The sequence below is a fragment of the Trachemys scripta genome, chromosome 9, assembly GCF_013100865.1.
Source record: "Trachemys scripta elegans isolate TJP31775 chromosome 9, CAS_Tse_1.0, whole genome shotgun sequence".
Lineage (NCBI taxonomy): Eukaryota > Metazoa > Chordata > Testudines > Emydidae > Trachemys > Trachemys scripta.
This window is the reverse complement of record NC_048306.1, coordinates 74,439,287-74,583,465: the sequence shown is the minus strand read 5'-3', so window position 1 is coordinate 74,583,465 and position 144,179 is coordinate 74,439,287. Positions and strand designations below refer to the sequence as shown.

The following is a 144,179-nucleotide window of genomic DNA, read 5'->3' as shown; positions in this document are numbered from 1 at the left end:
GTGCAGAAGCAGTCACCCTATGGAAATATCACACCAGCAATCAAATCACCCTGTTGGCAACTTACCTTCTAGGGGATCAGAATGTGCTGGTGGATTCCCTCAACAGACACTTTGCTGTCAACCACGAATGGGAGTTACAAGACTCCATGGTAGACAGTATTTTTGCTCTGTGGGGAACCCCTGCAAGGGACCTGTTCGCCTCTCAAATGAACAAATTGCAATATACTACTCCAGAGGAGCCATAGACTTCTGCTCTCAGAGAGACATTCTCCTCCTTCCATGGTCAGACCATCTATGCCTTCCCTCCCTTACCACTCCTACCTCAGGTCTTAGGGGATATTTTGTCAAGACAAGGCACAAGTCATCATCATCAGCCTCCAGTGACCTGGACAGTTTTGGTTCCCAAGTCTCTGATTCATGTTGTTTCTATCGCTGATCAACATTCAGTCTTCTTCCAATTTCCTGACCCAGAGGAAAGGCAGCATCAAGCATCCCATCTCCCAAGCACTGCATCTCAGGGCTTGGTTTTTAGATGGGTGTAAACTCTACAACATTTGTGTTCTGAAGTTATGCAAAGCATTCTTATTACCAGTAAAAAAAAATTGCACTAGAAAATACTACACTGAAAATGGAAGCATTTCTCTTGTGGGAGCAACAAAAACTTATAACCCCAGAGATTGCAGGTATTCCCCTTATTTTGGACTCCCCTCTCCCCCTCAAGAGTGGGTCTTTCCAACAACTCTTTACAAACCACCTGGCAGCAATCAGTGTGTACCACCCACCTTCACATGGTTACTCAATTTTTGCTCACGTATTGACTACCAGTTTTTGGAAGGGTCTACTCAGAATCTTTCTGCCAGTAAGGAAACTTACTCCTCAGTGGACTTTAAATCTTGTTCTTTCAGTGCTCGCTACCCTTTGAACCACTAGATATGTGATCCATGTCTAATGGATAGGAGAAGATTGCATTTGTGGTAGCCATCACCTCAGCCAGGAGGGTGGCTGAGCTCAGAGCACTGATGGCAGATCTGCCTTACACTATATTCCCTAAAGACAAAGTCCCATTGCTTTTACATCCCAAGTTCACCCCCAGAGTAGTTTCAGAGTTTCACCTGAACTAGTCAGTTCACTTACCTGTGGTTGTTTTCCCCCCGCAAAAACCCACATGCATCTGAAGAAGAGAGGAGACTTCATTCCCTCAACATGTGCTGAGTCTTAGGGTATGTCTAGGCTTAAAATGCTACAGTGATGCAGCTCTGCCTCTGCAGCGCTTCAGTGTAGACACTCGCTATAGCGACGGGAGGGGTTCACCCATTGCTGTAGATGATCCACCTCCCCGAGAAGCAGTAGCTAGATCAACAGAAGAATTCTTCTGTCGACCTAGCACTGTCTACGCCGGGGGTTAGGTTGGTATAGTTGTGTCTCTTAAGGGTGTGAATTTTTCAAACCCTTGAGAGAAGTAGTTATGCTGATGTAAACTCACAGGGTACATCTACACTACAGGGGGGAGTCGATTTAAGATATGCAAATTCAGCTACGTGAATAGAGTAGCTGAATTCGACGTATCGCAGCCGACTTACCCCGCTGTGAGGACGGCGGCAAAATCGACTTCTGCGGCTTTCTGTCGACGGCGCTTACTCCACCAGTGGAGGTGGGAGTAAGAGCATCGATTCCGGGATCGATTGTCGCGTCCCATCGGGACGCGATAAATCGATCCCTGAGAGGTCGATTTCTACCCGCCGATTCAGGCGGGTAGTGTAGACCTAGCCTCAGTGTAGACCAGCCTTTGTCCTTTTACCTACAAGAGACAAAACCAATCAGAACATCTCCCAGATTGTTTATTGCTGTAGCAGAAAGAGTTTCAGGTCAAGCTATGTCTTCTCAGAGGATATTTAAATGGATCTTGGTCTATTTCTTACCCTGCTATAAGCTGCCTAATATTTGTCCTTCTCATGGGGTGAGGGCTTATTCTACAAGAGCACAAGCAATACTGGTGCTGTTGCTTCTGGATGTACCTCTGCTTCACATTTGCAGAGCAGCTACTTGGAGTTCCATCCACACATTTGTGAGGTGATATGCTTTAGTACAGGACTCCTCCACTGATGCATCCTTTGGGATGGTGGGGATTCAGACAGCTCTGCCACCTGCAACCTTGCATCCTCCTCCTACTTGAGTACTGCTTGTCTGTCACCCACAGTGGAGTACACATAGGGACCAACACTCGAAGACAAAGAGAGGTTCTTCACTATGTGAGATCCCTATCTGTATTTCACTACCCACCCTTCTTCCCTTTTGCTTTAGATTGTTCTTGGATTTGCAGTAGAGAAGGAAATGTCACCTGGGTAAGGATGAGACAACCTACCTTTCGTACACTTTAGGAAAAGGCAAAGTGCAACCCTTGGTTCTTCTTCGAGTGCTTGCTCATATCCATTCCATTAGGTGTGTGCGCGCCGCGTGCACGATCGTCGGAAGATTTTCTACCCTAGCAACACCGGCGGGTCGGCTGTGGAGCCCCCTAGAGTGGCGCCTTCATGGCGCTGAATATATACCCCAGCCGACCCGGCGCCCCATCAGTTCCTTCTTACCGCCCCTGACGGTCGTTGGAACTGTGGAGCGCGGCATAGCTGTCCTCCACTCTCCCTAGCTTAGTTAGTTATTCGCAGTTGTAGTTATAGTTATAGTTCTAGTGTTTATAGATAAATAGTTTTAAAGTTCTAGTTGTTATAGTAGTCCAGGGGACTAAGGGGGTCGTCTCCCCCTTTCTCCCCCGGCCGCGGGCCCGGGCTCATGCCCAAAGCTCCCGGCTTCAAGCAGTGCGCCTCCTGCGCTAAGCCTATGCCCACGAGCGACCCGCACGACTCCTGTCTGAAGTGCCTGGGAGAGTCCCATCAAACAGATAAGTGCAAGATCTGTAAGGCCTTCAGACCAAGGACCACGAAAGAGCGGGACTTTCGGCTCCGGCAACTCCTGATGGAGGCGGCACTTAGTCCGGACACTCCCTCTACAAGCCAAGCCCCGGCACCTAGCGCCTCGGTGCGCAGTGCCCCGGCAGCACCGGCAATGCCGACCACGCGAGTGGTGTCGGACAAGCCTCCCCGGCACCGGACCTCGTCGGCACCGCAGCAAGTACCTCGACGCCGGTCATTATCCCCGGGGCATAAAAAAGCCCATAAGACGGGGGCCTCCGTGCCGAAGACGCCGGCTCCCCCAGTGCCGGGGGTAGAGCCGAGTCCGTCGGTAGAGCACCGGAAACAGGTGCCTCCAGCACTGTCGACTCCGGCACCGAGGCCGTTGAGTCCGGTGCAGATAGCGTCTCCACCGAGACCGGTGGTAATACAACTCCCGTCGACTCCGGAGACCTTCGTGGCGGCGAGAGACTTGATAGCTCTCACAGAGCCGGCACCGCCTCAACCACTGGCACCGACGGCACCGTTGGCTCGCCCGGTCCAGTCAAGGGGGAAACCTGCCTTGATGCGCCCTCCATCGCAAGGGCTGGAACCTCGGCACTGGTCCAGGTCCCGAAGCAGGTCCCCACGCCGCTCGCAGTCCCGGCACCGAATATCACCTCGGCACCGGTCGTACTCGCGGCCAAGATCTTCGTCGCGGCACCGTTCTACGTCTCGGCACCGCTATGATCGTCGGCACCGATCAACGTCGAGGCGTAGTTCTCGGCACCGCTACGGTCGACGCTCGACGTCGAGAGGCCGCTCCCGGCACCGGGCATACTCCAGGTCCTCGTCGAGGTCCAGATCCGGCTCCCGGCACCGACGAGGTCATCGGCACCGATCGCGGTCCCGGCACCGTTCGCCGGCACCGCGTAGAGATAGATCATCTCCGGACCGGCACCGTGCGGCACCGCAGCCCACGGGAATCGTTTCGTCTCTCTCGGCACCGCTATGGCCATCAAGATCGGTGTCTCGCTCCTCGGAAGACCTGTCGAGATCGGCATACCCCCCCTCAAGGGCAAGCCGAGGAACGGAACTTGGGCCATTGGCAGGAGATGGCAGAGGACCACTCTCATGGCCCATCTCACTGGTCGTTTTGGACCCCGTGGGCGTACCACCAGGAGCAAGGGGCTCCAATACCCTCGACCTCTCGCTCGGGTCACTCAGTTAGAAGGGCCCCGGAGTCCACCATCTCTCGGCCTCCGCCAGGGGGCATGGAGGCTTCCGTGTCCACGCCACCCGACGCCATGGATCCAAGTACAGGTGATGCTCCGGCCCAGGAGCAGGGGGAACAGGACCCTCCCTTGGATCCCGTACCACCGGAGGCATCTTCCTCTTCCTCTCCGGATGAGGCAGTGGCGGGCACATCATGTACAGGTCCCCCTCCGATAGATCTTCGGGCTCACCAGGATCTCCTGCGTAGGATGGCCCGTAATATGGACCTGCAGGCGGAGGAGATAGTGGAAGTGCAGGACCCTATCGTGAACATCCTCGGAGCGGATGCCCCATCGAGGGTGGCGTTACCCCTGATCCGCACGATACAGGCCAATGCAGATACGATATGGCAAACTCCTGCCTCTATCCCACCCACAGCGAGAGGGGTGGAAAGGAAATACTTTGTCCCGTCTAAGGACTACGGGTACTTGTATACCCACCCCCAACCGTGTTCACTGGTGGTGGCATCAGTGAACGCAAGAGAGCGCCACGGTCAGCAGGCTGCAGCGCCTAAATCAAAGGAGGCTAAGCGACTCGATTTGTTTGGCCGTAAAGTTTACTCAGCCGGAGGGCTGCAACTTAGAGCGGCGAACCAACAGGCACTACTGAGCCGCTACAATTTTAACTCCTGGAACTCTATGGGGAAGTTTAAGGAGTTGATTCCCCAAGAGTCCAGGGAGGAGTTTGGAGCCATGGTAGAGGAGGGTAAGAAGGTGGCTCGGACCTCCTTGCAGGCCTCCTTGGACATAGCGGACTCGGCTGCGAGGACCCTGGCTTCGGGTATCGCTATGCGGAGGACCTCTTGGCTTCAGGTTTCGGGTTTGCCTCCGGAGCTGCAGCAAACCCTACAGGATCTGCCCTTTGAGGGACATGGATTGTTCTCGGACAAGACGGACTTTCGCCTGCAGAGCCTCAAGGACTCGAGAACAATCATGCGCTCCCTGGGGATGCATGTTGCGGGACCTCAGCGCAGGCCATTTAGGCCGCAACCTCAGCGCTTCTACCCCCCCCCCCCCGCCTCGTCAGAGACAGGACTCGGCCCGGAGGCGAGGGCGAGGTGGTAGAAGAAGGTGGACCGGCCCTCAACCCGGCCAGAACCAGGGGCCACCTAGACCACCTTCAGGCCCCAGACAGAACTTTTGAAGGTGCGGTCGAGGACGGCGCCCCAGTCATCCCCCAGGATCCAGCCCCCTCCTTCCGGGATCGTCTCTCCCACTTCCACCGTGCTTGGTCCCTTATAACTTCGGACCGTTGGGTCCTCCGCACGGTGGAGAGGGGATACGCTATCCAGTTTTCTTCTATCCCCCCCTTCCAACCCCCCTTCCCCGTCCCTCTTCAGGGACCCTTCTCACGAGCAACTTCTTATACAGGAGGTTTCTACGCTCCTGGCCATGGGGGCCATAGAGGAGGTTCCGATAGAGTTAAGGGGCAGGGGATTTTATTCCCGTTACTTCCTGATCCCCAAGTCCAAAGGAGGTCTGCGGCCCATCTTGGACTTGCGCGGACTCAACAAATTCGTAGTAAAGTTGAAGTTCCGCATGGTCTCTTTGGGGGCCATTATCCCTTCCCTCGATCCTGGAGACTGGTTCGCCGCCCTCGACATGAAAGACGCATACTTTCACATCTCAATTTACCCACCTCACAGACGCTTCCTGCGATTCGTGGTAAACACGGTGCACTACCAATTTGCAGTCCTTCCCTTCGGCCTATCCTCGGCCCCAAGAGTGTTTACGAAATGTATGGCTGTCGTGGCAGCGTACCTTCGTCAACAAGGGATACAGGTGTTCCCGTACTTAGACGACTGGCTAGTTCGCGGTCGCACCAAGGAGCAAGTTCAAGCTCACGTCCACATAATAGTGCACACATTCAACGAGTTGGGCATCCTACTCAACAAGGACAAATCCACTCTAGAACCTACCCAGAGAATAGAATTCATCGGCGCAGTTCTAGACTCCAGACGTGCACAAGCCATCCTGCCAGACAACCGCTTTGGCACCATCAAGAACCTCATCCAAGGGCTCAAGGCCTTCCCAACTACCACGGTGAGGTCGTGCCTCACCCTGCTGGGTCACATGGCTTCCTGCACGTACGTAACCAGGCATGCCAGACTTCGGCTTCGCCCACTCCAGACCTGGGTGTCGTCAATATACCGCCCACATCGGGACAGCCTGAACATGGTGGTCACGGTCCCGATCTCGGTCCTGACCTCCCTCACCTGGTGGCTAGATCACAATGTGGTCTGCGAGGGGATGCCATTTCACGCCCCACAACCCTCTCTGCACCTGGTCACAGACGCTTCATCTCTGGGTTGGGGCGCCCATCTCAACGAACACCATACCCAGGGCCTGTGGACTGCACCCCAGCTAGCCCTGCACATCAATGTTCGGGAACTGATGGCGGTGCGCCTGGCGTGCCAGGCATTTCTCAATCTCCTACGTGGCCGCTGTGTGTTAGTTCTCATCGACAACACCACGGCCATGTTTTACATCAACAAACAAGGAGGAGCACGTTCGTCAATTCTATGCCAAGAGGCCATTCGCCTGTGGGACTTCTGCATCGCCCACTCAATCCATCTCACGGCATCGTTCCTCCCTGGAGTCCAGAACACTTTAGCGGACCGACTCAGCAGGTCCTTCCAAACGCACGAGTGGTCTATCCGTCCGGACATCATACATTCCGTCTTCCAGAAGTGGGGGTTTCCCCAGATAGACCTGTTTGCATCTCGAGACAACAGGAAGTGCCACGTGTTCTGCTCCCTGCAAGGTCGAGCTCCGGGCTCCCTCTCGGATGCGTTTCTCCTTCCCTGGAAAGACCACCTGTTTTATGCCTTTCCTCCGTTTCCTCTGGTCCACAAGGTACTGCTCAAATTGCGCAGAGACCAGGCACGGGTAATTCTGATCGCTCCAGCGTGGCCGAGACAACATTGGTACACCACACTGTTGGAACTCTCGATTCGGACACCGATCCCGCTTCCGTTATGTCCGGATCTCATCTCTCAGGACCACGGCCGACTGCGTCACCCCGACCAGCATTCTCTTCACCTCACGGCGTGGCTGCTCCATAGTTCTCCCAGACAGAACAACAATGCTCACTATCGGTCCAACAGATTCTGTTGAGCAGTAGGAAGCCCTCAACACGGACCACATACCTGGCCAAGTGGAAGCGGTTCTCCTGTTGGTGCGAACAACGAGCCACGCCCCCGTTGCAGGCACCTATTCCTCTCATTCTGGAATATCTCCTCGCCCTAAAACAGCAGGGGTTGGCGATATCTTCAATTAGAGTTCACCTGGCCGCTATATCGGCCTTTCACCCAGGGGAACTTGCGTCCTCGGTATTCTCTAACCCGATGGTCGTTAGATTCCTCAAGGGCTTAGACCGGATGTACCCACAACAACGTCAGCCCGTTCCGACGTGGGACCTCAACCTGGTTCTCTCCAAGCTCACAGGTCCTCCATTCGAGCCGCTGGCCACCTGTTCACTTCTGTACTTATCCTGGAAGACAGCCTTCCTCGTAGCCATCACCTCAGCAAGGCGCGTTTCTGAACTCAGGGCGCTTACATCTGAGCCCCCTTACACAGTTTTTCATAAGGATAAAGTGCAGCTTCGTCCACATCCTGCCTTTCTCCCTAAGGTGGTTTCTCCTTTTCATATCAACCAGGATATATTTTTCCCGGTTTTTCATCCTAAACCACATGCCACTCGCCAGGATCAACGTTTGCATTCCCTGGACGTACGCAGGGCCCTGGCCTTCTATATTGACCGCACAAAGCACTTTAGAAAGACGACGCAGCTCTTCGTTGCAGTGGCCGACCGAATGAAAGGCTCACCGGTCTCCTCACAACGCCTATCCTCCTGGATTACGTCTTGCATCCGGACTTGCTATGACCTGGCAGGTGTCTCAGCACCGCACCTCACCGCTCACTCCACGAGGGCCCAAGCTTCCTCGACTGCTTTCCTGGCACATGTTCCGATCCAGGACATTTGTAGAGCGGCGGTTTGGTCATCAGTCCACACATTTACAGCTCACTATGCACTAGTGCAGCAGTCCAGAGACGATGCTGCTTTCGGATCAGCGGTTTTGCACACAGCAATGTCTCACTCCGACCCCACCACCTAAGTTGGGCTTGGGAGTCACCTAATGGAATGGATATGAGCAAGCACTCGAAGAAGAAAAGACGGTTACTCACCGTTGTAACTGTTGTTCTTCGAGATGTGTTGCTCATATCCATTCCAAACCCGCCCCCCGTCCCCACTGTCGGAGTAGCCGGCAAGAAGGAACTGAGGGGGCGCCGGGTCGGCTGGGGTATATATTCAGCGCCATGAAGGCGCCACTCTAGGGGGCTCCACAGCCGACCCGCCGGTGTTGCTAGGGTAGAAAATCTTCCGACGATCGTGCACGCGGCGCGCACACACCTAATGGAATGGATATGAGCAACACATCTCGAAGAACAGTTACAACGGTGAGTAACCGTCTTTCAATAAGATTCATGCCCTCCAGACCATGCCCTATGCCTTCCTCGAGGAAACAGGTGTGCAGTTTTTTAGGACTAGCTGATACCACTGATTTATTCCTGAGTTCTCAACCATTGCGGCCCCTCTTACCGATCTTCTCAAGAATGGCAGTCCAAAGAAGGACCAAAGGTTGTGAGGAGGCTTTTCAAACCCTGAAAGCCCAGCTCTGCTGAGAATCCATCTTGTACAGCCTCAACTTCACCAAGGAGTTCCTGCTACAGACCAATGCTTCGGATGTGGGCATAGCGACCGTTTTATCCCAAGTAGTGGAAGGTGATGAGCACCCCATCTTATATATCAGCTGGAAGCAGTTCACAAGGGAGAGGGCTTACTCCATGATTGGAAAGGAAGCATTGGCAGTAAAATGGGCTATCGACTCACTCTGCCACTACCTTCGGAGTGCTCACATCATGCTAGTCACTGACCATTCCCCTCTCCAATGACTACAGGCCATGAAGGATAATACCCCTGAATTATGTGATGGTACCTCTCCCTCCAGCCCTTTTCTTTCCACATACAACACCAGGCTGGCAGAGCACACCTCCACAAGGTGGAGGAGACCAGATTGGGGAGGTCAGATTCCAAATGAGGTTATAGTTGTGTGGGAATGTGTGACCATGCAGAGATACGGCCTGCCAGCACAGCAGGAGTTAAGGAGAACCTTTGAGCCCTGCTAGCCCTGCCCTATTATACCTGCAGCCAATGCCAGGCCTGGAGGGGGTAAAAAAGGAGAGAGTTTAGTCTAGTTCAGGGCTGACTGGCAAAGAGGCAGAAGCTAGCTTCTGCCCTACTTGACAGGAGCACTAGCCTGCTGGCCAAGGCAGCCAACAGGGAGCATGTTCTGTCTCCTAGCCAAGGGAGACAGTGGAGGAGACCTGGGAGCCTCCGGCATCTGAAGTAACTGTGTAACTGCAGCCCAGAGACATTGTGGAGTTTGGCAGTACCAAATTGATGGCTGCCCCTCCCGAAAGAGCCTGGAACTCTGGTAGGGCACCACCCAAGATCCACAAGAGGGTGCCCCGGGAGGCAAGCCACCCCAGCATATTGGACTATCGGGGCCAAACTAAATGGACTCTAGTAGTAAGTAGCCTGGAGTAGTGGATTTAGAATCCCTCCTCAGAGAACCCCCTGTTCAGTGGTCCGCTCACACAGGGCCCTGGGCTGGGACCTGGTGGAGTGGGGGTGCCCAGGTCCTCCTATCCCCACTGCCCGAAAGACTGAGGCACCTTAACCAGGGAAATAAGGGGCCAGACGTCAGGCACGCCAACGACTAGGCCACCTGGCCCCCCCCCACACACCTTGTTACAAGGAGAAATTCACCACCATCACAACCATACACCGAATATAATTAAAGCATCTGTAAATTAGGAAAGAAAGATGGAATTATCCTTGTGTAAAAGTTGTCTCGTCAAGAAAGAAATTAAGAGGCGGGGCATTCTCCTTCCACCCGCCCCCCAACTAAAAAGAAACTTTTTTATGTTTGGCTACTTTTATTTAGCACACAGCAACTATGTTGGTTCAGAAATTCTTATCAGTACTTTTATCACTGACACAGCATGTGTTCTTAAGAAAGTAAACTTTGAAGGTTGCATCAAGTGACCCAAGGGGAAGAAAGCATTAATTTGTATTTTCTGCAGAATAGAATTAAAAAAAACCCTGAAGTTTTAGTTCTCAGAATAATCTCTAAAAGCATTAAGATGACTCTGATCTGTATAAATGGCCTCTTAGAACTATCTAATTCTTTGTTCATTTTCTTTGCTGCTTAGGATTTCATGTTTTTTGAACAAACTGGGGACAAGAACCAGCGAGCAGGAGTGTGGCAGTAGAATCTACTGTTGGATTTAAAACATGCTTACAGAGAAAAGTTTCACACTGCTTTGTGCTCTTTTTCTAAAATACATTACAAAAGTCCAGTATATATAGAACATCTCTGGATCTTTTGCTTATTGCTAGTTTCTTTTGTAACTTAGGGTTTCTATTGCCCTATTTTATTGTTTTGATATTGCAAATACAATTCTATACCTCTGATATAAATATAGATTAAATCCTGTATAAATAATGTGAAATGTTTGTGAATCTTCCCTGACTGGAATTTAAACTGCAAAAATGATTTCTTTATTCTTGTGAGCACTTCATAGAAGATCTTTTATAGTACAGAAACGTTGGGAGTAATCCTCTGTCACTTGCACAAAACTACAGTTGATCCTACAACAAGGGCAGATTTTTTAATATTCAGCATTGGCAATGTTTTATTTTTATATATATAAAATCAGTTCTCTGTAATATCTATATATTGTATATTAAACAGTAATCCTATATTTAATTATGATAAAATAGATATCAGCATTCATATTTTGATGTTTATAATCTATGATTTTATAATCATATTATAGAGAACATTATATGAGAGCGGAGGTATAAATGAAAGCTCTATTTCTTCCACTATCTTCATCTTCATCTCACAATTCAGATGCAAAGTTGCCCAACAGGAGAAGAGTGCCTCACTGTAATTTAACTGTGTGCTGACTGTCTAGTGTCATTGTGATACTGGCAAATGTGATTCCTAAAGACATTGTATACAGCTGGAGGTCTTTCAAAATTAAGTTTACCCAAGCAAGATTAAAGCAGATATAACCCCTTTTTAAAAGTATCATTTTCCCACTTACCTAGAACATGAGAGAGATTTTGGTGTTCTGGGTTAAAATTTGTTACAGTTATTGATAGACCACTTTTTAACTGTTTTAAAAGTTAGATCATATAGTGGCCTTTAAACTCATCTTATTTTGATGAACTTTTGATTCTTTGTAGTATAATGGAAACATACGTGTCTGGCAGCTTGTACTTTTAGAGTGAATCCTCCACTTTCATTTGCACAATAACTACAGTTGATCCTAGGACCAAGGCAGATAGGTAAACATATTTAGAGAGAAAAGAAAAAAGTGGGGTGGGGGGGAAATCTGTCAGGGACAGTACTTGGTCCTGCTAGTGAAGGCAGGGGACTGGACTCGATGACCTTTCAAGGTCCCTTCCAGTTCTATGAGATAGGTATATCTCCATATATTTTTATTTTTATTTATATATATATATAAAATTTCAAAGAGAAATAGCAGAACTAAAATTCATTTGCAAATTTAACACCATTAATCTGGGCTTGAATAGGGACTGGGAGTGGCTGGCTCATTACAGAAGCAGCTTTTCCTCTCCTGGAATTGACAACTCCTCATCTATTATTGGGAGTGGACTACATCCACCCTGATTGAATTGGCTCTGTCAACACTGGTTCTCCACTTGCGAAGTAACTCCCTGCTCTCCATGGTGAAGAAGTGAGGTTTTTACCCACGAAAGCTTATGCTCAAATAAATCTGTTAGTCTTTAAGGTGCCACCAGACTGCTTGTTGTTTTTGTAGATACAGACTAACACGGCTACCCCCTGATACTTGACTCCATATATTTAGGAACAATGAATGATTTCTCTCTCTTTTTGCTCTGGTAATATCATTACTCCTCTTCCCGAACACTGGTAGGCAGAGGAGCACACACTTGCTTCTCAGTCCCAAATATTTATTACATGCTAAGGGTGGCATTTTTGTGTGAGTGCCTCCTTCTATGTGATACTAGTGACAAGCCTATTCTAATTACTTGTTCACTTTTCTCAAACCACATTCTTTTTGTTTAGTTATCCAACCTTTTTAAATGTGCCAATGACTTTGCTGAAATAATAAAAGGCAGATGAGCCAAAGGACTCCTCTGCATAGTGCCCATATTATTATTTTTTACTATTTGTATTATCTTTGCCTCTTGGAGTCCCAGTCATGGACCAGGATGCAGTGTGCTGGGTCCTATACAAACACAAAACAAAAAGACAGTCCCTGCCCCCAAAGAGCTGACAATCTACATATAAGACAAGGCACAAAAGATGCAGACAGACTGAGGTGGGAGTACAAGGAAACCATGAGAATGTGCTTGTCAGCATGATAGGTTGTGATCTCAGCACATCCACAATCTAGCCATTCTTTGTAGGCTTCATGGTAAATAAGAGTTTCTAGAAAGATTTTGAAGTAGGATAAAGAGGTTTGAAGTAGTTTTGCAGATGTTTACATCTGATGTGTGTACATTTGTTTTAACTCCTGCATGAGCGCCAGAGTGTATACTTACAAAAATATTCCGTACAATCATTACTGATTAACACAGCCAACAGGTAGCTACACCTAACTTGCCCCGGTGTCTTTTCCTCTTTGAGTGAAGGTGCTGCACAAGCATCACTTCAAACATTGTCACATTAAAAACGTGTAATAAACTCTTTCAGCATTGCTGTTGATGTTGCCAAAATAAAGCATGCCTGGTATATTATCCAATGTAATATATATTCTGATGCTTAAATCATAGGACCAGATACTTGGGTCGAGCCAACCCACAGAGGTTGGGGGAAAATGTGGCTTTAAGCCTTCTCAATTCTGGAGTTAGCTGGAGGACAAAATGTTCCCCTTCATAATTTTTAGCAGCCTAAGGACTGTTCTAAATCACTCTATATAGAGTATTCCCCTAGGGATCATTCTGCTGTGTGAGGATTGCCTGAGTGTGCTGCCTTGCATCTCAGTTCATTTCTTCCCAGGAGTGAGGGAACCAGGAGTGCTACACCAGCTTTACATCACTTGGGAATTTTTTCTACATAAAGGCATTACTAGCTGTCCTCCAAATGTAACTCTCCATCCACAGAGAATATAGAGGCAAGAGCCAGGTTCCTGGCTCATATTATTTACAATTGTTCTTATTCATTATTCAGTAGTAACAGAAGTGGGCAACAGGATTTAGGTCTGCTGGATTTCTCCTGCTTTTAGAAAAAATGATGATTTTGCTTATCTCAGGAGAAGGAGGGAAAGAGGAAAACAAACTGGAAATAAAACTAATGTATCTCTGATTTAGTGCCAGTATCGGTGTGGCAAATTTTCTTTTAAATATATTTTTAAAAATTAACTAGCTATTTGGCAAGCCACAAGAGGTGGTTTGCAGCGTGATCATTCTGTAATCATGCCTGGTATTACATGTTCACTAGTAGGACTATTCATAATATTCTTCTGTAGCTCATCCATTTTTGTTAAATGCTGCAGTTAAAAGAAGAATGTATTTCTCTTGATTGTGATTTCTATTATCGATAATATTGAAAAGAATGTTTACTGAATGCAGTAATGTTTTCCCTCCATTTGTTCTCTGAATTAACAGGGTATTTATTTCCTTTTTATTTAACTAAGTGGATGATACTGCTCCCATAAAATAAAGTGGAGAAGCACCTGTTGAATGCACCGCCAAAGCAAATAATTTTACAATTTTATCATCATATTCATAAATATTTGTTTTATGTTAAATGAAAGTCAAACTCCAGTTTATTCTTTTCAATTTCAACCTGAATTACATCTTTGAGCTCTGCCAGCTGTCATCCCAATATAATTGACCTGGTGGTAATAATAGAACTATCCTCTCCAGTCACCGGATGCTGGAAGCTATCTACCCCAAGATGGTGATAAAATAACAAAATCTTCTCTTTTGATATAGTAACATGATGGCACAAAGGATGTGATGTTGAATTTTATAATAGGTTACATTTTCAAAGCAATGCACAGAGATGTAGTGGTACAACTATCAGTGAAAGTTACCCAGTTACACTCACTCCCTATGAACTACCATGAAAACTTAGGGTCTCATTTTGTGGGCAAGTGGCTCTCGCCGAGTATCTTGCATAGCTTGAACTTTAAATGATGAGAAGTATATCTTCTAAAGTTAGTTACTTTTTTGGTAAATTCAGGCAAATTCAGGTGTGATACTATAATACTGTAGTTTTATCTGTACATAATATTATGGGAGGTATATTTTGACTCTGTTGTAAATTACTGGTTTTAGGGGATGTTATAATTTGTAAAGTATTATATGAATTGGCAAAAGGACATTAGAGGTTCAATCTTGTTTGCATTGAAATTAATGGCAAAAATTCCAGTTGCTTCAGTGGGAGTAGGCACAATCTCTATGACAGCCTGAACAAGGAAATGTACGTACAGGCAGACCTATGGGGGGGATTCATGTGGCTAAATACATCAGTGTCGTTTCATAGACGCTAACATCCAACTGCTTCAGTTCCTTTTATACCCCAAGAAAGTAGTCAAGGGCTAGGATTTTCAGAGGAACCGAGGGTTGGTACCTAACTCCCTTAGGCTCCTTTGAAAATCCCATCCATTATCTAATTAAATCCTTTATTGTCTTCTAAATTTGTTCTGCTGCTATATTCTTAGTTCTGTTCACTGGAATTCTGTTTATGCCTGCTAGAACATTGGCTAAATAAGTTTGCTAAGGACCAGACTGTGATACCCTTACTTGTGTTGACTAACACCTTACCTCATAACTAGCCCTACTGGACTACTTGTGGAGTGAAGTGCTACTCCATATAAATAAGGGTATTACAATCAGACCCTAAATAACAGCAGCTAAGGACCCTATTCTGCAGAAACACTTGCTCAAGATGCTTATGTTGTTAGAATATTCCTAATTCTATATGGGGGATGCAGCTGGCAGCAGAATATCCTTTCATATACAACGTAGGCAATGGCTTTTCCATATAAGGAGAATAAAGGGCCCAAATATCCAAGTTCCTAGCTAGACCGCTGTAGCTATATTAGGCTAATATCAAGAACATTTATTGAACTCATACATATATAGACAAGAATACATTTATTCATACCATTATAATATAAATGATTGATACATTTATTACTACCCAACATTCTTGGAAGATATCAGAGGTAAAAGTTATCTCTGGTGTAACTCCCTTGACTTCAACTGGATTATAGTAGCCATGGCTTTGAAGCCTATGTGTAACCGCAAACGGCATCATCAAAGCTGTTCTAAGAGCCTACTAAATTACCTAAGAAATGAGTCTCTACTTATTTCCTGTATATTGCAAATAGACAAAGAACAGTTCTTTAGTCAAATGACAAATCAGTATTTGGGTTTTCCCTGTGTGAAGACTCTCAGAAGCAGAAATGACAGTTCTCCACAATGCTTATTTCTTAATCACCCTTTGGTCTCCAATAATTTTGTTAAAACATACTCATTCCTTAAATTCTTGCAGAACCTTTTGGTAGCAAAAAGGGCCAAATTCATCCTTGACATAACTCCAGTGAAAGTAATAGGTCAAATTCATCCCAGGTATCACACTATCATGCTTTACAAACTTCATTTGGGGGGAAAACCCTTAACCACATCTAGTTATAATATATCACCAGCAAATCTAGAGCTCTTCTCTTTCTTATCAGCCAGACCATAAGGCAATCCATTTTATCTCCCTGTTCATAAATCCAGGCTTTGGAAAGCATTATAAGATTTTCAGCTTGCAATGTGTTATTCAATTCCATCTTGGTTAGATAAAACTGTTACATAAAACCTTTATAGAGTGAGAGTCACAGATGGATTTCTCTAGATCTTTTAATGACCTCTCCAGCTGTATCATGAGTGTAAACTTTTATCTCCAGCTGTATAGGCCAAAATACAATAATTTAATGGAACCACAGTCTCTGTAAAGTACCTGGAAAGATATCTGGTGTGATTTACCCCCCCCCCCCCCCGAAAATATCCTTAATCTCAGTTTCAGCAAAGACAATCAATGCATTATAAGGAAATAGGTTAAACCTCGTTAACTTTTTGGCTTGAGCAAGATCAGCTTTATTGCTAATTGATTGGCATGGGGGAAAGTGTACTTTTTTAGATAGTGTACATTATAGGAGGGCATCTATTAAAAGCAAGAACATGTCAGTTCTTATGAGAGAATTTTGAGGAAATATACCAAGTCCCTTTTTTTAGCCCCAAGAGGGAACCCTTGTGGCCATGACACTCCCTGTCTCTGTGTTCCTAGTAAGAGAAAGCTTCGCCAAAGCTGATCATGTCATAGCAGAAGCTGAAGAATCAAAGCTGATCTAGGGGAAACTTGGACCCAGAGAAACTGCTCTGTCAGGCCAGGGAAGTAGAAAGGAAACAGCTAGATCCCAGTGAAGCCTGACTCACCTAAGACAGCTGCGAGTCATTGGTAATCATTGGCGTTCTCAAGAAATGAATGCTCAGTCCAAGGGAAGAGGAAGTGTGTGAGAGAAGAATCCTGCTGTCAGTGGTATGTACCAGGCAGACAAATATCTATCAGTGTTGCCAAAGCTTGTGATTTCTGTAACATTGGGTCTGTTTCTTAAAGCCTCAACTCTTGGAATCATGAGCATCTCAGCTCTCAAATTTTAAAAGTATGAAGAAAAACTTCAAAATGTTACCTGTGTCACCTAAAGGTGCAAAACCCAAGTGGTAAATATAAAGAACCCAAAATATATCTTAAAAAACCACGCACTATTTTTAAGCTACCTGTGATTGGGGGGGAGGGGGAGGGGTCTCATTTTTGATTGCTTGGGTTTGGAAAACTGAACTTATTTCCAGTTTCTTTTGATTAGCCAATTGAAAGGCTTAAGGTGACTCTGAAGTTCAGGATTCTGACAAATGAGGTTTGATTTTGTTGAGCCTAAACAACAAAGGCCTGATTTTCAAATAGATTGAGCACCTGCAACTCCCATTGATTTCAAGGGGAGTGATTGGTGCACAGCAACTCTGACTGTGAGGGTGTATGAGGGAAGGCCTCTTAAAGAAGAAGGCTACACTTAGGCTAGGACTGGTATGATTTGTGTGGGCCTGGCTGCACAAAAGTGGAAAAATGGTCTGACTCCCCTGCCCCCAACTCCCGCATCAGACTTGAAGCATTTCTCTGTTAAGATGAGGAGAGGAGGATCTAAATGAGCACCAATTGCAAAAGTACAGCCCCTCCCCTACACCCTTAGTACAATATGCATGATATAGAGAGTAAAATCTGAGTCCCTTACTTAATTTGTAACCAATCTTTAACTCAGGCAAAATCCCAATTGAATTTAATGGCGTGGACGTAGAATGAGATCCTCAAATTCTGAATGTATACAACAAGAGCACCTGCCATGTAAAAGGGCATACCTGTAAACTGCACCACTAAATTTAATATATATACCCTTATCTTATATGGCACAAATTCAAAATGTTCACAGGGCATGTAGAGCTAATACCATTAGTAGCCCTGTTGACTTCAATGGACTAGTCACAGTAGTAAATTCTAATGTCAGTAGCTTTTGTAGGATCAAGCCATCAAGGGGAGCTCTTGGTACTCAGTATCTTCCAGGATGTGGTTCATATATAGTAAAATGCAAGTTTAAACAGCAAACTTGGAGGCAATTGGATCCCTGTTAGACAAATGTGAGTTAATAGTGGAAGATGGACAATTTTAAGTCTATGTAAAAGGGCAAAACTTTAAGTGATTTCTGCTCAGCAATTTAACTTCCTAATATACTTGCTCCCCTACATATTTTCTAAAGATCCCTTCTCCAGAATGGAAAAAATATATGGTTTTGTTCCCTTTTTGCTGGGGTTTTCTAAAGATCATGAAGTTACACAAATCTGGCTCTACTAAGAAAGCCTAATATGGTCAACATTTTAGTGCTATTATACAGATTGACAGCACTACCTCGCCTAGAAAACCAGTTAGCTAATCTCAGGAGAGAAAAGATCCAGTGAAATGGGCAGATCCTTCGATATAAGGAGGTGCCACAGAGATTCAGCGCTGCATGTTCAGGAAGTACAGCCTAGGATGGCTTTAAATTGTCCTTTACAATCTCCCAAGTCTGCCCTGGCGCAGGAGGCGGCACGGAAGCTGCTTTAACTGTAGCTGTCCTGCAGGGGGTGTGCTCAGTTAGATTCCCTCTGGCACACGCTACACGGACTAGCAGGGTTGGGGGACGGTGTCAAGCCTGAAAACCCAAACACCCCTTCCCCGCCTCTTCCCCTCCGAGGCCCCGCTCCCCCCCCCCTCTTTCCCCCCGCCCCCCCCCCCCCCGCTCGCTCCCCCATCCGCCGGGACTCGCCTGCAGAGCCGCGCTGGGAGGAGCTGACGCGGAGCCTGTCTGCCTCCCCAATGGGGACACAGCGGGCTCGGTCCCCAGAGCGAGGGGCCGGGGTGGGGAAATGGAGGCACTGTGTGTGTGGGGGGGGACGGGTCGGTCCCTGGAACGAGGGGGCGGGGAGGGGAAATCGGGGCGGGGGGGGTCAGTCCCTGGAGCTAGGGGCTGGGGAAATTTAGGGTACGGGGTGGGGGGGGGGCAGGTGAACGTCAGGTCTAAAGAACACACACACCCGGCGCCGGGTCCGGGAGCCAGCCCGTTCTCTCAGTCAGGCTGTGGGGCAGGAAGAGCAGCAGCTGCTAAGCAGAGCCGATTCTCCAGGCTCTAGCAGCTGCTCTTTTCCGCCCCCTAGTGTCAAAGACTGGTAGTAACCGGACTTTTGGCATCGGACGCTGCCCGTTTCCCTTTTGACCTGACGTTCACCTGGCAACCCTAGATGCTGTGGCGCTCCTACATAATGCCTGCACATGGGGAATTCTCCCCCAGCCAGCGGCAATGGAGGGAGAAACCCTGCCTGGCTACCACCACTTAATTTTAACATAAAAGATAATAAAATAATGACTGGTGCGGTTGAGAAGGCTGACTGCTCCTGGAAATACCCTTGGCCTTATAGAAGCTTCACCCTGCCTCTAACCCCAGTTTAAAAACAACAAAATAAATAACTAACAACATAACGCCAATCACCATGTTCATTGATTTGCATGTTATTCTCTTTTCCCAACCAAATCTAGCTGGGAAGGGGTTTTTTTTTACAAAACTTCTGTCAGAAAATGCCAGTTCATTGACACCAAAACTTTTTTGGGAATGTACCAATTTCAACAAAACTCTTTGTCAGGAAAGGTTCCCTCAGCTCAAGGATGGAACGCTGGGGGGCTTGGCAAGAGGAGAGAGGGCCTGCAGAATAGCCACTGGTCAAGATACTCAGCAGGGATGCTGGATACACAGTTTCAGGTTTCTGCTCTGAATTGGGTATAGCAGGAACTTGAACCTTGCTTTCCTAACTGAGTGTTCTACCTATCAGGCTATTGAGTCAGTTTCTACCTTAAGCTTGTCTGTTGGAGCTGTATAAATAATTAACTATGTCCTGGGCCAGAGAGAGACTGACTTTATATCCCACTGGTTAGGACACTCACCTGGCAGGTGAAGGCCCAGGCTGAAGTTCTTGCTCCAATGAATGTTTAATTTTACAAGTGGAACAGCTTCAACAGGAAAGCTTGAGAGATCCAGCCCAGCATAGCCAATTGCCTGGTGGTTGGGGCAGTCACCTGGGAGAATGGCAGAACAGGGACTTGAACCTTGGTCTCCCAAGTGAGTGTTCTAACCAATTAGTTGTTCTGGGGTGGTTCTTTTTCTCCCTAGTTAAAAAAAAATTAAAAGGTGTCTGTTTTGTCCCAATGCGGAACAGAAAAATGTTTGGAGTTTCACATAGTTTTGTGGAACAGGAAACTCATTTGCTCCCCAGCTGTCTTCTCAACCTTTTGTCTGTGTTTTGTCTTTTTGTCCCCAATTCTGCAAAAACTTATCCAGGTGCTCAACTCAATGGGACTACTTGTGTGGTTAAAGCTGAGAAAGAGTGTAAGTGTTTGCAAGATTGAGGTCTTAGCTTGTAAAATGACCACAACAGGGACTATTATCTATGTTTGTACAGCACCTAGTACTATGGAGTCCCAGCCTCACTGGGACCCATAGGCACTAATGTAATGGAAATGTTTAACAGAGAGAACTTAATGAAATTAAACTACAAATGTACAAGAGGTAAAAATAAATATATTTTAATATACCATATTGCTAGACTGTATGATTTGCTGCTTGATGATATTGAAGCAAATAGACTAACAAGATTTGGAAATGACTAGGCATTTTTATAAACAAGAATAGCATCTGCACATATACTGGCAGGATAAAATTTCCAGTCTGATCAGTTCTTGTGTTTCTGGACATAAACTGGCCACCAGCAGCGGTGAAAAAAATTCTTACACTAAGCTGTGTAATGCTACACCAGTGGATCTCGCTTTTTATATGATTCCAGTATCAGGCACAAGATACCAGAACAGACGGAGCATTGGGCTATTCCAGTCTTACAGTGTTGATGTTCTAGTATAACTAAGAAAAGGCCAGACTGTAGTGAAAACTCTATTAAAAGCTACATCTAGGCAGATTCTATTTTAAGACAAAAATATTACAGATTAAGGTCTAAATGCCCTTATTTTTACATCATCATGAAATAAATTACTTGTCTTTTTAATCTTTACTTTTTAGAACTACTAAGACACATTAATACAATTATACAATAAATTGAGTGAAAATAAAATTCCCATTAATGGTATTTGATCAATTTCTTTGCTTTTGTCTCCACAAATCAATATAAGATACAACTTGCATACAAAACCTTCTCCCAGTCATCAAAGCAACAGGTGATATAACATCACCATTTATTTTTTCCTTTTGATTTGACAGTGTAAATGACAGTGGTTGCTCTGAATTCGTTATGCTAGTATTAACTTCAAATTGGTTCTGCATGATCTAGTGATGAGATAAAGCTAATACTTACCACAACTCATTTTGATGTAATAGAAGAAGTTGTTTGGAAGAAATACAACCAGAAAAAATAATAAATTAGTGGAGTTTTAGGAAGAGCATTTAATGATAGTATGCACTGAAATCTTCTTTTGTTTGAAAATTATTTTGTCTTTAACCTTTAACAAACTTCTAAATGACTCTAAGTATGAAATCCATCTTGGTGCAGAGGGCTGCACCAGGATACCTTAGAATACTACTAAAATCCTTCATAAAAACCTTCAGTGATGCACTTGTTTAGGCTGTCTGCATTAGAGGGAAATTTTCACTTTATTCGCATAAAGCCTAAATACACAGGTTTTATGTGGGTGCAGTACAGAAGAGTGGATTGGCGATGCGGAAATCCATCCACCCAGCGCAGAGCTGGGGCATAGGTCTGCAGCACAGTTCCCCTACCTAATATCAGCCTTTGGGCTGCAAAAACAATGGAGGTGCCTTTGTATTACTTGTACATGGACTAAGGCTACTGGAAATATGTAAATGAAGATCCCATGACCTTTCCTGGGTTTCCCATCCTGAATTGCTGAGGCTGGTATGGGGAACTCTTCCATGTCATGTAGGCAATACAGAGGCCACATTTTTACAGCTGTCTTCTGCCACCCTTCTCCCTCAAATACATATAGCCCCAAAACATGGCTTAACTGTTTGAAAGCCTTGGTCCTCGTTTCACAGGAGACTTTTATGTTAATCCCAATGACATTTATTTTTCTGCCAGCATTCTATACTAAAGCAAAGAGAAATGCACAGAAACAAGGGTAAACCATAATGGGAATAGAGACCAAAGCAATTAGTGACTAAGCATGATAGTGTAATGTCTATAAAAGCCTCTTCAGGCAACATTTTCATTCATTTGCAGTCAAACAGTGTCTGTACATTCAATGTACAATAGGGGGCAGTATTATCATAGTTTATTTCAACATGTAAAAACTGTTCATCATTCACATGAGCCACTACATTCCACTATTCACTAAGGATTTCCCTGTACCTCCTTAGGCCTGGGTCCATAAAGGCTGTAGGGAAGAGGCATAGGGTAAGGAGCAACAACAAAGGCATATTTTATAGGTAAGAGGGCAAATGCTGCTAAACTGCCATAGCACGGTGTATAAAAACGAGAGGATGTTATGCACAAAAACTATAATATCCATGCAAATGTTCATTACAAGACTGCATCAAGCAGCTGGTGGCAAATGCTGTACATGGAAACTCCCAAACAAACTGAGGTTTATGGTTTAAAGCTACAATTAAACAGTCCTTGAGAACTAGGAAAAAAAACAAAGCAGTGCACAAATTTAAATGACCTAAATATAATCTCTTAACCCGTTGGTGCCATTGGCGGATACTAACTACTTTAGGGCCCTAAGGCATGGCCCTACATCAGTATTTTACTGGTATCATGAGGGTACATATCTGTGAATCATGTAGACAGCAGATTGCAATGTATCTGATGTACATACTGCTGCACTACATAGCCTTGATTATTTGGAGAGAGACAAGGTGGGATCTGTAATATCTTTTATTGGACCAACAAAGATAATACCTCACCCACCCTTTCTCCTTAATATCCTGGGACCAACATGGCTACAACAACACTGCATATAGTGACTATTTACAGTTTTAATGGTGTACCAACCTATCATATGCCTTATAACTTGTATTACCTTGTACTACTACTAATGAATCTAGCCTTTTTCTGGCTCATTTACACCCAACTATGGAACCTGCACACTGAATATATCACTGCTGAACTTGGCCCAATTTCTTGAACCTTTTTGTATTTTCTTCAGTTATCTGTGACAAATCCCAGTCCCACTGAAATGCTATTGACTTCAATAGGACAGATTTCAGCTTAGAAAATCTGTACTGTTTCCACTTCATTTATCTCAGGTTTTCAGATCAAACTCTGGCATCCATGACACATGTGTAAATCTGGAATAGCTAATTGATTTCAACTGGGATATTCTGGATTTACACCAGCATAGATAATATCAGCATTTGGCCTATAGAGTTTGAACAAAGTGAATTCTAAATGCTCTAAATTTGATGAAAATTTACAACAGAACTGCAAGCTAACAGCTAAAGTCAGCTCTGGCCTCTGTTAACCCATGCAACCAGCTCCGTTTCTAAGAACTGATTATAAATGGAGTTGTACAAGAATAACAGGGAAGACTTTACTTCATTGCTTTTCTCTTATTGTAATAAACACAGTAATGCTATGTAATAAGTAAGATGCAACATTTTCCTGCTTCACCAAGAAGTATTGTCCCACGCTTCAGCATCCAGGATTAGTGGATACATGGAAGTGTGGGCCTTACAGTAGACTGAAGTTCAGTCTACAATCATTGTGTTTATGTTCATATTCTGCTGACTGCCAAACCGGAGAAGGGAGGATGCGGGAAAGCAAGTCTAGCAAAGTTGTTGAACACAGACAAGGGCTCACTGTGTCCAGTCCTCCTTTTCCAGTAACCAACCTGTAGAAAGACAGAGAGCAGCGGTGAGCTAACACAAAAATGTGCCAAGCACTGGAACTGGATCCAGCAGCTGAAATCAACAAGAGCTCAACTTTTAGATTTCTGTTTTTTATTTTTCCATGAAGAGATGAGTTGATCAAATAGCTAAATTTTTTGGAGGGGGAGGGGGCTGAGTGGAGAGAGAGAGACTATTCCTTGGCATAAATCCACTAAATTTGTTTGTACTGTATGTGCTCTATTTTAGCATTCACCTTCCAATGATATTCTTATCAATAAATTTAACAGAGGAATGTTTACACAAAAAGCAAATATTGGAGAAAACTGATTAAAAGCAAATTTTGAAACCACAAACATACATATTCCCTCAGTAATGTGCTTATAAGAGTTATAATGTTTTACTCCAAGAGTAGAACAATGCCATGTAACCCAAGTGTGCAGTCAAAATAAATCAATACCTCCTTAATTGTTAATATCTAATTCTTCAACAAGCGACTTGCACAGAAATCTACAACTCAGTAACCATTAAAAAAATAAGTTTATTCAACAATGATTTTGAATACCAAGTACAGTTGAGAAAAATAATAGTTTGTTAATGGACAAGTTACAAACTGAAAACAAGTTAAATTGGTCAAATCTTTCACTAAAATTATTTGTCCAGCTCTGTCAGAAAGGTGAAAATAAAGGTTTATGAAATATATAGTTGACTTTAAGAGTCAGATCCAAGCCCAATGAAGTCAGGGGGAATTGGATTAGAACTTTAAAACAATGCTTTTGTTCTGAACCCTGTTCCGAGGAAAACTGTTGTTTGTGGTGGGAGGGGAGAGGAAGGAGAGGGAGGAATGAATGAACACTCTTATTGTAGGCCCAATTCTGCAATGTGCTGAGTACCTCCTGGAAGGTGCAGAATGGGTGTTGAGGGCACTTAGCACCTTGCAGGTGGCATTCAACACCTCACAGAATTGGATCTTACTTGCTAAAGTTTCCAGGTACCAATTTCAAAACTAACTATGCCAATTGTACTCCAGATCAGGAGAGTTTTTATATATGGGTATGGACTTATATTTTAAAACAAACTGTTTAAGCATCAAGATAAGAAGGTTTTAAATGTACATCACAAAAGCAATCCGATTACACCAGTTTTGCAAAATTTTCATAAATTTATCATCCTTGGCACAAAATCTACCTGCCCCTCTCCCACCATAATGATAATTTAAAACTAACTTGCCCATTTAAAAAAAGATTACTTTGCCCCAAGTTAGTAAAGTTTTGTAACTTTGGATTACATGATACCCACACTTCTCATGTGATTGCAGGCAACCTGCATTATGGATCATATATCTCACAATGCACCCAAGGCATATGGATATGTATCATAACTACAACCTTTGTTATGTTTTATTGATTATAAATAAATAAATAAATAAATTGAGATATCCTATCTCCTAGAACTGGAAGGAACCTTGAAAGGTCATCGAGTCCAGCCCCCTGCCGTCACTAGCAGGACCAAGTACTGATTTTGTCCCAGATCCCTAAGTGGCCCTCTCAAGGATTGAACTCACAACCCTGGGTTTAGCAGGCCACTGAGCTATCCCCCCCATCTAATACATTGGTCAAAATTCATTGGCACATTATGTTTTAGAGGATAATTTAAGCTAAGGAAACAGAAGGGAAAAAACAGGTAGTGTTATGAAGATGTTAAACCAAAAATTTTTAGAGCTTTATCCATGAAAGTGTTTTTTTTTCCTTTTCTTGATTTATCATACAATATAAACAACATACCTGAATTACTTGAGGTATTTTATTAATTTAAAATAGAAATTTTGCTCTCATGGAGATTCCTGATTGTGTGAAGCTGTAGCTATGTTGGTTTTGATGAGCTTCTGTTAGCAACTATCAGAAAACAGACAAAGATCAAGAACAACAGAAGACTTTCTCTAGTTTGCAGATCAGTGTACATATGGGGCACTATCACTTTTCAGATTTGATGAGTATGCAATGGAAGAGCCAAATTATACTAGAAAAAACAGTGGAAGGGCAAGGAAACTCAAAATGTTTCTTGGAATCATCCATCAAAGGCAGAATATACTTACTCTGTCAACCATGGAGTGGACAAAAGGTAGCCCTCCTAACTAATGGAAGTCCCAACATCCATCATCTGCTGAAGGACAGGGTAGTTGTGCAGAAGTTGTTGCCTTCACAAGATTTCCAGAGCTCCCTATGCCAGCATAGCTTTTCCACCAAGTGGCGGCTCACAAGCTCCCACTTCAGTGAGTGTTTGCATATATGGAGGTGCAGTCTGAGCTTATTAATGTTGGCAGGGTCAGCACTGATTCCAACAAGTATTTCCCTCTGCATTTGGAGGGGGATGATGCCATGGGGAATGGCCATCCCCAGCCTCTGCCCCCACCCTTTCATCCATCTATTTATTATCTACCCATTCATCTTTATATTACCGACATTAGTTGTTTCAAAGCTGCTTATCACCCATGTACCAAAGCCCTCTTTCTACCCAGCCATTCTGCGCCTACTGTGGCATTCCAAACCTCTGGAGATCACAGACTGTGGCTTGTGTGGAGCTGGAGGGAAGGGGATTGACCTACACTCAATCCCCCTCCTATTAACAACAAACTGACAATTTACATGGGGTTTCGTCAACTTGGTGGGGAAAAAAGGGGAGGGGATGATCCAATGTAGTCATCCAGGCATATGCTGTGACTCTAGAGGCTTACTAGAAATATAAACAAAATCAGAATCTGTCTTCCCTGCAAGTGACTGGGCAACAAGTGTCTCGTGTGACCCTTCTCTAAAGAAATTTCCCAGGACAAAGCTTGGGTTTCTCTGGGGCTGAAAGAAAAAAGGAAAACAACTTGAAAGGTAATTGTAAAGCAAATTCGTGCCTACACCACATCAAAAGCAATCTGCTAAAGAGAACCAGTAAAATTACTAGGGCAGCAAAAAGTTCACTCTCTTCAAGAGATGAAGAGAATGCACATTCTTATTTTAAAAAGAACCCTACTCAGAAGGCTAAACAGGAAGTACAGATTCTTTTTTTAAAAATGAACATGCCTTTTTGAGATCCCTGGAATCCTGGCTGAAAATAAGTTTGCTTCTTAACCAGCACTTTTTTCATCCATCTGAGCCTGAAAATTTAAGTTATGTAAAGCTGAGTTTGGTCCAAATTGACAACCCCAACTGGCTGCAGTTGAAATGGAAAAAGGTGTCTGGATGGCCTACGTGCAGTAGGGTTCAGATGAATAGCATTTGTTTATGGAAATTTTATATTCAACTCTACAGACAAATGTCTAACCCTATAGCATTGGAAGATCAAAATCTTGTTCTTTGTATTTGTAATTTATTTTTCTGGTTACCTGGACTGATTTATTTATTTATCTGATTAGCCACAAAAAATCCTGCTTCCTTACTTGCCATAGGCATGTGATTTACCACGTCTTCCATCCTGGTACCAAAGAAGACAGGAGGACCTCCTCTAATTGCTCAAGAGAACAGGCTTATTTTGGTACACTGCAAGTGAGTCCACCATTGGATAGTTTAAAGACCATGTAATGGGATTGGCATGAGGAAAGGAGATGAAAGAATGAAGAGCAGCACTTACCAACTTCCCCTTGTTAGACCAATAAAAATCTTCCCATTTTCCCACCCTAACTTGTAAGATCACCCATCAACAAGTTTTGGATTTGCCACCTGGGCATGAAATGGGCCCATAGGTCGTGGTTTGGCATTCGTGGAGTGTTGGCTTGGATTGTGTATAATTTTTGTTTGGTTGCAAGGGTTCTATTGATCATCATATTGGGGATTCAGGACAGAATTTTTTCCTGTGGTAGATTGGGGTAGATAATCCCTCTTGTCTTCAGAGGGATTATCATCTTCCTCTGGAAATCACAAATCTGTGCTGGGACTGGATTTCAAAACTACTTGAGACATAGTCCAATTAGGGGTTTGTGAGGAGTGGACTAGGCCCAGAGGCCCCTGCTGGAGGCCTCAGGGTCCTGCCACACTCACCCAAGAAAGGAGCAGTGGAGAGATCCTCCAAGCAGGCTAGAGTGGCTTAAAGGGAAGCAGCCAATCACAGAGGCTGCAGGGCACAGCCAATCAGGGCCCAGAAAGGTCCTATTAAAAAAAAGCTGCAAAGCCACAGATAGGCCGTTCATTGTTGGAGTTAGAACAGTATAGCTGGTGCTTCTGGCTGGCTGACTGAAGGGAATTGCAGCATAATAGGCAACTCAGTGTTAGTAAGGGCTGAGGAAGAGCTCTTGACTGGCTGCTGGACCTCACCTTAGAAGAGCCCTGAGCTAAGAGTAAGGCATCAGTGAAGGCTGGGGAAGTGGTCCGGGGAACTGAAGGTAGGTTTTCTAAGTGGACACAGCAGTTCATGGCTACTCTTCTTGGGGTTCCTGGTCCCACCCACCATAGGCCACTGGGGAAGGGCCTACAGCTAGACAGCAGTAAACCCTGTTCCCTTAGAAGGGGACTGAACTATCAGGAGGCCCAACTGGAGAGCTGGGGGTAGAACAGACTAAGAGGGTGAAACCATTGCCTCTAGGGAGGAAGCTGTGGGGGTATGGTGGAATAGCAGGGCTGGGGCTGGTTTAAAGAATGCAGACACAGCAGACCAGAAAGGGGGTGTTTGTGAGAAGTCGGTGCCATGCTGTTACAGGGTTCTGTTGTGTTGTAACTTTGAGTCTATAGGCTTCACTCCTTCCAAATTCCTGCTGTGAGCTGGTAAAATAGGGAAGGGATGTTGACAACAGGAGTAGGGACTGGCCTTATGAGGGAGTACAGGTTTAAAGCTGTCTCTTCACTCAGGCAGGAAGGGGTAGAACACTTGAAGTTCAGGGTGCTTTACTCCAGAGCACAGGACACTGGCCTGCTGGGACTCCATTGACTACTGAATTGCTGCTAAAAAGTCATTGCTATAATGAGTGACCTGTGACAAATTTAAATTCCAGTATTTCATGACTGCTTTATATCACTGTAATTCTTGCATTAGAATTTCATAATTCAGATTATCATTTTACTTTCTATATCTATTTTTGGGATCTCATACCATGGTGTACATGATGAATTAAAAATGTACTACTTTTATTGATGTGCTACATGGTGTTTTGCACAACAAGGCCAGAGAGGTGTGATTTGGGACCAGGAAGTATTGATGTCTGTGATATTTCCATGTCTCTCCCACATATTATGATTCCAAAATGGCTTTAGTGGCCACAATTTCTAGAACTGAAAACCATTACTCTTACCTTATCTGAATGCTTGAAATCTTTCAGTAGGCATTGATATCAAGGATAGCAAAACATTTAAACGTATGTCCAATTGCCTTGTATGTAAACTTAATTAAGCATTGAAGTATTTAAGTGATTAACTGCTTTGCAGAATTGGGACCCTAATCTAGTGTTTCATGAGATAACAAGCTTTCAAAATTATCTTAAATCTGAAGGGAGAAGTGGGGAAAATAGCAAGAACTTATAATAATCCAAGACTTAACTGATTTGTCTCTTTGTTTTTAAGCTTGGCTGTCCCATGACCCATCAGGGCTAGAAATACTTTAGAGGAAATGTTTTAAGGACTAAGAAACCTTTCTAAGAACTAGTACAGGATGAGTATACAACATACCTATTTATCCTTGCTCTGGTCTCTGGGAACCTTTTTTTTTTTTTTCTTAAACTGAGATATGTAATTACCACTTTGGGAGCCAAAATTATAGCAAAAACCCTTATTTCCTTCTAAATGGGGAAGAATTACAGAACCACCATATTTGTTGTTGCCATGAATATATAAAGGAATACACTTTCAAATCCAACAAGAGAATTCTGATTTCAGGGATACTGTCCTTTTTAAAATTAGGATATAACTTCTTTCTGTGAACCAATGTAATAAAGAGACTTTCCCATAATTGGGGGATTTCCAGAAGTGATAATATACTAAACCACTGCATGCCAGAGTCAGATAAGAGCTAGAAGAATTTTTCCCCTACTTTATTTCCATGTATATTGGAGAACTCCATTAAAATGTAATGCTGGAGTAGTGTTACCCCTTTTTGGCGAGAATTAAGTGTCTAGAAGATTGTTTTGGTTAGGAGGAGCAACTGATATTGGAGTTCAGGTATTTCTTTGACACAGTCCAGTTTATTTACAAAGAATGTACAAAGTTCTCTTTCCCTGAACACAGCAGAAATCAAACAGAAGAAGATTTCTTTGCTCAGAGTTCTGACTTCCAAGCCCCCTTCCAGCCAGTACTTAGCCTAAAAGCTCCCTCTGTAGGCTTTTATCTCAGGGCCATGTTCCTCGTGCTTGTTCTGGCTGTGTTCTTCGGTGGTGTTTCTGCTGCTTCTGACACCCAACAGACACACAGCTTCATCAGTCTTCAGGCAGAGGGTTTTCACCAGTGAATAAGTTCAGATTCCTGAGCTGTCTCTCATGTGCCTCTTTTTGGAAAGCGACACATACCTGTGTTTTGGGTGAAGCTGCTACCAGCTACCTGGTTCCATAGAGGAACTTAAATGTAAATAATTATCTTGTGTGAAGGGCAGTTGTTACACCCACCATTTTTAATGCGGTTTAACCAAGTTATAACACTATTCAGGGCAAGATTCATCCTTATGTTGGTTCAGGTACAGAGGTAGGTAGATTGTGTTTTTATTCCTTGGCTACCAGTTATGCACAGGCAAGAGGACTACCTTAATTTGCCCACTACTGAGGCACAAAATTGCCCAGGTAATGCCTTCTGCCCCTAATACATTTTTTCCTCTGCTTCAATTGACCAGTAGTAGAGGCCCTTTACTCTAGAGGTATTCTCCAGGGATACTTATGTGAGGACCCTTTTGTGCCAGCCTCCTTGGCATAAAGTGGTCACTAGGCATACACTTTTTTCTTTTGAGAAACTAAATGTAAATGACGTTGAGTATCCCCATCGTGAGTATATCCTCTTGACCACATAAGAAACTGAGAAAATCAGGGGAACAGGAGAAATACCATGCAACTTCCACCCTGTGACCCAAGTTTACCAACACTGGAGTACCATGAATGTCATAACTTTGTCCATGTACTTCACTCTGCTTTTGATCTCACAAGTACTTGCTTGGGAATTCTGGATGGATTGGCTGCAATTCCACTATGAGCTGATTGCTGCCCTGCAGTTCCTGTGTGCCACCAGTAATTGCAGCTTGGGAAAGTCTTGGAAAAAGCACCAGGGGGGGAGGATGCCAAGGAGCCCCTCCCATTCCCTACAGATCCTGGCAGCAATGATTTAATTCCCCTGAAAGGAGGAGAGTGTGAGAAGAGAGGCTATCCATGGAGGACCTTAGGAAATAAGGGAGCAAGGGAAAGATATACCTCCTCCCCCATCCAGCTGCAGAAGATTGTTTGGTGGGAGGACTGGGAGCAGGGTCAAGCCTGTTGTTGGGGGGAGAAGGGGAATGGAATGTGACTTAAAAGCTAACACCTGTCTGAATGTGGGTGAAAGCACAAGGGCTTCTTCTTAGAAAATAAGAGGATTTTACAGTGCTAGGGAAAAGGGGAGCATGAGACCACTGGAGAGGATGAGGAAAGGCTAACACAAACAGGGTTAGGAGATGGATATAGCTGTGTCTGTCTTGTTTCAGGATGAATTTTCAACCTGAAATGCTCAGATACGCGAGTGGGAGTCAGCAAACACTTCTGCTCAGAGTTCTAAAATCAAAAGTCAGACCCACGGAACTTGGGACCGATACATATTTTTAAATGGATTAATTTTAAAAGCTTAATTGTTTCAATGAATCTATCTCATGAGACTGGCAATATTCATGATGACTTATCTCACTGAATGAGGCTTAAGGCTGAAATAAGCCATGACAGGTACCTGATAAAGTTCACAGAAACCAGCCCTTTCCCCAACCCCTTCATTTAATCTTCTCATTTATTTAACAAGAAACCCAAGGAAATTGCATATCTATATTTGATAGGCTCTGAATGTGAGCACAAAGCTTTCTGCTATGAGCCAATATAATATAATGGGAAGGGTGCTAGCTCGGTCTTAAACTCCTGTTTCCTATTCTTCACAATCTTAAAATAAAGCATCATGAGATCTCAGAGGGGTAGCGAGGACCCCTGCCTACATACCTCCAATCCGGAAGACATTTTTGTAGAATTTGGTATAAGAAGAAATCTAAAGGAAGAAGTTGACTTCAAGTCTGGACAATGTAACAATTACAAATGCTTTCCAGTGTCGGACAACTTTGGCTTACTTTTGTCAGTGTTGGGCTGTCTGGAATAGCACCAGGCAGTTATTGTTTCGAACTCTCCTTCTGACATCTAGACAAAAGGGCTTTGGAAGGTGAGCTGAAAGGTCACCACTCGTGGACATGCTGCTAAACTGGCCTAGGCACTTTGGTTGGCAGAGCTGGACAAGCCCATCAGAGTTATCTACCCTGGAGACTTCTCCTTCCTGAAAAGGTGATGTGAAAGAGGGAGCAGATTACTGAAGTCTGTGGCTGAGATGGTCAATTTCAAGCTGAAAAGTGAATTCCAACTGTCTGCGTAGTTATCGCTCTCATCTTGCCTACTTCCCTGTGGGTCCTGGCAAAGGTAAAGCGCACTTTGATTCTGGGTGGGGTTTTTTATTTTTTTTTATTTATTTATTTTTTTTAAACTCCAACTGTTCTAACCCTCTGAAAGCAGCCACTCTGCAGGCATTAGTTGCAGTTCTCAGTCTTCCCTGTCACTCACTGCAGCAGCTGACAGGCTCAGTCACTGTCTAGGAAGCACTAAAACACTCCCTTTCTGTCCTGACTGAGGTGGGCATCAGCACGATTGGAACTAGGTTTCTGTTCAAACCCTGCACCATCTGTACCCCCTCCCAAATAAGCAGAGTACGAGCTACGTGTTCTCAGTGGTACCAGATGGCAGAACAAGGAGTAATGGTCTCAAGTTGCGGTGTGGGAAGTTTAGGTTGGATATTAGAAAACTTTTTCACTAGGAGGGTGGTGAAGCACTGGAATGGATTACCTAGAGAGTTGGTGGAATCTCCATCCTTAGAGGTTTTTAAGGTCAGGCTTGACAAAGCCCTGGCTGGGATGATTTAGTTGGGGATTGGTCCTGCTTTCAGCAGCGGGTTGGACTAGATGACCTCCTGAGGTCCCTTCCAACCCTGATATTCTATGATTCTACCTACCTGTTCCAGGAGGAAATATTTTTCATATTTTTGTATTCACCAGCTTTAGAAGTGGGACTGAAAAAGATTCAGGATATCTGAACAAACTCCACTTGCATGGTCTCCAGATGTGCTGAAGCTATTGCCATAGCTGAAATCTAAAACTATTACAGTGGTTTAGAACTCCCTGTCCCAGCCATATCACATGGTTGATATCAAAGATGTAAAAGTTGAGGCTTGATTCTGCTCTCATCCCACTCCTACACTGAAGTTTCTCCACTTGCACCTTTTCAGCTCCTGTACTACTGATTTACATGGTATAAGAGGTCTGAGAATTGAGGCCCATGGTTTGCAAAGGAGACTTCCTACCTAAAATGGATCTGAGTACAGTTCTGAGCATTCCCATATGCCCAAATGAAAAATAATACCTTTTTAAAGTTCTCTCTCCCTATGATAGTAACCTAGTGGTATTTGCTTTGTGCATGGTTTTTTACCACGGTAACAAAATGAGCAGTTCAACTCCTAAAATCCCTAAGGGTGAAAAATGTTCTCTTACTGATTCAGTCATAAAAAATGCTGACTGAGTCTCAGTCATGGTCCACTTTGCTCAAGGCAATATGAATCTTAGTAAACCTATTTAAAAATCTAGTTTAATTCCATTTCCCTCCCTAGTTTAGACTCCCCGTGATTTGCTTTGGGTGCCAAATCCCCCACTGTAAACACTTCCTTGTGGAAAAACAGGCAGGTCAGGATGTAATATTGGCCCCCTGGGTCAGAGGCTGTGACAGTGCTGAGCAACAGTAGCTGATCCAGCACTCTTGTCACTGCAACTTTAATTAGAGTAGACCTCCTTAAGAAGAGCTGTGCCTAACTGATAGAGTGGGATGGGCTGAGGAGAGCTAAGAGGCTAATTAGCCCATCAGGCAGAAGGTAGAAAACACAGGAAAGAAATGCAAAGGCTCAGAGTCGGAGCCTAGCCTTAGAGAGATCTTCCAGGGGAAAGATTCCTCCCCCTCTCTGGCTAAGGGAGCTAAGGATTGTGTGCTAGTGTAAACACGGCATTGCACAAGTTTGTAAAGGTGGTGGGGAAGGACACTGTGAAATAAACCACAGGAGGTACTTACCAGAAAATAGCCTCTGAGCTGTTTGTAACCTAGAAAGGCAGGAGAAGGACCCAGCCCTGTTACACAGGCATCAAACTAGACTACTAGTGGCTCTTATCTCTAGAATGTCAAGGGTTGGGAGGGACCTCAGGAGGTCATCTAGTCCAATCCCTTGCTCAAAGCAGGACCAATCCCCAGACAGATTTTTGCCCCAGATTCCTAAATGGCCCCTGCAAGGATTGAACTCTCAACCCTAGGTTTAGTAGGCCAATACTCAAACCATTGAGCTATCCCTCCCCTCTATTACTCACTTTTCCCATGGTCATCTTTTATTACAGAGACCCAAAATGCTTGCTAGAGGCCTGGAGAAAAGTGTATTCAAATTGCCTTGCTGGACTTCATGTGGTAGAACAGAAACCTTCTTACAGTGCCTCACTTTTGTCTAGGTTTACTTGCTCCATTAATGCTGGAAACAGATGGTTCAAAGGCAAACTGGGTGCCCCTTTAGGTAACAGGGTAAATAGGCAGTGGGACTGGTGTGAGCTCCCTCTCACTGTGAACAAGTTATAGCTGGTTCTTGCTAGAGCATGAGAAGCTAACACATTCCCTAGTTGTGAGACAGCAGCCTGGATGTGTTTTGTCTAAATAAACTGGAGGGAATGAGGTCAGCATGGATGAGCAATCTGACCATAAAAATTTCAGAGCTGGGGCAGGGAAAGAAATTCAGTCTGGGAGCCCACGACATTCCAAGACTGGAGAATGTGAAAGAGGATGCCTTGTCCTGGGGCAAGGCCTTTGGGAGGAAGGTTCCCAATTCTCAGTGGTATTCCTCTGACTCTGCCAGCTTTCTGGGGTGACTAAGAAGTAGGTGTTATCTCTTGCTTGAGCTTGAACAGCTGTAAAATCACACTTACCCACTCCTCTCCATTGGTTAAATATATGTGACATCTGTCTGCTTAGTAACATGCGCTTACTTCAGAGGAACATTTTTGTTAGGATGGCTTATTGACAGATATACAAAACCAAACAGACTCCTAGTTTCAGACTGCTAGGTAAACAGCTTTGCCCACAAGCTCCTATTAATTCCCCAGTAAGAGTCCAGGAGACCTGGGTTTTTAATCTACTTCAGCTACTCTCCACTTCTCTGAATCTATTCATTTTCCACTATAGTCCTTTCTGCCATCCCTAAGCTATGCAGAGGAAAAGCTTAGAATTTGCTTTAACACCTTGCATTTGAGGATCTCAAAGCCTCCTACAGTGCAGTGGAGTTGACGGTGTTCAGCACTTTCCCAGAGCAAGCCCCCCAGTTTAATTATCAGCTCTATACACACATGTAAATCCCAATAGCATGAATGTTTCTTATGGGCACGAAACAAGGTGCTCAGGCTTCTGTGTTGAATAGATGTAGGTAAGAAAGCTAAATCCAGATCCAAATAATCTTATGAAAGAGGTCAGGGGTTCTGGCTTCAGGCCAAATCAGCACTGTGGTCAATAGAATTGGTCCTTTTCAGGCTTGATCCTTCACTCTTTTTAAAGTTGCTGGCAAAACTTTCATATAACTTGAATGTTGCAGGTGCGGGGCTATAGATAAGAGATGCCATGTGTTTCTTACCCAGGGGAGGACCATCAAGGAAAACCTAACATTACTCTTAAAGCCACCAATGTCTTACTCAGTTCTGGAGCCTGTGGAGAAAAGGAAAATCTCTCTCCTTGTAATTTTGGAAGTTATTCTTTTGCTCTTTTGAGTAATTATGGGTAATATAGCTGATTATACCCTGGCACTGCTTGCCAACACCATTAATCTTTTGTTCCTAAAGACTGGTGGTTATAATTATGATTCTAAATAAAAATGAGAAACAAAGTCAATACTTATAAGGAAATTTGCAAAGAAACTATAAATGTAGTCCAAGAAGTACACTAAGATCCAGATCCTGTGAAGTCCCATGGACCTCCACCTTCAATGAGACTTGACTTCAGTAGCGGATGAGGATGCTCAGCACCTGGCAGGATTATGTGTCTGGCAACAATTAAGAAAAATTCTGATTGAGGTTAAAGATAAAATTGAAGGGAGGTAACCAAAGGAACTATATTCGGAAACTAGAGTACAATTATGGCAATGGTTAAAGGGACTCCTTTAAAGTGAGCTGTCTAGCAGATAATTTACTATTAGGACTGAAATATCAAATAAGTATTTAATATGTACTGTTGAGCTTCTAATACTCAATTACTGAGGCATGCAAATATAATGTCTTCTAATGCTGTGTTCTGTTTGCTGTGCCTTTGAAATTATATTAGTACTATTTTTAGTTTTATTGCAAAATAAATGCTTTCTGTTTCTTTAATACAGGTCATAATGTGTTTTGCAGGCTTATGGAGAAATTGGCTAAAAATGTCAGCACCTAAATGAAATATTTTTTGAAAAACATTTATTTTTCCTTTTGGACTGAAGAAGGATTTTTTTAAACTTTCCATTATATCAGACTATTACTCTTTATTTGCCTTGTTATTAAAAAACATAATTGGTGGTAGTTTCAGCTCTTACTACCCTTCTTCTGGCCCATCTAAGTCTTAATATGTATCAATTAATATATAATTTAAAACGAGCTTGTTTATTTTCAGGTATCATACAGGGGAAGCGATTTGTAAACTGGGATAACAGACATGACTTTAATTCCAAGTAGCATTACTAATCAAATATCCAAAAATAAATGCATACTAAGTTGTAACAGTTCTGTAATAAACTAGATCAACTAGGTAAGTGGCCGTGGACAAAATTCAGCCATAACTTTAGACTTTCAGTGACTGGGAGCCAGACAATGATATCACAGGACCATAATACTAATAAAAATTTCAAAATGTTTTTCTTCCCTTTATGTGGAGAAGAAACTGAAGGGGTGTGGTGGGATGGAAGGGGAGAAGAATGATTTCTGTCATCTATAAAGTCATGATGATTGCTTCTGAAGGTGCATGAAGAATGAGTCACATGCCACCAGACAAAACAGACCTATTGCCTTCTACCAAACATAACAAATTTGCCATCTGCTAGAAGAATCTGCTTAGCACTTGGGTGATGTGTAGGTTTTAAAGTAGCTTGTCATCAGGAGATGTTTTCTGTTCTTTGGACACTGCTGTTGGTGAACTGGTGACACTTCTTTATAACTCTGTTTTCCACAGACATATTTCCTCCTCCTCTTGTGCTTTATTACTGTGTAAAGGGGTGCATTAACCCTTTATGGCTAGTGAGGGAAGCCTGTGGGGCCAGCACTATCCCATTTCAGGGGTTTCTGAAAAGCTGTATCTGTGGGATGTGGACTTTGTTAGTACAAGAGGTTTTTGAGGTAGTAACTGAAGATTTGCAGGAGACATGCAAGCTGATGGTTAGGGACCTGTAGACTTCAATCAAAATGTAAGATGAGCTGGAATTCCCACCCACTTCTCTCAGTGTGATGGAGTTGCTGGTAACAGCAGTGCCCTGGCAGCCAGGTGCAGTCCCAAGACTGGCAAGCCCTTCTGGCAGAAGGGACTGTATAAATTCTTTTACTCCTCCCAAAGAGGTAGAGGGAAGCTGTAGGAACTGAGAAGCCTCTCCTGCAACAAGGAGCAAGACACCTACCCACACACACTGTTGTCTATTTCCTTTCCCTGTAGGAAAGGAATGAGACAGAGATCTCTGAGTGAGTATGAGGGGGAGGACCATGCTAACTACAGAACATGAATTGAAAAGAGAGGCTTTGCAGCAGCCCTCTCGGGGAAGGTGTGCTTATCAGAAATACCAAGGAAAGGCTTTGGGGATTTGTAAAAAAAAAAAAACTCCTTGGATCTGACTCTCTAGTTTGGCCTGCAGCATATCCTTTAAAAAAAAAAAAAAAAAAAAAGTCTGGGGGGTGGGGAAGTGGGTAAAGGAACAGTAACTCACTTTACATACCTCTATAACCAGAGTCCCAGGGAAGCCACACTAAGGTTACTCAATTAGGGCAAATTGCAAAGAATGGGGGAGACAATCCCCAAAGCAGGTAGATATTCCAATAGGTAAATTTACCAAGCCAGCACAAAACAGCTACTCTAATACCTTACTGGTTACCCAGAAATCAAGAACACAGTTCCCTTAGAGCAAACCACCCTTAGACCTCCATCTAGACACCCAAGTCAAATATTATGAGGATTACTGAAAATCTTATTCATCATAAAAGAAAGTTCTACCACTCCCAAAGGATTGGACACATTACCTCCCAGGTTAATGAATATTTCAGATCTTACCCAAATACATGTTTACAACCAATTCTTATTAACTAAACTAAAATTTATTAAAAAATAAGAGTATTGATTAAAAGATCAGTATACATACAGACAGGAGTACCATTTTGAGATAAGTTTTATAATAAAGATGGTGAGCTTTGTAGTTGCAAAGAGTTTTCAGAATTTGTCCATTGGACTATAACCTATGTTCATATTCAGGGTGATCCAGGTGGAACTGGAGAGCTCGATCTTACAGTTCAAGCTTCCCTTGCATGAAGCATCAAGCAGATCTGAGACAAAAAGGATCAGGACCCAAGAAGACTTTATATAGTTCCAGGGCTTTTCTTGACATCCTGGAGTCCTTAGGCGTCCTAGAGTCCAATATGCAATCAGTGAGAATTTGAAGTAGACCTATTTCCTAAGCATCACTCGTAATTAGCTACATGGATTAACATAAGGCAATTGCCTGTTTTCCACCATTCACAGGTGATTTGCTATACATTTAAAAGAGAGATGAATACAGTGATATCACTATATTTACAGTTCATTTAAATATTAAGATTTTCTTTTGATCTCTGAATTAACAGAATACAGTATATATAGGAACCCTTTGGTTACATTGTTAACCTCTAACAACATATATGTAAACACACAAACATTATCTAACAATATGTTCCTCATGGCTGAATTTGGGTAATGTATTCTGCAGGATGCTTAACTCTTTCTGGCCATGTGTCACAACCTCACTAAAGATTCACTAGCCTTGTTCTCCCAATTATCTAGCCTCTCTTCATGGACTTTAACATACAATTGAATTGTTTCTAAAATATATTTAAAGGAAAACATTAAATTCTGCCTACCTCAGATTTACATGGGCAAGGCAGAATTATTTCTGGAACTCCCGCTGCTCCCAGTGCAGACTAGTGCTTATAATTAAAGCATTACTGAGCCTGTTGTAGTTTAAAAGGCCTACTCCTCAGGCCAAGACATTCTCCACCTTCTCTTTGGTTGTGATGTCAGGCCCATCTACTCTAGTGCACAGGAGTATTTGTTTATAAGTTGCGTCCATAAGCGAAATCCTCCAGGGACATCTCAGTGAAGCTCTCCTGGATGTACTCCTAGGGTCACCTGGTTGAAATAGGGGAATTTTATTAAGAGGACATTCAGAGGTGACCGTTCCTGCTGGGCTGTTTGTCTGTGGCTGAACAGAAATCATCTCCACTGTGTGCCACGCAGTGGGGGGAGGGGTGAAGCGATCATCCCAGAGAATTGTGTGTGTGTGGGGAGGGGGGTTAGTTGGGTTTGTGCTGCACATTAACCCGAAAACAGCAGCCCCTCCTTTTAAATGGCCAACCTATTTTAAATGGCCAACCCAATGGGTGCTTGGTATGGGAAATGAGGGTGCTGTTGTTTGAAACCATCCCCACATTATGAAGGTTAAAGAAGCCAAAAGACTGTGGCTTACCATGTTTGCCTGCAAGCCGAATTCTGTTGCCCACTGGCCCTGTGTGTGTGATCTCTCACACCAAACCGGCAGGCCCTCAATATAAGAGGCAAAATGCGACCTTGTAAAGAAAGCACACGTGCTATGTAATGTTAACAGCTTGGTTCACCGTGAAAGAGTCTACCCATTGTTCTCTAAAATGTGTCTCTTTAAATACTACTCTCCCTTTTTTTCCCTCCCACGGCTGCAAATGTATCATCTCCGTCCCAGAGGGTAGCGAAGATTAGAAAGTGAAAAAAACGCACTTGTGATGAAATGTTCTCTGAGCTCATGCAGTCCTCCCACACTGAAAGAGCCCAGCAGAATGCCTGGAGGCAGACACTGTCAAAGTGCAGGAAAGCACAAAATGAACGTGAGGACAGGTGGCAGGAGCAAGAGTAGAGATGGCAGGAGCAAGATGATCGGTGGCGTCAGCGTGATGAGAGGAGGCAGGAAGCAATGCTTAGGCTACTGGAGGATCAAACTGATATTCTCCGGTGTATTGTTGAGGTGCAGGAAGGCAGCAGGAGCACAGACTGCTGCTGCAGCCCCTGTGTAACCAACCGCCCTCCTCCCCCGGCCACCCCACCACTCCACCCCAGAGGACTGTCCAAGCAACAGAAAGCTGGCATTCAATAAGTTTTGAAGTGCAGTGTGGCCTTGTCCTTCCCTCCTCCGCCACCCCACCTGGTGCTTCCCTCCTCCCCCACCCCTCCCGGGCTACCTTGGCAGTTATCCCTCCATTTGTGTGACGAATTAATAAAGAATCCATGAATTTGAAACAACAATGACTTTATTGCCTCTGCAAGCGGAGATCAAAGGAGGGAGGGGAGGCAGTTGGCATATAGGGAAGTAGAGTGCAGGAGCATAGCTAGGGGGGTTCAGGGGAAGCAGCTGCTTCCCATCAGCACATTTTTCAAAAGCGGCGCCTGCTGGGCCGGCGCTGGGCTCCTGCAGGCAAGGGGTGGGGGGGAGGGCGGGCAGCACGGCCGGACTCCGGAGGATCCATGGGGGGGGTGGGCGTGGCCGGAGCAGCTAAGGGGCCGGCTTCTCGGCCATCGCGCCCCACACTCAGCGCAGCCCCAACATCGCCGCGGCCGCCTCCTGCGGCGGCTCAGGGCTCGGCAGCTGAGCGCTCCGCAGCTGACAGGCAGAACCCCTCTTCCCGGCAGCTTCCTATTTCCCTTGGCCTGGGAAGCCCAGCATTAGCAAGGGGCGAGGTCCTGAGCTGCCGCAGGAGGCGGCCGCGGCGATGTTGGGGCCGCTCTGAGCATGGGGCGGGATGGCCAAGGAGCCGGCCCCTTCGCTTCTCTGGCTGCGCCCATCGCCCCCCCAATGGCTCCTCCAGAGTCCGGCCGTGCTGCCCGCCCCCCCCTTGCCTGCAGGAGCCCAGTGCCGGCCCAGCAGGTGCTGCTTTTGAAAAAAATGCTGGACTGCCCGGGCCGAGGGAAGCAGGAAGCTGCCAGGGAGAGGGGATCTCGCCAGCTGCTGCCCACCCCATTGCTCCACTCCCCCCAACCCCAGGAGAAGTGAGCAGTGCCCACCTGCCACCCCTTCCCCGGCCCGAGCCCCTCCGAGGGGGGGCGCAATATGGCCGCAGCGTGGCCGGAGGAGCCGAGGGGCAGGGGGCACAGCACGGCATGGCTGGAGGAGACAGACAAGGGGGGGGGGGAACGTGGAGAGGCTGGAGGAGGAGCCAAGGGGGGCGTGGCCAGAGGAGGAGCCAAGGGGGGGCACCTTTTTTATGTTTGCTCCCCCTGCACTTAGAACCTGGCTATGCCACTGGTAGAGTGAACCAAGGGGGCGGGTTTTCATCAAGGAGAAACAAACAGAACTTTCATACCCCTAGTCTGGCCAGTAATGAAACTGGTTTTCAAAGCTTCTCTGATGCGCAGCGTACCCTGCTGTGCTCTTCTAACCGCCCTGGTGTATGGCTGCACGTAATCAGCAGCCATGCAATTTGCCTCAACCTCCCACCCCGCCATAAACGTCTCTCCCTTACTCTCACAGATATTGTGGAGCAAACAGTAAGCAGTAATAACGATAGGAATATTGGTTTCTCTGAGGTCTAACAGAGTCAGCAAACTGCACCAGCGCGCTTTTAAATGTCCAACTGCACATTCTACCACCATTCTGCACTTGCTCAGCCTATAGTTGAACAGCTCCTGACTACTGTCCAGGGTGCCTGTGTACAGCTTCATGAGCCATGGCATTAAGGGGTAGGCTGGGTCCCCAAGGATAACTATAGGCATTTCAACATCCCCAACAGTTATTTTCTGGACTGGAAAGTAAGTCCCTTGCTGCGGCCGTTCACACAGACCAGAGTTCCTAAAGATGCGATCGTCATGTACCTTTCCCAGCCATCCCATGTTGATGTTGGTGAAATGTCCCTTGTGATCCACCAGTGCTTGCAGCACCATTGAAAAGTACCCCTTGCGGTTTATGTACTGGCTACCTTGGTAGTCTGGTCCCAAAATAGGAATATGCGTTCCGTCTGTTGCCCCACCACAGTTAGGGAATCCCATTGAAGCAAAGCCATCCACTATGACCTGCACATTTCCCAGAGTCACTACCCTTGATAGCAGCAGCTCAGTGATCGCATTGGCTACTTGGATCACAGCAGCCACCACAGTAGATTTGCCCACTCCAAATTGATTCCCAACTGACCGGTAGCTGTCTGGTGTTGCACACTTCCAGAGGGCTATTGCCACTCGCTTGTGAACTGTGAGGGCTCCTCTCATCTTGGTACTCTTGCGCTTCAGGGCAGGGGAAAGCAAGTCACAAAGTTCCATGAAAGTGCCCTTACGCATGCAAAAGTTTTGCAGCCACTGGGAATTATCCCAGACCTGCAACAGTACGTGATCCCACCAGTCTGTGCTTGTTTCCCAGGCCTAGGGATGTGGCTAGTCTCACGCTTTGCCTCTGTCATCCTTTCATTGGCTTAATGCCTTCCTGGGTTGGCCTTAGTAACATAATCATGTCAAGAATATGTTTGTTTACTGCATATGCAGCACAAACAATTCTTATTGTCTCTGTTCTCTGAGGTGGGAAATTCTTAGAACATCTTTACAGTTAGTGTTTTAACACTTTTTTCTACTTAGGCAATTTTCTAAGAGATTCCTTCAGTTCCATCAGGATTTAATTTGAATTGAAATTCTGTTTCCAATAAGTTTAAACATCCTTGTATCAATATAAAAGTTTTCAGTTCTCAAAATAGTCTTTTAAACTTATTCCTATAAGAATCTTTGAACTTAAATAGTCATCAAAGTAGATATTCTGAGGATCTGATCCAATATCTTGAATAGTAGGCTTGATGGTGATGGATTGATTTGTTGCAGCTTGCAAAGAAATTCATCTTTCAGCAAGATATTCCACATGCTAAGTCAATAGTTAAGATCTTCGAGTTCTATGGATTAACAGCACTATATAATAGCCCAGGATTTAAGGAAAAGGATTGACAATTTTGAACAAGGAGTTAGGTTAGACTCTTCATTTGTTTACTATTGTATTGGATGTATGTTTTTTCAAAGTATCCATTTAATATTATCAAAAATGTTCAAACCAGGGTGGATAAAAATCAATGATTTTTTTTTAAATTGGATTTTTTGGATAAAATGCTTTTTGAGAAAAAACCTGTCTAAAGATAGTTTTAATTAAGATACATTATAGCTCAGGGGTTCTCAAACTGGGGGTCAGGACCCTTCAGGGGGTCGTGAGGTTATTACATGGGGGGTCGCAAGCTGTCGGCCTCCACCCCAATCCCCGCTTTGCATCCAGCATTTATAACGGTGTTAAATATATTAAAAAGTGTTTTTAATTTATAAGAGGGGGTCGCACTCAGAGGCTTGCTATGTGAAAGGGTCACCAGTACAAACATTTGCGAACCACTGTTATAGATCAAAGATATCTCCTCATGGAATAGGGATTATAAATTCTAATTCTATAGTATGAGACAATATATTCATGTAATGTTTAAGAAAAGTTTTGTAACTGAGTTCCAATAGTTCATGGCTTAAGGACCTAATCTTATTGGTTTCCAGAGGCTTCTGTATCGATTATTTAGGTTAATCTTTCTATCTACCCAATGGGACTCAGTGCTCAGTCTAGAAGATACCATCAGACATGCTTAGTTTTGCAGTTCTCAAACTGTGGATTTGTCTCCAGAGATAACATGCTTGTTAACAGCAAAAATGTTTTTAATAAATAAATAATATATAGAAGTGAAAAAAAATTACAGACCTCAACCCTATTGTCCCTGTGCAAATTTGTGTACACAGACTCAATCCCTTACCTCTCTAAAAGTGCAAAGTATCAGAGGGGTAGCTACGTAGTCTGAATCTGTAAAAAGTGAGGTTCTTACCAACGAAAGCTTATGCTCCCAATACTTCTGTTAGTCTTAGGTGCCACAGGACCCTCTGTTGCTTCAAAAGTGCAAAGTTTCAAAAAGTTCTACGAATAGAAGATTGTTGGGATCTGGACAAGGAGAAGTCTGGTGATAAATGTGAGAAGGGAGGGACAGGCAGTAGAAACAAAAGTGAAACTGTTTGAGCAACATATTCCAGAAGTCTTTGTCCTTCTGAGTGTAGCCTTCATTGATTTGAGATCTACCATACCATTCTCTCACTGTTCCAGATATAAAGGCTAATGTTGAAATTGCAAAATACTTCTGTAACAACTACTTTTAATAATAAATATAATATATGGAGATATACCTATCTCATAGAACTGGAAGGGACCCTGGAAGATCATTGAGTCCAGCCTGCTGCTTTCACTAGCAGGACCAAATACTGATTTTTGCCCCAGATCCCTAAGTGGCCCCCTCAAGGATTGAGCTCACAAGCCTGGGTTTAACAGGCCAATGCGCAAACCACTGCGTTATCCCTCCCCCCTTTACAGCAGCTGCTTTAAAAAAAGTGGGAGGAACCAAGCTAACTCTCCCACAAGACGTGCGATGGAACTCGGTAGTGGACTGTTTTGAGCACTATATCAAGAACTGGCCTAATGTGATGACAGTTTGTGAACAAAATTGTGAAAAAATAGATGGCACTGTCACAGCCAAAGTTCTCAACATTGGGCTTAAGAGAAATGTTGAACACATGCTGAGTATCTTGAAGCCTATTTCTGTAGCCTTGAACAAAATGCAGGGAAATAGCTGTTTTATTGCTGACGCTGTTGAAATTTAGAAGGAACTGAGTGAGGTCTTAAAAAGAGAAATATGCAATGACAGAGTTAAATTACAAGCATTAAAAAACAAACAAACAAAAAACGAATGGGACAAGCACTATCTCAAGCTTATTTTCTTGCAAATATTCTCAATACTTGGTACCAGGGTCAAACTTTAACTGCTGAAGAAGAGGAGTTGGTTATGACATGGACATCCGGCAATGATCCCTCCATAATTAATAAACTTCAGAGCTAAGGATGAACCATTCAAGAAATATATGTTTGCTGATGATGTTTTAAAGAAAGTCACACTAGTGAACTGGTGGAAGTCACTTAAGCACTTGGATTCAGAGACTGTTGAAGTGATAATCTCACTTTTAACAGCAGTAGCTTCTTCTGCTGGTGTAGAAAGAATATTTTCTTCTTTTTTGGACTAATTCATTCCAAATTGAGAAATCGTTTGGGACCTGAAAAAGCAGGAAAGCTTGTTTTTCCTTTTCCAGATTATGAACAAACAGGAAATGAAGGTGAAGATGACTGAGTTAGCTGCAGAAGCCAATATTTTAAGTTTCTCATGTTGACCTGGCTGACATAGTCAATTTAATTTTTTTTAAATATTTGATTTAACTATTTTAGTTAAAAACAATTAACAAAAACAACCCTGATTTTAAAAAACTTGAATGTTTAACTAAATTCAAAAATTCATATGCTTATTTTGTTTAAAATATAATGTTTGCTGTTGAAGAAAAAAATCCAGAATACACAACGGTTTTTTTTTAGTTAAATAAAACAATTTAAATGTCTGTCTGGTGATATTTCCTCCTAATACAGCAGGGGTAGGCAACCTATGGCACGTGTGCCAAAGGCGGCACGTGAGCCGATTTTCAGTGACACTCACACTGCCCGGTCCTGGCCACTGGTCCGGGGGGGGGCTCTGCATTTTAATTTAATTTTAAATGAAGTTTCTTAAACATTTTAAAAACCTTATTTACTTTACATACAACAATAGTTTAGTTATATATTATAGACTTATAGAAAGATCTTCTAAAAACATTAAAATGTATTACTGGCACGCAAAACCTTAAATTAGAGTGAATAAATGAAGACTCGGCACACCACTTCTGAAAGGTTGCTGACCCCTGTAATACACCATGGCAAGAAAATCTTCCAAATATTAAAGATTAACCTGTTGAATTGGAGATAGTTCACCTCCCAATGACTTCATAAATATTGCTTCAATTACCTTTGGTAAATGAAATAACCAAACAATCATTCATTTTCTGATATAGCTGTAAAACTAATCTGGAAGTTTTCAAAATAAATCACTTTAAAAATGTATAGTGTGTACCTTCTAAAAATGAAACCTACATCTATCTCTGAGTTGTGAAGAACATGTATTAAGGTTATAACAACCAACAAGAATGCACTTTTATGTAGAAATCCATAAAGAAATTTGATTTAAATCAAATCCACCTTAGTTCAAACAGAAAAAAATGAGTCTTTAGTTCCTTTGTAAATCCCACCCTTAAGTGCTGCAATGCTCAGCATCGCAGCACCTAACTTTTAGGTCCCCTCCTGCCTAGCAGAATTCACAACCCTCAGTGTTGTGTCAGCCCCCTATACAATGCAGGGGGAGAGTTAGGTGTACAAGAATGGATTCATAAAAGGCAGCACGCTGAGTTGAGAGCCTAATTAGATAGTAGGAAAGGGTGTGGCCTATCTGCACTCTAGTTTTACCACCATGAACCTTCTGGCCATGGGCAACTAAACCAATCAGTCCTTGTTAATGAATGGTGGCACCACTTCCTCCTCCACCATTCTCTCTCTTTTAGCTTTTAGCCCAGCAGTTAGGGCACTCCCCCAGGATGTGGGAAACCTGAAATCAATTTCCCCCTGACTGATGTGGAGAAGGGATTTGTAGGGTGTCCTAGGAGGGCCCTAGCTCTGGTATATTCTGGGACAGGTCTCTCCTGTTCCACTGTGTATAAACAATTAAACATTCAGAGGGCCAGAGCAAGTGAATATGAGGCTATAGCTCAAGGAGTAGGACACTTTGCTAGGAGATAGGAGACCCAAGTTCCATTTCCTCTGCCCCAGAGAATTGGCAGTTAGGTGCCTAAGGTCCCCTGGTGACCCCTGTGCTAACAATACTCCAGAGGGCAGCTGAAAGCAAGAGGAAGATTCTATTCAGGCTTTACTACCAAATATCAGTCCATCAATGCATGTTCATTCTGTCAGAAAAGATGGACATGGTAGATTATTCTAAATAGCAGCTGTAAAATGATGCTTGTCAGATAACAACCCTTTGTGATTACAGCACCGCTTTTCATTTTTATATATAATCTATCTGTATCAGGAAAAAAATTCCTAGCGGGATGATTGCATCAGCACTCTGTCTTCTTCAAAGAAATATATAATAAAAGGGAGTTGAACACAGTGTATATCACACTGCCTAGCCCCTAGAACAGTGGTTCTTAAACTTTTGTATGGGTGACCCCTTTCACATAGTAAGCCTCTGATTGTGACCCCCCCCTTATAAATGAAAAACAAATTTTTATATATTTAATACCATTATAAATGCTGGAGGAAAAGTGGGGTTTGGGGTGGAGGCTGACGGCTCGTGACCCCCCCCATGTAATAACCTCACGACCCTCTGAGGGGTCCCGACCCCCAGTTTGAGAACCCCTGTCCTAGAAGGACAGCACTGCTTTGTAGAAACAAGATAAAACCCAAATCTGCAAGCCAGTAAATAGTTTTATATTAATTAAATAGAATATTGGCATTATACAGGCACCCACTCTGAAGCACATACTGTTCTTAACCTGGGGTGTGAGACATGCGAGTTTTTAGAAGGTAAATCATCGAAAACACAAATTAAGCACAGGCACACAAGTACAGCTTTGTTTCATCAAACCTATATATTTATTAATATTATACATTTTTAACGATTACTGTAATATATAAATAAAAATGTTTCTAGGTTTAAAGAACTGACCTACTTCAACGATTTTCGATAAGGGGTACGAGAACATATTTTGAGAACCAAAGGGGTCCAGGCTGCAGTAAAGGTTAAGAACCACTGCTCTAAGAGTTAAGTGCAGCTCCATGATAAGACAACATATTATTAGATACACGACTTCTTCACATGACACTTAAGAGGGAGCTGAAATAGCAAAGATCACTGTCTGTAGCAGAGTGCAATGCACGGCAACTTGCACCCCCGGCAGCCAATCCTACAAGGTGAGCCAGCCACAGCTAGGACACTAGACTTAGCAGCAGCAACGTAGCGGGATAATGCCGCCCCCGAACGAGACCCACGGTGCTAGGCTCCCGTGCACCCGGGGAGGTTTTGGCCTAGTGTCTCCCCTTCCCATCCCCTTTCCCATGATCGACCTGCTCAGCCACTGAGCTCCGCCTGACCCCACTGGGCTCTCCCCCTCCCCGCGCGGGGCACTGCAGGGGCAGCGGCCTCGCTTTGCTAACGGGCACGTGCGAAGCTTCCCACACGCTGGCTGGAGGCCGGGCCGCTTCTGCTGTTCCCCGGGCTCCGGAGCACAGGCCGGGCCGAACTGCAGCCCGCATCCCACCACCTGCCTGAACCAGCCCCGCTCCCGCAGCCAATAGCGGGGATGCTGCAGGAGGAGCAGCCGCGGCTCCCATCCCCCCGGAGGGGGAGGGGGTGTCTGCCGGCTGCCCGGACCCTCCCACTGCCGCTAAGCTCATAAAGCCCCCGCTTGGCCTGGAGCGGCCCTTTGCCTATTGCCCCGAGCGGAGGAGGAGTCAGGCGTCCCCAGGCAGCCCATTGCTGCGGCGGGTGGAGGCGGAGAGCTTACGAGAGGGGCTTCACTTCCCCCTCCCCCCGCTCAGCTCCTTCCCAGCAGCGCCCCCTTCTCCGCGGAGCCCGGCGCCTCCCGTGGTGCGGGGGAGGCGTGACCAGCTCCGGCGGGGCAAACGGGAGCTGCTGGCTGCGCGTCCCACTGGAGGGGTGAAGATGGCGCTGGACGGCAGCAGGCAGCCCCCCATCCTCCTCTTCCTGCTGGCTCTGGCTCTCCCGCTCGCGCCGCCAAGCCGGGCAGCGGACACCGCGCTGCCCCCCATCCCCGCAGGTGAGGAGTGGGTAGGGTGGGGGGCAGCTCCAGCCGGGCCCCTCTTCCTGCGCTCCTGGAGGGCTCGGGCTCATTCATTCGTGACCGGACCCGCTGCAAGAGACGCGGGGAAACTGCCCGCCCGGCTGGGCTGCCCCAGACTCGCCAGGTCCCCTCCGGCTCGCGGTGGATTCTCTGCGCTGGGGGGTGTTGCAGCGAGAGGCGAACTGGAAGTTGGGAGAAATTTTGGAAAGTTAGCTGCCCCTCCCCCCCCACGGTGGCTTGATGATGATGATTTGTAGCTGTGGTTTGAGGAGATGTTTAAAACTCTTCGATAGTTCTCCCAGCTTGGCGCTGCTAAGCCCCGTTGTTGGGAGGCTTTCCAAGAGCATCGCCAGCTCTGGCTTCGGGCTTGTGAGTTTCAGCGGAATTGTTTGCACGTGTGTTCTGCCTACTGTGCAACGTCCATCTGAAAGATAAAACTCCAGGCTCTTGGGTGACTTGCCCTGCGTGACCGCTTTCTGCTGAAACAGGGAACGTTTTTTGTGTGTGTGTCTTAAATAGAAATATGTTTAAGCCTCTGAAACATTTCTATTTGGAGGGGGTTGGGAGAAGAGGAGGGAGTAGCGCTTTCTTCATGGTGCATGAATATCTACTGATCGTGAGATTCCTGCTGGGGAGGAACTAGTCAAAGATCTTCAAATTGTTGACTAGGAAGCAGATAAGTAGAGGCTCATAATGTATTTAGCAAACAGTAAGGCAAACCACACAAATATAGACCTACACTGGCTGAAAAGCTAATGTTCAAAGCCAGGATCTTTCCCCTTATTGGGGAAGAGATTTGCCCCTGTCTTCACCCTTGCCTGTTAAGTAATTAGTCCTCCTCCCTCACCCCCATGAATAGCCTGGGATGCATGACAAGGTGTTGATGGGCCACATATTTCCTAGCTCCTAGGAAGAGCAGATGGTGCTACTCACTGATGACCCAACTTACTTCCAGTGAAGCTTTGCTACTTAGTTTTCTACATAAGAATTTCCTCCTAGTTGAAGGCATTGGAGAACTGAGTTCCCCCTCCCTTTCATTCCAAAGCTACTTGCATCTGAAGAAGTGAGGTTCTTACCCATGAAAGCTTATGCTCCCAATACTTCTGTTAGTCTTAAAGGTGCCACAGGACCCTCTGTTGCTTTTTACAGATTCAGATTAACATGGCTACCCCTCTGATACTATTCCAAAGCTTGTTCACCTTCTGCTGTTTGAATCTTGTAATGTTCCAAGAAGCTAGACAGCAGCAAGAAATTCAATCCTTAGTGTGTAAAACAATAACAAAAGAACTTATGCCCCAAACCAGTTGAAAAAGTGGTCAGACACGTTTGTCAAAGTACTGCCTTTGCTTCCAGGGAGCCACTTGTCACAGTTTTGCTGTACAGGTCTGTCGCATCTTACGTTGGGGTTACATTCCGCAGTCAGCGTGTAAAGCGAAAATCGTGTATAGTCAAAATTACATTGAGTGTAATGGCGGGCAGAATCACCCGCACTACAGGTACAGTATTAAAATTGTTGTTTTTCTCTTTTTTTTGTTTTGGCCGACTGCGTAAAGCTGAAATCGCGCGTAAGATGTTAAATGCGCATAAGATGCGACAGACCTGTAATTTTGAACCTAATGCACAGCTCTAACTGGATCTTGCATGGGAAAGGTATCCTATCCTGCTAGATGGATTTCACATGGTGATAAAAATAGCGTAGACTAGTCTTGACAAGTTCAAAGTGATAATAAGGTTATTTTAATGTCTGGTTTAATTCTCTCAGTGTGCAGAAGAAAACTTTTTGGGGGAGTGACTCTTGTAAATTTCACCCCGTTTGATTAGACAGTATCGGGTAAGGGTGTTGGGAGCTTGATGTAACAAAATCTTGTGTTGACGTATACCAGATTCTGTAGACGTGTCAACCTGCTCATCTGTAGCTTCCTTATACGGACAGTGCTGGCCTTGTTAGCTTGCGATTCTGGCTTTAGTCCCGTTTGTGCACAGAGCAGCTTTGTAGGAAATCACTATTTATTGCAGTCTGTCAGAGGGGGTGTCAGAGTAGCAGCCATGTTAGTCTGTATCCGCAAAAAGAAGAACAGGAGTACTTGTGGCACCGTGGTGCTGCTGTTTTTATATTAGTCAGCACAGTGTGTCAACTTACAGCAAATTGCTTGCATTTCATTCCATTTCAAGTACACACAGGGCCGGCTCCAGGCACTAGCCTGGCAAGCAAGTGCTTGGGGCGGCCACTCCGGAGAGGGATGGCAGGTCCGGCAATTCGGCGGACGGTCCCTCACTCCCGCTCGGAGCGAAGGACCTTCCGCCGAATTGCCGCTGCAGATCGCGATCGCGGCTTTTTTGTCTGCTTGGGGCAGCCAAAACCCTGGAGCCAGCCCTGAATACACATCCCATAAAAACAGCTTTTCAAACTGTAGTATGTCTATTTTATTAACTGAGAGAAATAAGTGTTTCAGGGTGGGTGTTAGAGGTAGGATCTCAAGATTTAACGGATAGCTGCTAGACTGTTGTACTATGATCAACAGAATACTTAACTAATACGGTGTGTGTGGGGGTTACACTAACTAATCCTGGTGATATCTCTGTGAAGTAGGATTGATCTATTAATTTTGAACAATACTAATAGAAAACAGTTATTTGTATTATGGAGGCTGTCACTTTTTTAAAGTGGATTCTGGCTAACACGAATATTAAGAAAATCTGTACTGAAATATAATCTGTACTGAAGTATAACAGACTGCTGACTTGGAAGCTGCTCCTTGAGATTCTTGATTCCAGACACATAGCAAGTTTGTTTGTTTGTTAGCTGCAGATGCCAGTTCTAACAGTTAGTGATTTTCCTGAGTTATTCTGTGCACATTTTATTGCCTTCTATTAAGTATATTTTGCTACTCAGTGAGAAATAGAACTTGACACATCTCTCTTTTGTGTTGTATCAGTCTTGAGCTTAATTTCTAGGTTGCTGGTATTTTGTGGAACAGTATGTAATTTTCAGTGTATAACCAACACAGTTGGCATGTTAAATTTTCAAAACATCAATATATCTTACATTGGAAATCATTTGTAACAGTCGTGAGGAAAAGTGGCTGCCAAATACTATCTTGCTCTATTTTCAAATCAAACTACATACCTAGTCTTGATCAAAAAGGCCAGTGTTTCATTAATACAGAATTACAAATGTTCATGAAGAGTAACAAAAAGACAGATCGTTAACAAACCAGACTTGAGCAGTTTAGTTGCAATAAGGTTCTTGTAACTTTAGTTGCAATAAAGTTACAAGAACCACACTAGGAGTTAATTCTAGTTAAACAAAACAAAAACTTCCCCCCCCCCCCCCCCCGAAAAGTCAGCTATTTTTTACAGCTTAAAAAAAAAAGTACATAAAGACCATTTATTGTCCAAATTGGGTACATAATACTTAGCAAAGTTCAAATCCGTATGTAACTCAGTCCACTCTGTGGATGATGAAGCCACAGTTTTAGATGTCGAGACATTTCTTGTTGTGTCAAACTTAGTAAATATCTATCTCTTGTCATCTAATGTAACCCACCCAAGTGAGTTAAGACCCCTACAGGGTTCAGCAGGAATTTTATGGATTGCAGTGGAGTCTAAAACAGATTTAGGTTACTAAATCTAGGTTTAGGTTGCTAAATCTGGTGTTTCGGCACCCAGGTACCTTGTAGTTTTTTGAGTCCTGATCCACAGATGACTTGCCCAAAATCACACTGGAAATCTGGCAGAGCAAGGAATTGTATTTGGGCCTCCTGAATGTCAGGCTGCTGCCCAAAACCACTGGATTTCCCAGCAAAAATTACTTGTGTGAAAAATCCCTATTTATGTGAGTAAAGCCACTGAAGTCAATGTGGGCTGCTCCCATGTGTAATGATTATTTGCAGACGTGTTTGCAAGATCTGGCCCTGAATTAGATTAAAACATGCAGAATGGCAACTAACTACTGTGGGTGTGCAGCAGGGAAGTGTGTGTTTGTGTGTGTCTGAAGATAACCGTAAATAAATAAACATGGCTTTTCTTTTATGTCACATTTCTAGTTACTTTTTTACTCTAAATATTATTGGATTGACTTTGAAAGGCTTCCCTGGCAAAATAATTTTGACACGTTTTGCAAGCCCTTCATAGCATTCAGGATGCATGACATAATGAGGGTGGAGTGTGTTAACATGCCTAGTAAGTGCTTTGATGGATGCTAGTTAGTGCTGGAAATTTCAAATTATCTTAGATTTATAGACTAAGACAAGATTTTGCCACCCTTCTTTATGTTGAGTAATAACTTAGTGAGCAGCTAGTTCCATTGATTTCATTGTGCAATTTGCAAGTGTAAGGTGAATAAGTGTGGCAAAAATCTGCCCCAAACACACTAATACCAAAGCAGACTTCAGTGGAGCTACTCACTGAGCAAGTTTCTACTCCACATGAGTAAAGGTGGCAGAATCGGCCTATATATCATCGAGGCCCTGATCCTGCAAGCTGCAATGCACAGGTACCTTGGCCGGCTTGCTACTCATTTTAAGTCAATGGGGCTCCGTGCAAGCAGCTTGCAGGATTAGAGTCCAAACTGGATGCATGTCTCATATGAAGTATTTATTTGCACTAATAACAATATTTGGAAATATCATGACTAGAGCATGTCTTAAGTGTTTTGATTTCTTCTCTCTGCCAAATTTAATTGCTCATTTAAAAACAAAAAAGTTACTGGACTGTTGGCATGGAGGGACTATTCAGTTTATGCAGTGAATTGCACTATTAAAGTATGTTAATAAATGTAAATCTCATCTATTTCTTATGGAACTGTTGGTTACTGTTTTAAAGTCTAGTTTACCCAGTGCTTGAATTGATTCATTTGCATGAAGGATAGGTGTGGACATTGTAAGGGCCTCTAGCTTTTTATTTAAGATGATTTTTTTATTTTAAAATGCAAAAATCAAGTGCTCCTCAGAATTGTGTTTCAGAGAGGGTCATAAACTGAAGATATGACAGAGGAATAATTCCCTTTTCAATTTAAACAGTGACTTTACTTTTCTGCAGCATAAAAATATCTTGTTTGGTGACATTTCTCTAATGGGAGTGTATTGTAACTGTGTAGGAGATATTTAGATATTAGTTTCATTGGAGGGGGTATATTTAATCAATAAGGGACAGATTCTAATAGCCTTGCTCATATTCAGGAGCAACCTATTCAATGAGTAGTCTGACTATTCCTAGAGTACGATACTACTCAAGGTGAGTACGATACTACTCAAGGTGAGTACAGGTATCATAATCTGGCCCATATTGATAGGACAGTAGTGAAGTATCTAAAAAGCATAATTAATCACATAATTAATCACTTAATTGGCCACTTTCCACCAATAAATAACTACACCCACAATTTTCAGTAGTTACTTTACAGTACACTATTTCAGACACACAACAATATTTTACATTTGGCTCTTCTCAAAACATCCTGACTTCTTTACACTCCAATATGGTTATATGTATATACATTCCTTTATATTGTTTTTGTTGGTTTTAATTCAGTATTGTGACTGTAGAATCTCTTATACGCTGATAAATGTTCAGAAACCTTATACTGAAAATATTTGGCGATTTCATCCTTTTCTATGCAAACCAAAATTAAAGGTGTACTATGTATTGCTGTATAATTTATTGTAAGTTATAATCATCTTTGTGATGAAGCACAGAGTAATTTCAGGCTGATTTCCGAAATAGTTTAAAGCAACAAAATACAAATCTGCTTTGGTTAGGGACCTTAAACTAGAATTTTATATGGGAACCATGAACAAAATCAACTTATTTCTTCCTTTGATCCATTAGGATATCTTTAACACAATTTGAATTTTTTTTTGCTGTGAAAGCAGCTTGGAGGACTTCAAGTGCGGATTTTTCTTGCAAGTGTAATATGGGATTTGAAAGATCATAGTTTAATGACCTGAAGGATCTTATTGGGAGATGAGAGTTAAAGCATGGAAAGTATAATATTTTTATTTGGCAGCAATGCTAAATTCATTCTTTTGACGTCACTGTTGTATTTAAAATCTGGTATGTGTTCCTATATTTGTAATTCATGTGTGGATTAAAGCAGAAAAAGTACCATTAACCTCTAAACCTGAGATGTGAGATTGAACAAGAGAAAAGTGCTGGACAAACTTAGGGTAGGTCATCACTACCCGCCGATCCGGCGGGTAGTGATTGATCTATCGGGGATCGATTTATCGCGTCTAGTGTAGATGCGATAAATCGATCCCCGATCGCTCTGCCGTCGACCCCGGAACTCCAGCACTGCCAAGAGGTGGAAGCGGAGTCGACGGGGGAGCGGCAGCAGTCGACCCTGCGCCGTGAGAATGCACGGTGAGTTGATCTAAGATATGTCGACTTCAACTATGCTATTCTCGTAGCTGAAGTTGCGTATCTTAGATTGTTCTCCCTCCCTCTCCCCCCTCCCCCCCCAGTGTAGACCAGAGCATAGTTGCTCATTATGGGCTAAGTTCAGCAGCCATTCAAAGTCAATAGGAATGTTTCTATTGACTTCCAGGTGGTATAGGATCAGATTCCATAGGCCCATCCTGCTTCCATGGATTTCAGTGAAAGCCAACTTGTGCCCACATGTAGGGAAAATCAGATTCCACTAATGAAAGCAGTTCCAGCAGGTGCCATTCAATGAAATGCAAAAACTAACTAGTCTTTGTTCCATAGGTTGTGTTAATTTAGAACTCTTATTACAACAAGGTGTTTAGTTACTGAGCTGGATTCTGGCCTTATACCTGTTTTACATCAGTGAACAGTAATTTTAATAGTTAATCCTAATTTATAATCGTGTAAGTGAGATCAGAATCAGGCACATGGACTTACTAAAAAGCATCTCACCCACCCTTACGCTAGTGACTAAGATACAAAGTCTTAGAGGTGGGCTAGGTATCCTACTGCTTTTCTGTGCTGACTTCCATTACAAGAGTGCTGGTGAGTGTTAGCTCCAGGAGTGGAATGGGAGCAGTTTCTCACCAATGCGATATGAGGACTTGAAACATCATTTTCCCTTGATAAGTAATAATCGCTTTCCCTGGCAAGTTGGGGTTGTGAGTTATCCATTTGTGCAGAATAAAGGAGCTCTTCAGAAAGAAACACTTCTGTTATGAAGATGAACTTCTTGCAGCCTAACTGTTTAAATAGTTAAAGCCAGACTTTCTAAAGAGCCGAGGGCCAGAATTTCAGGTGCTTAGCACCTACAACTGGGACCAGATCTTTTACACTGTTAAGAGCCCAATAGCTCCCAGTGTGAAAAATCTGGCCAGAAGTTTCAAAAGAGCTCAGAATTTTACCAATTATTTGGTGTTTAATTGGGAGTGGAACAATTCTGAAAATCTGGCCTATATTGTGGGTGCTGAGCTCTTTTGAAAATGGAAACTATAATGACTGTAGGGAGGCAGCATTGTGTGTCCTCTGCTCTGCTACAGCTCCAGTTACTCTTTTCTCAAGTAAATACTGACCTCAGGATGGGTCATTACTGCAAATCTCAGTCCTTGACTTCATTGATAAATTAGCTGTAGGGAGTTGGAAGAAGGTCTTTTGTAAGAATTCTCACTTTTCTGTTTGATCTTGTTTAAACAGGTGGCCTCATAAAGAAATAGCCTCAGGACAAGAATTTTTTTATTGATATAGTAAACAGTCAAAAAGGCAGGAGCTGAATAAACTTGCTCACTTGTGCAGCTCATGTCAATTTCATGTTATCCACTGAAAAAGCAGTCCTGCTGACAAATTACAACAAATTCAGCAGGGTTGTTTAGGGAGCAGCTGGTTCATACATTCTAATGACATAACATACCAAATAAAATTTGTTTTATTTCTTAGTTTAGTAATTGAGACCAGTCCAATGCTTGCTTGAAACAAACACTTCATTGAGTAGATAGGGTCTGATCCAAAGCCAAGTTAAGTCAATATTCTTTTGTTTTTTTTCCCCCTCTTAGCTGTACAGTTCCTAAGAATTCTGCTCCATTCCCTTTTTAAAAATGTAGTTTTGTTGTGATTGACGTGGAACAATTATATCATTGATATCCAAGTCCATGGCTGTTTACACATAGTCTGAGAAAGCACTCCGGTTGGACTCAATTAACATAACAAGCAATAAGATGAAGAAAATTAAAGTGAAGCTTTGAGTCCCATTTTGTGAGTCTGTGTTAGTATATACTGTGTATGAAATTAACGCTTTACTATATGGCAAATTCAGAGTGCCTTTTAGTAAAGTAAGCATTTAATTGTATTATCCCAACTCTGTTTTTATTTAAAAAGAAGCAGTGGGATGCAGGGAACAAAATACCAGACTACATTCAGGCAGCACTTATGGCCCAGTTATTAAGGCATTTGCAGCAATACTAGCTATCAGCCGGTTTCTGCATCTGGGAAGTGACCCATACTTCAGGAACAATATGTTCTAATTTCTGTCTGAAGGACCACAATAGGGAAATATTCTAAAGAGTTCCTATCCTTACTAACGCCCATTTAGATCAATGGGGGTTACTAACTTTGGGGGCTTTGCTGGAAGTTGAACCAGCCCCCCCTCCCCCAGGATCAGGAGGCTACAAAAGTGTCAATTGGCTGCCTTGGTCCTTGACCAAGAATGGCTCAGTCAAAAGAGAGTATGAGCCTGGACCTGTCATAAACTTCCTGACTGTCAGGGTGGTTAAGCACTGGAATAAATTGCCTAGGGAGGTTGTGGAATCTTCATCATTGAAGATTTTTAAGAGCAGCTTAGACAAACACCTGTCAGGGATGGTCTAATACTTAGTCCTGCTATGAGTGCAGGGGACTGGACTAGATGACCTCTCAAGGTCTCTTCCAGTCCTATGATTCTATAACATTTGTGTCCCTGGATGGTGGAAATAGCATCAAAAGACCAGGCCTTGACTTTTATTTTACTTAATTTTATGTTTGTCTCATAGTTGATTCCTGGAGGCAAAAGCTTGTGGAAAGACTAATAAACATACAAACACTGCATATAAGTTTTTCGTTTCCTGTAGGATGGGTATGCTCAGTGCTACCTGCAGTGCAACTTACACCGCTTATAAATTGTTGTTGGGAGAACAGTTCTGGCTTATTTACTTTCTTACATACATTTAAGTGGTCTTGTGAGGGAGTTACTTTTTTTGAAGTGGTAAAAGTACATGACTGGTCTTGGTAAGCAAAGACACATCTGATACTCTTTACGTTGCTGCATAAATATTTTAGCCAGTTCTGACTATTTTGTAGTGAGGCACCCACTTAGCATACACATCACAAAAGAGTGATTATTGTTAAGTTTGTGATGCAGATAAAAACAAAGATTTCAAAAGAGCTTAACACTCTCAGTAGTTCCCATTTTAATACTTATGGCCAGATTTTCAATACATTTTAGCACATAGGGAACTGTGCTCTTTGAAGGATAGATTTTTCAAATGTTAACTGTCTGGCATGTAAGTATGTATTGGTGCATGAAATGCTAGTTAAACTGCTTTAGAGTTCAGAACATAATTTAAACTTTACAGCTTAGTGCTTTTATTATTTTTAACAACTCTGTTTAAAATGTTTATGATCTCTTCCCCCCTCCCCCCCGGTATATTTTTAAAGACAAAGGAGAGTATCTTATTGCCCTTATATAAATCCATGGTACACCCACATCTTGAATACTGCGTACAGATGTGGTCTCCTCATCTCAAAAAAGATATACTGGCATTAGAAAAGGTTCAGAGAAGCGCAACTAAAATGATTAGGGGTTTGGAACAGGTCCCATATGAGGAGAGATTAAAGAGGCTAGGACTTTTCAGCTTGGAAAAGAGGAGACTAAGGGGGGATATGCTAGAGGTATATAAAATCATGAGTGATGTAGAGAAAGTAAATAAGGAAAAGTTATTTGTTCCCATAATACAAGAACTAGGGGCCACCAAATGAAATTAATGGGCAGCAGGTTTAAAACAAATAAAAGGAAGTTTTTCTTCACACGGCGCACAGTCAACTTGTGGAACTCCTTGCCTGAGGAGGTTGTGAAGGCTAGGACTAGAACAGCGTTTAAAGGAAAACTGGATAAATTCATGGAGGTTAAGTCCATTAATGGCCATTAGCCAGGATGGGTAAGGAAGGGTGTCCCTACCTCTGTTTGTCAGAGGGTAGAGATGGATGGCAGGAGAGAGATCACTTGATCATTGCCTGTTGGGTTCACTCCCTCTGGGGCACCTGGCATTGGCCACTGTCGGTAGACAGGATACTGGGATAGATGGACCTTTGGTCTGACCTAGTATGGCCATTCTTATGTTCTTATGAGTAACTGTCAACCCTCCAATGCTAATAAAACCACCCAGGGCCCAATCCTGCAAGGTATTGTATGCTAAAGTTAATGGGACTTGAAGATAGTCTGCAGTTCTCAGGAGAACTCAGGAACTTGCAGAATGAGCAGAGGGGGACAGCAAGGTCTTGGAAATGTACGTAGGCTGATCTAACTAAGCAGTAATACTCTCAGCTCACCGCTATCTGTCTCTCAAGTTAATTAATTTGAAGTATTTAATATATGATTCTTACTTCTTACAAAACAATGTGTTTGCTATGTCAGCATGTTCTGCTGTTATCAATCCTGGAAAAAGTCTCAGTCAAATGCTTCCATTCTTCTTCCTGAAATATGCTGAATATTTTAACAAGAAATTCTTTTGTTGGTTTACTGCTTTCTTTGACAATGTAAATGTCTCATAATAAAGGCTGATTCCCTCACTCTCAATACTGAAATGTGTGTTAAGTATTGCATGTGCACTCCAGATCTTAGTACCTGTTGCTGGCTTACATAGATCTGTATACATCAACATAGTCAAACTTATAACAATTTTTATGACAGATACTAATGGCTCCCCTTAATCACCCCTTTTTATGCTGTCCAGCTGCTATACTTCTCTTTTTTTCCAGAGAATCTGGTCTTTGCACGTTTTAAATTATACAGCTTTAAAATCAGATTTACAATGGTCATAAATCACTCATTTTCATGTTTATTGGCAGAATTATAATTGGAGCATTCCAGCTCTTGAATTAACACATTTAATTTTCCTATTGCGAAGGCCCAGACCGCTCCTATGAGCAATAGGCAGTGCAAACTAATGTCACACTAGAGATCTGGAATGGAGGAGTACTTTCTAGGGTCTTTCACTTCCCATCCAGATAGCAATTTGTGGTATTGTGATCAGTATCCGGAAGGAAAGAGTAGGGGAGCCAGTCTCATTGCTACAGGACCTTTATAGTCATGTAGGGCTCTGGTGGAAGAAAAATAGAATTGTTTTAGGCCTAGCCGGAGTAAACAAATTCAGGGTTAGACCTTTTTTCATGAAGGGCTCTTCTTTTCTTAAAACAGTGACAACATACAATGTTGCTGTGTGTCTAGGAAGGCTTGTCTTCTCTTGGATTCCTTTGTACTGTAATAAAATTAAATTGCCTACTAGCTGCTCCTTTAAAAGTACACATGTGAGTTCTGAGTTAGCTGTGAGTTATACTTATCCAAATGGGCAAGGAGTACTTTGTGTGTGGTTTCAAAGGAGGAAAAAAATTAGGCTGAAAATAAGGTACTATCCAATATGTTTTAAATCAGCCCTATGCTAGCAAGTTAATTACCTTGCCTTATACAGAAAATGTTGTAGAGTTCCTTACATTTTCCAGGATATGCTCCAGAAAAAATACTTGATTTGTAACACAGATTACAAAATGTAACTCTCATATACACAGATTGTATCACAAAGAAGCGATTAAGAGTTTTCCTTATCAACCTTTACTAGTCTCATCATAAAGTTCTGGGTAATTTTGAGTTTTGAATTCTACTCAGTAGTTCCAAAACCCAAGAATCACTTCTCTTTGCCAAATTGGTTTGGATTTAATAGTACATTCAGTAGTTTCCATTACCCTTTATATTTACTGTTGTGTTTGAGACAGCACGTTTATGAGTGCAACAAAAATAAAACTTTTCTCAAACTCTTGTACTGGTGACCCCTTTCACACAGCAAGCCTGAGTGTGACACCCCCGTCCCATAAATTAAAAACACTTTTTTATATATTTAACATCATTATAAATGCTGGAGGCAAAGAGGTTTGGGGGTGGAGGCTGACCGCTTGCAACCGCCCAGGTAATAACCTCACGATCCCCTGACGGGTCCTGATCCCCAGTTTGAGAACCCCTGGTCTACTGTGTCATGCTTGAAGGAATCTGTCAGGAGAAGGTGCTGGCTGTGCAGTTATCTTGGTTATAAGCACAGTTATGGACTTACTAACCAATTATCCATTCCAAATTAAAAAAAACAAACAAACCTCTGTTCAAGGCCCAGGAGATGGTGAGAGGTAGGGAAAGTCCACCAGCAGCTTTTTCTAAATTCAAAGTACTAAAAATTCTGGGAGTGCAGGCACCTGAATTCTGAAGGCAATTTTTATTTATTTATTTTACTTGTAGACTGCCACTTGATGAGAATGGCCAACATCTAAAAGTGGCCGGGGTTCCTTTTTTACGGGTTATTGGCTGCCTTTCTGTTCCAACTCCAGTGGATGCAAAAGTTGGAAGGAACAAAAGTAGAATAACCGAGTCAAGACTCTGAATAATTTCAGCTGTTTCCTGCTTCCATATCCATGGAAATGAGCATCCAACTAGGGACTGAACAAGGGTTTAGAGAAACTTTTTTTTTTTTTAATCCCTCTGTTTTCATTTTCTATGGAAATTGGATCAGAAAGGCAGCTGCAGGAACTCTTAGCCACTTTAAGCTATTGGTTGTGACTTTAGAGTACTCCATACCAGATTTCAAAATAGTAAATTACAATATTTAAAAGAAGGCGGAGGGGAACCTATCTATTTGTCTGTAATCATCCAGGGAGGGAGCGGATGAGCTAGCAACTGCAGTAGAACCTCAGAGTTATGAACACTTTGGGAATGGAGGTTGTTCATAACTCTGAAATGTTCATAACTCTGAACAAATGTTATGGTTGTTCTTTCAAAAGTTTACAATTGAACATTGACTTAATACAGCTTTGAAACTTTACTATGGAGAAGAAAAATGCTGCTTTTAACCATCTTAATTTAAATGAAACAAGCACAGAAAGTTTCCTTACCTTGTCAAATCCTTCTTTAAATTATCCCTTTATTTTTTAGTAGTTTACATTTAATACAGTACTGTACTGTATTTGCTTTTTTTGGTCTCTGCTGCTGCCTGATTCCATACTTCTGGTTCCAAATGAGGTGTGTGGTTGACCAGTCAGTTTGCGACTCTGGTGTTCATAATTCTGAGGTTCTACTGTAATACTTTATATGCAGGCTAGCTAAATCTTACTTTCCCATTTCAGGGATCTGAGTCTTCACTTACATCCTCTTTGACTCATCCTACAGTTTGGAGAGTGATGTATGCCTTATTACTCAGGCAACACTGTAGTGGGTCAGGGCATCTATATAGATGGCTGGTCTCTCCGTCCAACTTGCATGGTTTCCATCTTCTGTTTGGTGCCATGCAGTCAAGCCCACCTGCCCAGGCCTCAGCCTGTCTCCCCTGACAAACTTGAATAAATCCAGTTGGAGGTGCAGCGGGGCTAAGGCAGGCTTCCTGCCTGCCCTGGCTCCACCTGACTCCCAGAAACGGACAGCATGTCCAGCTCTTAGGCTTGGGTAGTGAGCGGCTCCCCTGAGCGGGAGCTGGGAGCTGCGAGGATGGCGGCTGCGGGCATTGGCAGCGAGCAGGGCTCCCCGGCCCCTCTGCCTAAGAGCTGTACGTGCCATCCTATTCTGGGAGCTGACTAAGGTAAGCTCCGCTCGGCTGGAGTCCACACCCCAAACTCCCCAACACACTTTAACGCCCTCCCAGACCCCGCTGTTATGATATACAAAGCACATGGGATCTTTTATAGAGGAAAAGGCAAATACGCCACATTTAGTGAAAATACAACAGTTAGCATATGCTTTTCAGTTTCTCTCTCTCTCTCTCTCTCTCTCTTTGCCCTGCCCTGCCCTGCCCTGCCAGTTGATGTTTATAGTTACCAGTCTGTTGTAGCTCGAGTCAATCTAATGGCCAGTTAGATTGAGCATGAGTGAGGAGCTGGGCTCTTGTTGGTTGCGATCCAATGCTCCTGGAGACAAACTCAAAGCCCCATGGCAGAGCACCCTGTTCTTACAGACTTTTTTTCTCTGTTGAAGTCTATGGATTTTGCTGTGTCAGTTTGTGACCAGGTTACTTCTTAATTGGTGTATCTTTTGATGTTAACATTCCAATACACCTCTTGAGAGGGTCATCCTGTCCTGGTTTAGATTTAATCAATTGTCCTTAGGGGTACCAGCCTTCACCTCAGGGTCATCGATCTGCCCTCTCTTCATTATGGATGCGCACTGATTGTGTCAAGTCAAGTCTCTTCACTCCTTCTTTCTTGACCATTTGGCTATAACAATGGCCTTCACACCTTATCTTTTCCTGATGCATGCATTCCTCATTCACACAAACAATCTCTTACAGAAACCTTCAAAGGTATACAGACAGCAGTATTTTTATATTCAGCAGAATACATTGTAAATCAAGGCTTGCTAAATCTTCTAACTAAAACCATTCACATTGGGGCTTCAGGCCCTCAACATTCCTCTAATCTCCTTAACATGGATACAATACAAGATCCTGTCTCTTACTTACTAAAACCTTAAAACAAAGAAATGTATATTTAACTAGAGTGCCTAATTTGTAATACATATAGGAAACCATAGTAGACATTATAACTTATCCAAAACAAAAGGGTGACCATAATCAGTCATAAGGATTGTTCTGGTCTGTCATTCCTTTCTGCTATTCAAAAAGAGTGGGTGACAGGGTAAAATCAAATCATACATTAATTCTCATAGTACAATGATAAAATCCTGCTCCTACACTGCACCCTCTTCCGCACACCAACACCCTGCCCAGTCCTGAGCCCCCTCCCACATTCCAGAACCCTCGGCTCTGCCCCAGAGCCACACCCCCAGCCAGAATCCTCAGGCCCTCCTGCACCCCAACCCCCTGCCCTAGCCCGGAGCCCCCCTCCTGCACCTTGAACCCCATATTTCTGGCCCACCCCAGAGCTCTCACCCCCTCCTGCACCCCAGCCCGGTGAAAGTGAGTGAGAGTGAATGATGGGTGGTGGGGGGGAATGAGCTGGTGGGGAGCCTCTGGGCAGGGCAAGGGTGTTTGGTTTTGTGCAATTAGAAATTTGGCAACCCTAGCCCAAGCTCCAGGATCCTCCCACTTTGTAATTAAATAACCCATTAACTTGAGCCCTGTAAGCCTAAGTTAGCTGTCATGGGCCAGCTGTGGGTATCTAATTGCAGTGTAGACATACCCTGGGAGAGCTGGTGTTTGTCTCTATGGCTGTGCCTTCTCTCCTTGGAGTTTTAGGCACTCTTCTTTCCCCACTCTGTCTCTTGCTTAGTAGCCACTTTTGGCAGGTATTTGTGCCTCTTTGATTTCCTCTGCACCCAAAACCAGAGGATATAGATCTAAACAAATTACCAGTTATACAGCAGTAATTCTATTTTGGTTTTACATGGTCTCTAGAACCCCAAGGGTGGAACTATATTTCTGTAATTGTAAATCTTTAAAACTCTATGCAGTATGTGGTTCAGAGATCCATTATCCCTTTTCTATTTGGGTAGAGTACAAGCACCTCTGTGTCAATAGGTCTACAAGGTCTGGATCTAATAACTAAACCTCAGTCATCATATGGTAGCGAACAGTATTCCGAGTCTTGGCTGCTCCTAAAACAATTCTGAAAGTGTACACAAGCACTGGTGCAAATTAACTAGTAATCTGTGAATCTTCATTCAGTAAAAACCATGTGGGTCAAAGATTGGCAAAAGTCTGGCTAGTCACACATTGTTTGGCAGGGGGCTTGGGTGGAGGACATTGTAACTTAAACTTGGCAGAACTGTTCCTGGCTTAGACCTTGTTGGCTAAACTTCAGCCCAAAGCAAACATTCTGAATTATAGTTCTGACTCCTGAAAACAAATATTTATGATGGGAGTGTTGTCAGATCCTTGATTGTAGCACCCCAAAAATAAGTTATGCAAGGGAAATTAGATGCTGATGTAAAATGTTCATTAGGACTCCTAATAGGTTACAAAGATCTTTGTATGCAACCTTGGCTTTCTTGACATGACTAGCAAAGTGTTTCCTTATTGGTAAAGTTATAGTTTGCATTTAAAAATGAGCACATTTGCCTCTGGAGATACTGTGTCAGCCAAATGCTGTGTCTCTCAGCGGTTGTCTCTGGAAAGCAGGTCTGTTTTATTTATGTAATTGTCAGAATGTCCTCTATAGTAACACTCTGCTAAGTTTAACACACTCAGCTGGATTGAAGTTCTGGTCTTCATACTTCCTTTTATACTTTAGTATTGCATTGGGCTATAGGATCGCATTCTTCCTGTTTACATATGTTCAAATGCTGCTTAAGTCTGTTGTATAAAGAAACACTGGGCCTGATACTCCCCTCTGGTGACAGACAAGGTGCAAATGATAGCTTGTATGTCAATGGAGGCATACTGCCAAAGAGTAGGTGGATAAGGAATGTTCCTGGGGAGTCCCTTTGCCCCCTGCATGGACATCACTGGTCTCCTGTAGCTACCTTGGTTTCCTACATGTATGGACACAGTCATGTTTGTTGTCAGAAATATTATTGTGCACGTAAATTGTGTATGGTATTGGAAGTTTCCAGAAACAAGATAAGATCCATTTTAATTTCACCAATTTGTAACACTATGCCATGGGTGTCCTGTCAGTAGCAGTGTTCAAACCCAGGCCCTCTAGATCTAAAAGCATAAGTCTCTACTGCTAAGCTAAAAGATCCCGCTCTGTTAGCACAAAGGCTGTACGAACGCTAGCATTCAGCTATTAGAGCAGGATAGAGCCACGCTGGGTGAACCTGAGTTACAAGCACATTATGTAGTCTTATGGAGATGAAATGCTAAGTTTTAACATGAGCATTTTTTAGCACTGTTTCTTCATTTTCCCTTCCCTCTCCTGCTTAAGTGAAATGATAGTTTGTTAAAGGTACTGAATTGACAGACTTTAATATAATAAGTCCTGCTTTTATCCACAGGGCCAAGTCCTACTTGGTGTCCGTGAGTAGCCCTCTTGGAGTAAAGGAGACTACTCATGTGAGTAAGGAGGCTAGGTATTGGCCCAGGAAAATTTATATCAAGTACAGTGATGGAGGAATCTTCCCAACATTGCTTCATCAATGCCCTTATTTAGAGGGCTCACCTTCGGGAGCCAGATGCTAAGTGCAGCATTCAATCCTTGATCTATGGCTTAGTCTTCCATCAGGGCATGAGATATGACAGATTTTGTGATGTATAGAAATCTGCTAGGAAATGTACTGATGCTATTGCATTATGTGGTCTTTTATTTGTTAATTTGAGGTTTCAGAGGCATCACATCTTGGAATCAAAAGACACCTTGATTAAACTTACCTGTCCTGTTTCTGTTTATCACATACACTAGTTTTATGACTTCAACATGATTTCAGTAGAGTTACCTCGGGTTTATTCCAGTATAAGATCAGAATATGGCCCATTGCCTTTAAGGACTTGCTGTATCTGAATGACTAAATTAGTGAATTCAGGTCCCTTTTAAATAAGACTAATTTTACTTCTTATATTTTCATAGTAGATTTCAAGGAATTTTTAATTGGAATTGACATTAGATGGTAGCTGTTTTGCAGAACTAATGTGTTAAAGCCACCAGGCTTTGTTTCTTTTTAAAATTGCTCAGAAATATAACTAATGAGAAGTAGAATTGTCGAAGACCTTGATATTAAAGATGAGTTGATAAGGAATTTAATGCGAAGTGTGAATATAATTTTTTTAAGTCTTTTTCTTTTACAGAGGGTGTGTCTACACTACGGGATTAATCCGAATTTAGATAATTCGGATTTGAAAAACAGGTTGTATAAAGTCGAAATGGATGCGGCCACACTAAGCACATTACTTCGGTGGTGTGCGTCCAAGTACCGGGGCTAGCGTCGATTTCTGCACCGTTGCACTGTGGGTAGCAATTCCATAGCTATCCCATAGTTCCCGCAGTCTCCCGCGCCCATTGGGATTGTGGGTTAAGATCCCAGTGCCTGATGGGACAAAAAACATCGTCGCAGGTGGTTCTGGGTACAGCCTCACCTCCTCCCTCCCTCCCTCCCTGCATGAAAGCAACGGACGGCAGACAACCATTTTCGCGCCTTTTTTCCTGGGTGGGTGAACACTGCAGACTCCATACCACGGCAAGCATGGAGCCCGCTGAGCTCAAGACAGCAGTCATGAATATTGTAAACACCTCGCGCGTTCTCGTGGAGTTTATGCTCAGCCAGGACCAGAAAAACGAGGCGAGGAGGCAGCGGCAGCGCAGCGACAAGCATGATGAGGACATGGACACGGACACGGATACAGAATTCAGTGAAACCACGGGCCCCGGAGCTTTGGAGATCATGTTGTTAATGGGGCAGATTCTATCCATGGAACGCCGATTCTGGGCCCGGGAGACAAGCACAGACTGGTGGGACCGCATAGTGTTGCAGGTCTGGGACGATTCCCAGTGGCTGCGGAACTTTCGCATGCGTAAGGGCACTTTCATGGAACTTTGACTTGCTGTCCCCTGCCCTGAAACGCCAGAATACCAAGATGAGAGCAGCCCTCACAGTTGAGAAGCGCGTGGCGATAGCCCTGTGGAAGCTTGCAACGCCAGACAGCTACCGGTCAGTCGGGAATCAATTTGGAGTGGGCAAATCTACTGTGGGGGCTGCTGTGATGCAAGTAGCCAAAGCAATCACTCAGGTGCTGCTACGAAAGTTTGTGACTCTGGGAAATGTGCAGGCTATAGTGGATGGTTTTGCTGCAATGGGATTCCCTAACTGTGGTGGGGCAATAGACGGAACCCATATCCCTATCTTGGCACCGGAGCACCAAGCCACCGAGTACATAAACCGCAAGGGGTACTTTTCAATGGTGCTGCAAGCACTTGTGGATCACAAGGGACGTTTCACCAACATCAACGCGGGCTGGGCGGGAAGGGTTCATGACGCTCGCGTCTTCAGGAACACTACTCTGTTTAAAGGGCTGCAGCAAGGGACTTACTTTCCGGACCAGAAAATAACCGTTGGGGATGTTGAAATGCCCATAGTTATTCTTGGGGACCCAGCCTACCCCTTAATGCCATGGCTTATGAAGCCATACACAGGCAGCCTGGACAGGAGTCAGGAGCTGTTTAACTACAGGCTAAGCAAGTGCAGAATGGTGGTAGAATGTGCATTTGGCCGTTTAAAAGGCCGCTGGCGTTCATTATTGACTCGCTCTGACCTCAGCCAAAGAAATCTCCCCATTGTTATTTCTGCTTGCTGTGTGCTCCACAATCTCTGTGAAAGTAAGGGGGAGACCTTTATGGCGGGGTGGGAGGCTGAGGCAAATCGCCTGGCTGCTGATTACGCGCAGCCAGACACCAGGGCGATTAGAAGATCACACCATGAAGCGCTGTGCATCAGAGAAGCTTTGAAAACCAGTTTCATGGCTGGCCAGGCTACCGTGTGAAATATCTGTTTTTCTCCTTCATGAAAACCCGCCCCCTTTATTGACTGATTTTCTGTAAGGAACCCACCCTGCCCCTTCCCCCAGCTTTCTTTCAAACCAAATAAAGTCACTATCATTTAAAAATCATTTATTCTTTATTAATAGATTAGAAAAAGAGGGAGGGAACCCGGGTGGTATTTGGGAGGAGGATTGCTGGGAAGGAAAAAGCCACAAAGAAAAGGTTAAAAAAATGACAGCCTTTTGCTTGGGCTGTCTACTGGGGTGGAATGGGAAGGTGTACGGAGCCTCCCCCCCCCGCGTTCTTACATGTCTGGGTGAGGAGGATACGGAACATGGGGAGGGGGGAGGGTGGAACAGGGGCTGAAGCGGCAGTCTGTTTTCCAGCAGCCGTTCCTGAACCTCCACCAGACGCCGGAGCAGCCCCAGCGTTGCATCCTTCATCCTCTGGTCTTCCTGCCGCCACCTCTCATCTCGAGCGTCCCTCCTCTCCTCACGTTGGTCCCTCTTCTCCTCACGTTGGTCCCTCCTGTCCTCACGTTCACTGACTTCTTTCCTATACTTTGAAACTGTTTCCTTCCACTCATTCACATGAGCTCTGTCACTGCGGCTGGATTCCATAATTTCAGAAAACATCTCGTCTCGCGTTTTCTTTTTACGACACCTTATCTGTAATAACCTTCGGGATGGAGGGGGGAGGCTTGAGGAATTTGCAGCTGCTGTAGGGAGGGGAAAAAAGAGAGAATTGTTTTAAAAGCTACATTTTGCAGAACAATTCTTATACTCTTTCACGGTGACCAACACTGTTCACATTACATAGCACGTGTGATTTCTGTGCAAGGTCGCATTTTGCCTCTTAATGCTGAGTGCCTGTGGCTTTGCTGCTAGAGATCACAGGTCTGGGCAACAGAATTCGGCTTGCATGCGGCCATGGTAAGCTTCTGCCCTCCTTTCCCACATACCAAGCATAGCTTGTAGAGTGCTGCAGAAGCCTGGCCAATCTAAGCCAGTTGGGGGGGGGGGGCAGTGTGGGGGGGCTTGTCTGGGCCCCTTCAGGCAAGTAGAGTGCTGCGGTTTTTCTGTTAACATTCAGCAGCACCAGAAAACAAACTAACCACCCCCCCTCTCACCATGAATTCTCTGGGATTATCGCTGTACCCCTCCCCCCACCGCGTGGCTGGTAACAGGGAAGATCCCTGCTAGCCTAATGCAAAAAGCTCTGGGCCAATTCCCCCCCTGCGCTTGGCTAACTTCAGGGAAGGATTTCTTTTCAGACACAGGCAAACAGCCGAATAGGAACTGCCACCTCTGTCCCCTTAATTAAGTTCCCGTATTTCAACCAGGTTACCAGGAGTGATATCACTCTCCTGAGGATTACACAACAAGATAAAGAACGGATGTTGCTTGAATGCCAGCAAACACCGGGACCATACGCTGCCAGGCTTTGTCAGGCAATGATACCAGATTACTTGCTGCAAGCATGGCGTGGTCAAGTGTCCTACCATGGAGGAGGGAATAAAGATGCACTGCCCAGAAACCTTCTGGCAAGGCTTTCGGAGTACCTCCAGGAGAGCTTCATTGAGATGTCCCTGGAGGATTTCCGCTCCATCCCCATACACGTTAACAGACTTTTCCAGTAGCTACAGACTTTTCCAGTAGCTGAACTGACCGCGAATGCAAAGTCAGGCAAAGTAATCATTAAAAACCGTTTGCTTTTAAAACAAGTTTTATATTTTAAAAGGTAAACTCACCTGAGGTCCCTTCCATGGGGTCAGAGTCTTGGGTACTGGCTTGGGAGGGTACTTCAGTCAGGGTGATAAAAAGATCCTGGCTGTTGGGGAGAATGGAGTGCTGTGTGCTCTCTGCAAGCTCATCCTCCTCCTCCTCCTCCTCCTCTACCCCATCGGCAGAATCCTCAGGCGTCGCTGATGAGACTATCCCCGACCCAGAATCCACGAACACAGGTGGGGTAGTGGTGGCAGCCCCCCCTAGAATTGCATGCAGCTCGGCGTAGAAGCGGCATGTCCGCGGCTCTGACCCGGAGCGACCGTTTGCCTCCTTTGTTTTTTGATAGGCTTGTCTGAGCTCCTTGACTTTCACGCGGCACTGATCTGAGTCCCTATTGTGGCCTCTCTCCATCATGCCCTTGGAGATTTTTTCAAAAGTTTTGGCATTTCGTCTTTTAGAACGAAGTTCTGCAAGCACTGAATCCTCTCCCCATACAGCGATCAGATCCAGTATCTCCCTCACGGTCCATGCTGGTGCTCTTTTTCGATTATCAGCCTGCATGGTTACCTGTGCTGATGAGCTATCTGTGGTCACCTGTGCTCTCCACGCTGGGCAAACAGGAAATGGAATTCAAATGTTCGCGGGGCTTTTCCTGTCTACCTGGCCAGTGCATCCGAGTTTAGATTGCTGTCCAGAGCGGTCACAATGATGTACTGCACTGTGGGATAGCTCCCGGAGGCCAATACCATCGAATTGCGGCCACACTAACCCTAATTCGAATTGCTAAAATCGATTTTGGCACTACTCCGCTCGTCGGGGTGGAGTACAGAAATCGATTTAAAGGGCCCTTTACATCGAAATAAATAGCGTCGTTGTGTGGACGGTTGCAGGGTTAATTCGGATTAAAGCTGATAAATCCGAATTAAAGTCGTAGTGTAGACCAGGCCAGAGAGATCTGATTCTTCTCTCAGGGCAAGTCTACACTACAGCGTTACATCAGTGCAGCTGCAACACGTCTGGCACGTAAATTTTAATTCTGCCATGCTGATGGGAGAGTGTCTCCTGCCGACATAGTGCTGGTGTGGACAGCCTGAAACTTGCATCGCTCGGGGGGGGCTTTTTCACACTCTTGAGCGAAGTAAGGTATAGTCACTTAGGCTGTAGTTTAGACCTGCCCTCACTTATATAGGAATAAGTGAGCAGCAGCTCCAAGGAAGTCAGTGGAGCTATGCCAGTTCATGAGATCAGAATAAGGCCTATGAAGTTATATGAATTACATGAGTATTTTTTTCAGTAACTTGCTGGTTTGAAAGAAAAGGGAGCTGCTTTTTCAGTTGTGTGCCCATATAACCGTAATCTGATTAAATTCTTGCAGTACCTCTCCGGACATAATAGACAGGATGACGGCACATTCTGTCTGCTTTCTTCAGACAGAGCCCAATTTAAAAAAAACCAAAACCTCAAAGGATAACTATTGCGTAAACAGAGTCCAAGTCGAAGGACAGTAGCTGCAGTTGCTACTGTGTTTGCAAAAGAACGCTTTAAGAATCACATACACCTAACAACGTGTACCCTCATGTGATCAATGGATTAGAGCTGCTGAATGAGAGTATGTAACAACTTATTAGCTGTAATATAAAAAATGCGTGTTCAAACCAGGACAAATATACCAAAAGACAAAATATTCTTATTGCAGATATTACTTGTAGCCTGAGTTTGGTATGACACTGAGACACTAAATAATGTAATCAGTTTGTGGTTTCAATTAATACAAATCATCTTGTAGGTCCTCTTGAAAATCAGTGTCAACTGTTCCTCAATTTGGCTGCCTACATTTCTCCATTTTATACAGTCCCAGGTTGTGATTATTTAAACGCCAGCATGCTTGCTCATTTCCCTCATCTTGAATGAGTCTAGAAAAATGTACTGGACCATTATGGTGTTGTATAATGAATGTTGGGCTAAATGAACACAGTGCAGATTGGACTGCATGCCCCAAATGTCTTTGCACAAAATGCTGATGGTTTTATACAAACTTCCATTATACCAAATACCAATCCCTCCCCCCCCAATTAGCTATGCTAGATAACTTGTGCTTGTCAGAACATATGTTGGTTTGAATTTTTTTCTGAGTCATTAAGTTGAATTGTATATTAAAAAAATCTGATCTAGCCAAGACTTGGCACTTACATCATCTTATCTAGTACAGATATTGAAATCCTTGACGTTAACATTCCGCAGGAAAGGGTAGATGTAAAATGTCTGCTGCAAATGAAATTCTGCCAAGTCTTGTAAATCTGTAGCCAATTCTTTAGGGGTCATGTAGGATTAACTTGGCCTTGTAACACAGTCTAGTATGATCACATTTTCCAGTGCATTTTATTTCTTTTAAGTGCTATATTTTTAAATTAATATATAATTTACTGTCATTTCACAGGGAAAAATACCTACTCTTTTCTCTTCAGTTTTGGTTTAGTCGTGGTCCAGGATTTACTTTTATTCATTCTATATTGACTCCTGTATAACCACTTTAGATTGGATGTCCTTTAAAACAAAAAGTTTTTTAGTCATATAGAAGTATTATTTCAATTTTGTGTCTGGTTGTAGGTCAGTACCTCCGTGGACACTTTGCATTGAAGTCCTATTGTGAGATTAACCCATACATTTTAAAACATGGAGACTGTATTTTTACAAAAGGCTGCTGAAATATTTTTAAGTCGAAACACTTGAGAAATGTAAAAATATTTGGATAAGCACCCTAAAGCTTGGATGTTTATCTAGTATTCAAATTTAGGCTGTAAATCTCAAATAGATTTTTTTTTTTTTCTTGTCACACTTCAAGTATTTCCAGTTTCCACTTTGGCTGGGGATATCAGAGCCACCTGTCCTGCACAATTTTGGTACTTTTGATCCAGGAAATGAAAATGTTCAAGAACCGGAGGAGTAGGAAATAATTATCTTTTTCTAGCCTCCAGAAGTTTTTGTCTACTCAGTTCTTAGTCTTTCTGTACAACTTCACCAGTCTCTATTAACTGCTACTGTTTGCTTAGAATAGCATTTTTCTGTAGGCTCTTTGATCCAAAAGAATTTCCAAATACTTTAAATTAAAACTATTGACACCACTCCATCACTGAAATAAAGCCACACAAGGAGGGAAGGCAGCAGCTAGGCACTGCACAACGGGAGGCAGAGGTGTAATTTTGATTCCCTATTTCTATGGATCTTGAAGCCAGTCTCTGTAGTCTGGTGGGGTTGAATTAAAAGGAAACACTTTCCTTCATGAACACTCTAGGTTAAAACTCCACTTTTCCTTCGATGTGGTTAGAGAATCATGTTATTTTCTTGGGCCCTGTTGTTCTGTTCCTAGTTCTCCTTTTGCTATTTTTGCTAGCTCTCACCCAGTAATCAAAGGAGTAGGTGAAGGAGCAATGAAATAGTGATACCTCAGTTGGTTTGCTGAAGCTCACTGATCCCAGGGAACAGTAACTAGTGATATGCATCCCACAAGGCAAGTGACGGAAATGGATAAGCAGTATGTTTACTACATCATGGTTTATTTATTCTGTTGTTTGCAAACAAAACAAAATGCCAACTGGAAGATGACCAATAAAATACACAAATGTTGAAGACCTGTGTGTTTAGGGCAGGGGTTGGCAACCTATGGCATGCGTGCCAAAGACGGCACACGAGCCGATTTTTAATGACACGCTGTTGCCTGCCGGAGTCCTGGCAGGCAGCAGGGTGCCATTAAAAATCCTGCCCGGCCCGGCCCACTCTTCTCTGCCCCCCCGCCACGGGGGCAGGGACATAGGTGTGCCCACGGGGTGTGCCCAGGCACACCCTAATGCAGGGGTGGGCAAATGGCTCCACTCTCCCGGCGCGGCAAGCTGCCAGCCTCTCTCTCGCCCTCCCCTGGAGCCATGCTCCAGGAATATTCAGGGCTGGGGGCTCTGCTCCACCAATATTTGGAGCTGGATCTCTCCCCTGGCCCTGCGTGGAGCGGGCCCGGGCCCCGGCCCCAGCCTGCGGGTCTCCCCCCAGCCCTGCCGCGTCCCTGCCTGCTTGTTCTGCCGGTGTAGCACATTCCTACGCGGAGTGGCTCCCAGCAACAACTGCTGTCTGCTGCCCCAGGGTCCTAGTGCCCCCCGAACCACTATGGCAGGGCAGGCTGCCCTTACCCTGCCCTTCCGTCCTAGCCCTGAGCCTCTCCAATGCCCCCAACCCCAGCCCTCATCCCCCTGCACCCTAATCCTCTGCCCCGGCCCTGAGCCCCCCCCTGCATCATGAACCCCTCACCCCCAGCCAGAGCCCCAGCCCTCATCCCCCCGCACCCTAATCCTCTGCCCTAACCCTGAGCCCCCTCCCTCATTCTAGCTCCTGGCCAGACCCTTCACCCCCCAGCCCTGTGCTCAGTGCACTCCCACCCTCAGCTCAGTGCAGAGAGAGGAAGAGAATGGACCAGAACCAGGGAGAAGGTAGGTACCCACTGTATATGGTCAGGGCTGGGACCCCAGATCGGCAACGGGCTGAGCGGGTCCGGCAGCCAGGATCCCGGCTGGCAGGAGCTGGTGGATGGAACCCCTGAGTGGCAGTGGGCTCACAAGCTCTGTTTAGGAAACAGCTGTGGCTTGAACCAAACTAGAGAACTGAAATACTCACTGGCGCACCGACCAGTCTGGCTAGAAAGTTAAAGTTGGATAGGGTTCCTGCATAATTAGGTACCCATAACTGAGTGTGGACCTTTATTGCATAGCCATGGTACTGAGGCCATGGTACAGAGCACAGCTCAACGGTTGAGTCAGGGCAATGCCAAGCTCTTCTGGAGCTTCACAGTTTCATCCGAACCCTTCAAGATAGCAACTTCAGTCAAAAGCAAAGGCAATGACAAGAAAGTTAGTTTACTGTCATTTGCTGGCATGCCACTGAAAGTACAGAGTAGGCAACAAGGTGGCATACAGACCTCCGACTTGGAATAAGAATGAACAGCTTTTCTCTTTGACACCATGTTTTAAAGGCAAAAAAATTTAATCTGTCACAGGAGTGCAGGCTTCCAGAGGACTCTACTCCCAGCAGTGTATTTCTAGAAGTGTAAAAATGTTAACCTATAAACGGAGTCTCCAAGCCCTTGTGCCTGCCAACTGCATTTAAAGAATTTGGTAAGCTGGATCTGGTGCAAAATTCTGTAGTGCATTGCCGCCGTGTGGTAATCAGACATAGGATTAGTTCAATTCAGACTAGAAATGTATTGCATCGATTTTCTTTAAAGAGCCCTTCCTGTTTCATAATTATATTAGCTTGTTTTTGTTTAGATTCCATTTGTTTGCGTCTTAGATGTATTCTGCTTTTTTCATTGCGGCATATGGAAGAACACAGGCTATTTGTTCATCTGAAGTCATTGGTTCCTCATTTGAAGTTATAATCCTGTAATGTGACATCCTTTCCATTTTTTTCCCCCTAAATCAGACACACAGGGGCACAAGTACTTTAGTAACTCCACAATGTTGCTCAGTGTGGACTATGAAAGCTAATATGCATTCAAATCTGATGGTCTGCCTCTTCGTCATAAACTGTGGCTTTATAATATAAAGTTGTTGATCTTATCTCTTTTTTTGCCCCCACCAGATAAACTATTAGTTCTAACTATAGCAACTAAAGAAACAGATGGCTTTCACCGCTTCATGCAAACTGCAAAGCACTTCAACTATACAGTGAAGGTACTGTATGTTTTGTCACTCATTCTAAATATTGGACATAGTTTTATAGCCTCAACTCAGAAATGAAATAGTCTTAACACAGAAACAATGTGTCATGATTATGCTGCAGTAAGGTAAAACAGTTATGGGACCTAGCAATGGAGACAACCCATTAGGTCATCTGTTCCGTATCCTTGCAGGATAGGTTTCCCATGACACATTTGCTAGTGTTTTGTCTAGTCTGTTTCTAAATGTGCCAGGAAATGGGGTTTCTTCCACTGACCTTGAGAAATTATTCCATAGATTCATAGATTTCACAGTTGGGAAGACCTTTCTGAAAGTCTAAGTTTTCTTTCTTAATTTCATTCTGTTACTACCACATTTGTTGTTATTCCTAGCTATTTTGCTGTTGCACCTTTTTATTCTAAGCATGCCACTCCTCCCTCAGTATTCGCACCCTTCAAGTGTTTGTAGATTATCATGTCACACCTTAGTCCTTGCTTAGCAAAGCTATATTTATTTCACTACCTCATCATCCCTCCTGCAGCAAAACCCATGGGAGCTGTTGTGACAGAGCTCATGCAGCTGAAGATGCCTTCAGGGCCCCATACCTCTTAAATGGGTCCTACTGTTGGGGGTGGGGAGGCATGGAAACCTAATAAATCCATTAGCTGTCTTACATTTACCAGGGAATCTCTGTAGAGCTGGTGAGAGGACAATACAAAGCTTCTCAATCCTCCCTTATCACTCTTTCACCACTTTTGATCGCCCAATCCTCTTGCTGTCCTACTATTTCAATGCAGAACGAAGGAATCTGTATCCTGAAGCTGCCTCCTGCATGCAAATCTCACAAGAGCATTAACACCCCCCCCCCCCCCCGTTTTTTAAACTTTTCTCCATAAATCAGTCCCTCAAGACGAAACCCAGGGATTGAAATGAATCTGTGGTAAAGCATTATCCATGCTTATCACACTATTGAAACTGTAAATCAAAAGAGACCAATTAATGACCGTTGGCCCATTGGTTTCTCTTTTAGAAATAAGTTGAAATGCTGCAGTCTGTTTACTTCAACCATCAAGTCCTGAAAAAGTACAGGAGGAAAGATCATCTTTCCTAACTTAAAAATAATATATTAAAAATCCTAGGAAATTGACCTTTGGAGAGTTTGCTTGTAATTTTGCTGATTGTTCTATAGCACCTAGATTGCTGTAATCCCTCTGATATTTAGTAGTTCAAGAAAAATAATAATCTTGTGTTAAACGTTCAAGGCTTACAAAAGATTTAGGTGTTTATTGCTGATATGATTCCCTACAATACTTGGTAAGGATGGAATTCTGTTTAGTTGATTTAATTGCCTATCATACATTGAGGAATCCATCCTAAACTTCTAGTGTGAGAAAGTGGCCTGAGGCATTAAAAACAACGAAACATTTATAGTTTCCATTGTCATATCTCTTCTATGCTCTTTCACCCCTCTTTCCCTTCAAATACTGTAGCAATGTTTAAAGGTCATGTAGTGAACGATTGTTTTAATACACAATTTAGAGGAATATTACCATCCACATATCTTCTCTTCCTAAGTGAGACAGATATGAGTAGGGTGACCAGATGTCCTGATTTTATAGGGACAGTCCCGATATTTGGGGCTTTTTCTTATATAGGCACTGATTACCCTCCCACCCCCTGTCCCGATTTTTCACGTTTTCCGTCTGGTCACTCTAGATATGAGATGTAGTGGAAAGTAATCTTTCGGTGGTTGTTTGGTTAGGAAATGTCTCTCCTATTTCTGAAATGTCATTGTGCTAGGTTCTACTTGACATGGAAAACTGCTTGAAATGCTGGCTCACTGCACTTTACAATGCTATAATATCCACTAGTTAAAGTGTTTGCTTGCTTGCCTTTTCTTTGACATCCATTTTTTAACGAGGTTATATTAAAAATTACCCTGTGGGTACAAGCGAAAAAATGTACATTCTCCCTGTTTCCAGGTTCTTGGTAAAGGTGAAGAGTGGAAAGGTGGAAAGTTAATGAACTCTATTGGAGGAGGACAGAAAGTGCGATTGCTGAAAGAAGGAATAGAAAGCTATGCTGATCAAGAGGACTTGGTTGTAATGTTTGTTGAATGGTAAGCAAATTCTGCTTGTTGCTTTCATGCCCTACTCTTTATAGGATGCTAATAAAAGCTCTTGTGTCATGCTGATATTTTCTCCTGCTTTAGTTTTTATCTGAGAAAGTTAGCTTCTAGTTTTCCATTCATAAAAATATTACGCAATTGGAGCAGATGTTGGTTTTTTTTGTCAGATTTACAGATGTAAAAATTGTTTCGGAGCCATGGCTCTGCTGTACTATGAACAATGTTATTACACGAACAAGCTGTGAAACTCATTGACTCACTAGACATTTGGTTATTAGTTTACCTTTTCCCATGAAAAAGCAACTGTCTTGTTGCTCTTAAGTGATGGTGAGATGGAAATAGTGTGTGAGGAAGTGGTAAAAGCAGCTTCAAACTGAAGTGGTGGCCAGTAGACCGCTGGGGCGTAATTCTCAGAAACACTAAAGCCCCTTTATGTTGGTCTGGCAGTTTAAAGAGGTCTTAAATAGGCTGGAAGTGCTCCCTGAAAATATCTCCTGTGTGAGGGTCTCCCCACCTGCTGTAGAGCTGCAGTAAGGGCTCCCTCACCAGCCATAATTCTACTGCCTATGAGGAGAGGACAGCCCCAGAGCAGGGATGTAGCATGCTGCAGCACATATAACTACAGCTGTTTTCTGCTTCCCACGGTCCATAGCAAACTATAAGTTAGAGCAGCCTACCTGAGGGCCAGGTAGGTCCTTCTCAGACCAGAATATCAGGAGCACAAAGGTGACTTGAAGCCACCTTTCACTCTACCCTCCCCTCCCCCCATCCCTCCTGCTCCTTCCCTAAGGACAGGATTGGTGTAACTGAGAATCTGGTCCATGGAAGTCTACAGAAGCTTCCCTGTCAATTTCAATCCGAGCCAGGTCAAACCTTTAAAGCAGTTGCCTTGGTGGATGTAAGGAGAGTGAATCACAAAGTAGGGACTTGCAGAAATGCTTCAGTTTGCGCACCCTGAGAAGTTGTGTGAGCTGAGTAACATCTGCTGCTTTTATTATTGACAGTGATGTCCTAGCAACTGATGCAGGCTTTTGTCAGTTTGGAATAAAATTTTTGGCAGACATACTACAATTCTTTTTTTTTCTTTTTCTTTTCATCTTTAAAACCACTCAATCTGTCATTTACACATACTGTCATTCTAAACAAGACCACAATGCAATGGCCTCTTGGGCTTACACCAGGTTAATTTCTCTTTTGATTTAGTATAACTTCTGTGCAATTTTGGATTTCATTCAAAGTTTAGGAGTGTTTTTGCAAGTTAAACAGATATGGAGGGGCTAGGTTAGCAAAGTTCATATGTGAGAGAGTGATCTCCCTGCATTATCTTATTTATTCAAAATTTCCCATGCTTTTCTATCTACCTTATGAGTTAGGACAGCTGTTCAACTGGATTCTCAACCTTACAGTCATGTTTTATGACTTGACTTATATTCTCTCATTTTTTCTTTGTGATATACAAGAAATAGTTAGAAATGGAAAGCACAAATCAGTTTACCCACTTTATGAATAACATTTGTAATAGAAATGACATAAGGGGACTAAATATTTTCACCCTCCTACATTTAATTTGCGTTTAGAGTGATGTACGATTGGTAGGATAAGCTACCCATTCAGATATTAAATTGCTACTTAGACACTTTCTTTCATATTTAACCTTATTACCAATTTACTGCATTTTGATAAATGGAATGCATCGTGAGAGCAATTGTTTGTTTAATTCTTTAAAAGGAGTTAACCTTATTTGGGTTTGATAAAATGAGTAATTTAGTCTGCCCTATTGGCCAAGTACTAGTGAAACTTATTTTACATTTTTTAATTTTGAAGATATCTTTACTTAGAACTTGTGTGTGAAATCTCTTTCAAGTTTTTATACTAATTGTAGAGGGATCCCCCGTCCCCCCCAACATTTTATATTTCTTGAGTTAAATTCTGTCCTTTTGCTTTTGCCCTCTCCCTAAGTGGGTGTAAAAGTCACAAGGTCTTAGTCCTATAATTTGAGTAGTAAAGTCTCATACTGCTAATTCTCTGAGCCCCAGGTTCAAATCCCACTGTTGCTCATACAAGGTCAGTTAGATACACTGAACTATTGGTGCAGTCACATCATTTCACATAGGAGCAAGTTCATTTTTCTATCATAGAAATGGGCTGTGGTGTTCATCTAAGCTGTGGCTCACCACCTGTGTAGAATTGGGAAGGAATTTTTCCCATGCTGCAAGATGCTTTTTCTTTTTTGCTATCCTTGAAGTAGCAGGCAGGCCTGGCATGTAATGAATGATACAGTCAATGAAAAGATTTAGTTACATTAATGTCCAAATGTTGCAGGAAAGTAGGGTCGTTTTTGCTTACTCCAACCCTGAGCAATGGGCCATGAGCCAATGAGGACTCAGACGGGGTATTGAGCATCTAAACTGTGCACATGTTCACTCATCCGTTATCAGTATGTTTTGCACTTCTCTCCATGAAAGAGGAGCATTAGAAGGATGGTTAATCCCGAATGCTGGCATTTGTTTGGATCAGAAGTGAAGCTGCCTTGTAGGATAAGAGAGTCATCTCAGTTAGTGGAAATTGGAGCTCCACAATGGATTGGTGTTGCTGAGTAACAGCTGTGGTGGTGGTGTTTATTAACATTGAGCTTTAATTTAAAGTTCAATCACACTGACTAATAAAGCTTCAGCTTGTTTTTTAAAGCCCTACACACCTGTGTGGGTTATTCTTTCACTTGCCGAGTCCTGTCCAGCGTATCTATTTCACAAATAGTTAGTGCAGGGCATTACGCTAATCTTCTGGGGATGAGGGAGGAATGGAGCCACCTTTGATAAACCTGTTATTGCAGAAGTAAATTTGCTTAGGAAGCAGTGCTCTGGAGATGCATCTGGTTCCTGTCCTCAGCTGGAAGATGCTGCAGTAGATCCATTTGGAAAGTGGAAAAGTGCAGCCTGCCATAAAACTACTGGGCTAAAGCCTTTGACCAACCCCCATTTTTCTTCTCCCCATCAGCCTATCCCCTCTGTCTTGCTGTATCCTAGCTCTGAGTCAGAATGGGAAGAGGAGGGAAGGATGTATCTGAACAAAGGCAGATAATGTCTGTAAGGCTGGGGAGATTCCAAGGATACTTATTTCTTTGAATTAAACCTTGTGCCAAACCTACAGGAGGGCAAACCAGTTTTCATAAAACTACTTATTTTTATATATGGTATGTAACACACTTCCTTTCCTTGGGATGCCTATTTACCAGTTACTCTGCTTTGTGCTGCAAAGCTCTCCTCCTCTTTCTGCTTCCAAACTAGTGGTGGCTGGGTTGGTCAGGTCTGCCAAGCCAAATGGATATGATTACTTTTTTTTTTTTTTTTTTTTAAAGGCTTTTTAGACAATTGGAAAACTGGAATGAGTGTTAAGAAGTTCTGTGAAATGTAAAGATACTTGGATGCGAAGCACTTTATTTTAGCATCATAAATTTAAATGCAACGCAGACTTAGAAAAGTCTGTAAAGCAGCTCCCTTATTCCTATTGAGCAGTACCTTACTCTGGAAGTAGGTCCCCTTCACTTCAAAGGACTACTCTTAGAGTAGTACTCAGTGGATAGATTCTCCTTTAGTTTGTTCCTGCATTTGAGGGAGGGAAGAAGCTTTCAGGCAGAGACCTGGGGGGGGGGGGGGGGGGGGGGGAGAGGGGGGTGGTCACCTTCTTTTACAGTGTGGGGCATGGATCGCTTGCTGGTTTGAACTAGAGTAAATGGTGGATTCTCTGTAACAAGGCTTTAAATTATGATTTGAGGAATTCAGTAACGTAGCCAGAGGTTAGAAGTCTATTACAGGAGTGGGTGGGTGAGGTTCTGTGGCCTGCTTTGTGCAGGAAGTTAGACTAGATGATCCTGATGGTCCCTTCTGGTGTTAAAGTCTGAGTCATTGATATCTTTTGCAGGGGCCTACTCAGCCTCTGCTGCCTGCTACAACCCGTGTAAATTAGAATGACTTCCTGGCTGCTCTGACACTCTGCGTCCCATGGTTGCTGGGAAGCAAAGAAAAGCTCTTGTGCAGTGCACTCTGGCATGCCTGCTCCCCTAGTGTGTATGCTTATGCCTTTTGGAGTTGAGTGCAGCAAGAAATTGCACCTGCTTGAAGAGAAAAGGACACCAAAGATACCACTTTCAGAAAAATGAGTTTCCTTCCAAATTACTCATTTGTCTTCAGAGTAATTTATGAGGCAGGATTTTTTCCCCTTGACTCCAAAAAATGGTATTCTTGCGATTACTGTGTCCTCATCCTGGCAGATAGATTGAGATTGTTTTTGAAGTCTCTCTTCATTCCCCTCTTCCCCCATAGGAAATAAGCTGGAAAGGATGCAGCTATGCCAAGTCTCTCCGTTTTGGAACAAGGCATCTTTTTGGCCAAGGGACTAAACTCTGACTCTGCTGCTTCTGTTACGGTTCGTAACAAGTAGCTTTTGCCAGTGGTTTGTTCTTCCTTTATAGAGGATGCTTTGAAAACCCATTTCTCATAAATGCCTCTTTCAACACCTGTTTTATTACTTAAACAGTATTTTCCTCTAGATTAAATCAGGTAAATGCCACTAATTTTCAGGCTGCATGCACGCTAAGATTTAATCTGGGGAAAACAGAGATGCGGGCAGATATCATGCCCTTCAATGCTAAAGTCCACAGGAAAGTCAAAGTTAGGTGGGGAAGCTAACTGCATTGTGTGGTATGGGTTGGGGGCAGGTGTAACAACAGCACTAAGTCAGGTCTTGGGGACTTCAGCCACTGGTGTAGCTTCACTGGTACAAATCCCTAGTGTAAAAGGGGAAAGCAAACGAGTGCAATCCGCGCCACTTCCAAGCAAAATAAGCTGCACCACTTCAAAGAGTATCTTATTTTTGTCTTGCTGGCTATGCTCGGTATTGGTAATGGTACAGATACACCATGGTCACTGACTGCTATACCAGATTAGAGGAGGCCTCAGAGGAATTAGAGCCTTGTCAGGTGACAGGGATATGTAATTTAGAAATGCACATTGGCAGGAATAATTTGAATGACACATAAACATTGCTTATTGTAAAATTAACTGTAACCTTTTGGGAAAGAGACCTGGGCAGCATTGTCGTCAGCTCAGTGAAAACTTCTGCTCAATAAGCAATAGCAGTCAAAACAAAATATTAAGATGTATAAAGAATGGGATAGAAAATATTATAATGCTCTCAATGGTATGTCTTTTTTCACCTGGAATACAGTTTAGTTCTGCTCAACCAAACTCCAAAAAGTTATAGCAGGAAAATGGTGCTCAGAGTTGAGAGATTAATATTACTAGAAATAGAAAGATTTCATTATGAGGATGGAATGAAACATTGGAGCTGTTTAGTTTGGAGGTGATGGAGAAGAAGGCATATGCTTGCATAATATCAAATGATGAATGAGATAGAGGTTAAATGCAGAGCTTCTGTTTACTAGTTTTTGTAGTACAAGAACATAATGAAATTGAAAGGCAACAATCTTCAAACTGAGAAGTTTGTTTCCCCTCTCCCTGCTCGACCCTCCAATGTACAATACACTTGTGACGCTCACTGCTACAAGATATCACTGAGACCAAGAGGTTAGCAGAATTCAAGGGCTGGATGTTCTCATGGGTAAAGAGAACATCCACAATAAGGTTAGACAGTGGCAGTGGGAGTGGAGGATTACAAGAAATAAGACTTTTTTTTCTCTTTCATAGCCACCCAGTAACTGACAGAATTTAGGAAGAAACTTCTCCTGTGGACAAGTAGTTCAAACTGGCCTGTTGAAGGGTTTCTTTCCCCTTCCTCAAACATCTGGTGTGGCCATACTAGGAGACAGGCTGCTGGACAAGATGGACTACTGATTTAATCCAACCGGCAGTTTTTATTTCCTATGCTCCTATTAATTTGGTTTCTTTTTTTGAAGTAAGCAACTAGATTGCATAGTAAAAAACTCGTAGATCAAGACTCATAGACCACAGGGCATATAACTGTGCTATGTAACATATTCATGGTATGAATTCCATATGTAATTGCTTTAAATTCAAACCTCTATAATTGTCACTAAGGAAGGCAGGCTTCCTAGCCTCCCACTTACTGACTGGAATAACACCTAAAGTATGCATAAACAAGGGAGCTAGTCATTAATGAAATACTGTCTACATTTATATTAGAGTGAAGGTGGATTAGGATTAAATGGATTAGGGCCCACAAATACTTGACAAAGGTATGTTTCATTTGCTGCATTCCTGTTGTAATGTTACCTGATATAAGTAATCACAATGATTTATTCTCCATCTTATTCCTGGAAGTGTGAAGGATGTATAGATTTCCACAGAGAAGAGCAGGCAGGGGGATTCTATTCTGCATTCTTATAGCTCAGTGTCTTGCCCCCTGCTGCCCCCCCCCAAGAATTGATAATGCCCAATTAATTCTCACAGTCCCCCAGCGAGGTATAGAAAGATGCTGTAAGAACGAATATCTCAATTTTCTGGTGAGGAGGCTACGAGGCTACCAAATATGTACAAAGAGGTAGGTGTCAGCTCTAAAAACTAAATCCAGGTCTTTAGGGTTTCAGGCAGAGGTCTAACTGGCTATCGTGAAGTGCAGTCCTATCAAATCATCAGCACTTCTGTGTCATGGTTCTGCTCTCTGTGGAAAAAGTCCTAATAATAGTTTTTGCACGTACATAATGTTTTTTCATCTGTAGAGCTCAAATTGCAAGGTGGGCAAATGTGCAACCCTGTTTTATAGTTTAACCAACGACTTTTATTTGAAACACTTTTTCTGAGCAGCTCTTTGATATCTAATAGACAAGATCTGTAATGTTGAACAAACTAGATTCTGTTCCCAGCTGTGCTGCAAACTTCCTCTGTGACTTTTTGGCCTGGTCATTTTAATTCTGTCTCCCTGTTTTTTATGCTTTCCTAGAGTTATGGAGCATCAGCAGCTTAGTTTAAGAACTTAACGTCTCTTGAAATCTATGCATCCGAAGAAGTGGGCTATAGCCCACGAAAGCTTATGCTCTAATAAATTTGTTAGTCTCTAAGGTGCCACAAGTACTCCTGTTCTCTTTTTCTTGAAATCTAGGCCCTCAATCTTTTTGTCTGTTATTCCCACCTGAAATACCTCTACCTCGATATAATGCTGTCCTCGGGAGCCAAAAAATCTTACCACGTTATAGGTGAAACCGCGCTATATTGAACTTGCTGTGATCCACCGGAGTGCGCAGCCCCGCCCCTCCGGAGCACTGCTTTACCGCGTTGTATCCGAATTCATGTTATATCGGGTCATGTTATATCAAGGTAGCGGTGTATGAGTTATATTTAACTCTCACTCTGGGAGGTTTATACTGCAAGGCTTTGAATAAGGATGTGAAATTAGAGAACTGTGAAGGCCAGTGGGTAGAAGAGGTGTGTCTAGAACTCAGGACATCTGGACTCCAAGCTTTGTCTGTTATCATCTAAGATAAGGGGCTGTATTGGTAGGGAATTCAACAAGAAGAGGATCCCATTTATCGGATCCTCTATTTTCCTGAAACCCTTGAAAAGTGCATAGCTAAGTTAGGGTGTATGCATTCATGGGTTTCTCTACGTTTAAAACTGTAGGGCTACTGCACATGCTTAGTATGTGACTTTTTAAAGATAGTCACCCCATCAAATCAAAAGCAGTTGCCTTCTGGAATGAGACCACTCACTGCTTTACAGCAAGGGCCATTTTATGCCAGATTTCAACCCCAATCTATTTCAGTTGTTGAGCCCCTACACAATAATTTTTTTAAGTTGTTTTACAATGGAAAAAGTATTTTCTTATTCTTCTCTTAATTAGAACTCCTTAAACTAAAAAACAACCACCAAACAACCCCCCTCCCCCCGAAGTTAGAGGCAAAGCCTTAAAAATTTCAGCCAAAAAAGTAAAATATTCAGAAAATTTTCTGTGTGAGTGAACAGGGAAGGGATACATGTATGTAGAGTGGTTAAGATACTGATTGGTCATATCTTGGTAAGAAGCAGGATCTGTAGATGGTGTTAACTTAAAGTCTGGCATAATATGCCATGTTTCTGAATGAAACAGTTGCATCAAAATTAAGAGACCACTCTTTGGTTTATTTAACTCTGCATGGTTTTAAGTCTGAATAAGCCAAAACTTTTCTGGTTTGAATTTTCTTCTTTAAAATTAGAGCTAACAGGTATCTTTCCATTACTTTAGCTATGATGTTATCTTTGCGGGTGGCCCTGAAGAGCTGCTAAAGAAGTTCCAGCAAGCTAACCATAAAGTAGTATTTGCAGCAGATGGACTAATATGGCCCGATAAAAGATTAGCAGACAAGTATCCCGTTGTCCGGAGCGGAAAACGATTCCTTAATTCAGGAGGTAGGTATGATTGTTGTACATATTAAAGGTTAATTAAAGTTAGCTGTTCTGTTGTTCTCATAGGATGTGTGCGCGTGCGTGCTGGGCAACTCACCTAAAGTGCTAGTTTCCTAAATTCATGTTTGGGCACCTAAATCACCATTAGAGGGGAAAAAAAAAATTAACTCTTGTGACTGAGAATCACCTTGTTCCTCTCTGCTTCCAGCATAAAGGAGTCTTTCTTTATGCTTAGCTGAGTGTCAGCCTCCTAACACCACCCAGCCTGTAGCAACTCAAGAACTCTCCTCTGGGCTATGCCAGCTCTCACTTTACCTTGCAGTTTAACAGGTGCAGCCCAATCCCCAAGTCCCTTTTGAAGTGGTCCCCTCATATGGGCTACTCACAGAACTACCAGGTCCGCTGTTCCCAAAGAATCATAACTCATCAGCTTGTAAGATTCAGCTCAGGATCAGCACTTTGCTTAACATCACAGCACTTCAATAAACTTATTCTTGTTTTCACTATAAATATATTATAAAAGATTCAAGTGATAGAGTAAAATTTTGGAAACAAATGGTTACCTATAAAACACAATCATAACATGCTTTCTAGAGTCTAAACGTAACAGGTTAACCACTTGTCTAAATAAGTTTTTCTCACCCAAAGTCCTTTGCAGTGTTTTCAACCGGGGCTTGCTGAGATCCCATTTTCATGAATGTAAACACTGTCCATTTACTTCCTGAGTGTAGGATGGGCGGGTGTTGTCATTGCTTTCTTGTTATACCCTCAAAGTTCATTGTCTTTGCTCATAGACCAGGTAACCACCTGAGGCTTGCTGGTTCTTTTTTTTTTTTTTTTTTTTCCTTGCATGCTGCTTCTATGTTGACTTTGACTTTGTATATAAGTGAGCATCCATTGTGTTAGCTTATACTTCTTCTTAATTTACATACTGAAAGAGGGATATACATTTCTTACCTCCTGGCTGGAGGAAAACCTGTTTTTCATCTTTGCTGGTAACTAATATCTTGATACAGACTTTAAAATACATGTGGAGGTCTTGTGCTGCCAATACTGAATTTCTAAACATTATAGATGACCATTTCCTAACTCAAAAAGTGTTGTGGCCAACACGGGGGTTGATTTAATATACTTAGATTTCTGTAAGGCATTTCACTTGGTACGCTCAATGTTTTGATTAAAAAACTAGAATGATATAAAATTAACGTGGCACACGTCTCAAAATGTAACTGTAAACAGGGGATCATCATTCAGTGGGTGTGTTTACAGTGGTGTCCCAAAGGGATTGGTTCCCTAAGTTATTTTAACGTTTTTATCAATGACCTGGAAGAGAAAAATAAAATCATCACTGATAAAGTTTTCAGATGACACAAAACTTGGGGAAATAATGAAGAGGACAAGTCGCTGATTCAGAGTGGTCTGCATCATTTGGTAAACTGGGTGTAAGCAAACAATATTCATTTTAACATAGCTAAATGTACATGTATACATCTAGGAACAAAGAATATAGGGCATACTTGCAGGGTGGGGAACTGTCTTGGGAAGCAGTGACTCTGAAAAGGATTTGGGTGTCCTGGTGGATAATAAGCTGAACGTGAGCTCCCAATGTGATGCTGTGGCCAAAAGAGCTATTGTAATCCTGGGATGCATAAACAGAGGACTCTTAAGCAGGTGTAGAGAAATTTTGTTACTTCTTTATTTGGACTGCTGGAATACCATGTCCAGTTCTGGTGGAATTCACAATTCAAAAAGGGTGTTGATAAATTGGAGAGGATGCAGAGAAGAGCCACGAGAATGATTAAAAGATTAGAAAACCTGCCTTATAGTGATAGATTGAGCTCTTTGAATCTAACGTAACAAAGAGAAGGCTAAGAGGTAATTTGATTCCAGTCTATAAGTATCTGTATGGCGAGCAAATATTAAATAATAGGATCTTCAATCTAGCAGAAAGGTATTGTGACAGGGCACTATTAGTAGCACCCTGGTCTCTGAGGTTGCTACAGCACTGGGAAGAGTGCGGGCTTATTTGAAGCCAATTAATCCATTTTTGTTGAGGGTTACTAATACTTGGGTGGCAATTTCTGGGCTAATGGGGCAATTGGCTTAGTAATTGGGAGGAACAGGAAGCAGGGGGAACGCTTAGAGTGAGCTGGGGTTGAGTAGAGAAGGCTATGTGGAAGCAGTCTCTCTTGCTGTAAGCCTGCAATACGGTTATACGTTGTAAGGCAAGAATAAATACGTGGTGAAAGGGCAACAACCTGCTGTGGTCTCAGTCATAAGATGCATGAACTGGCCAGGCAGTGAAGTATTCTGGATAGCAACCGAGGACTGGTATACCCAGGACAAGTATAACACAATCCAATGGTTGGAAGCTGAAGCTAGACAAATTCAGCCTGGAAATAAGGTGCAATTTTTTGACAGTCAGGGTAATTGTCCATTGGAACAATTTACCAAGCATTGTGGTGGATTTTCCATCACTCACAATTTTTAAATCTGTGCTCTAGGAATTATTTTGGGGGGGTGTTCTCTGGCCTGTTATACAGGAGGTCAGACTAGATGATCACAATTTGGCCTTGGAATCTATGAATCAATTAATCTATGACTTTTCAATGTATGTATAAGTAACTCCTTACATAGTATCGGTATGCATTTTTCACAGTCGTATCAATGACCAGTGTGACACTGGCTTTCATTTAAGATCTCACATGACATCCTATTGAGAACTAGGATGCACACACCAGACTCATTAGATTTCTATAACCCATTGTCAGTTGGCATTGAGAGGTTCTTGGGTCACAACACTTTTTGTAATAGTATTCTCTGTTTTCTTTTGAAGGAATGTGTATGAAGATGTGTGCTAATTTGTGAGGTGGGAAGGAGGGTTAGTGGATTGAGAAAGCTATAATATTTATTTAGCAAAAACATTGCTTGCATAAACTCAGGGTCTGGAGCTGCCAGAATAGGGTTTCTTCTTGGTGACTTTTCCTGGATGGCTGCCATGTTTGTGCTAGAGATTCTATGATTTATTTAAAAAACAACCAACCAACAAACCAAACCCTCTTCTTCCCCTCTTCCCCCCTCCCCCGCGCAATCAAGTCTTTAGACTTGGTTTACATTTTGTAGGTCATCTTTGCAAAAACAAGTGTAACTGAGGTCTGGTCTAATCTTTAAAATTAGATCGACTAATGTCGCAATGTTGCTCTGGGCTGTGAAAAATTGTCACCCTGAGCCCTGTAGTTAAATCAGCCTAAACCCTGGTGTTGCCCTCCCTACCACTTCTCAGAGAAGTGTATTAACTACATCAAGGGAAAGAATCTTTCCCTCAGAGTAGGAAGCATATACCTTATAGCTCAACAGCATCACAGCTGCAGCACTGTAGCTTTGCTTCTGCAGCAGCTGTGTTGTAGACACACCCTTAGAAGGTAATGTCCTGAGTCTGCAGGCAGCCTAAAGCAATAGCTCTGAGAGAATTATGACCTACTGCTATTGATTTCAGTGAAGTGCTAACTCTGAAGCCTAACTATTGTCACTTAAATGTCCACACGGTTAACCATAATATAAGCAGTCAAGAAGGGAATATGTTCACTATGAAAATCTGCACAATCTGTTGTGCATGGCATCTCATCTTGGGCTCCTCTTGGACGCATGAGGGGGTGGAGCTTCGTGGGCACAGCTTTTGAGAGTTAATGCCATTTTCCCCCACACAACCTAGCCCCTGCTTTTTCTTTTCTTTTTTTTTTTTGTCTCTGAAATAAATGTGATGTGTAACAAGCTTCAGCTGAATTTCCTGTACTGTTGTGGTATATTGGATTTATACTTTCCTGCCAGCAAGGAGAGACTGACTACACTAAGGCTTAGCTTCATGCCGTATTCCACAGCTGGATCACTTCTTTCTTAGCAACAGTCATAGCCTCAGACCCACACTTTGGAACTGTCTGAGCTTTTCTTCTAGCTATCTAAAACAGATTGCAGAATCCTCCATGTTTCTTAAAATGCCATTATAAGGAAAACTAACTAAACAGGTGAAAGCTATTCAAAATGTGTATCATGAAGACAGATCTTTGGAGATGAATTTTGGCTGGAAATTGATGAATTTCTTTTGTCTCCTCCTGCTGGCAGAGAACGGTTACACTGCCGTCTGACATGCAATGGAATGATCAGAAAGATAGTTTTCAAGTAGAAATAAATTCTCTTGTGTGATATTGCAGGATTTATTGGTTATGCTCCCTATATAAACCAAATGGTACAGCAATGGAACCTGCAGGATAATGATGATGACCAGCTGTTTTATACCAAAATCTATATTGACCCACTGCAGAGGGTATGTAGTGACTCATTTTCTCCTCAATAGTAGTTCTTGCCACTTGAAATAACTTGCTGCCTCAATTATAGTGTCAGAAAGCTGCTACAAACTTGCTAAGAATGGGAAAAAAAAGTTTTCTGTGATTAGCTGTGAATGCCATAATGCAAAGATGGTTGCTGTACTGCCGGGTCCCTCTGCCTAGAGGGTCATGAATAGACTTCAGGAGGATCATGATTCAGAGTATTGTTTCAGGCTGTCTGCAGATCCTGGCAGGCATCACTGTATTGCCTAAAATAATAACTCTGAGATGTGATCAGCCCCATTAATCTCAATAAAGACCCTGTGGACTCTGCAGGTACCTCTTGCGCTCCAACTTTCCACCCAAAGGGAGAATTAATTGGATTACAGCCTGGATTCTCAATGTGGGGGCACAATCCCCCATCCATCCCATATTGCTCAATGGGAGTTCCAATTAAGTCCCAGCAAATGATGAGATCACAGGGTGGTCCTGGTATGGCAAAAGAAGTCCCAGCGTGGAAGAGTCTGGGAACCAGAATGACATGCCGAAGTTTCAGAAGGTCATGCTTCAGAAGTAATGTTGTGTTCTATATTGACCCATTTAACATGGGATAAAGGGAATGGCTTACTGAAAGTTGAAGTCCTTTGAAATGTATATAAAATCAAACAGTAGTTTGTGAAACCAAGTCACAAAATATGTAAGGAAATCTGGAGAGCCTGAAGGAAGTACTGTAATTCAAAACTGAATATAAACCTTTTTTGTTTGAAGTGTATATGCCTGGATCAACATTTTTAATTTTGGGTTCCTACAGCCAGGCACCTAAATCTGTAATTAGAAATATAACTCATACCCTGAGTTTCAGAGGTATAGTTAATCAGAGCTGCAGCACAGAATTCCTATTTGATCCTTGCTAAAAGATATTTTCATTGCAATGAAATACTTCAAAAATATTTGCAGGTCACCTTTTAGGCCTGATACGGAATTCTTTGTGCACCCTAAACTCCACTGAAGCTAAAGAGAGTTTGGGGTGTTCAGTGAATATACAAACAAGCCCTAATTATTTTCTAGAAGCAGGGTAGAAACTTCAGTTCTAGTAGAGCTGTGTGTATTAGAGCCACTGATACTGTATTATATCAAGAAGTGTAGTTTTAACTTTTATATTTGAAGAAATATGCTGTATGTTGTGTGTTTTTAAAAAGGTTAATCCTGTTTGGCTATGACTTCTTTAGTCTTTTTTTAGAGAGAGGACACAGGGGGAGACTTCTCTCTAGCTTATACTGACAAACTGATTCCTTTGGAAAGTCATGACCTCCATTTGCTGAGTTTACATAATTTAAAGCAAACTCATTGCTTATGTATAGTGCCCTACCAAATTCACAGCCATGATAAATGCGTCCTGGACCGTGAAATCTAGCCTTCCCCAGTGAAATCTGGTCTTTTGTGTACTTTTACCCTATACTATACAGATTTCATGGGGGAGATCAGCATTTTTCAAACTGGGGGTCTTGACCCAAAGGGAATTGCAGGGGGTTGGAAGGCTATTTTAGGGAGGTTGCGGTATTGCCGCCCTTACTTCTGCACTGCCTTCAGAGCTGGGTGGCCAGAGAGAGGCAGCTGTTGGCCAGGCACCCAGCTCTGAAGGCAATGCCCCACCAGCAGCAGCGCAGAAGTAAGGGTGGCAATACCAGAGAGTGGCGGCTGCTGACTGAGGGCCCAGCTCTGCAGGTAGCAGCACAGAAGTAAGGGTGGTAATACCATACCATACCATCCTTACTTCTGCTGACAGCAGTTCTGCCTTCAGAGCTGGGCTCCTGGGCAGCAGCCGCTGCTCTCCAGCTGTCCAGCTCTGAAGGCAGCACTCCCATAAGCTTCAGCACAGAAGTAAGGGTAGCAGTACCGCAACCCCCCCCACAATAACTTTGTGATTCCTTCTCACCCCCACAAATCCTTTTTGGGTCAGGACCCCTACAATTACAAAACCATGAAACTTCAAATTTAAATATCGGAAATCATAAAATTTACTATTTTTAAATCCTATGACTGTGAAATTGACCAAAATGGACTGTGAATTTGGTAGGGCCCTACTTATGTACTAGATCAATTTAAACAATTTTCTGATGAATCAGATGTTCTGGAGGGAATACGTGTGCAGGTAACTGTCAGCTGTAAAGCTAAATGAGACTTTGAAAAAGAAGAGTATTGAAAGATTTAAAAACTTGCAGTTAGATTCCCCAAAACAGATGAAACAGAAAACTGTAACTTTCAACTGGTTAACATCTGTCAATACATTTAAACATGTGCTGTGCCAACTTTTATAACACCTCAGTGTCTTTGCTGTTTTTAATTTTTAGGCACGTATTAACATTACTTTGGACCACCAGTGCAGAATTTTCCAGACCCTGAATGGAGCTGTTGGTATGTGTATTAGCACATATATTGATTGGCCTGTACTGCATATGTCTGCCATTAACATTCTTTTTTTGTTTGCTTTTTAAAGTGAAAATAGTTCTCCCTTATTTTAAATAAATAAATTATACATGTATGCCAGAGCTTACTCCATGATGAACACGTTAGTAAGATTATCCTGTCTCTCAGATCTGATATGTACAATATCAATTGATTTTTCTGTATCACTAGCAAAAATATTAATTTTAGATAGTTTTGATATGTCTAGAACTAGGTTTGTCTAACATTGACGGTGAAGTTGACTGACCTTTCCATCCTTCTATAACTAAATTTAATTAGGGCTTGCAAAGTACATATGGTATGTAAAATCACATATTCATTTGAGATCACTCTAGTAGCAAGGCATATAATGGAATAGGCTAGCTTTAATTTTTAATTTCCTTACATTGTCTGGATTGTCATAATTTGAGTTGGAAATCCTTTTTTTATGTATGCAGGAACTTCCTTCCTTCCTTACCTCCACCTTTGACCTTCAACTGTGGAACATCTCAATTGAATTCCTTCGTAAATGGAAAGTTAAAGTTAAGCTCTAGGCAAAGCTTCTTAAACCATGTGAAGGATGTAGAGCATAAAAACCTCTGAAGTTCCCTATGGACCTTATCCTCCACATCTAATTTACCTGTGCAGTGCTTAAAGACTAAGATAATAAGAAAGCCCATAAGATAAGTAGTGTAAATAAATTAATACTTAGCTCTTATGCCATTTTTCATCCATAGACCTCAAAGCATTTACCAAGGAGGTCTGTATCATCTCTCTGTTTTACAGATGGGAAACTGAGGCATAAGGCAGAAAGGCACTTGCCCGCACTCACCCTGCAAAATAGTGGCAGAGCCAAGAATTGAACATAGGGCCCGGGACTAGGGCCAGACTACTTACAATACCAGAATAAATTTAAAGTCTGTTAATTGTGACACAGCACCAATCACTTGAGCATCCTCCAATTAACTATTTTCTTTCGTATTGTTAACATTCTGGTCAATGTGCAGATGAAGTTCTTCTGAAATTTGAAGAAGGAAGAGTAAGAGCTAGGAATTCAGTGTATGAGACGCTGCCCATCACTCTGCATGGAAATGGCCCCACTAAAGTAAGTGACAGTCACTTTTTCAGCTTTTATCAAGGACCAGTTTTAATAAGACAACAAAAGAAACTGAAATAAACTTTCATAGCACCAGGAAATGAGGTGCTCACTTCCCAGTTAAAGTTAATAAGAGTCACATGGCCAAAGTTTCATATATTGTGCTGATCACTTACTCCTCAGCTTGTTATTCCATTGCCACTATATTGATAACAAGTTATAGCAACTGCTCACTCTTTGCTTAGCAAACTTGATTGCAGCTCTGGATTTCAGAAGCTGATGCTTTCATTGCTGAACAGCAAGTGGAGAACTTTGATTTTATTCGTAATCATAGTAGGTGATTTATGCATAGTGGGGCTTTTTGCAAATGAAGTATGTAGAGGCTATGAGGGGAAGAGAAGTCCCAGGCAGGGCACAGAAGTGGAGTATAACGCCTCAAGGCTCCAACTGCCGTCCTGTCAACACTTCTCATTTTAAAATCCCAGCCACTACTGACTGTTAGGTTTTTTTTTTTTTTTTTTTTTTCCCTCCCTAGCATTTCATCATTTAAAATTAATATCTCCTATATTAGATGCTGTAAACTATGGTTGACTTATAATTCTGAAATTCATACTAGATGGCTGATATTTCTTCCATATGGCTTCCATTTACAAGGGTTAATGTTTGCATGTGTCCTTCCAGTCATATGCATTACATGTAAATTGTACTATTAATTTTTTCATGAATTTTAACCTACAGACCATATAAAAGCTAGTAATTGAAAACATTTGAAAAGTTCAGCTGTAGGGGTTATAGGTTGCAATGTCATCTAGAACATATTTGAGGCCTCCTTTGCTAACATTTTTTTGTGGGTTCTGGGAATGGTTTTAGTGGATATGTTTTCCTTACTTGGCCTAATATTTGCTTGATTCTATTTGGCACTAATTAGTACCTCTACTTAGCCGTCAACACTCAGATACAATTGTATTCTCATATGTGTGAATCGGGTGAATCCTAATTCCCAAAATACTCTATATTAAACAAAACTTCTTTCCTGTTTATAGTCACGCAGCAGCTTAACCCACTTCTGTCACGGTGCAAAAGCATTTTAAGGATTTTAGTCTAAAAACCTACTGAAGCAGGAAAAAAAATCCTACTATGAGTTTCTCTGAACCATTTTGCAATAGTCTGATTGTGCCCTTCTGTGGCAATAGAGCTTAAGCAGAGATACATAAATGTGATGAACAGGTTAGAAAAACATTTAAACATTCACCATCTGGGGAATGGCCATGAATTGAAATTCTCTCCAAAACTAAAATACTTAGTATTTGCAAGAAACTTCTATTTTATACATGTTCTGTTGAACTCATTAGGTTTAGTGGATTACTTTTTTATCTAAAAGGTAGGAGCAAAATTATAGCAATAATGTAAAGTGTTCTTTACACTTTTCCTTAGTGTAGTTATCTTTGTATTGGTGTCATATTTTATTTGGCTAAGCACTCTTACAGATTTATTTTTAGGTATCTGAAAGTCCGGTAACGCTTTATTTTTTGTCTGACTTCGATAAATATTTTCCACTTACTACATATGATAAAGAAAAGGGAAATAAACATATCAGGGCAAGTACAAGCAAACTGTAATAATTTGAGTTTATCATGAAGCAGTTTTCACATGGGAAATTATGTGCTGCCTACTCATTAAGTATAATAGGAGTGGTTGTAGGGCAAATGAGAAGGTAGGCAAATTCTAAAACAGGTTTCTGATGGTATGGAAGAAGTCCTTTAACCCGTGAGAATGGTAATATGAATTTGGAAGGGACCTTATTTGCTAATGTGGCCATGGATAAAATATGGCATCCAGGAACATTTGGCACCCAGGACAGCCTAACCTTAGAATAATTATATAACTGATTTGGAGCCAATTCCAAAGTTGACAACACAACTGCCAGAGAACCTGTCAGAGAGCCAGGTGCATCAGTTAAATATGTTTCACTGTTTGTTTTCTGGGTCCTGGAATAGCCGCTTTAAAAGGGAAAAAGCTTCAGTCCAGTTCATTCGACATCTGTGCACCTGTATCTTCTAAGTATTATATAATCCCTTCCCCAAAAGTTTTGCCCTTTGCCCATCTCTATTTTCCCATAAATACCATCAGTTACAGGAAGGGTACTAACTTGGTTTTGATCATATTTTTTTGGCATGGCATTTTTCAAAGACAGGTGAAATGCAGTATGTGTTTTACTATGCCCACCACAATTGTTCAGCTTCTTGAAGCTGTGACCACAAATTCCGGCCCTTTTTTAAAACACTGATGTGTTAATCTCTGTGTTAAGATATGGAGATGGGTTGCATTTACATATAGTAAATGTGAATTGTTCTTTTGCTTACTAGATTTACCTCAGTTACTTTGGAAATTATATCCCTAATGCTTGGACACGTGAAACTGGATGTGGTGTTTGTGATTTAGATTTAATAGACCTATCAACGGTTACAGTAAGTATATCTCATGTATAACTGAACACTTTGATATGTGAATTTCAGTGCCCTTATAGTGATTTTTCTGAGACACAAAAGCCACAGTACATAATGTTACATTTCAAGCACACTTGAGGCTGTTTTCATATGTTAGATATTTTGCAAAATAATAATGGAAACAGATTAATGAGTTACAAACTTATCAGTACTATTTTAAGTGGCAAATGTCAATATTTTCATATTGGTTATAATTTGGAACCTCCCCCAGCCCAGAGACCATTTCCCCCCCCCCCCCCTCATCCCCAGCCCTGCCCCAGAGCCCTCACCCCCTTTGCACTCCAACCCCCTGCCCTAGCCTGGTGAAAGTGAGTGAGAGTGCGGGAGAGTGAGCGATGAACGGAGGGGGGATGGAACAAACGAGAGCAGAGCCTCAGAGAGGGGGAAGGGCCGGGGATGTTTAGTTTTGTGCGATTAGAAAGTTGGCAACCCTACTTGCATAAGTGTATGTGATTGCAGATTGGCCCCCTCAACCAGCTACAAGTCTGTGCAAAGATGGGAGGGACTCTCTCTGTGTGTGTGGAAGGGGGACTCACACCAGTTCTGTGTCTCTGTTCCTTCCCCCCACCCCCACCCTGTCCTGCCTTCTGGACCCCTGTGAAGGGTGTGGTCTTGAGCCCATGCTGTGGGAGAGGGTAGAGAATGGGAGAGATCAAAGGGAAGGATTGTGTAGGCCAGGAATAGGGGTTGTTAACATGCATTCTCCCCACCACGCCCGGTGATGTACTCTCTTTTCATAGGTGTTTCCTTCACCACCTATCTTGGCTGCCCCAAGATTCCCAGGGGGAATGTCTGGTAGCAGGGCTCTTCTGGAATGCTATAGCCAATGAGCAGAGGAGGGCCCAGGAGGTCACCACCAGTGCAGAGACCCAAGAACTCTGTGTGGCTTGCCCTTGTCTCTTGGTCATCAATTTGAAGATGAGCCCTTCAGGTCTCTCTGTGGGGTGGGGGTGAAATCCCTCTCACCCACCAAAAAGCAGTACAGTGATGGGGAATCTCTGTGAAAGAAATCCTCATGGAGATTTCCTTCCCCTTAGTTCTTTGTTTCGCTTTGTATAGCGAGCAAAGGATGCAGTGGTGACTGGAGCGTGTGTGTGTGTGTGTGTGTGTGGTGCTGTGCAAACGCATAAGAGAGGAGATCCTTGTCCTTGAAGAGCTTACAGTTTAATTAAAGGCAAAATGCAACAATTGAGTAAGGTGTAGGGAGGGTGGATGGACCATGATAAGAAATAATGAGGCTGTAAAGGTGCTGCTTCCTTAAAAGGGCTTATGGGACCACGACTTCCATTTGCATTGGGGGGTGGAGAAACTCAGCTACCTACCTCTGGGCCTGGTGCTGATGATGTGGCTGCTGCTTCTGAATTTCTTCCTGGAGAATGTGGGGGCTATCTTGAAGGGCCACACCCCCAGAATAATCCCACGGAATTTGAAAAATATGCAAAATCCATTGTATTACTTGTCTTGCTTGTGTGTGCTTTCTATTATTGGTAGCAATTATATATGCCCTGCTTAGTGATGCATTTTAGTACAGCATATGCCACTTTACTGATAAATCTTCTTCATAGAGTGGTTAACATTTGCTTGTATTCAACAATATAAGTTACCATGACACTAGTCTCAGTAGAGCAGTTCCTGCCAGAATGACAGTAGATTGGAAATTTCAATTATTTTTTTTAAGACATGCCTGTGTACCACTTAATCACCTCTTGTTTGAAATGATGCAAATTGGAATACAAGTTGAAAAGGAAACAAGCAATTATATTTGTAAGTCAAGCTGGTTTTCCCTATGAATGCTATGCTGTCCATAGAAACCTGGGTATGAAGAACAAACATAATGTTTGCTTTCAGGAAAACATGCCGACATGTTTCTGGATTTCACATATGGACAGTGCTGTATGCAGTGTTGTTGTAGCCATGTCCACCCAGGTTATTAGAGAGACAAGGTGGGTGAGGTAATATCTTTTATTGGGCCAACTTCTGTTTGGTGAGAGAGACCAGCTTTCTTTTTATAAGATCATGATTTTTAGTGTCTAGCAAAGTTATGATAATAAAGACTGGATTTATGGCTTATTACAACCATTTGAACTTGCTAATCCCCCTTTTTGTCCTCATGATTACAGGGGTGTTAACAGGCTACTTCACCTTAAATGGTTCCTTAGAATATGCGCCACTTATGCTACACTATTTGTGTATTTAGCTGTGAAACTTAGAGTACCTTTCCCAGACCTGAAGAAGAGCTCTGTGTAGCTTGAAAGCTTGTCTTTCTCACCAAACTGAAATTGGTACAATAAAAGACATTACCTCACTCACCTTGTCTCTCACATCTGGACTATGACATTGAAATTTCAACACATCCTGATATCTTATGCAGACACACTGTAAGTGAATGTAGACTTGCTTAAAGAGAACTAACTTGAAGATTTTTATACCCATATTTGGTTTCTGTCTGAAGTCCATTGCAGAGAGTTTTAAAAATGTTTATATTAATTGTCTGGTTTAGAGAGAGAAAAATATTTGTAATGATAAATTTTTGTGTGTAGGAGTACATTACTAAAAGCTTAGATGTCTATCTCAAATAACTTACAAACCTGTACTAGATAAAAAGTTACTTAGTTTTTTCAGATCTTTTTATATAACATTCCTGTAATTTAACATTACTGTTCTAAACCGAAAGTCCAAAATAATTTTAGCATCTAAATGGTTTGAAAGCCTTTGCAACACTTCTTTTCTATTTTTAATGAATTATTTCATTATTCTTGTTACCATAAATTGCAAATAGAAAAATAAATTTTGCTTAATGCTAACGAGCAAGTTATAGTAATCTATTTGCATGATTACAAAATTTTTATTTTAATCTACAGTAAAATGTATCTACAATGTATATCTCCTATAGCTGACCCATCAATAGTTCCTCGAGTTCCTTAATAGGGAAGTAGAGCATGGCTTGTTTATAAGGTTATGCCTTTCCTGTCTTTGGCTGCTTTCCATGCATTAATGAACTCTTATAATATGGATTAGTAAAATATTTTGTGGCATAAATTCAGTTTTGTAATTTATTTTTAAAATCAGTCTGTTTTCCTTTAGACAACTAAAATGTATTTTCTCTAGCTAAAACGTTAACTTTATAGATTTTGCATACTATTTTAAAATTATTTTGTGAAATATTGTTTTTCTAATGTTTATATGCATTTCTTTCATAGGCCAGTAATTTAAAACCTTGACTTGCAATATTCAGTAGCTACACTGAGAATGAAAATAACTTGTAGAGAATTTAGTTAAGTACATAAGAATGGTATATTTGGTCAGACCAATGGTCCATCTAGTAGCAGTTCTGCAATTTCATATTTGATTTTCTTTAGAATTCTTGGCTGAATACTATCTGGTCCTGGTGACTTATTGCTGTTTCATTGATCAGTTTGTTCCAAAACAACCTCTGCTGTTGCCTCAATCTGAGTTCCTCAGATATGTCACCTAAAAAGAATGGCTCGGGGTGTGGGAATCTCCCTCACATCTTCTGCAGTGAAGACTGTTGCAGATAATTCATTTTAGCTTCTTCATAACTGCCTTGTCTTCCTTACGTGCTCCTTTAGCATCTTGATGGTCCAGTGACCCCGCTGATTGTTTGTGATGTGTGCTCCTTCTTATGTTCTTTTTAAAAAAAAAAAAAAAAAAAAAAAAAAAAAAAAATCCAGTTAGTGTTTGTGTCTTTGCTGGTTGTTCCTCAAATTCATTTTGGGGGAACAACTGCCTAATTATACTTTGACTCTTGACTTGCCAGAGTTTATTCTCCTTTCTATTTTCCTGAGTAGGATATGACTTCCCATTTTTAACAGATACTGTTTTAAATCTCTAACAGCCTCTTTTACTCCATTTAGCCATTATGGCGTTGGGGTGGAGGGGTCCTCTTATTTGTGTGTGTGTGTGTGTGTGGTTTGACCCTCTATAATGGTGTTTTAAAACTGCTTCCATGCAGCTTGCAGGCATTTAACTCTTGTGACTGTTCCCTTTAATTTTTATTTACTTAGCCTCATTTTTGTGTAGTTCCCCTTTTTGAAGTTCAATGCTCCTGTGGTGGCTTTGGTATTTTCCTCCCTCCAAGGATGTTAAATTTAGTTATATTATGGTTATTATTATTGAGCAGTTTAGGACTAAATCAAGAATTTCCTCTCCCCTTGTGGGTTCTATGACTAGCTGTTCCAAGACATTAATGGTATCTAGAAATTTTATTTTTGCATCCCAACCTCGGGTGACATGCTCCCAGTCAATATGGGATTGTTGAAATTCCCCATTCTTTTATTGGGTTTTCTGTTTTTGTAGCCTTTCTAATCTGCATGAGCATTTCACAGTCGCAGTCACCATCTTGGTCAGGTGGTCAATAGTGTATTCCTATTGTTATATGCTTATTATTCAAGCATGGCATTTCTATCTATAGAGATTCTATGGAACTATTTGATTCATTTAAGATTTTTACTGAATTAGACTCTGCTTTCTTTCACACATAGTGCCATCCCTCCCCGCCTCCACCAGTGCAACCCATTCTGTCATTTCTATATATTTTCTACCCTGGTATTGCCATGCCCCATTGATTATTTTCATTCCACCAAGTTTCTGTGATGCCTATTATATCAATAGCCTCATTTTACTATCAGGCACTCAAGTTCTCTCATCTTTAGTATTTAGACTTCTTGCATTTGTATACAAACACTTATAAAATGTGTCTATTTATTTGTCTGCCTTCATGTGATATAATTAAATGGGACTCTTTTTCTTTTGCCTGTTGCTCTTCAGATCTTATCTGTACTTTTATTAACTTCTATCCCTATTCATAAATTCTTCCCAAAAGGAATGTGTCTGTCAGAACTCCACACCTTCTGACTTTCCCACAGCCCTCAGTTTAAAGACTCCTGTATGACCTTTTTAATTTTACATGCCAGTAATCTGGTTCCATTTTGGTTTAGGTGGGGCCATCCTTCCTGTATAGGCTCCTCATTTCCCAAAAGTTTCCCAGATCCTAATAAAACTAAATCCTTTTGGTTTACTGGACATCTATGTTAGCCTCTTGTAAAATCAGATAATGAATGCACACAGAAGCATGATTTTTTAGATATGTAGTTTAGATCAACTGTACTAAAAACAGGACTGAGCTCGTGCTGTTGTAGTCTTCGAGAGGAAGGAAATGTTCCTGGTTGTATTTTGTGTCAACATATTATTTCTTTTAGGAACATCCAAGGGTTACAATTGGTGTTTTCATTGAACAACCAACTCCTTTCCTACCTAAATTTTTAGACAGACTGTTGACTCTGGATTACCCAAAGGAACTACTTAGTATCTTCATTCATAATAATGTAAGTACTGGGGAACTATCTGAAGCAGTTTTACTTTTATTCAGGTGCAATTGCTAAAATGTAATTGAGATTTTTCGTAATATGGTAAGCAGCAATGGAAAATATATGGTAATATAATGTTGGTAAATAGCAGCAATAGCATTTTTCTCAGAGTTTATTTGATTAAATTCAAGAGGCACTTTCTGGAGCCTTTAATTCAATTATATTAGGTTTTTTTTCTGCTTTCTGTGGCCAAGACCTCAATGTTATTTTGTTACAATTCGGGTTCCTGACGTTTGTATTACATGAGGCTCCCAGCCTTAAAATGAAAGATATGAGTCTCCAAAACATACACAGGAGAGAACAGTTGGGCTGACTTTTACTTTGAGTGCTCCTTGCTAATCATCTAAGGCAGTGGTTCTCAACCTGTGGCCACGGTCTGCTTGCAGCCCAGTCACCACAGAGCTGCGGCCCATGTGACATCTTCAGGGCCATACAGGTAGTATTGGATGCAGCCCACATAACACATTGTGGGCCACATACGCGGCCCACAATAGTAAATAGGTTGAGAACCACTTATCTAGGGGCTCAGTCCTGCAAGATTTAGGCCCTATTGACTTCAGTAGCATTAATCATATGAGTAGTTACTGAAGTGCACAAGTCTTTGCAGGATGTGATAGCAGGATTGATCCCAGTATTTTTCTCTCTTTACACGGGCATGTAGTCCATTGACATCAGTGGCATAGCATGCCCTCAAGCTTTATGAATATTTTTGTGGGGGGGAATAGTAAAAAGATATGCAGATTATATACCAGTAATAACTATGGGCTTTTATCATTGTGCAAAAACAAGTGCCTCATTGTGCCAATCAGAAGTTAAATAGCCTCTGGAATGATCAAAAGAAGTTGGCTATCCTTTTTAATATAAAGAGGGGGGAAATTGGTGACGATTTGGGTTTTTTTGTTTTTTGTTTTTTTTTTAATTATTCTAAAGCCATGTTATCTGAGAGTTGGCTTAGAACTATTGCATGCTGTAGAGAACTGTAAGGCTAAGGAAATTGGCAATCAAGAGAAATAATAATTAGAAAGTAATTTCTGAGAGAATTATTCAATATTCAGCACTTCTATGAATATACACAGAAATGTTGGTTTTACCAACTTGGGTGAAGATGCTCTGAACAACTTCCACCTTGCTTCCTCCCCACAAACACACTCCGTTCTTTCAGTCAGTGTGTCCAAACCGTTTCCCCACCTCCGTCCATTTAAAAGGCCTCATGTCATAACATAACTGCCCAACTTCACAGAAGGATGGACGTGGCTCTAGCCAGAGAAGTTTTGTGACTCTCCTCCTACTGGCCAACCAGGATTGTTGGAGAGCAGTGAGAAGTACTATCTCTATAGCATTCTTACTCTGAAAGTGAGAGACTGAACCCAAGATCCAAACACTGATTCCTACATGCATTTTATAAAGCTAGAAGCCCACATCCTGCAACTGGGTATGTGTGGGCAGACCCCTACATCTCTACAGAGCCCACTGAAGTCCATAGAAGTTTGTGTGGGCATAAGGGTTCATCTGTGCAGATTTTAGTGTGGGTTTGGGGCCATAGATTGCAAAATATGCATCCAGCAAAATTATCATATAAACCGTTTGCGACTCCCCCAATACTAGAACCATAATAGAAATATGAATTCCATTGTTGCACCACAGTGGTTTTCCTAAGTTCTTCAACAAAAGAGCTTGTTTTAGTACTTGAAAATATTCTGAAGCCATCTGCAAAAATTGTAATCACCTCTTCTTTCTTCCTGTGATGGTACAATTTGCACTTGGATACTAAATGTTTTATTATTTGTGTCTTACAGCACAGCAATTGGTATTTTACATTAATTTTGAATTATGTTAACATGATTACAGGAGGTTTATCATGAAAAGCACATCAAGAAATTTTGGGAGAAAGCCAAGAAGGCTATCAGAAGTATAAAAATTGTTGGACCTGAGGAGAATCTGAGTCAAGCAGAAGCCAGGAACATGGGAATGTAAATTCTGTTTTTCCAAGTCCTTTTTTTTTTTTAATTGTATACTAATGTTAAGTTAGATTATACATTTTCAATAGAGGATAAGTAGACACTTAAGCAAAGATTTTCATGGAATAACAAACTCTATTTAGACACACACACTGTTATATTGAATGTTTTATGATGTGTCCTCATTATGTATACCATTATTTGTTTTTAATATAAAAAGCTGTTGTTCATTTGTGTAGGCATTTCTTGTTGGCTTGGATTTAACTTTGTTTAAATGATCTATCATTTGGGCTTCAGATGAAGGCTTTAAGAATATAGGGAATAATAGATTATGTAGGAGTGGAACAGATGTTGTGGATTATTCATGAAGTATATCTGGCAGGAACATGAACATATTTCTAAGCATATATGATGAGCAATGAAATCTGTCCGAATAGAAATGTGTTTTTAAAAAGAAGCATGCTATGCCAAAAAAGTAAATGATACAACATAAAATACTAGTTAATCTTTATACTACATTACACTACAAGACGCGTGGATGTTATTTCAAGTTTAAATAGATAAAATACTTTTTTCAGAAATTAACATTTCGGCTACTATTTTCAGGGATGCACATATGCTCAAGACCTAAAACAAAGTTAGTATAGACTGATGTGTCAAGGGGAAAAAAATACAGCTTGCATTCAAAGATGCATCAACTCTATGCATTCTTGTACTCGACATCTTTGATCTTGTTTGTTATAGTAAAGTTAAATTAAACTTAGTGTAGAACTAGAAGGAGATCTGGATATGAACACACAATCATTTTCTCTTTCTGCATGTATGGAGTAGGGTGGGGTTCAGAAATTGAACCCAGACCCAGATTTTGCATGTGTCTCCTATTTCATTAATTTGTATTTCATTAGTTCAGATCCATTCTGAACATCCCCCAAACTTTATATGTGTGTGTAGTTTGGAACCTGAGCTTTGATCTGTATTTTATGGTTTTGGTCTATTCTCTCTAAGTAACAGTGGGAGTCTCTACAGAGACCATATTAAATGCCAGATCAAACTGTTCAATCCATTTTATTTCCCTAATGCCAAATATATACATTCTTACTCAGTGGGTTTACAATTACTCTCATTTTATGCTGTAAAATACATTTTCTTTCATTATTTTAAATTATTTATTGATTTGTATTAGGGAAGGCCTTAATGCTATTATTTTTCTGGGTTGTGTAGAATTACATCAGATGCTAATGGTTAACAGATTTCTTGGCCTTTTCCCATGTTTTGTTCTAAATGTATATGCAACTACTTCCAACTTTGTCTGCTTCCATGTCTTTAGTGGCCTCTAAAACTGTATTTCTAGGTATTTCTGATGAGAAAATGCAATCGTGATTATTCTCAGGACATTGCAAAACAATGCTTAGGGGAGAGGAACTGAATCATACGGGGCTCCTACCTGTTGTTTGTTTCATATTGAGAATTGTTGATTTAAAACTTCCAGTGGATGTTATCTTTATCCATGTTTAAGTTCTTTTGACTTAATGGTCTAAACATCACTTAAGGGGTTATAGGTATTTTCCGTCGACAAAAGGGCACTTCCATATTACCGATGTGTTTCTGGCAATCTTAATTGCTGCTGCGTATTCCTTGAGGTCTTTTATTACCTTGGAGGCACAGTAGTAATTAAGAAAAGGACCCTTAGTATAAAACCAAATAAAAGTTTCAGAATAGAATAACACAACTCCAGAAGCATAGCTAAACCACAGGTTAAACAATTGGAGTTTGGAAGTAAGAATCAACCCCTAAATTGTTAATATATAAACACTTCCTGTCTGCTGGCAACCTCCCCACCCTCACTAGTGGTGATGGCTAATGGACCACATTCCCCTCTTTGGCTTATTAGAGCCTGTTAGATATAACTGAACATACCAGTAGTGTCTTTTATTGCATCTATAGGCCAAATGCATCTCCAGTGCTGCTTGGTTAGGCATGAAGAGGAATTGCATGCCCAATGTCAAGGTTGACTTTGGCCTTTGTGTATTTACATATTTGTCCTGCATCTTTTTCTGACAGCCACTGTATATTCCATGCCTTTTCTCTGCATGCCTAGGTAGTTATACCAAGAGATGTTCCAAAAATATTTCATTGCCAGCCCCTTAACAAACATATGTATCCCGATGTAAGAGGTTAAATTTGTGTGTAATATATGGTCATGTAAAAATGTGTACTGCATCATACAGGACTCCAAGCTATTGTTAGCTCAACGATGCTCTACATTAACTATCTGCTTCTATCCCCATTTAAGTTCTTTTGAATTAATGGTCTAAATATCACTTAGGAAATACCTGTAATCTCTGGAACCTTAGTTTTGATTTCCAGTAGATTTATTCCTTCATCCATCTTTAGGGTTGACCCTACCCTTATGAGGTAGAGAGAGGCTCATGAAGTCTACTCTGTGCTGCTCTTTTGAGATTTGCAAGTTTGAAAAAAGAAATAAATCAGTCTGCTTTTTCTCCACAATTACATACTGCACTTGAAAACTTGTAAACTGGTTTATTGTATGTGCAGCTCTAGAGGATCTTCCACCCTCCCCCATTTATATTATTGTACAAGTGTGAAAGGGAAGTGCTGTCTTCAGTAATAAGCTTGTATCCTATTATAACACTAAGCTCCAGATCTCAGTTGCAGATCTTAGAGATCTCTGCCTCCTCTCATGAAGCTTACAGTAGCATAATGTAACAGAAAGCAGAACTACATACAAAAGCCCCTAAGACTCTTTGCGATCCAGCAGATTATAAATAATTTAAATGGATGGTAGGAGTGGTGGTTATAAACTAGCCATTCACCAGAATATTGAAAACCCGCAAAGAGCCCCACAAAACTACCTGTTTGTCAGGGTTTCATAGCATTCTATCAAACTCCCCTTTGTAAGATAAGAGTATAATCACACTGTGATACATCACACTGGATACTTATTTCCACCACAATACAAATATAATATGGCCCATGTTGTTTCTCCTCTGTCCTGCAGGGGATGTGTAGCATAAAGGGAAAGTGTAAATAATCATATATAAGCCAACACAGAAAACAGCATTGTGCTCAAATGATAGCTATTAAAAGTAGGCATTTTAAAGTGAGTAATTCAAATATAAATTGACAGAGCACCTTAATTCAACCTAAAATCAATTCTAAGTCGATTTCAGGTTCAACTATATATTCTTCTATCCTCAAGGTCTGTTTCCACTCCTTTCTGAAATTAATCTGATTCCCTGGGACATCTGAAAAATGTTTGCTTTTCTCTGATAAATCTAACTAAACTTTTGGGTTAGATTTGTGACACAAATTCCCTGTGGGTTATATCTGATGCTTGCTCTCAGCCCTTTCTTCTCTTCATCTGGAATTCAGAATAATTTTATTCCATTCCCTTTAGTATTCCAATGTGAATGCATTGAAAAGAGCGACTCTTCAGAGATCTGACTTTTTTCAAGTTTTGATTGTATAGCTCAAGCAATGCTCAGACAGTTGTTAAAAATCTGAGGGTTTTGGGGCCAAATTCAGAAGTGATTTAAAGTGGTATAAACACATCTTCTGGACACCTCAGTATCTGTAATGTCAGTTGATACTTACACACCTCCTCTTGTAAGTTGCTTTTACTGCTTTGCTTCTCTTAGATATCTTAGACTCATCTCTGAATTTGGCCCATTGTCTTAAACAGATTTCTTGTGTGGAATATGTGTTTGAACAAATAGAAATAATCCACCAATCAACATTCCACAAAATTTTTGACTGCTGAATGGCTATTTTCAGTTCCTGACCTCTTAATTTTGGATTTATTTTCTAGTCAGTTTATTTTCTGTTTAGGTATTTTATTTTCCCTTATCAGCAGTAAACATTGGTTGTGTGCACATGCCAGAGTTCCATACAAATGGACTATTCTTACTTCTATATCCACGCTTTTTGAGAAATAGACCCAATGTCCTTCACTTTATCCATAGACTCATGGGCTATATCAAATCCATTATGTAGCATATTACCATCTACTTGTCTCTTATCACTACAAAGAGTATCCTGAGAGAGGGTATGCATGAGTCCTACCAGCCATTCTAAGATATAAAACTTATGGCAGAGTCCTGTGACTTTCCTGTTTTTACTTTTGGCAATCTTTTGGCACAGCACATTCATTAAATGGGGTAGATTTTCATTTTTCTATCCATGTCCTTCTAGTGTGCCCATTATTTGACCCCTGTACAAAATTAAGAATTACATAACCGTTCCTCCAGGAACATTACTCTCTTCTTCTCCTTAGTTTAACCAACCTCACTCATTTGGTTTACATTCCTCTCCCTTCCCCCACTGCTTTCCATTGTGACAGATATCAGAACCAAGAGTTAGAGTTTCATCTAGTTTCATATGAGGAGCCAGAGCCCAGACATCACTGTCATGTGTTCTTAGATTTTTTTCTTAATGACATTTAAGGGGCAGTCCTCCGTGTGATAGTCTATCTGTAGTGTCCATTTGGCTTCCATTTTCATCACTAGGTACAGTCAATTGCAGAAATTTAACATGGAGTTGATATAATCATGGAACACAGTTACTTAGCCAGAAAAGGTGGAAGATGTTGCAATCTGAATGTTCTGGATCAATAATGAGTCTAGTAGGACTCCCAAAACCATGGAGATTGGAGGTCAGAACCATGAAGGCTGCAGGCCAGATCGCCTCAACAGTTGTTGAGGTTAATTTCCTAGTTAGATCCCTAAAAGGATTGTTCCCCTCTTCCCCCCATTACTTCTTATGTCTTATTTGGGATAAGTTTGAGTTGCTTTCCATCTGTATACTTACCTCTCGGATATTGTGACAACTGGGTGGCAGTGTTGACTGACTGACTGTCCTTGAAAAGACCTAAAGCTGTGTATGGTCAGTGCATTGATGGCAGTGGTTTTGGATATAATTCCAGAATGTAATCTGTATCGGGAACACAAAATGACATTCTTTGCACCAGTTGTAGAAGCAAAATGAGAGCGGAAGGAAGGAAGATGTAAAGTCATCTGAGCACTCTGCCTATGTATGCACATCTCTTGGAATTTCTGTTCTTTGTTTTTTAAAAAACCTTGTCTTCAAGGAACATGTGATATTTTACTGTCATTTTTTTCTGCTTTCCAGTTCAACTGTGAACTTGGATGTAGCCACTCGTGCAATTTGGAGACCAGATTTAACCAGCTGTTGTAGATTTTTGGTATAACAGAAAACTCTAGAGATTACGATGAATATGTTCAGGCTATAACAAATGTAAGAAGTAATTTGTTTCAGTTCCTGATAATTATAATCAGTCCCTAGAATCTTGTTATTGGATGATCCCCCACTTTCCCCCTCTCCATTTCAGGGAATTTTTACAGGCATTAGTAGCTTTTCAGGATGTAGTAGAGCTACTATAGTAGTTCTGCTCCTCAGGCTTAATTTCATAAATAAAAGTTAGCCCTTTATCCATTGTGTGGTTAGATATGTTTATCTCTACTGGGACAGAAGTGTTGTGTATATACTATTCTGAAGGAGTCAAAAGATTTCACTAAGGATATTCAGAAATTGCCAAGTGTAGTTCTAGGTGACACAACTATGGCATGGTCGGAACTATATGCTATTAATATCTTATCGAAAAGTCACCCCATGTATTCAATTCAGCTCCAACTGAGCAGGAATTACTAAACTATATAATGCATTGGCTAACTCCCATTCACCAAGTGGCCAGTAGTACTGATGGTTAGTTTTTGTCCTTCATAAGTCGCACAGAGAGGTGAATGTTGTCATCTTATTATATCACTAGGCACCATTTTTAAGGTGTTTCCCAAACTGCAGTATTCATAAAGAAATGTCTGACTATGTCCTACTGTGTTCTGTCCTCTGTTCCAGGATTGCAATTCTCTTACCAAACTATGAAGGACAGAAAATGATAGACTGCCTCAATTTCAAATACAAATTATGCTTCTAGACATTTTAAATGGCTGTTTGCTAGAGGAAATTGAACAGATTATGTCTCTTCCCAACAAGTTACTGTGGGTTAGGACTAGCATATTTCAAGATCACATGGTCTCAGTGGAAGGTTTTGTTCACAAAAGAACAGTGACGTTTTTCCTTTTTCTAAGATAAGCCAGTGCTTCACAAGCAGAGTTAAACAGTAGTTTAATCCTCTCTTAGAATCTTTGTCTTCTCCTACTGACCACTTCTTATCACTGCTTTAAAACAGCTGCTTGAACTTGTGTGCAAAAAAAAAAAAAAAATCTTTTCAACTTTCACATTTATACTACTAAGATAAATCTAAGCAAATGTACTGAGGCCAGGGAAATAAAGTTCTCCCTGAGGAGTTTAAGCTAAAAAGAATTAGACTTGATTTTAGAGGTATTAAGCACCTCTGAAAAGCAAGCGGCCCATTTGTCACTATCCCAATCTCCTACTTGAATTAAGGAGTAAGGTTATGTGTTATCGTAGCATATCTGTGTCCTTAAAGACTAAGCTATTATCAAAATATTCTGAAGCAGAAAGACTATCAAAGATTTGTATTTCCTAGGGAAAGCTACTAGGCTGCGATGAAAGTATCAGAAAAGTAAATCTGAATTTCATTATCATGAGCAGGTTTCCTTTACTAGTATTGAGAAATTTTATAACTCCATGTTATGTATAATCCAAAGCTATAAAATTCCCTAGAAGTTTTGTTAGGGTGTTTGCAAGAGCATAGGTAAGCACCATGTTTCCTACAAACAAATCCAGAAATGCAGGAAACTCTTAATTGAAAGAGAAGCTCTACCCTAATGATCCAGCCTGTTGTATTCTAGTGAGAATGAAAGGAAGGAATTACAAAATGAAAGGATTCAGACTAAGGTCAAGAAATCCAAACTGCTGCCTTAATTTTGAAAATTCTTGTGGGGTTTTTTGTTGGTTAAAAATATTCCTATAACTTTGTTTATTACAAATGAATTCCTGTATATTTAAGGTAATATAATATTTCTGAAGGCTTCCAAATAGATCACTAGTACCTTGGGTATATGTTAACTTGGAAGCTTTTCAAACGTCTAATAACTTGTCATTTAGATGAATATATTTGAATACAGTAAGAAGGCTTCTTAAATCTAGACACACAGAGCCAGTTTTAACAGAATACTTTGGCAATTTATTTTGTAAAAATAAAAAATGTGAAGTCCCACAAATTGCCTGCAAAATTTTATATGCCGAGACTTACTTAATTTTTCCAATTATGTCTGCTCAAAAATGAATCTAAAGCTGCTACTTTTGGTTTTATTTTATGTAGCATATAATTAAAAACAATCTATATGCATTATTTTCAAATATTGGTTAAAAGAAAAATCCCTATGCTATTTAGCTGAGGCTTTATTTTCTAATAATAAAACCAAATGAATTTTATGGCAGGGTTACAAAGCTTTGGTCAGAGAAAATTAATAGACTGAAATAAACTCTGCCAGTGTCAAATGGAAGTATTGAGTGTAAAGAATTACTGGAAATTCAGGAATCATAGTTCACAACCTGATCCAAACATGTATGAAAATTGGCTATGAAGGACGTGTTGGTTAAGTAATAGCCTGTACTTTCACCTGAGGCTGTTAACCAGGAACCCATGCATAAAAACCTCTTCTTCAATAAATTCTTCATTGTATTGACTACCCTTCCTGTTAACTCAGTATTATTTTAGGAATTCAGCTCAAATGATTATTGCATCTGTGACTGAGTGAATAGCTTGATTTTAAGTCAATGGAATGGAGAAGGATGTCCTTTACCTTCCAGTGCATGTTCCACAAAAGGATCTTGAGGTACCAGTTTGAGCACAAGGACCTGATAATCAAGAGTTACAGTCCTTGATAAAGTTCTTTTCAACTTTCCCTTACGGTACTTGTTGACTATCGGTCTCGTGCCGGTATTTAGCCTTAGATGGAGTTTACCACCAGCTTTGGGCTGCATTCCCAAGCAACCCGACTCCAAGAAGACCCGGTTCCGGCACACTGGGGGCCGCTACCGGCCTCACACCGTCCACGGGCACCTCTTAACGGTTTCACGCCCTCTTGAACTCTCTCTTCAAAGTTCTTTTCAACTTTCCCTTACGGTACTTGTTGACTATCGGTGAGTTCAAGAGGGCGTGAAACCATTAAGAGGTGCCCGTGGACGGCGTGAGGCCGGTAGCGGCCCCCGGCACGCCGGGACCGGGTCTTCTTGGAGTCGGGTTGCTTGGGAGTCCTTGATAAAGTACGCTTGCAGGAGAAATACTGCAGGCTGAATTCCGTGGTAAACCGAACAGGATATAGTCTTGTGGTTCTGCACTGAAAAAAAAGACCCGCAGTGTTCTCCATACTTTGACTTGTTTGTAGTCTGTTACATTCACTTTTCAGTGACTCTTCTTGTGAGATCTGTTGGCTTTATGAAAAACCACCATTAATTTCCCCAGATACCAATTAAAACTCAGTTCAATTTAGATTAAACAAAAGTAGCATTTATTAGAATTTTTACAGAAAGTAGAATAGGTGAAATAAAATGTATGCAGGTAAAATGGAATCTGTAGTGAGACCGTACAAGCCAGCAAAATAAATGTAAGGTATATAGGGAAGATATTGCCTCAGAGTGATATTCCATCGTTTAAAATAATATATTCCGATAGAGACATTAGGGCCAAATTCATTGGTGATGTAAATTGTTGCAGTTCCACTGATTTCAGTAGAGCTGTGTTCACTGATACCTGAACTTGGCCTTGAGTTCAGGCTACAAAAAGAAAATTCTTCTGCACTTATAATTTGTCACATTTATATTAAAGGATAATACAATTTAACTCCTCCTTTCAGTGAAACTTCTCTTGAGAACAGGGACATTCAGAAATTACTATTTCCTCCTTTTCTGGTATCAGAAACATAGGTGATTGTTTCATAGACTACATCCTATCTATGGGCACGTCTATGCTGCCCTGCAGTTTGGACTACAGGGGTCTGAATTGCAGCATGCACCAAAGTGCTGCACTGTAACTTCCCTGTGTGAAAGCTGCAGATATGAACGTAAACTCTCAGACAGGACTACCTTAGTGTGAACTAGCGACTTTTAAGTTTGCACCTGAAACATCCATTCAGGGGCGTTACAGCGCATCCCTTTTGTACTCACTGCAGTTCGTACCCTGTAGTCCAAACTGCACAGCAGTGTAGACATGAGTTCCCTTTTTTAAACTGATCAGTGGTCACCTCAGTTGGGATTTTGTTAAAATACTATATACACCAATTACGTTCTTATTCTTTTAGATAAAAAGTTTTGCTTAATCAACTGGGTATAAAAAGTTCAGTTGATTTTCCCCCTCCCCTCCCCATGTTGCTAATGGTTTCAGTTAACCGCTTTCTGGAAGGGAGTTCTATCACCATTCAAATCAGCAGATCACATCTGTAGCTCCTTTGTTCAAACAAAGCTCATGGGTTGAGAATATATTAGACACCCAGTTAAACGATCGTTAATACAGAACCCAACACTTGCAAACTTGGCTGCCCAAACTTCAGTACCTAAATCCATATTTAGTCACCTCAATGAAAACTGGAGATTTTCAGAGATGTTGAGCGCTGGCAATTCCCACTGAAGACAACAGAAGCTGGAGATTGCTCAGCACCTTAAAAAATTAGCCCCTTTTATTTAAGAATCCAAATGTGGATTTAAGTACATGATTTTAGGCACCTAAGTTGGAAAAGTTTTATCAAGTATTTATTAAATGTGCTTGAGTTTTTCACATAAACTTATTTTTAACATCACACAAGGATGTACTGATTGTGCTAAGAGCTGCTTCCTCTCTTTGCAGGGACCTTTGTCGCCAGAATAAAGCATGTGACTATTACTTCAGCATAGATGCGGATGTTGTGCTGACAAACCCGAAGACTTTAAGACTTCTGATAGAGCAAAACAGGTTCAGTATATCTTTGTCTTACAGACTGAAGATCTTCATTTTTTCTAGTCTGGAAGTACTCTCCAGGATCCCCTTTTACTTGTCCCTTCTATAGCATTGCATTATTGTAAGAGAAGTTTGGCACAATTCCCTCTGGAGCTTATCAGCATTCCACTCTACTTGAGGAAGCATCAGGTGATCATGTTACTGCAAACTCTGCTGCCAATAGACCACTAAGCCATTCCAATGGCAAACATTTTTAACTCTGTAATTAATCTTGGCTGCTTGTTTGTAAAAAGCCTGCTTTAAAGGAATGCTGAGTTCTGGGGGGGAAATAATCAGACCTAATTATTTGGTTAATGGAAATGCTTTCTCACTTGAAAATGTTGAAGTGAAAAAGGTAGATGAACTGAGCATGCTCACTGGATTGGGCCCTGCAGGCCAATTAGGTGGAGGAATCACTCTGGGGCTTAGGGGTCTGCATGCCCAGAGTGAGGATGCAGTGTGCATATACAGAGGCAGAAACATGGGCACCTAGGCAACTTTTACTACAAAAAATGTAGGTGTCAACCAAGTTTTGGCACCTACAAGTTTCAGCAGCAACTAGATGGGGGTTTTCTGAATCCCAGTGGGGCCTGATTCTGAAATTTAGGAATTTTAGGAAAGTCCTGGTGTGAATCTAGCCCATGTTGACCAGGAAGATATACTGATTATCACTCTTTATACTAAGCATGGCAGCTAATCGTTCGCAAAATGTTTTGCATAGAAGAATATGCACAAACAGCAATTCCCAATCTGAACATCCAAGAATCTAAATCATTCTGAAGACAGCTGTGTGGTGTCATTGCTTTCTGTTACAGGAAGCAGGATTTCCAAGACTGGTTGATCAGAAATTGTATGATTCAGGCATTTTAAAAAAAAGCCCACTTGTTTCAGCCTTAGTATTTGGCGTTTTAAAAAAAGAGATTTATTCTTGGAGATGATAGAAAATCATTGTTTTTGCTCTTATGAGCTGTTTCTCATTGTTAAATAATTTCTCAACAAACAGGACAAACTAAACTTTGACATCTGATACTAATAGAAATAAAACTTGTTAGCTTTTCACAATTTCCAGAAAAGATCCAATATTGACTACTATTCGCGGCTCATATTGGTTTTTTTCCTACTTTAGAGCCAACTCTTGCTTTACTTATGAAAATCCATGAATTCCCATGTGAGTAAAGTAGGCAGGATTTGGCCCCGAGTGGTAATGCCAGGCTTTTCAGGTGGGTCAGACAAAGAGGCAGAGTATTAATTTCATCAGCATATGTTAGAAACTTGTACTTACCTAATGACAAGGACTGAGTTGTAGATAAAGGCCTAGCTGGCATGTCATTTTGATTATATTATTTCTTTGCTGAAATCACTTGTTTTTGTAAAAGAGAAGTTTAGGACCCAGTATACTGCAGACAGAAGTAGCACAAGTTTCACAAAACAGGCCTACTTGGGACAGCACTTATAAAAGAAGTTCCATTTATTTTGCTACCATTTCTAGCCACCTCACATTTCCCTTCTCACCTCTGTTTTCAATGTCTGCTGAGTTATTTTTCCATTTGGAATAATTTCCATAATCAAAGTCCTCGACTTTTTTTATTGTTGTTGCCTCTGCTACAAATCCTTAGCTAAGTTTAGTTAAAGGGCGACCATTTGTGCTACTTCTGCCTGCAGAAAGAGGACAAGAGAGTATTTTCCTCTGCCTGAAAACTCCATGATTTATAGGGATCCTGGGCATGGCAGCTGAATTCCTGTCTGTTGCTCTCACCTTTGGGTGGGTGGAGGTTTGGAAACTGGCAGTTAATGGAAAATATTTCCCGTCAGCTCAAGTGTAGAACGACTGCTTCTAGATTTGATGATTTTATCGTCCTTCAATTCTGATGCTCTGTCAAAGTGCAGAAGTGAGAGGCGCCATAGATACTCAGCAGATGTTCACATGCAGCCTTACAACTGTTTTAATGCTAGCAGAATCAAAGTTCATGTTTATTTTCTTACTGAATATTTTGTTTTTACAGAAAGATAATTGCCCCACTTGTAACTCGCCATGGGAAGCTATGGTCCAACTTTTGGGGTGCTTTGAGCCCTGATGGCTATTATGCGCGCTCTGAAGATTATGTGGATATTGTCCAAGGGAACAGAGTGTAAGTTACCTTAAGATAATCACGAACACCTGATGTCATTGTACAGTAGTTAGTGACATATTCTTTCCTTGCCCAGCAAATACCTATATTTTCCATGAAAAGAGAGAGAATTTCTGAACTGTTAATGTCGGTTACGTTGATGAATATCTTCAATAATCTGGGATTACTTTCTGTTTCTGCAACCTGGAATAGAAAGGCACAGTGCCCAGCACAATGAGGTCCTAGGTACTATCCCAGCACACACATTTAATAAGTGATGGTCATTCGTACTGAATATGATTATGCTATGAAAATGAACTGTAGCTAATTGCAAAAACTGAAGGAGTTATACTGTTAATCTGCCACTATGAATTTATGCCAAAAAATAATCTAGTGACACTTCATCAAATGTGTAACAAGTAAAGTGTTTTCCCATCTCTTCTGGACAAGCATAGTATTTAATCAGCATCTGAAATTAAGATTAATAACCATTTTTGTTACAGCAATATTTGTTCCATTATATGCTGTCTGCTTTCCATCCTTAGAACAGCCCAGAAATGTTAGACTAAAGTCCAAGCAGATGAGAAATACTTGCATTTCACATACAGTAACTTTTCCCCAAAATGAATGTACTTTAAACTACTTGAGGCCTGAGTGTCATGTGTGCCAATGCCCCTTTACTTGGCCCTGACAATTCAAAAAGGTCTTATTGACCTGATACTCCTTTACGCTTATGTACTGATTTTATAGATCTGCCTCTGGGAAACAGAAAACGTAGAGAGTAGTGCATTGTCTTATGGAGAGGCCTATTTGTTGATATTGGCTCAACTGAATTAAACTTGTGGCCTGGTGCGTTCACTGGTATCAGTGTAAATAGGTCAGTTGGTCTATGAGAAGCTACAGTTGGGTGTTAGTTTAAACATAAAATCTGTTTAATAGTTTTCTCCATCTCACTGAGTAGCTTAATGCTATAATATAAAGGAATTTCGTTGATAGCCTTGACCTAGTCTGAAAAAGGACGTGTTTATATATTTAAAACCCACTTTAGAGAATTTGGTGGAATTACTTTCTTCATGAGAAAAGCTCATAAAATTTCTATTACTGCTTATACTCCCTTCAAGTCCAGCTGTAGTTTTTCAGCTATCTTGGGAACCTTACATCATTGCCTTGAACTTTGCCTGGTCTTTTCAGTAAATAATAAACTCATGATGTTTAAATTGTAAAATATGCAACGCATTCCAGTTTTCATAGTTTTAAATCTTTCCCCCTGGACTTCTTTTACAGAGGAGTCTGGAATATCCCTTATATGGCTAATATATACTTAATTAAAGGACAGACTCTCAGATCAGAGATGAGAGAGAGAAACTATTTTGTTCGTGATAAGTTGGATCCTGATATGGCACTCTGCAGGAATGCCAGGGAAATGGTAAGGTGGATGGATGGATGGCTTTCTTTTAAATAGCACATGCAGGGTTTTTTTAACATGCTTGCTACACGTGTATGAATGTAAAATTGAATTGTTCACTTCTTTCTAGTTAAAAGTACTAGCCAATTTTTTTGTGGGATACTGGCATTTTTTGCAATGTGGTGTGTATGTGTGTGTTTTTTTTTGTTTTTTTTGTTTTTGTTTTTTTAATAATTGAAAAGAATACAGTGGAAGCATTCAGCTTTGCTCAAGACCAGTGGACTGGTGCACTGACAGCACATTGCTTTCTATTTAAAGAGTTAAAATTCATAGGTACTGCAAATTATCTTGCTTGTTGCCACAATTGTTTAACATGAAGGAGGACTCAGTGGCCGCCTTGTTAATATATCCGCTATCATTGAGTATCTCCATTTGTCTTGAAATGTCTTTAATTAATCTACACAATTGGGAAACTTATAACAAGTTAGGTGGAACACTTTGTTTTGTATTTAAATGAGAATACTTAAAGTTGATTGAAGCTGTCAATATACAAATCTTATTTAAAGCCGTTTTCAGAATGGTGATACTCTTATTAAAGGGTGTTATACTATTTAGTGCTATTTGTATTATGCTGTCGGTAATCTGAAGACTGATTTATATTAGGAGTATAAATATGCAAAACCATATTTGTACTGATATTTACACTAGTTTCAGAACAGAAACAAATAAGAGGTAAACTACAGCTATTTCCAGACAGTATAGCATTGAAAAAAAACTTGCTGAATTGAACAAGAAAAGTTGGCAAGTATAATTTTTTTTATTCCGTCCATAACAAGGCATGATTTCATTTGTTTGTACTCATTCTACAGAACAGCCCAATCAACATACTCTTGTTTTCAACCTTCTAAGCAGCAGTTATTGTAGTCTGTGCTTACCATGTGCTCGTGTTAAACTAATCTGACTCTGTGGCTCATCAGAGAATTGCCTTCTCTCTTTCTCTTTTTCTCAACTTGTGCTATGAGACCGTCTGGTACGTGCTTGTTTTTGTATTGCAGCAGATCAGAAGGGGCTGGTGGATACAGCTTTAACATGTACATAGGAGCTTTGCTTGGAGATGCATGCTGCCCGTAAAAGCTATTTTGGAATATCAGCTTTTGACTGAAGGCTATTATTTACCTAATGTAACTGTGGAAACCTAAAACCTAATACATCTCTGACAGAGAGAGAGACCATGTATCGGTCAACTGATGTGATGCTTCTCCTTCATTTTAGAGTTTACAAAGGGAAAAAGGCTCCCCTTCTTCGGAAACATTCCATATGCTCAGCCCCCCAAAGGTGTTGCTTTTTTTTTTATTCATTAGTTGTTACTATTATGCAGTATCATTCTATCACAGGAAAATCCTTCCCCTCTCTCCACTTACTTGTAAAATGTTGCTATACCTTTCTCTTTAGTCTTAAGTTACATTTTCAAAAGCAACTGCTAATGTTGGGTGCCCAATCAAGACATCTTAAGGAGCCTTGATTTTTCACAGTGAGAGCTCTTAATGCTCTGAAAATCAGGTTCCTTTGAAGATATCTGAATTTGGGCACCCAAAAATCAAGACAACCAATATCACTAGTCATTTTTTGAGGATTTAGGCCATTACAGCTTAATTATTGGCATTGTTAGTGCAATAAAATTGGTTAAACAATTCAAAATCTCTCTGAATATTACTCAAAATCACAAAAAAAGATAAAGTGCAAAGTTTGTCTAGCCTGTCTTATTTGTAAAGTCTTTGTTCAGTTTTGCTATAGCTTGTGTTTGTGTGGTCATTGGGCAAAATGCTGCAGTGCTTACTCCCATGAATATTCTATTGCTAGCCCCACCTGTGAGAAGGGCTGCAGAACTGGTCTCAACCTGTCCATTACATCAAGGTCATGTTTCAGGAAAAGGAAGCAAGCACATGTGTGTTACAATCACATGGGTGGTGGACGCACTTAAAAAGTTCCTTCTGGTTCTAGAGACACTAGCAGTATTTCCTCATTTCAAAAATACAGAATCATTCTAAAGCCAGAATAAACTTGTTTACCCCCTCAAAGGGCTTGATTGACATTTGTGTTTCTCCATATTTATGCTGATGTAACTCTATTGAAATTAGGGTTACACCGAATAAAACTGGAGCAACAACATGGTGAATCAGGCCCAGGGTATATTGTAGGAAAGTGTTGTGATAAGCATTGGTTAGCCACTTTTGCCAGACCCTCCTTATTTTCCCTGCTGCAGCTATTTAGTTTAAGAGCCAAGAACTGAGCACATGTTTAGCACGTTTAACCATGCTGGCAATTTAACACTTTTTCAGACCTAAAACTGAGGTCCAGATACAAGCAAACAAGTGGGAATGTCTGTGTTGTGCAAATCTCAAATGAGAAAAACTTTGTAAAATGTGGGTTCGGTCTGAAAAACAGTTAAACTAAAAGAAAACCCAATTTCTTTTAAACAAAAATATTTTCTGCTACTAATTCTGATCAAGGGAGTCCTGTTAATATCCCAGCTTTTAGTTATGAAGCAATATAGCAGCACATTTAATTTTGGTCTTTATCTCACTGAGATATTCCTTATTCCTCCTCATAATTCTAACATGCATTGTATTTTCAGATATATTTTTATTTCAGGTCAATTCACCAAAGGGATTACTTAATAGTAAATGTTCTGAAGCAGTGCAGAACTTACATGTTTGGTGTTCTGACAGTACTTAAACCTTTTTTCTAATGGTTCATTTATTTCAGATAGAATCCCCAGCCCCAGACTTTGTCAGTTTAATTTGTATGAGAGAGTTCTGTTTGAAAACAGGTATTTCAAGAGGGTTGAACATTTTAATATATGGTCTTTCTAGGCTTACTGAAGAAAAAAACAAAAAATATTAAATTTGTTTTTCTTTTCCAACTGAATGTTTGCACCATTACAAAACATTTGTTGCCTTAATTTGATTAGAAAACAAATGATACCAAATGTGTCATTTTTAATGTGGCTCATAGTAAAAATACATGTTTAGGAATCAGTAATACAGGCTGTGATCAGAAACAGTCCCGTGAAAGTTTAAAGATTTCCTTAAAAAACAAATCCAGAGGTAGTTAAAACGTGTGTGTGTGTGTGTGTGTGTGTGTGTGTGTGTGTGTGATAAATATATAGATAAAATATAAATTTTATATATACCATATTTTAGCTACGTGTCTGTGTTTTGGGATATATACATACACAGACACAAAACAGACATGTAGCTGAAATATACGTAGCTATATAAAATTTTAAAAGCCGAATATCGTCCTTGCTGTTAGTCAGTGTTGCTAACATAATTTTTCTTCTTTGTTTGATACAGGGTGTCTTTATGTACATTACCAACAGACATGACTTTGGGAGACTTATTTCAACTGCCAACTACAATACCTCCCATTACAACAATGATCTCTGGCAGATTTTTGAAAATCCTGTGGTATATATCACATTATGCATGAAACTGTTAACAGGTTTTATCATTTTCCATATGGTCATATAATGATTTCTAACTTGTTATGGTTAATATATATTGGAAAATATTAAAATATACTAAGAGGCACACACATCATAATAAATTCAGTGTCAGCATTTTATATAAAATATGACTCATAATCTGGAAAAAGAAATGCATGCCTGAGTCAAAAATGGGCCTATAAATCCCAAAATGTTTCCTGAGATAATAGAATCAAGAGTTAATTTACAGAGAGCATAAACATATTTAATTGTTTCTAATGATTTGAATGAAAGAAATTCAAGGAATTTGCAGAGTAGTAAAATTCATTTTTAATTTCTATATTTTTGGTTGTATATTTTTAAAAATGAAATTTGAGCTGTTTAATCTGTTCAAATCATTCTTTTCAGGACTGGAAGGAAACCTATATAAATCCCAACTACTCAAAGATCTTCACTGAAAATCTAGTGGAACAGGTTAGTATTAATACTATTAAAATGAGAGAGACAAAAACAAATGTTTATCTAAGTTCTTGCTTCAATGAGCTCACATAGAATAAATGCTTCAACTGTCATATCACATTGAGCTGTGATCCTGTTAGATCTCCGCGTTTATATGCACCTAAAACAAAATGGAAGTGAGCACCTCACAAAATTACAGATTTTGAGGAATGGCCACAGAACTGAATTTTGTGTTGTGGAACTTTCTCTACTGCTAAGTTTCAGAAGGTTCATCCTTTTCAATAGTTGGATGGGAGATGTCCAAGGAAAACTGAGGTGCATCAAGTAGTGGTCAGAATTTATTAGGTAGGAGGCATTCTTTCCTCTGAGTGGCTACTGAGTCAGTACCCACATGATGCTAAGTGCTGTTGGAAGGACTGTTTTCTGAGTGAGACTTACAACTGATGTGAAGAGCACTTGAGATCAAGAGAGATTCCCATGGAACTTTCTGCAAGAGGAAGAGTGTCAATCCCAATGTTCTGATGAAAGTTCACTTTCTGTTCCACCCCTTTATTTAAATTCCCCCAGTTGTTTCAATTGGAAAATGTATTTTTTATTCCCTTTTTTGTAACAAATAGATCCCACTGTGCAGTGATTTTAGTGCCAAATGCTTAGCATTTGCATCTCAGAATTGTTTGATCCTTGTATTTAGTCTGCTTAAAAAAACAAAACAGAAACCCTGTAGATTTCTTAGGGCTGTATAAATGTCAAGTTGTTTCACATGCACTTGTAGTGACCTTATACAAATTATTTTTAAAATAAAGATTACTTTACCAGACAACAGTGAAAATGTCCAAGTAGCTTCTATGGTGGTAGAACTGATTATGATGTACACTTTGTCTTTTATTCCCTGAGACATTGACACTAATCACTAGGTTGGTGCTGGAGATGAAATCTTGGCCCTATTGATGTCAGTAGCAAAACTCCCATTAATTTCAGTGAGGCCAGGATTTTACCATAGAAGTTGATAATGCGCAATGTTTGGGTTGATTTTCTGCATTGCAGATGTTTGGCACATGGAGTTCTATTTAATGACTGTGTCAGAGGGTTTTTATGAGTGCATGGATAGATAGAGCAGGCTTTTCAAAAGTGCTCAGCATTGGCCTAGCTCTAGACTAATTGAAGTCAGTGGGAGTTAGTACTGAGTGCTTTCGACAAGTCCACCCTCAATATACACTTGCAAATTGTAAAGAGCTAGCAGTACCATGCCTAGCTATTTTGGTGCCCTACGCAGCCCCCCTGTGGGAGCCCCAGGCCTCCACATGGGGGGCTGGCCACTACCTGTGGGAAGTGGAGTGACCTGGCCCCAGCCTGCTCTGCTCCCCTGATCAGAGGCTGAAATAGAGAAAGAACAAATTAAAAATTACTTAAACAAGTTAAATGGCTTCAGGTCACTAGGGCCTGATGAAATACATCCTAGAATACTCAATATAATTGAGAAGATATCTGAGCCATTAGCAGTCCCATCTTCCATGACTTTTTGAAGATAAGAGATTCCAGAGGACTGGAAAAGGGGCAAATACAGTGCCAGTCTATAAAAGAGAAATAAGGACAACCCGGGGAATTACAGACCAGTCAGCTTAACTTTAGTACCTGGAAAGATAATGGGAGCAAATAATTAAGCAATCAATTTGCAAACACCCAGAAGATAATAAGCTGGTAAATTACAGTCCACATGGATTTGTCAAGAACAAATCCTGTCAAACTAACCTAATAGCTTTCTTTGACACAGGGTAACAAGCCTTCTGAATAGAGGGAAGCAGTAGATGTGGTATATCTTGACTTTAGTAAGGCTTTTGGTATGGTCTCGCATGACTTTCTCCTAAACAAACTAGGTAAATACAACTTGGATGGAGTTATAAGATGGGTGCATAACTGATTGGAAAACCGTTCTCAGAGAGTAGTTATCCGTGGTGCACAGTCAAGATGGAAAGGCATATCAAGTGGGGTCCCGCAGGGTTCAGTTCTAGGTCTGGTTCAGTTCAATATCTTTATCAATGATTTAGATAATGGCATAGAGAGTACACTTATAAAGTTTTTCATATGATACCAAGTGGGGGGTGGGGTTGGGGGTTGCAAGTGCTTTGGAGGACAGGATTAAACTTCAAAATGATCTGGACAAACTGAAGTAAATAGGATGAAATTCAATAAGGGCAAATGCAAAGTAGCTCCACTTAGGAAGGAACAATCAATTCCATACACATAAAACAGGAAATGACTGCCTAGAAAGGAGTACTGCAGAAAAGGATCTAGGGGGTTATAGTGGATCACAGGCTAAATATGAGTCAACAGTGTAACACTGTTGCGTTTTTGTTTGTTTTTGTTTTTGCAAACATCATTGTGGGATGTATAATCAGGAGTGTTGTAGGCAAGACACAAGAAGTATATTAGCCAGGAAGGGTAAGGAATGGTGTCCCTAGCCTCTGTTTGTCAGAGGGTGGAGGTGGATGGCAGGAGAGAGATCACTTGATCATTACCTGTTAGGTTCACTCCCTCTGGGGCACCTGGCATTGGCCACTGTCAGTAGACAGGATACTGGGCTGGATGGACCTTTCGTCTGACCCAGTATGACCATTCTTATGTTCTTTTATAGCCATGCCCCGATGTGTATTGGTTTCCCATATTTTCGGAGACTGCCTGTGATGAACTGGTAGAGGAAATGGAACATTATGGACAATGGTCTGGAGGAAAACATCGTGTAAGTGTCATCTCTTGTAAACAAAACTGATACTTGTTTTCTAGCAGGCCTTCATGTACTTTAATGTTTTAAATAAATGCCTCATTAGAAAGTGCACTGGAAGGCGTAGTCCGCAACTACTGAAAACTTAGTTAAAAATGATACTTTTATTGCCTTTGTTTTAATTCTGTGTGTCTGCAGCTTTCAAATAAATTAAAACCTGTATTATATAAGTACTGAAAAAACCCACATTTTGAGGCCCTTCTGGTTTTTAGGATAGTCGTATATCTGGAGGTTATGAAAATGTCCCAACTGATGATATTCACATGAAGCAAATCGGGCTGGATGGTGAATGGCTACATTTCATTAGAGAGTTCATTGCACCAGTAACACTAAAAGTCTTTGCTGGCTATTATACAAAGGTAAACTTTTAAAATTGTTATTGGTGAATAGTTGAGCTGAGTGGTTAATTTGCAGGGAATGATTTATTAGATTAATCCCAGAATCTTCTTGCTCATGGAATATTTTAGAGGAGGCTACACTTTTCTCAGTTTTATTTATTATATATTTTTAAAAAATGTCTTACTTTGTGCGTTGATTTAAAGTATTCCAGACTTGAGCTGTGTTGCTTCAGTTGTGATGGGTAAGATAAATCCTATGTTGTTGTAACTGTTTCGGACTTGAAGCACAAACATTTGCCAATGAGTAGTTTTTAAAATTCAGCTCCCGTGAATAAGCACATATTTGATTTCGAAATTCGCACACTGATGAGAAATCCTTTGGATTACTATGCATTTATTTCAGGGACATGCCATGCTGAATTTTGTCGTAAAATACACTACAGACAGACAGCGTTCCCTCAGACCTCATCATGACTCCTCTACGTTTACCATCAACATTGCTCTCAACAAAGTAGGAAAAGATTTTCAGGTACGCAATAGTCATTTCACTAAATATTGCTGCTCTTCAATTTATCTAAATCATGTCCATGCTTGGGTCCAAATAGACATGGTTAGGACCCTGTGTAAGAGGAAAAGACATTCAGCACACATAGCAATGTGTTGCTGAGATAAACTGTTTGCTGCTGCCCTATTAATTGATGTCAATGGAACAATCCATGGAGGATGGTGGTAATCAACTTAATGGTGGTAGAATCTGGCCTGGATCATATTAACTCATCCACAAGTAGAACAACTTGTTCTGTTTTGCCCACCTGTGCACTGCCCACCATGCAGTGTATTCTCCATTCCTATACTAAATTATTTAGATTATTTTCAAAACTGCTACCTTGGGGAATGATGCTTCGGGTCTAGACCCCGATAAAGGAAAGCACTTGATCATGGGCTAACATGCTGTCCTAAAGAGAGCAGCTGTCCTGAATCAAAGCCTAGAAAAGATGATTAGCTAGTCTTTCATCTGCAATAATGTTACTGAATGGCTGATTGGTGGGAAACAAATATACCACTAAGGCTGTTCAAAGGAGCAGCTCTGCAGTGTTTACCAAAATAAAAGGGACTGAAATTCCTACTACCATGTGGTGTTGCCACATGTACTGCTGCAAAGGAAACATTACTTAAGAAGTACGCCTTACTAGTATGGATAGAGAATTTCTTCTGATGTTAAGTATCTGTTTTTAACAATAAAACATTCTGATTGCTGGACAAAAGGAAAAGCTCTTGTTTGTAAATGTAGTTATAACCCAAACTAAGACATCTGTCTTCTGATTTTTGCAACAGGGAGGTGGATGTAAATTTATTAGGTACAACTGTTCCATTGAATCACCCAGGAAAGGATGGAGCTTCATGCATCCAGGAAGACTCACTCATTTACATGAAGGACTTCCCATTTTAAATGGAACAAGATACATTGCAGTATCGTTTATCGATCCCTAACTTTATTTTCCTGCTTCTTCAAAACCAGTGGTTGGTTCTTTGACATAAACTCTTATTTATAGTTTTCCTCCTAGAAGATGGTGATAAAAGAAACTTTAAATTACTTCCTCTAGACAGCAGCTTTACTTTGAGCTAAGAGATTGAAAAAACAACTTTTAAAAATGTTGGACACTTCCAAATGTCTGCTCTGAGCCTTAAGTCAAAGTAAAAATGTTCTTATTTTTGTACTCTGCTGTCTTGAAGGGTGGGGTGGGGAGGGAAAATAGAAATGCATTTTAAAATGAATCATTTTTTTTCTGTTATGAAAAATTCCTAGATACAAAATTATCTCCAAATCTTGTGGTTTTTATTCAGTAAAATTATGCAGATAAAGTTGTGTGTTGTGCATATTTTATAACTACCAATGGAAGAACCACACCTAGAATTAGCATCAAGTGAATCCCATAGCCTAGCAGAATTGCACACAAATTTTGGCTTTAAGCAAAAGCATATTTTGTGTGCTGATGTGCACTTCAGCAACACCCAAGTAAAACTTTTTTAAAAGGTTTAATTTATATTAAATATCAACATCTATATCCTCATAAAGAAAATATGCATTGCAGAGTTTGAGGAATAGATTGAATAAGTTAGATTTAAAAAAAAAAAGGTTTTATCAAGAACTACAAGTATGTGTTTGAAAGAAGAACTTGTCCCATTAAGGTTACTTTTCTTTACCAAGTGTTCTTCAAGTAAAATGAGCTATTTTTGTAATGTATAGTTGCACCAGGTTGATACTGGAAATTAAATCCTATTTTCAGAACACTGGTAAATTTTAATATCAGGATGTTTTGTAAACACAATTTTCTGTTATTTAAAATTACTTGAATTTTGTATCAGGAAAATGAAATTGGTGAAGTCTTTCTTTTAAACCTGAGAGGTTTGACTTACCATTTATTTTAAAGGAATCAGTTTTTAAATATTCCTACTGTATCTACTGTTTGTAATTTAAAGAAACTTGAAGCAAACGCTAAACCAAGGAACCTAAGGTGCCAGAATGAACGTGTTTAAAAACTTGTGAAAAATAAAAGGTAATTTAAAATTAATGTAACAGTTTTTATTGTTTGTCTTAGTGAAGATGGCAATATATCCCAAACTGTTATCTTTAAAATGTAGTGTATTTAACAATTTTAAAAGGAACAATTGTGTATCATGGTGAGCATGATCAAATTTATGTTGGCAAAAATTTTTTTTTAAATATTCTGTGTAGTCCCCGCTAGCTACCTGTTGCTATTGAATAATGTCTGTCATTAATTGGCGTCTCAATCATTATCAAGGTGGGCAAAGTTTTAAGAGCTTCAGCAGCAGTGTGTGTGTTTGCTGCCTGTTCTAATCATTCTTTTTGGCAAGCAGAGTATTGTGGTGATCGAAGCAGCAACCTTTTCCCCACTATACTAACTGATGCTGTGTTGAAGAGAATTCACTACCAGTACTGTATGTCGGTCTGAGTGGTTTTAAGACGAGTTTATTTTTTTCTGAGTTGTCGTTTCCCACATTTATATTCTTAATTTTTCTCCATTTCAAGCAGATGCTTACAGATTACAGAAATGCACCAGCACATTGAGTTTCCTGACACGAATAAATTCCAATTTTGCAGATACCTTTGCCTGAGTAAGCTGCTTTGACTGGGTGGAGACTGCACTTAGGCAAATGATAAAATTCAGAAAATCTTCAGGACTCTACGGCATGAAAGCTGCCTTTGTTAACCACCTTTTTTCTGTGTTTGCCTATGGTCTGTTAGGATGGCATGGAAAACAGACTGGGTCAGTTTAACATAGGTCAGTGTAATAAAGCTTTCTTTATAAAGAGATACTTGAAAACAGGACAAGGGATGAGATTTTTGGAGATCATTCTGCATAATTTTTGCTTCTACAGTCTAGATTTTGTGTTTCACTGATTTTCTCTGTTTTGATTCTTATTTGTTTGAAGACTTGGATTATTAAACTTCTAGATTTTCATTCATTTACTCTTTCAGCTGTGAGCTCTTTCAACGAGCTAGACACATTTACTTCGTTCAGACTCGCATTACTAGAGTCCTTACCTTATTAACCAACCATAGGGGTTACTAAATCTCTTTCAGGCTCATAGATATGTTACAATGTTGAGACAGAGCACTCATTCACTTCTCTGCATTGACCAAATACTGGAAGAATAGGCAAATTCCAATGGGCATTTAAATCTAAAATGCACAAATATTTGGTCTTAACAATGAATTTAGATATGTTTTGTTAGCTTTAATATATTATTAGTAAACTAGCTTATTTGAATTGAATTTTCACCAGTAATGCTGTAAAGCAAACCTTGAGAGAGATGTCAGACCTTCCTAATACCAGACTACAGAACTGAGACGCAAGATAAGTAACTTGGAGAAAATGCAGCCTAACCTCTGGCAGTATTCATAAGACACTAGGAGTACAAGGACATAAAGGTGGACTCTTTAACTGCAGTGGATGAGACATTTGCAGATTATCTGATTGGTGTTGCTTACGTTCAAGCCTAGTTCTTCACTAATAAACCAGACATGAATTCTAGATTCAGTGGTAGGAGTGATGGGAGAGAGGGCAATTTGTAATTATTTTTTAACAAAATGACAAGTCTGAGTATGTTTCATCTACTTCACTGGTGTGGGGGCCACTGTGACCCTCCAGCACTACTTGTGGACCAAGTACTGGATAACACTCAGTATATCAATTGACTTTTGTAACAAAACAAAAAACATATGTAGCCCTCATTAAAGCCACAAGCTATTGTAGCATAGGCTTGTCACTCACTTCATTTTCTTCTGTTGCTGCCATGAGTTGACAAGAATAAGAGCTAAACACAAAGGGAAATGATGGATTTTCAATAATGTGGAAGTGCTGACCTCATCTCAAGTGTGAATTTTTAGCTCCCCCTTGTTTTATTTTATAGATGGAATATATGTTAATCAAAAGCAGGTCTTGTAGAAATAAATAAAATTAAAGAGGCAAAGAAATGAAAAGGATGCAGAAGTTTGGGAAGGACTCTGCCAAACCCCCTTCAAAACCACATTCAGCTGGAAATTTATTTTCATCTGTGCAAGTAAAGTTTGTATGAATGCTTTTCAGCCAGAGCAACATACTTATTTTATTCTTTTATCTTTATCTCTGATATGCTCCAGCCTTTATCCAGATGCTGAGAAAGCAGTGGGTGGAGCACTCGGTTATGTCTTCCTGGGATGAAAGTAGTAGACGGCTTGTTTTTTAGATTCATAGATTCTAGGACTGGAAGAGACTTTGAGAGGTCATCGAGTCCAGTCCCTTGCCCGCATGGCAGGACCAAATACTGTCTAGACCATCCCTGATAGACATTTATCTAACCTACTCTTAAATATCTCCAGAGATGGAGATTCCACAATCTCCCTAGGCAATTTATTCCAGTGTTTTAACCACCCTGACAGTTAGGAACTTTTTCCTAATGTCCAACCTAGACCTCCCTTGCTGCAGTTTAAGCCCATTGCTTCTTGCTCTATCCTTAGAGGCTAAGGTGAACAAGTTTTCTCCCTCCTCCTTATGACACTCTTTTAGATACCTGAAAACTGCAATCATGTCCCCTCTCAGTCTTCTCTTTTCCAAACTGAACAAACCCAATTCTTTCAGCCTTCCTTCATAGGTCATGTTCTCAAGACCTTTAATCATTCTTGTTGCTCTTATTTGGACCCTCTCCAATTTCGCCACATCTTTCTTGTAATGTGGTGCCCAGAACTGCACACAATGCTCCAGCTGAGGCCTAACCAGAGTAGAGCGAAAGAAATGACTTCTCGTGTCTTGCTCACAACACACCTGTTAATACATCCCAGAATCACGTTTGCTTTTTTTGCAACAGCATCACACTGTTGACTCATATTTAGCTTGTGGTCCACTATAATCCCTAGATCCCTTTCTGCCGTACTCCTTCCTAGACCGTCTCTTCCCATTCTGTATGTGTGAAACTGATTTTTCCTTCCTAAGTGGAGCACTTTGCATTTGTCTTTGTTAAACTTCATCCTGTTTACCTCAGACCGTTTTTCCAATTTGTCCAGATCATTTTGAATTATGACCCTGATCTTCAAAGCAGTTGCAATCCCTCCCAGTTTGGTATCATCCGCAAACTTAATAAGCGTACTTTCTATGCCAATATCTAAGTCGTTAATGAAGATATTGTTAGCCTTATAAATGGCATGAATGGATTCACTCCTCTCCGGAGCCCTGTGAATGGTTAAGATATCAGCTGAATGACTTGAAGGTTTTTCTGTTGATGTAGCAGAGCTCCAGACTGCAGCATTAGTAATCCCACTAGTTCTGAAATAATCATTTACAGGCTGTCAGCAGTTGTCCTTAACTAAGTCAAAGGATATCTTGAGTCTGAGACTCAGGTGGTGTAAATTATTGTCGCTCATCTGACTTTAATGGAAGTATAACTCTTACATCAGGTTCCTGGCCCATTGTCTATGACTGCAACTCTTCTGTTGACTGATCCATTCATTAGCCTTAAGAAGCCCATGTGGTCAGATGTTCGGCTGCATGTGTATGTTCTCCATGTGTGCTGTCCCAGCTCTATGTAAACAGCTGGCATGGCAGACCTCGAGTGAACCTCCCAATAAATCCACAGACTTGGTTTTCAGTGAAGGAATCTGGTCACGTTTATTGCCGACGAGCACGGTGCTAATGCCCCGGCTCAATGGTTACAGGTACACAAATGCATGTATGCCCGTGACAATGGACCATTTCAGTGAATGGCGGGACTTTCCATTCTCCACTCGGCCAGACAAAGACATTGCCTCTGAGATACATCTTTATACACAGATACAAACAAGTTACATATTACTCCTCTGACATGGCTAACCACCACCCATTACCTTGTCCCTGTTGGTTCGATCAAAACATCTTTAACCATCATGCTGTCATCTTGACCTTATCTTTAGGATTGGTCAGTGTGTTTGTTACTTTTGAAGAATGTGCTGGTATCGGGGTCTTCTGGCACCATCCTGGAATGTGTTTACATGTATGCTTTTGTGCCTAGTACCTCTTAAGATTGTGTTTCTGCAATATCAGCCCTGTTTTTGCCAGATTCTGTGAGCACAGCCTCCCTCTTGCTCACAACTTAACCTTGCTTTATGGCAGCAAGTTTTGACCACTGCTTTAGCTCAGGCCTCTGCTACATAGTCTTATGTTTCAGGCTCTCTTCCTACTACAGCCCAAAGTATTTTTTTTGTTCCTGGTGGAGCTCTCAGGCAAGAGCTCTGCTGGGACTCCAGGGATTCCATACTACAAAATCTTCACTGTATCATAAAGTTGAGTTAGAGTGCAGATCCAGTCCAGTGGCACTATCTTGGTTTCCTGGAAACTCACTTTATCTTATGCAGCAAGTCATGCTCTGTAATATTAAATTTTAATCAAAATCTTACCTGTTGCAAGGCAAATCTAGGATATGGCTAGAGGAGGGAAGAGTCCTGAAGCAGGGAAATTCCTTTCCTCTCAGGGGAGAAGTGACAAGTTTATTACAGTTAACATATAGCTTTAAAAGCAGAGGATCATGGACTTTAGTCAGTGCATTTAACTGCCTACAACACACACACACGCAGCAGAAAGAGCCATGAGCATGTGTACTTATTTATGAGAGAGATCGGGGAGTCGAGACAGGAGTGTCAGTGTTCAGGAAACCTCAAAGTTCATCTCAGAGTTGCTTCCCTCAAAGTAAAGGGGACGGGGAAGAGGCCTAAATGTCATTCATGAATATTCTGAGACACTGGACTGCTCCTGTGGCCACCTCTCCCTCAAACTCGAGGCAGATGGTGTGGGGTAGTCCTCCTGAGATGATGCTCAGGTCTGTAAACATGATGGGAAAGAGAAGGTTGTCTTATTTATCTCATAATATTTTTTGACAATTTGTTCTTGATGGAACTTCTAATGTTTTTTGTTCTGCAAAGAGCTGTATGTTGGCTGTGTTTACAATGATACTCTAAGGCAGTGGTCTCCAAAGTGGGGTGCGTGCATGATCCTTGGGGGTGTGCAGCAGGAGGAGCCCTTGTTTGTTTGTTCGCTTCATCAGGCGGGAGTCTGAGTGGCTTTATTTTTTTTTTGCTTTGGCGCAAACTTTTTTGATCAAAATTTTTTTGATCGCGTACCCCTATCAGTAAAAAATTTTTGGAGACCACTGCTCTAAGGGATGGTTTTATGCAAGAAACTTGTGTGGCATAAAATGTGCAGACAAAGCATATTTAGCGGAAGGTAGTTCACTGTTTTAATAGGAGATGGCAACACCCCAAAGACAGCTGCAGTCCAGGATTTCAGTCCACAGTGGTTGCAATCCGTTGGTTACATCCTCTGGTGGTGTAAATTGGTGTAGCTCCATTGAAATCGCCAGCTGACATTCTGGCCCTATATTATTAACACCAGTACTGATGCTCAAGAGCAATGTGGTGCCTGCTATAATGCCAGTTTATTTAAAACAAAAAAACAAGCAAGCCTTCACATGGTCCAAAACATGAGTCTTATTCCCTGTATATCTGCTGTCTTCATACATCCACTGTCTTGGAATTCCTCTGATTATTTTTAGATGATTTACTGTCTCTGGAGTAGGGCATAAAAGTATGATGTCACTCAAGAGCAAGTTTATACAGAAACTGTTTATTTGGCCTGAAACCAGCATTCCTGCTATTTTGAAGACATTTATCCAGCTGTGCGTAGGAGCTGGTCAAATACTAATTACTTTGGGGCAGCTTGTTCCCTGATCCTGAACAGGATGTGCATGTGAGATGGGAGTGAGAATGAGGAAGTACAAGTAGACTACTCCCCCATGCTCTCTGTGCAGTGCTGTTTGCAGAACTGTGGGTTAGTATAGCATTACAGAATATCTAGGCAGACAAACTGAAATCTTTGTGCTCCCCTGAAGGCAAATCCTGCTCCTGGATACTGTCTTTGCACAGCAGCTGGCTGCAACCTGAAGAGCCATTTAGCAGCGGTTACGCTTCTCCTATGTGCCAGTGAGTTGAGAGGTATTGCCTCCCAAAAGCATAATGTCCTCCTAGAGCTCTAGCTGGAGTGGTGCACCCCAACATAGATCAGTAACTTAAGGGAATGATACTGTAGTTCCTTTAGGTGACAGACACCCCTTAGCAATAGGCATGCAGAAAGGCTATAAGAATTGTTACGTAAAGCAGTTGGTCTCAACTAGTGATACATGCACCAGTACTAAGGACGTATCGGTAAGTAAATAGCATGTTGCCTAAATCCCAGTCTAAGATCTTGGGGGCTGAGGCCCTAAATTTCATCCTCTTAAAATAATGATAGGCCTGTGGTACAGCCTATGTTTGTTCACACTGTGATTCCCAACAGAGGCTGAGCAGTTCCCAATGTCATTCTTGTGGATTTATTTCAGAACAGCCTTGTGGTTCTGAACACGTGCAAATGAATGGGAGGCAAGAAACACAGGTTTGTACATCCAAGGTCATAGTCTAATAAAATGACACATTTACCCCAAATGTTCAAGACCCATTGAGTTTAGAGAGAAACTTCCATGGGGCTTTTAAAGTTTTCTTTGGAGAATTCACTTATAGATTAAAATTTAAATAAACTAAAAAAAAATTAAGTATAAAACCAACTCATTTTTCACAGTCTCCTGAAACTTGTGCACTCTGACACCATAGTTTTAATCTGAGGTATCCTATTCTGTATAAAAATCACTATTTCCTCCTCTAAGCCATTGCTTTGCTGAAAAGAACTAGATAAGTTCATGGAGGATAGGTCCATCAATGGCTACTAGACAGGAGGGGCAGGGATGGTGTCCCTAGCCTTGTTTTGCCAGAAGCTGGGAATGGGTGACAAGGAATAGATCACTTGGTGATTACCTGATCTGTTCATTCTCTCCGGGGCCACTGTCGATAGACAGGATACTGGGCTAGGTGGACCTTTGGTCTGATCCGGTTCGACTGTTCTTATGTTCTTAAAGAATACACCATGCCATTACTGCAGGATAGAAAGCTTACACAGCACCACTGCAATAAGAAAAACACAAAGACACTTAGTGCCCATACACCTACATAGACTGTGCACTCTGCAAAACCTATTGATTAATCAAATGTCTTAATGTACATAAAAGCATTATCAGTGTGTGATGAATGATTACATGTATCTGCTATTTTACTTAATTGTTTTACAATATACAGCTAGAATACAAATTAGAACAATATTAATAAATAACAGACATCATGGACCATCCGTACCTTCCCCCTGCATGTTTGCACATCGCACTACCTAAAGCCGCTATTCCTTTCACCTGTCATCTGTTTACCAGATGTCAACTTTCCAATGGAGATATAACCATATTGTGCCACTCTAGACTTACATTCTTATCCAAAGTATCATGTAACTGGACAAGAAAGTGAGGAGCAAGGGAGACAAATGCAAGGCATCTGTTATTTATTTTATTTTAAATGCAAAATCTAATTCCCTCCTCTGTGGCCATGAAGAGCCTCTTGGCAACAGAACTGTATTTCCAGTTGATAAAGAATAGGACTGGGAGGCTGCATAGGTAGCATGCACGCCTACATGGAATGGAATTCAGCTTCTCATAAGCTTTGTTTGCTACAGTATAGGAGGTTGGAGTGGACAGGGTGGAACTGGAAGATTCTTTGCTTTTCTGATCCTATCCCCCTTGTAAGGAGCCACATAGAAGCCTGTAGATGTAGTATCAGCCATTGGACTAGTGCAGCCTCATCAAAATGGCTTCATGGAAGCTCTGCAGTTTGCAACGAAGATTTCCCCCCAACTCCCGCTTTCTACACATCTGATCAGTGGCCAACTGGCTATGTGCCCCTCATACGTGCTTTCTGCTTGTCAATAAGCAAATGCCTTATTTTAAGGCCACCTTTATTTTCCCCATTCTGTACTGGAACCTTTTTTTGGTCATTCTTAAAATTAAGGCTAAACCAAGTCAGCATACAAGCGGAATAAGCTGGCATGACTTAACTATCATTAAAAAGCAGTGGCAGGCATTGGGAATTTTTCTGTAGACCAGCTGGATAACTGTCTTAAAATCTTTTTGTTCCCAAGCGATCCATATGATTGGACAAGATCCTCTTCAGTTTTAAAAGGAAGGACTATGATTTTTATGCAATCCAAGGAATTTCCATCCCCAGGTAGAATAAGAGAGAAAAGTTGGTAACAGATACATGTGACTGAAGTCCCCTTGTGGCCAAGATGGAGTCCACTTTGCGGGGTGGCTCTATCCAAGCAAAGGTGAATGAAGCAGGGAACTTGCCTTTCACCCCAGGAGCATCTGTTCCAAACCCTCCAGAGTAAACACACACTGGAACAGTAAAACAAATGTAAGAAAGAGAAATATTTATTTACAGAGGGATGAATGAAGAAAAAGAATGGGGAGAAGATAGAGGGAGTGGTCAAACAGGGTTACCTAGGCCTAGTGGTACCACAGTATAAAAGGGGGGGATAGCTCAGTGGTTTGAGCATTGGCCTACTAAACCCAGGGTTCAATTCTTGAGGGGGGCCATTTAGGTGAACTTGGGTAAAAATTGTCTGGGGATTGGTCCTGCTTTGAGCAGGGGGTTGGACTAGATGACCTCCTGAGGTGCCTTCCAACCCTGATATTCTATGATAGTTGTCAAGCACAGCATCTAGCATCAGAGTTCAGGAATCCTGCGCAGAGTTCCAATCTGGGAGTGAGTCCTGGCCTTTGGCATCAGTGAACTTTCCCCAATGAGCCCTTCTGGTGCCACCACCTTCTGCCGCGCTCTGCAAACCCACACAGAGTGACAACCTCCCCACTCAACTAGCTACAACCACCCTCCTTATTCCCAATGCGGAGTCATAGCCCCAATGCTCCCAGCCCTGCACAGTTCTGAGGATGGTGATACTGGGTTCAGCTCCAATTTGTTCTTTTCAGGTGATTTCTTCCTGGCATGGTGCTCCTGCTGGGCCCGATTCTAGGGCATCCCCTGGTCAGCCACTCTGTCCCTCCTGGACTTCAGTCATTGCTAGATAAGGGCCTGCTCACTATAGGCCCTCTTCTCTGGAGCGACAGAAACACACTCACCCGCCTCTATCATTCTCGACCCTCTCCCTTCCTGGAACAATCAGCACTGTCTCTATCTCAGGACAAAATTTTAAAGGGGCTTTGCTCTCTGAACCCCAGTGGGGTTATGTACAGCTGATGGGGGCTTGGGTCTAATTCATTGTTTAATATTGTATGTAAAATACAGGGCTAAAGACTGAGAAACATGTTTCAAAATTCAGATACACACAGATGCTCTTGAAATTTTGTCTTGGCAAATACATTTAGTTGCTTTTGGCAATGGGTGTCCTTAATTGTTTTCAGTCTAAAAGGAGGAGAAACACATTGTAGAAATACTTTTGACAATCTGATTATTTAGTACTGTTGAAATGCTGGGAATCAAATTCTATTTTTATTTAAACTATGGTTGGAATACAGGAATTTTATTGCAGAGCAGAGGTAACCTCTGCCATTAAAGCATTGACACGTTGCACAGGCCTAAATGGAACACTGAACTACTAAAAACCCAGAAGAGGTGCAGTACCAGAGTCATCAAATAACCACAGCATAAATGCCTGGTTTGGTTTTGACAAAGTTTATCTTTCCAGAAAAATAATCTTAAAAATCGAATGGCCAGGACTCCTAATGGTTTTTTTTTACATTTTTGGTTAGAAGTGTGTACTTCCAGGAAATCTGTCTTTGGGTGAGCATATATATTATCATTCACAAATATGGGGGCCAAATCCCATAGTCTTTTAGCTTTTCTCCTATGAAAGAAAAGCTCTCACTAAGCTCTCTCTAATTACTAACATACACATACAACTGTATGGTAAACAAGTTAACCTAGTTTAAAAAACATATTGGCGCATACTAGGACAGCTGTTTTGAGCAGATTAAAGTATTTGCTAAGTAAGGGTCTGCTTTTTCTCCCACTGAAATTAATACGTTTGTCCATTAACTTCAGTTGCTGTAGGATCAATCCCTAGATCTTATGAACTGCTCAGTGGATTGTGGTTCCCAAGTGCTTAGAAAAAGTCCACCTTAATGCTGTGCACTGTCCATTTCCACAGTGAGTGCATTTACTTGCTTTAGGGTTAATGATGCCACTTTATAGAACTCCAAAGATTTCCTAAGATTTTACAAGAAAGCTTAGAATCTTAAAAGAAAATCTAGGATGCTGTATTGTTGTTCTTGCTTTACAATTTAGGAAAGTTAGAACTTTTCAGAGTTAAAAATTCAGGATTTTCTCTAACTTTATATTAGCCATAAATTTTTCCATTAAAACACTGATCACCCTTTATCTAGTCAGAAATTGGTGTTTGTGCTGCAATGAGGAAATCTGCTTCAGAGGTTTCCAGATGAACCATTTGATCTCCAATACTATTTGTCCTGGTCTGAGTACAAAGAAAATAGTAAAGCAGTCAAATAATACATAAACTGTCCTATTGAATATCCTCTCTCTCTGGTGTGGCTGTTCACGTTATTAAACTTCCATAAATCAAGAGACAGAAAAACCAATTTCCACTAACACCGGAAGGTTTATTTATATGTCCGTATAATAATTTCTTTTGAAGGACTTCCTTTCAAATTGAATGAAGGTTTTGTGAAATTCCTATAGATTTGAGAGGATTTCTGGCAATAGCAAATAAGACAAATCATTTGCTTGGACACAGTGGATGAAATTTGAGCTACAAAAGTTTGGGCATTTTGTGTGAAATGGCAGAAACATTGGAATTTGTAGCAATATTTGGTTTTAAGATTAACACTCTGGAAACTCTGAAGTTTAAAGGGAGCGTGAGCTAGGAAAATGTGTGTGTGTATATATATGTAAACTTCCCATAACATTCAGAATTGTCTCTTAACATTGCTGTGCAATAACTATAATTATCAGATTTTGTACAAAACATACTTTTAAATGTGTTCCTTTCATCACTGGGGGCTTGGTCCTGCTCCTATTCAAGTCCAATGAAAAAACTCCCATGAAAGCAGGATCAGTCGCTAACTGACCAGCTACTAAGTCCCATCAACTTCCATAGTAATTGGACGCTCAACAGCATGCAGAATCAGCCCACATAGGAAAACCAGAGGTCTTTGTCAGAGTCAATAGAGCAAAACAGCCTATGTACAGAACAAAGTGATTTGATCAAGGTCTGTTGGACGATGGATTTGTTCATATCAGCTATGAACTGAACATGATGCTACTTCAGTTTCTTTTCAGAAACCTGATAACTCAAAATGTGATCTGAAAATGCAATTGTAATTAGAGACAATTATTTTTCCATCAAGTTTTTAAAAAATTGTAAGTTTTGCATGAGATTATTTTGGTTTATTTTTCAAAAACCAGAGGGGGAAAACAGTTTTTAATTTAAACAAATTGTTTTGGTTTTCAAAATCTGAAAACTGAGATTTTTTTATTAAAATTTAATATTTAAATTTCTGGGTTTTCAAAATTGACACTCCCTCTGCCCCAAAGTTGTTTTTTGTTGCAATTGAAAAAATGTTTAGATTAACTTCTCTCCAACCCCACGCCCCACAGTCTGTTCTATTGGTAACATATTGACTCCTTTAAGTCTAATGCAGAAAACTACACTGTTCTATAGTGTCCTGGAAGAAATATCTTTAGGAGAGGGAATGTGGGTGCTGAGAGGCTGCTATCCCTGTTGAGAACCCAAATTGAACCTGGGAAACTGAAATTGCCTTTCCCCTCAGTACATGAGTTGAGACTGTTTGTTTCCAACCAGTATTCCATCCACCAGACTGCAAGAGCAGAGCAGGTTGGGAGTTTTATTTCTCAGAGCAGCTGGAGCTGTAGTTCAGGGTTCCTGTAAGGCTTGCTGGGTAGGGCACAGTATATAAGAAACTCTGTATTCTTGAAAGAGAGAGAGTTGGAGGGAGCTGGAAGAGCTAAGAAATCCCCTCTGTTGCCTGTTTGGGTTTTATCATTTTATTGGCTCATTTTTTATACACTGGAATTTTTAGTTGAAGAAATAACGGGAAGGCAACCCCTCTAGAAGGAGCCATGCTTAGTCCCAAAACTGGGTGTAGTCCTTGTTTGAGGATGGACTGTAAATTAATTTAAATTCCTCTGAGACCCTTAGGAAATGATTGAGAAAGAGAGTCTGTGGTGGGGAAGCTTGTCTTGTTTTGAAAAGAACTCTACAGATTGATTTGGCCTACTTGTGTAATACACAGAGTAAGGACTACATGAATAAAGGTTAGCAGGATTGGTTTCATAATAGTGACAACAGTTCAGTGAAACTGCTCCTGTATATTGGAAAACCTTGCAGAAACCAGTGTTACTGGTGGAAATATCAAGTTCATAGGTAGCATAAGCTAAGACATTTTATTAGAATAATCATCAGGGTGTTTTAGTTATTCCATTATGATGAATATTGTCCAAGGCTTTTTCTTAAAACTCTGCCAGCTCCTGTACATTGTTTTCAGCTATTTTAAAACCTGTTTCTTTGGGGGGGGGGGGGAAATCTTGTCTTATGCATCCTTAAGCAGCCCAATATTTAGCAAGTAAATCTCAAGACTGAGTGACAAGGACTGTATCCAGGGCCACTTGGTCAGGTATCTTTATTCCTCCTGGATAACAGCATATTTTACAAATATTGTACATAAAAATTGCACCTGTGTGGGTATCTGTTTCTCCCTCCCAGTCAGAAGCTTTAAGGCGTGATGTTCTGGGCAGCAGATAAGCACAGGCTGGAGTGATCCTGGATCTGGGTTTCTTTCATCCCTGCCCAGAACGAAACCATATACGGTCGGTACAAACCATGCACTGGCAAGTAGATAGGCTAGATGACCTAAGAGAACTTAGAGATGCAAAAGACCTAGGGTGAAATCTTGGATGTGGATGTCTTGCCATTAACTACAGTTGTGCTAAGATTTTGCCCTTAGGATTCAATACAGGCAGACTGGTCTGTGAAGAAAAGATAAGGAATTATTTGTGTATGAATTAATGTATCTCGTATAAATGCAAATTGGTTTTTATCTTCTCTGTATATAAATAGTTGTCTCTTTTTAAAGTGTTTAACTTCAAGCTGATTTCATATGCAGTGGGGTATGTAATGCTGCTTCTGTACTGTAAAGAGTGAAACCTAAAAAGCTTACTTGGATTGAATATCTTCCACAGAACTTTGACCTGTCAAAAGGTTTCATTTCATGTAGACATTGCTTTACTGGATTTTTATCTATTTGTTCTCTGTGGGAAGAGGTAAGAGAGTTTATTGCTAATAACAGGGGTGTTTCTTCCGCAAGTAATGAAGCTTACAGATGATGCAAAAGAACTATTCAGGCCTGTTTTTTCAAAAGAAACTCATTTTTGCCTGCTTTCCTTCTCTCAGGGATATCTGGTTTTGTGGCTAAACCCAATGTACACTAACATATAAAATAAGGGAAATTCCATTGATGAAGCAGTAATAATCTTAACTCTCACTCTAGTGCAGTGGTCTCCAAACTTTTTTGATCGCGCACCCCTATCAGTAAAAAATTTTTTGAGCACGCACCGCCTGCCGCACCACAGGGACGACGACTACCATTTTTGCCGCCCCAAGCTCCTGCTGCGCACCCGGAAGGATCCTCTTGCGCACCCCACACTTTGGAGACCACTGCTCTAATGCATAGATATTGCAGAACATCTAAAGAGCTTTTTTATGGGAGTGAAAGGGATGGTTTAAGACCATGAGTAATTCTACACAACTTGACCTGATCATGAAACCGTGAATAGTGATATTGAAGTACAGCGACAGCCTTGACAATCCAGTTGCTAATCTCTGGTGAACAAAGAAATACAGGTCTTCAGAGATTAACAAAGCCTGTTATACTTACATCCTGCTGCTGCTAATTGCTGTGTGTACATTCCTTGGAAACTACAAGTGGAATATTAAGACCCTCCCTCTCTCAAATACCACTCTGCTGATGAATGGCATTTTTCCATACCTTGTGCCAGTTTCTCACTTTAACCCAGTTTTTTCTAAAATGTCTGTTGTCCACAGAGATTAACTGCAGTCCTTCCTTACCTCTTTCTTAAATGGTTTACTTATTTTAAACTCCTGGAAGCCAGTTGTAGATAAACCATTTCTTCTTTTCATTGACACCTGTAGATTTAGTGGAAATCACTGGTAGCCCTTGCTTTGCACAACTTGATAGAGAGAATATTCATCCTTTCCAGCTAGTTTCCCAACCTCTCAGCTTTTGAATTAGGACAGTTTTTCTTTATGGTAGGTGTTGCAGCAGAGGAAAAACACTCAGAGGCATAGCTGGCATAATTGAGAGTACAATTCAGTAAGTACTTAATGAACATGGAGAATTCCTTAGTTTAATAAGAAATAGCTGTACCCTTCCACTCCTCTCTTGTTTATCTCTCCCTACTGTCCCCTCTTCACTGCAGTACCATCTTCCTTCAGACCAAATATAAACTAAAAAAACACTTTCCTTTGCTTTTCAAAATGGAAACAGATACCCAAAGCTTACTGATTTGCAAAATGTTGTTTGCACTTCATCACTCAGATAATCCCTATACTAAGGGATCATTACAATTGTTCGAATTAAACTGTTACTGTCTGCAAATTTAAGTACATTGTGATGCAGTGAGTTCAGAAGGACACATGAAACCCAAGCAATGTTCTCTGAATTATGTCATTGGTGCTTAGTATTCTTTTTTTAAAAAAATTCAGGGCAGGATGCCATCAAAAGTCTCATGAATTTGCTAAAGTTGACCCAAGAATCAACCCATTAAAGTTGGGGTATAATTTGAGACTACATTTTGGGATAGTTCCATGGCATCCTCTCTGGCTGATGTTCTGCTCTGGTTATTCATCCTGTTAGCTCAGATGCAAGCTACATATATGTGTTCAGCAAACATGCCACGACGACAGAGTCTTAATTTTATTCATTCAGTGGTTAGTTAAAATTACTAAATTACAAAGATCTGTTAAATACAAAATAAACCATGGTAATTCCAGTTTATCCACAATGAAAACAATACTTTATATGGAAAATAAAATAGTCGTCTCAGTTGTTCCGTCATGCCTGTAAATTACTGAGCTGTACAGCATCTGACTTCTATTACCTCTTGGAAATGACATTTCTTGACTAAATTCTAGAGTAAGGATTAAAAACTTTGTAGTGCAACTCTCTTAATTGGCTGCGGAGGTTGATGTATTTAGCCTAGTTTACTGAGCAAGAGAAGAGTGAGGCAGTGGAAGTAAACAGGCATTGCTATATACACCTTTCATCGGATAAGGAACAAGTGGAGTTAAAAATAATGCTTTGATTCTATATTTCTGCCATCCTGTGGTCAAACTAGAAATGTATAAACTGGCACATTCAATTTGAAGGGATGTGTTAGTGTTGCAAATAGGCTAATTCCCTTATGGAGGATATTTTCTCTATAAATATTTAGCTCTACAAATAATAGATCCTGATTATTCAGGATTCATTTTCAAGTGTGTGTGGGTGTGCGCGCATGTGTATTTATAGCACTTTTGTAGCTCTTACATATATGTACACCTCTCTCGAGGTGGTAGTAATACAGCCTTGTTTGACAGAGGGTGATACAATTCCAGTTAATACAGCAATATTTCTGTAGATATTCAAAGTAGCTTGCGAGCATAATTTCTCACAATGAAGAAGGTAATCCTCACCAGTTTACAAACTGGGAAAGGTCAGTGTCACCTGACAGCAGTGCTCAGAACAGGAGGCTTGCCCTGCAGTCTTTTGCTTTAACCACTGGACAAGTGGTTCTCGAACTGAGTTCATCAGACCAATAGTGATCCCTAGATCCCTTCCTTGTGGTCTGTAAAATTAAACACATTGGCAGCCAAGTGGTGTGGGATTAAAGGGTTTGCGAGTGGGGTAATTCATGCAACACCCACACAGGCTACTCCTGGAAAGAAAGAAAAAATAGGGAAATATTGTGAGCCCCTCCCTGACTTGTCCTGCATCTTTTTAAGGCTCTCTTCCCCCTGAAATTACAGGCTCCGGCACTTCTTACTATCACCTTAATCTATGTAATAACCAACAGCAGGCACTGAAACACCACCCCCACCTTCCCTGCATCTCTCGTTCTCACAGTGGGAAACCCCCACCTCCTCTCCTGGCTCAGATCTCAGAAGTTTATTCCTAGAATATACCCTTGGGTAGTTATGCAACTGTTTGGTATTCTAATGAAACAATTTAAGGCCAGACATGTTTAAGCAGAGGAATTAGTAATACACAGAAAATCCATTAGTATATGGGGCACTGTGAGTTGAAAGTTGTCATGCTGAGTCTTTGCGTTATTTACAATCCAAAATGTATTGCTGTAAATCAGATGCTTAGCTAGATGAGTTTAATAATCCCAGTTAAAAAGGATATATAGTCTTCAAAGGGCACCCAAATTTCCTTACATTTTCCCTTTTTTTGTCCTGCAGGGAGAGTTGTATGTTGATCTTGTTTGATTTTAGCCGTTCTGGGTAGCTAAGTGAATTCTTTTCTTTCCAGAGGCTGAGTGTTACTGTACATGTATGACTAGAAGCATTATCACCTCTCGTCTTCCTCTACCCAGTGAGAAATTTTGGGATTCTCTGGGTGTCCATGGTGAAGATGTATCTGGTTATCTAGCTTCTTAGGAAGACTGTTGACGTTTCTCTTGCCAGTATCTTGCTACGTCTGGGCAGTCCCCAAACATGTCTGTAGCCTGCTTTTCATTTTTGCTATAGAGCCTTGCTACTAGGGAACCTATTGGTGGGTTCTGCACCTTGGCGACTACTCTTAAAGGGGATCCAACCACAGGGGGGATACTACTGAAAAGTTACTGTTGCACAGTGCTACTGAATCTCCACTAAGTGGGCAAGTGGATGATATCCTTTACCCAGCCCTTCTATCCCTCCATCAACATGCTTGGTCACCACCTCCACCCATACCCACAGGCTGCATGTGAACTCGTAAGATTTATCGGTTTTTCAGTAA

General features: G+C 41.5%; 2 protein-coding genes across 5 annotated transcripts in view; both read left to right on the top strand.

The window, feature by feature from the left end:
* PLSCR1 (phospholipid scramblase 1) overlaps nt 1-10,731 on the top strand; it is a 42,115-nt gene extending 31,384 nt beyond the window's left edge. For both annotated transcript variants that reach the window (XM_034781841.1, XM_034781842.1), the window contains one exon: nt 10,439-10,731. In XM_034781841.1, coding sequence (XP_034637732.1) covers nt 10,439-10,498 — 60 coding nt within the window. In that variant the 3' untranslated portion in view covers nt 10,499-10,731. The remainder of the gene's footprint in view (nt 1-10,438) is intronic.
* Nucleotides 10,732-48,013: 37,282 nt separating this feature from the next.
* On the top strand, nt 48,014-127,815 carry PLOD2 (procollagen-lysine,2-oxoglutarate 5-dioxygenase 2). Of its 3 annotated transcripts, none has more exons than XM_034781456.1 (20): nt 48,014-48,090; nt 75,899-75,990; nt 77,958-78,094; nt 86,300-86,463; nt 90,669-90,781; nt 93,134-93,197; nt 94,235-94,332; nt 96,690-96,791; nt 102,050-102,175; nt 104,066-104,187; nt 113,984-114,088; nt 116,116-116,241; nt 117,505-117,646; nt 118,898-118,960; nt 120,982-121,095; nt 121,521-121,586; nt 124,204-124,308; nt 124,563-124,709; nt 125,092-125,217; nt 126,024-127,815. In XM_034781456.1, the coding sequence occupies exons 1-20, from the start codon at nt 48,051-48,053 to the stop codon at nt 126,177-126,179; spliced, it is 2,208 nt and encodes a 735-aa protein (XP_034637347.1). In that variant the 5' UTR covers nt 48,014-48,050; the 3' UTR covers nt 126,180-127,815. The 3 variants fall into 3 exon arrangements, with proteins under 3 accessions (XP_034637347.1, XP_034637345.1, XP_034637346.1); XM_034781454.1 differs by lacking the exon at nt 48,014-48,090 and adding an exon at nt 48,593-48,956; XM_034781455.1 differs by lacking the exons at nt 48,014-48,090; nt 118,898-118,960 and adding an exon at nt 48,594-48,956.
* Nucleotides 127,816-144,179: the final 16,364 nt, after the last annotated feature.

Bases quoted from the DNA above. Each gene is read 5' to 3' on its own strand.
- PLOD2 (XM_034781454.1), top strand. From the start codon at position 48,842: ATGGCGCTGGACGGCAGCAGGCAGCCCCCCATCCTCCTCTTCCTGCTG. The intron at 121,096-121,520 runs GTATATATCACA...CATTCTTTTCAG, and splicing joins AGATTTTTGAAAATCCTGTG to GACTGGAAGGAAACCTATAT. The intron at 125,218-126,023 runs GTACGCAATAGT...TTTTTGCAACAG, and splicing joins AAGTAGGAAAAGATTTTCAG to GGAGGTGGATGTAAATTTAT.